This window comes from Onychomys torridus, chromosome 10, assembly GCF_903995425.1.
Source record: "Onychomys torridus chromosome 10, mOncTor1.1, whole genome shotgun sequence".
In the NCBI taxonomy this organism is placed as follows: Eukaryota; Metazoa; Chordata; class Mammalia; order Rodentia; family Cricetidae; genus Onychomys; species Onychomys torridus.
The window spans coordinates 39,379,074-39,523,252 of record NC_050452.1 but is presented as its reverse complement, the minus strand read 5'-3'; the positions used below and the strand labels follow the sequence as shown (position 1 = coordinate 39,523,252).

General features: G+C 36.3%; 1 protein-coding gene and 1 non-coding gene across 2 annotated transcripts; both read right to left on the bottom strand.

Moving 5' to 3' along the window:
• Window positions 1–2,809: 2,809 nt before the first annotated feature.
• LOC118592665 lies at window positions 2,810–2,969 on the bottom strand. The gene has a single exon (XR_004946126.1). It is a non-coding gene; the product is annotated as a U1 spliceosomal RNA (small nuclear RNA).
• Window positions 2,970–73,617: 70,648 nt separating this feature from the next.
• Window positions 73,618–143,713, bottom strand: Gabrg1 (gamma-aminobutyric acid type A receptor subunit gamma1). Its single transcript, XM_036201172.1, has 9 exons — window positions 143,430–143,713; window positions 120,342–120,490; window positions 107,194–107,261; window positions 96,955–97,175; window positions 94,671–94,753; window positions 91,717–91,854; window positions 91,442–91,594; window positions 89,739–89,950; window positions 73,618–76,101 (listed from the first exon to the last, which is right to left on the bottom strand). Exons 1-9 carry the CDS (start codon window positions 143,531–143,533, stop codon window positions 75,832–75,834), a joined length of 1,398 nt encoding a protein of 465 aa, XP_036057065.1. The 5' UTR covers window positions 143,534–143,713; the 3' UTR covers window positions 73,618–75,831.
• Window positions 143,714–144,179: the final 466 nt, after the last annotated feature.

Genomic DNA, 144,179 nt, shown 5'->3' with positions numbered 1-144,179 from the left:
GAGGCAGAAAGAATATGATTTCCCCTATGTTATCAGATCTGAGTCTGGTCCCAGCACAATGTTTTGCAGAAGGCAGGTGTGGAGAAAGCTTATACCAACTGGGTATTTAAGATAAGTAAGTACTTACAGACCACATGTGTGCTATGGCAATTAATGAAGATCTAATTAGGTCACTAAAATTTTCTGTCAAGTCATTTAGTCTTTCCAAAATTTATATGGAAACAAAAATATATCTCAGCTTTACAACAAGGAGGCAAGCTTTTACTGTCTTATTATCTTTTGTTCCTCTCCTAGATATAAAACAGCAGTAACTGATCATGTCAATGGTCTGAACAATTACAGTATCTGTGCATAACTACATTTCTTTTTGTTTTCTTTTTTCTCTTATTGAACATAAATTCTTTTCTCATACAATATATTCTGGTGCTGACACATGTAGTCTCTGTTCTTGCTGCTTCAGTCCCTATGAGCTATATGGTCCTCGCTTCATGGAGTCAGAGGTCCTTGTTCTCCTGCTGTCCTCCATCCCTTCTGATGCTTACAACCTGAGATCTATGGAGAATGATTTGATGTAGACCTTTCATGAAGACATTCCACACAACGTTGGCTGTGTCTCTGCATCTATTCCCATTTCCTGCTGGAAGAAGCCTCTTTGATGATGACTGCATGGGCAATGATCTATGAGTATAGTAGAATATCAGTAGGAGTCAATTTTATTGATTTTTTTTTTTTTTGACTAATAGGTTTTGGTTTTATCCTATGTCTCTGGGCTATCTAGTCTCCTGTTCTTGGTTACACAAATGGTATCCAATTCTTTCTCATGGAATGGGCCTTAAGTAAAATAAGTCATTGGTTACTTCTGTGCAACAATTGCCTTAGTGCATTTTGTAGGCAGTATAAATTGTAGGTCAAAAGATTTATGCCTGGTTTGGTGTTTCTCTTTCAGTACCCTGCAGCAGAGAGCCTAAAAAGTAGATATGAGGGTTCCATGTTTGAATCAGCTCATCTTCTCCATGATCAATGAGATGTGTGGGTATTGTCTTCAGCAATGGGGCCCTGTTGTCAGTTTGTAGAAAGAAAACCTTTGTCTTAGCATCCATCTGGGTTGTTTGGGGATTTCCATGGGACCCCTTGGCCAAAAGCTCTATTGAATGCAACCATATTCTGCTACTGGAAGCCTTGCCTAGCAATACGAGATGGGCAGTTGAGACTCTGTATCTCCTTTGATAGGAGTCTTCTTTAGGTGCCCTCATACATTCCAGAATGTTTCCATTGCAAAAGGACACCATCCCATATGTCTCCAGTTCCAGGTGTCTTTCCCCACATTCTCTCCCTCCACCTTATCTCCCCCCATATCTGATCTCCCACTCCATTCCCACCTGCCCCCAGTCTGCCCCTAAATTCTATTTTATTCCTCCCTCCCAGGGATATAGATGCTCTGACCTACACCCCTCCTCTTTAGCTAACCTCTGTAGATCTGTAGTATATAGCTTAGTTATCATTTACTTAATGGCTCCACATCAGATAGAAGACTATTATCTAAAATATATAAAGAAATCAAGACACTAGATATCAAAAACCAAAAAATTCAATTTAGAAGATGGGGTACAGATCTAAGCAGAGAATTATCAATAGAGGAAACTCAAATGACTGAGAAAGACTTAAAAGAAATATTCAATATCAGTAGCCAGCAGGGAAATGCAAATCAAGACTACTTTGAGATTCCATCTTACATCAGTCAGAATGTCTAAGATCAGTCATACAGGTGACAGTTTATGCTGGTGGTGGAGGTGGAGCAAGGTGAACACTCCTCCATTGCTAGTGAATATGCAAACTTGATCAGCCACTATGAAAATTAATAAGGGGGTAACTCAGAAAATTGGGAATCAGTCTACCTCAAGATCCAGCTACACCAATGTTGAGCATAAATCCAAGGGATGCTTCATCTAACCTTGAGAACACTTGCTGTACTATGTTCATTGCAGCTTTATTTATAATATCAAGAAACTGAGCCGGGTGGTGGTGGCACACACCTTTAATCCCAGCACTCGGGAGGCAGAGGCAAGTGGATCTCTGTGAGTTTGAGGCCAACCTGGGCTACATAATGAGTTCCAGGAAAGGTACAAAGCTACACAGAGAAACCCTGTCTCAAAAAACCAAACCAAACAAACAAACAAACATACTTCTTTTATTTAATAAATAGCCCATTTTATGTAATAAATAGCACATTCCCATAGGGACTTAATTATTTCATCCTAAAATGAGCTGCTATAATATTTAAATATATTTGTAGAGTTATTTTTCTTTTTCATTTTGAAATTATTATTTAATTACATTTCTCTTTTAGCTTGCCTTCTTCTAAGCTCTCCTTCCAATCCATGGCCTCTTTTCCTACTAATTGTTATTGAATGCATATATGAATATTGTATGCATATATTTCTCAGTATAACTTATTCCATCAATATGTTAATTGTATGTGTGATTTCAGGCCTGACCATGTGGAACCTGGTGGCCAATTGTTTTGCTCTTCCAACAGAAATTCCACCTCTCCTGCTACAGCTTTCCTTGATTATAATTTTCCTTATTTCCCCCATTTAATTATGAACTCACATTTTATCTATAATTTTCACTCTATAGGTGGTAAAAATGGGGTACATATAGGGAACTAACTTTATACCAATCATACAGCCAATATAAAGCCACAGCAGGATTCAAAACACGTTCTTAACTATTCTAAAGACAATTCCAGGTCATGATAGTGTAACTGCCTTTATGGTGAGTTGAATGTGCACTTACTAGCATAAATGCACACACACACACACACACACACACACACACACACACATATATGCATTTGGGAAATTTTTTGGGGAAATTACAGGGGTCAGCACATCTGGAGTGCAATGGATAAGCCTCACCCTGGGAAAACCACCTTCATGATCATGGTATCTCCCCTGACAGGTAAGTGTATGCATATATATAAAGGTAAATATTTAGCTTGGCCTTCAAAAAGAGATATATTTAGCATAGTGAAAAACAATCAAAGAAGTCAGGTCAGTTTTGCTCTATATCTTAGATATTTTAAATGTCTTCACATTACTTGCTTGATGATGAAACCCTGAGGCCAAATCATGGACTTTTGTCTATTAATAAAAATATTAGACATACATTCCATTTGTCTACAAGTATGACTAGGACAAAGGCTGGTAGTTTGAGAGAATTATATGTACAGGTGAACAAAGTCCCTCATGCCTAAAAATGAGAAGGATTAATTCCCTTTCTGTCTGACTATAAGTCAGGGCTGTTATAATAGAAGTCATTGTGGAAGCATTTGACTTCATGACCATCTGTTCACCAGGCTTTTCTTTTCTTCTTTTAATTTTAGAAATGTCACTATTGTTGTACTTTAGAAATGTTAACTGAGGTCCCAACTCTAAATATACCATTCAAAAAAAAAAAAAAAAACAGAAGAAGAAGAAGAAAAGAAACATTATGTGAAAGACTGATTGACTAATTCAAACTTTGTAATCACAGAGTTTAATGTTACTTATCCAGAGCCAAAGTTTCTCCAAGTTATCTTAGTTTCCTTAGTAGACATTCATTTCCCATCCCTGTGTCTCCAGTAACATCAGATAAAAATTTTTGGAATGTACTAACAGTGGACAAGAAGCTTCCACCAAGTAATGAGATTTAAAAAAAAAAAAAAGTCATCTCTTTAATTTGCTAACATATCAAAATTACAGTGGGTTCTAATAGAAAGGTTCAAAGTTTGCTGAAATTGGTATCTTCTTACATATTCTTGTGGTGTCTGCACACAGGCCCCATGTGTCTACCCAGAGACAAGCCTTCAGAATAGAAACTGCTTTCTGAACACACCAAGGGACTCAATGCAAAGCTCTTTGTTTTGTGGCACATTGACCTGAAGCAGCCCAACTACTTGCAGTGAATGAAGAAAAGGGGACAATAAAAAGGAAATGGATCCCACCCTAGACCTGTCTGTACAGCCATCCCACAGGGTGAATTTATTGTTTTCGAAAGTAATTTTCCAGATATAAGATTATGACTACAGGACTCATGGAAGATTCCATGCCAGTAGAGGGGCTCATGACTTCTCCTCAGATAGTGAGTGTAAAGCAGTAACGCCAGGGTTCTAATCCTACAATCTATTCTAATACTGTGTGCATTCCATTCATAAAATGAAAGAAGGAAGAAAAGTGCTAAAGAAGAAGACAAGAATGAAAGGAGATTTGGATATTTAAAAATTTAATATTAATAAAAATTAATATAATAATAAGTAGGAAATTGAAAACAGAAAATTTTATTCTTCTATCAGGTGCAAAAGGAATGAACCAAATATGCAGATAACCTCCTGTTACTAGGAATCAGTTGTTAGGCCCATTGAGAATTTGTTTTAAATTTTGACTTACTTGCCTTTTTATTACCTGTGTGTTTGATAGAAACTTATTTGCTCATATATTCTTCTGTATTTTTCAATCTACAAATTTGGACTCTTACTTAAAGTTTGAAATTATAAAGTTATATAGTAAATAATATGCTATGTATAACTATTTCATGCAATAGAAATATGCACATGACCAGCTGAATAATTGTAGCAGGAATCTTAACAGGTCTTATGAATAAAATCAAATCTGAGGCCAGCTATTGGGGTGAATGCTGGAAGATCGAAGAAACAAAACAAGCCACAGCTTCCTCACCTTGACAGTTCCTCAGCTGATCTTGTTTCCTCAGACTGGAAGCTTCTGAGTCCTCATTCAAAAATCAATCTCGGCTGAACTGTTGCTCAAAAGCCTAAAAGCTTAACCAGCCAAATGATTCTAGTTTCTGGTCTTCATGCCTTATATACCTTTCTGTTTCTGCAATCATTCCCTGGTATTAAAGGCTCACTTCTTTGGAAGTCACCATGCCTGACTGTTTCCAATATGGCCTTGAACTCACAGAGATACAGAGTGCCACCATATTCTAACCTGGTATCTAGTGGCTGTCTGTTCTCTGACCCCAGATAAATTTCTCAGGGTGCATAGTATTTGGGGGGAAAACAATACCACAATAATTGCTTTTTTATTTATATGTGTGAGCATGTATGTGTCTGTACAGTCTTATGTTCAGGTGAATATGTGAGTACAAGAGTGTGCAGGCCAGAGATCAACATCTGGTCATTCTTCTGATGCCATGAATCTTTTTTCTCTTTCTTTTCTTGAGAAAGATTTTCTTATTTTCTTGGATTAGCCAACCAAGCTATGTAGGCTGGTTGGTCACTAAGGACCTGGGATTTACATGTCTCTACTTTCCAAGACTTAGGATTGTGCCACCAAACCTGGAATTTCATGTGGGTTCTATCGGTTAAACCCAGGTCTTCATGCTGGTACAGCAAGGTCTTTATTTACTGAACACTCCTCCCAGCCTTGTAGTGGGTTTTTGTTTGTGCCATGACCTGAAGCACCCCCCCCCACCCCGCAGTGAGGCAGTAGGTGGCTGCTAGGTACCTGCCCCTTGGGCGTGACTGCCAAGGACCCTTAAGACCTGGAATGCACATGTGTACTCTCTCTATGCTCTCTCTACCTAGTAGATTTTTGATGCTAAGATGGACCAAGGTAGAGCTCACCAGAGAACAGCCTGGATCTTGCCTCACTCTTCCAAGATCCTGCTACAACTCCTTAATTTTGTCTTGTGAGTTAACCCCCAAATAAACCCCCTTAATCATTAAGCTGATTGATAGCAATTTAATCATGTTACAGCCTAAATAAATGTTAACTATATATGGAAGTTTGTGGGAAAACATGATTTTATTGTAAAATACTAATATTTGAATTCTGCTTCCTGTCTGTTCAGTACAATGGAGCTGGTCCTATTGTCAGAGGCCTAAGTGAGCCAGCCCAGAAGACATGAGAGCAGGAGAGCTGATCCTTTCTCCCCATTCCCCCTACAACAACGAGGAGAAAGTGTCCTGCACCTTTCCTAGGAAAAAGAGAAGAGCTGGCCCTGGTGATGTGGGTGAGGGAAACCTGGATATGAGGGCCCAAGAGGAGGAGAACCTGGCAATGACAATAGATACTGAAACATAAGTTACCTTCTCAGCACCCCAAAATAATGTAAATTAATTTTAGATCTTGTATAGTAATGTCTTGATAGTGATAAGATTTTAATATGAAATGTCTGCTACAGTTCACTATGTTAAAAATCCTTTATCCTGAGCTGCTGGCACTATCGGTGGAAGTGATGGAAATTTCAAAATGTGGGGTCTCAGTGAAGGGATTCCATTACAGAATGTGTGAGTTTGAAGATTATCCTGTCTCCTTTTCTCTCTGTTTCCTGTTCATATCAGGTGAATGATTTTGCCCACCACATACTCAAATTAACATGATGTTGTCCTCAATTATGTTGATTGAGTCACCATAAGTGAAACTCTATGAAACAATGAGACAAAATTAATTTCCTTTGTTCTGTCTGATGCGTCATTCCTAGTAACTAGAATGCTGACACAACTTGCATTTTTGATTTCTTTTTATTTAAAAAAACAAAGTTTAGACCCCAAGGCAGTTCTGATATTCTTCCTATGTGTCACCAAGCCACTTATTTTGAAATCAAGTGAGTCTGTGAGATCTAATTACATCTGGCCTCCTCCTCCAAAGGAACTGCTAAATGACTCTGGTAGCCTGTAGGCTGCTAATGTCAAGAAATCTTATAGAAATGTCAAGAAATAAGAAGCACTGAGTCATGGTTGGTGATTTCTCTCTTTGCAGTTAACATGGAGAGAAACAAGTTTTCCGTCAACCTTGTTCAACGGAGTTTTTATGGCTTCTTTTCACTCTCAAAAAAAGGTACAATTCTGAAAGATACAGACCTGACAGTCTGGAGAGGCTGGAATTTTATCAAAGTCAGTTTAAGGGAGACTCTTCTTCTTCTTCTTTTTGACATTTTTTTAAGGCAAGACAAATGTTGTAAAAGACTTTTGCTCATTTGAGTCCATCCTATGGTTTCACTTTTAAAATATTTATCATTGGACTCACTAAAAATATCATAAAATGTGATTACTAAAAACTCTATCTTACTGATCTTTACAACAAAAGGGCTATTTTGGTCAACATTGCCTGAAATGAACCTACCTGGCTATCAAAATGTTATTCTTTTTGTAATAGAGAAGTCCCTGGAAAGCTGACTTAGAGGCTACTGGCTTCTATCAAAAAACACAAACTGTCTTCAGAGAATTTATAGATTAAGATGGGTGCTAATTAACAACCATGCTATTCTAATACCTAAGGCTAATGGCACAAATAGATTCTTATTGCTCTTCTATTGGCCAGTATCATGAAACTCCCCCACTTTTGTCTGTCATTAAGTTCTTTGTATTTTTGATGAGCATCCAAGATGCCATTATATTCATTCTGGCTGGTTTGATCTTGAGATGAAGGCAACTTATGACCAGATAACACATTTCCCAGGATTCATACCCTAATGCCAACCCACCTTCTTGATCTGCAATACCCACAGCCTGGTGTTTCTGGTCTTCTATGGTGCTAACTGCTTTCATCAGGCAGACATTCTCCTCACATCCTATCAACAGAAGTTTTATGGTCTGTGTCTTTCCATTCCTCATGAAATAAGAAATCCTGTTAAGCTTTTGGGAGAAACCTTCAACTTTGAGCTTTTGAAAAGGGGCTCAATGTGACTGAAAGATGAAATCTATTGATTGATGTGGTTCTACTTTGGAGTGAACTTAGCAATTAGCAAAGAGTAAACAGAACATTTCTAAGGCATAAAACAGTGTCTCCACAAAAGTGAGTGGCTGTAGCCAATTCAGAAAAGCACTCCCCTAAGTAATCTTTCTCCCTTTTGAATTCATTATCCCTACCATTTTTTTTTTTTACAAAATTTGCATTGGCCTATGAGTTAATATAAAAGCCACTAACTCAGAATATTTTCATTTTATATCTTATAAAATATTTTTCTATTTAATTATTTTCTCAATATTTATTATATTATTATGCAAATGTTATCTATAACCCAAATAATAAAAGAATAAAGAACAATACTTTTTTTCCTTACTCATTATTCCTATATCCCTTCTTTTTCTCTGTGTTAGAAAGTTTTTCATTACTGTGACAAAATGCCTAAGGTAATAAAAGTAAAAGGGGGAATTGACTTTGGCTCATGGTTTTAGAGGTTTCTATCTATGGCACTATGGCTCCAAAGAAGAGGAGGATGATGATGAAGAATAGGAGAAAGAGGGCACAGAATCCCAACCCCTTCCATCTTGACTAAGGGGTTGTCTCCAGTAATCTGATCCTTTCTACCAGGACTCACTTCCTAAATTTGGTGAATTTAAGAATAGAAATATTGTGCCCACTAAGTATCTCTTGGTTTGTTTGTTTTTCATTCCTTTGTAGAATATACAATAAGCATTTAATCTATTCTGTGGATTACAAGGGGTAAACCATATTTTGCATATTTGGAGGAAATATTAACTCTGTTGTTTTCCCTTTAAACATAACAAGCACCTCAAAGTACCCCAGAACTGAATATTTTCCATCAGTTCAGTGCAGACAGCATCAAGTGAATCACCCAGGACTATTGGGTCAAACAGGAAGATGTTGGTCTTTGCAAAACATGAGTAATGCGCACTTTGTAGACAAATTTGCTAAGAATTTTGTAATGAACATCTATCTGTAAAAAAGTCTCTTTTGATGAGAGGGCTTTGAATGTGTCATAAAAATTTAATTTTGGAGGCTGATAGGACTCTAGTAGGCTTCTTACCCTGATGATTACATTCAGCAGTCAGCATCAGAGGGATAGGATGACTTTTGAAGACTCATAGTTCCCCAAGTTCAGAGAATCAGCATCAAGACCTAGTTCTTCTGAATCCACAGTCAAAGCCTCAAGGCAATTGTGTGTGTGTGTATGTGTGTGTGTGTGTGTGTGTATGTGTGTGTGTGTATGTGTTTGTTGTACACTGCAGATTTCATAATCTTTCTCTACCCTGACTTTTGAAACAAAATCTAGAGGGGGGAATTTTAATATACAATTTTAAAAACATGAAGAATTGAACACTATACCTTGATTTTTAACAAGATTTTAACAAGACTTTTTTTCAAAAATAGACCACAAAGTCTCTTAAGCATGTACTGGGAAAGGAATGGCTGTATATTTTAAATTATTTAAGCTTCTGTCTTTTCAGAAGGTATGGTTAAAAAAACCACTGAGAATAAGGCTATTGGCAGGGTTTGAGATTTTCTGACCTACGTTCATCTGAAATATTTAGGTATGCTTTTTAAACCTGTCCTCACATTCCAACGAAAGATGGATTTCTGAAACTGTCTTGTGTTAATAAAATATCACAGCAACTGGAAGACTAAGGAACTTATTTTTTTGCCTGTATATATTCTTATTTGGGAGTGTGTACAATATTAGGCATGATACTGGTCTGTTGTTCTGTTGTCAATTTCTTTCTTTGACTTTTAGATTATAATATAATTATATTATTTCCCCTTCCCTTTCCTTCTTACAAATCCTACCACGTACCTTGTCTTGCTCTCTAAAATTCATAGCTTCTTTTGTACATTAATTGGACACACACACACACACACACACACACACACACACACACACACACACACACACACACACGCACACACTCTGAAGCCTAGTGAGGTTTCCCCGGTCAACATTAGGACACCTGTTGGTGTCATTCTTGTCCACCTCATGTTTAGGCAGCCATGCATGTAGTTAAAACTTTTGGGATATAGTTTCTGTTGTTTATAGGAGAAACAATCTCGCAGAAAGTCCCCTGTCCTTCTGGGTGTTTATATTCTTTCTGTCTTCACACCTGAAATGCCCAAACCTTCAGTGCAGGCATTGTGTTATAGAGGTATCCACAACTCTGCAGTTTGATTGATTAGAGTTTTCTGTAATGGTTTATTTCTGCCACAAAGAGAAGTCTCCTTGATGGCAGGAAAGAATTACTTTTATCTATTAATCTAAGAAAAAATATTTAGAATGTAGTTATTATGCAGTTTAGTGAAGCAGCAATTGTAGGTTCCTATCCAAGATCATGACTTCACTTGCCCTGTGAAGTTAGCTGTGTTCCCAGGACAAGGCTGCTGTGGGATATTCTGTATGCTGTAAATGTGTTGCTCTGATTGGTTAATAAATAAAATTCTGATAAAATAAAATTGTTCAGTATCTAGGCAGGAAGTATAGGCAAGATAAGCAGACAAGGAGAATTCTAGGAAGTGGAAGGCTGAGTCAGGAGATGCCATCGCTGGCTGTCCAGGGAGCAGCAGGCAATGGCACACAGGTAAAGCCACGGAAAAAGTGGCAACATGTAGATTTACAGAAATGTGCTGAGTTTAAATGTAAGAGCTGGTCAGTGGTAAGCCTGAGCTAATGGCCGAGTAGTTTTAATTAATGTAAGTCTCTATGTATTTACTTGGGTTTGAGCAGCTGCAGGACCAGGTAGGACACAGGAAAACATTTAGCTTCACAAGGCATGATTTTCTTCTTGTTGTGTGAGTCTTACATCCAATTAAACAGCAGTTGGTTGCCACCAAGGTTATTTGTACCATTTATTATGTGTCAGTTGGTATAGTTCATTAGCAACACAGCTGATTAAGACTGTTGGATGCCTCTCTTCTTTGGAAGATAGCATGCCACCTCTGGTCCCATGATAGCTAGTCCTCAGGAAGGAGGCTTTCAGGTCACTTTCAGCTCAGGGATCCTCTGTGCTCTCTCTCTGGCAGGAAACTGTCTTCAACAATAAGGAGTTACCTTCCACATCTAGAGCAGAGGTTCCCAACCTGTGGGTCATGATCCCTTTGTTGGGTCAAAGGACCTTTTCACAGGGTCACCTAAGACCATCAAGAAACAAAACTGGGATATTTACATTACTATTCATAATAGTTGCAAAATTATAGTTCTGAAATAGCAAAGAAAATAATTTTATGATTGTGTATCACTACACAATGAGGAACTTTGTTAAAAGGTTATAGCATTCGGGGGCTGATAATGAAAGTTCTAGAGAGTAAGACCAGTTCATCACATTCTCAAAGGAGAACACTGGGTTAACTATAGTCTAGGCATATTATTTCACTAAGCTTATTTGAAGAGTATACATACTTCTCAGATGTTTAATCCCTCATTTTTCTTATTTATCTCTTATAATGGCCATGTGAGTGACTCCAAGTGGCAGAATTTTACCTAAGACAAATGAAACTTATTTTTTAGACAAGGTTATATTATGTCATTTATGCTAGCCTTGAATTCACAAAGCTCTCCTCTCAGATTCTCAAATGGTGAAATCACAGGCATGAGAGCACACTATCTTAGAAAAAAGATATATAGAGTCAAATGTCAGTGTGGTATGTATACCTTAATTTAATGTATTTTATTCCTTTGGGTCACCAATTATTATTTTGTGACCTAGACACAGAAGCACCACCTCCTAGCACTTATAGATATTTGAGTTAACTCTGTTTGCTGGCTAGTATTATGCCAACTGGACAAGCTATATTCACATGAAAGGAGGGAGTCTCCATTGAAAAAATGACTCTAGAAGATTGGTTTGTAAACAGGCAAGCCTAAAGGAAATTTTCTTAATTAGTAATTGATTGTCAGGTTTGCCCAATACCTGTTATGGGTGGGGACACACCTTGACTGGAAGTCCTGGGTTCTATAAAAAAAAAAAAAAAAAGCAAGTTGAACAAGTTAGGGGGAGCAGACCAGTAAGCAACACCTTCTATGCTCTCTTCATCAGCCTTCTGCCTCCAGGTTTTTACTCTGTTAAGTTCCTTCCTTCAATGACAAACTATGATGCAGAAGTGTAAGACAAATAAACCCTTCCCTCCCAAGTTTGCATTTGACCTTATGCTTCCTCATATATATAGTGCTCCTAGGACACTGCAAAGGGTAGTTTGATTATAATTGTCCCCGTAAGAGCATAAGGAGTGGCACTATTAGGAGGTGTGGCTTTGTTGGAGTAGGTATGGTCTTCTTTTTTAAAAAAAAAAAAATTAAGGAAGTTTTTATTCATTTCACATACCAACCACAAATCCCCCTCTCATCCCTCCTCCTGACCCTCCAGCCTTCCCCTGATAATTCATCCCCCCTTTCCCTCCTTTAACAAGGTAGTCTCCCATGGGGGAGTTACCAGAGCCTGGTATATTCAGTAGAGGCAGGTCTAAGTCCCTCTCACTGCATCATGGCTGTGCAAGGTGTCCCACCATAGGTAATGGGCTCCAAAAAGCCAACTCATGTACTAGGGATGGATCCTGATCCTACTGCTAGGGGGCGCCTTAAGCAGATCACACTACACAACTGTCTCACTTATGCAGGTAGGGCCTTCTTGGAGGCAATGTGTGGGGGCATGCTTTGAGGTCTCTTTGGCTCAAGCTTTGCTCATTGTGACCTGGAGACTTTCTCCTATTGCCTGCAAGATGCAGGACTCTTAGCTACTTCTCTAGTACCATGTAGGCCTGCACATAGCCATGTTTTTTGCCAGGATGATAATGACACCACCTCAATTAGTGTTTTCCCTTATAAGAGTTGCAGTGGTAATAGTGTCACTTCACAGCATTAGAAACCTTAACTAAGGCACTAAGCTAATGTGTTTGAAGTTCTTTTTATATAATGAATTTTTAAAACTTTTATAATTTGTAAAAATTATAGTACTATGTTAATTATGGTAGTGTCTTATTTTGGTATTATTAGTCATATTAATATTGAGCAATAAACACAAAGACTTGACAATATTAAAGCTAAACATATCTTCATTGATACTGCAAAAATAAATCAAATAATCACTTAGATTAGTGAAATCCACCTGTTTCCTAGTGTCTTGGAAAGATAACACTATAATAGGACAGATTACATAAATTCAGTGAATATTTCTACAAGCTACATAAAAGACTAGGACATATTCATCTAAAGTTGACTGCTCTAGACACTACCTTGAGAACATTTTCAGTGATACCAGATGAGATAAAAATATTTTACTTTTAGTCATGTAAGCTTTTTGCATTATAAGTTTGAAGGGTAATTTTTAAAAAATGTGTTAAGAGCAGCACATGTGAAAATATGCATAAATTATTTTACTCTTGGACATAACCGCTAACATTAAATTCTTACCATGTGGCTTGCTTTTTGGCTAAGAATTTGAATGTGTATCATCACATTTTATTCTTCAGACAATTTCACAATACAAATGTTATCTCAATACTTAATTTTACAGAAAAATAAGTTTAGACTTAGAGAAGTATCCTTTCTCTTTAAAACTAGACAACTAGATTCTACAAGGAAGGGAATGTAATTCTAGAACCTTTGCATCTGTACCATCAGCAGTGCAGTATTTCTAATTGACCTAGCATCATTGCCTTTAGTGAGTTTGTACTATTGTTGGAATCTATCTTGGCATCGACTCCTTTCTCAACAATTATACAACATGATAATAATGTGCATTGAGCTATTGTAACAAACTAAATCCCTTTGAACTATAGTTTGTTAAATCTACAATCTAGTTTTCTGCCAAAGTTGAAATTTCTTTCTGCACCCCAAAAAATGATATTTAAGAGGGTCTCATGTCTTTTGCCGAAAAACATTTATACTAATAGCTTTTAAAGATTAACCGTGCCCTAACTTTCCTAAAGTTGCAGGGTACTTTCAAGATATTCTTCACTGCTGAGCAAAACAAGGCTCATTTTTTTTCTTTATTTTTTTTCCTTTTATCAGAAATAGATTATTTTCTCATACAATGTATCCTGATTATAGTTTCCACTCACTCTTCTCCTCAAAATTCCTCCACATCTCCTCTCACCTCTGGATCCACTTCCTTCCTGTCTCTCCTTAGAAAAGAACAGCCTTCTAAGATATTGCAATTAAACAGGACAAAATGTAATAAAATGGAAGCAAAAACTATCATATCAAAGTAGGACATGGCATTGCAACAAGAGGAAGCATCCCAAGAGAAGGAAAAAGACTCAGAGGCCCATTTATTCTCATAGTCAGGAGTCCCATATACTATTAAGGTAATAGCTATATGTATGCAGATGACCGGGTGTGTAACTATGCAGGCACTCTGCTTGCTGGTTCAGTCTCTATAAGCTCATATGTGCTTTGCAGGGTTGATTCAGAGGGCCTTATTCTCCTGGTGTTCTCTATCACTTCTGACACAATCTTTCTGCCTGCCTCCTCTTCTGTGTGATTTATTTAGCTCTGAGGAGAGAAATTTGATGGAGACCTCCAATTTAGACTCTCTCTCTGTGTCTCTCTCTGTGTCTCTCTCTCTCTCTGTCTCTCTCTCTCTGTCTCTCTCTCTCTCTCTCTCTCTCTCTCTCTCTCTCTCTCTCTCTCTCTCTCTCTCTCCATAATGTCTGGCTGTGGGTCTCTGCATCTGTTCCCATGTGCTGCCAGAGGAAGCCTCTCTGATGATGACTGGATAAGTCACTTGTCTATGAGTGTAGCAGAATATCATTAGGAATCATTGTATTGATTATTTTAGACCAGCAGTGTTTTGTTTTTGAGTAGGTCTCTTGTTCTTGATTACCCAGGCAGTGTCTGTTGTGGGTTACTTCTCATGCAGTGGGCCTTAACTCAGACGTTGGTTGGCTACTCCCCACACAGGTTCTGTGCCACTATTATCCTAATGTATTTTGCAGGCAGGAGATATTGCAGGTCAAAGGTTTAGTGGCTATGGTGTGGTCCAGATTTCTCTCATAGTAGCCTATAGCATATTTTCCCACACCAAAGAGACCAGAAAGTAGAGATGAAGGCTCCATGTAGGCACCAGTTCGACTTCTCAATGTTCAATGAGTGGTGTGTCTGTTTTCCTCTGCAGTGGAGCCCCATTGTCAGTTTGTGGAGAGCAACACTTGGTCTTAGTATCAGCCAGGGTTCTTTGGGGATTTCTGTGGGATCCCTTGGACAACAACTCAATTGAATGCAACCCCATCCTGCCACAGGAAGCCTGCAATTTTCATAATGTCATTTTATAATAGCTGAATGATAATCCATTGTGTAAATGTACCGTATTTTCTTTATCCATTCTTCTGTTGAGAGGCATCTGGGTTGTTTCCAATTTCTGGCTATTATGAATAAAACCACAATGAATATGGTAGACCAAGGGTATTTTTGGTAATATGGAGCATCTCTTGAATATATGCCCAAAAGTGGTATAGCTGGGTCATGAGATAAATCAATTACCAACTTTCTAAGGAACTGCCACATTGATTTTCATAGTTGCTATACAAGTTTGCACTCCCACAAGGAGTGGAGGAGTGTTCCCTTTGCTCCACATTCTGGCCAGCATGAACTGTTGCTTGTGTCATTGATCCTAGCTATTCTGACAAGTGTAAGATGGAATTTCAAAATAGTTTTGATATGCATTTCCCTGCTGGATAAGGTTGTTGTGCATTTGCATTTCGTTAAGTGTTTCTTGGCCAATAGAGATTCCTTTGTTGAGAATTCTCTGTTTAAATCTGTACCCCATTTTAATTGGATTATTTGGTTTTTTGATATTTAATTTCTTGAGTTATTTATTTATTTGGATATTAGTCCTTTATCAGATGTGGAGCTGGAAAAATCTTTTCCCATTCTGTACATTGCAAGTTTTTCTCCATTGATGGTGTCATTTGCCTTACAGAATCATTTCAGTTTCATGGGGTTCCATTTATTAATTATTGATCTTAGTGACAGTATGTACTATCAGTCTTCTGTTCAGAAACTCCTCTCCTATGCCAATGTATTTAAAGCTATTGCCCATTTTCTCTTCAGTGTTACCTGGATTTATGTTCAGGTCTTGGAGCCATTTGGACCTGAGTTTGTTCAGGGTGATAAATATGGATCTATTTGCATTCTTCCACATGCTGACATCCACTTTGACTAACACCACTAGAGAAAGAGGCTATCTTTTTTTATTGTGTATATCTCTGGCTTCTTTTTTTGTTGTTGTTTAAAGTCTCTATATGTGTTTTGGATTTGTGTTTGGCTCTTCACTTCGATTCTGTTGATCAATTTGCCTGTTTTGATGCCAAGTTCATGCAGTTTCTATTTCTATATCTATATAGTACAACTTGAAGTCAGGGACAGTAATACCTCTGGCAATTATTTCATTGTTCAAGATTATTGTAGCTATCCAGGGTTTTTTGTTTATTTGTTTCTTTTGTTTTTCCACATGAAGTTGTATATTGTCATTTTAAGATCTGTAAAGAATTGTGTTTGAAGTTTGGTTGGGATTGCTAGTTAAATCTGGAGATTGCTTTTGGTATGATGGCCATTTTTACAATGTTAATCCTACCTATCAGTGAGCATGGGAGATATTTCCATCTTCTGATATCTTCTTAAATTTATTTTTCAAAAACTTGAAACTTTTATCACAGATGTCTTTCACTTGCTTGGTTACACTAAGATATTTTATATTGTTTGAGGCTACTGTGAAAATTATAGTTTCCCTATTTCTTTCTCAACACATTTGTCATTTTTACATAGAAGGGCTACTGATGTCTATATGTCATTTTATTTAGGAGGGCTACTGTTACTTTGAATTAATATTGTAACCAATCACTTCACTGAAAGTATTTATCAGATGTAGAAGTTCACTGGTGGAATTTTTATGGTCAGGTCATTTATATATAGTATCATATCATCTGCAAATCATGATACTCTTTCTTCCTTTCAAACTTATATTCCCTTAATCTCCTTCAGTCGTCTTATTGCTCTAGTTAAAACTTCAAAGACTATATTGAACAGGTATAGTAAGAGTGGATAGCCTTGTCTTATTCCTGATTTCAGTGGAATTGCTTTGAGTTTTTCACTATTTAATTTGATGTTGGCCCTAGGATTGTTGCAAAGTGACTTTATTATGTTTAGTTAGGTTCCTTATATTCCTAATTTCTCCAGATCTTATATCATGTACGTGTGTTGGATTTTGTCAAAGGCTTTTTCATCATGGAGTGAAATGATAATGTGTTTTTTTTTTCTTTCAGTTTGTAAATATGGTAGATTACATCTACTAATCTTTTTATACGAACCATCCCTACACTTCTGGGATAAAACCTACTTGATCATGCTGAGGGATCTGTTTGATGTGCTCTTAGAATCTATTTACAAGTATTTTATTGAGTATTTATGCATGAATGTTCATGAATGAAATTGGTGTGTAATTCTCTTTCTTTGTTGAGTCTTTATGTGTTTGGGTATCAGTGTAACTGTTACCTCAAAAAATAAATTGGCCTAGGTCCCACTGCCTGGGTGCCTCCCAAACAGCTCAAGCTATTCAATTGTTTCACTTATCCAGAGGGCCTGATCCAGTTGGGGGCTCCACAGCTTTTGGTTCATAATTCATGAGATTCCATTAGTTTGGCTATTTGTTTCAATCTTGGTCTCAACAATTCACACTCTTACACTCCCTCCTCTTTCTTGACAATTGGACTCCTGGAGCTCTACCTGGGGCCTGGCCAAGGATCTCTGCATCCACTGCATGAGCTGGCTGTTTGGAACCCTGGGCTTACACAGGGACACTTTGCTCAGCCTGGAAGGAGGGGACTGGACCTGCCTGTACTGAATCCATCAGGTTTAAATGAATCCCCATGGGAGTCTTGGCCCTGGTGGAGATGGGAATGGAGGGGAGGGGAACCCATGGGGGGAAGGGGGGGTGGGGGGGGGGAGGAGGGAGGACACAGGAACCCATGGCTGATGTGTAAAATTGAAACACAAATATAATAAATAAAAAAGGAGAAAAAATAAATTTGCTAATATTCCCTCTGTTTCTAATTTTGTAAAATATTTTGAGAAGCATTTGCTGTGGATATCGCTCTGTATGCTGTGAATGTGTTGCTCTGATTGGTTAATAAATAAAATGCTGATTGGCCAGTAGCCAAGCAGAAAGTATAGGCAGGATAAGCGGAGAAGAGAATGCTGGGAAGAGGAAGGCTGAGTCAGGAATCGCCAACCAGACACAGAGGAAGCAAGATGTAAAAGTGCTACAAACGTTAGTATTAAATCTTCTTTGAGAATCTGGTAGAATTCTGAGCTAAAACCATCTGTCCCTTGACTTTTTTCAGGAGGGTGGTTGGGAGACTTTTAATGACTGCTTCTCTTTCACTAAGGGTTATAGGTCTGTTTAAATTATTTATCTGATCTTGATTATATTATGCAAGTGATAACTATTAAAATATTATCCATTTACTTTAGATCTTCAAAATTGTTAAAGTATGGGTTATTTTGTTGTTAATATCATTATTGTTATTTTAGTTTAGTTTTGTTTCTTTTTTTTAAATTTTTCCTAGCCTGAGTTACCATTTTTACTGTTGTTGTTGGTTTTTTTTTTTTACATATCAACCAGTTCCCCCTCCCTCTCTCCTCCCAGTTCCATCCCCCACCTCCTATCTGTTCTCCCATCCTCCTACTTTTCTGTTCAGAAAAAGTCAGGCCTCCCATGGATATCAAGCAAACTTGGTATATGACTTTGCATTAAGGCTAGGCACCTACCCTCATGTTGAGGCTGGACAAGGCAACATAGCATGAGGAATAGGGTCCCAAAGCCAGCAAAAGTGTCAGAGACACAACTACTGCTCCCACTATTCAAGTCTCACAAGAAGACTAAGCTATACAACTGTAACATATATACAGAGGGCCTAGCTCAGTCCCATGCAGACTCCCTGGCTGTCAATTTAGTTTCTGTAAGCCTAGATAATTGATTCTGTGTGTTTTCTTGTAGTGTCCTTGGCCTCTCTGGCTCTTACACTCCTTCATTCTCCTCTTCTGTGGGATTCTCCAAGCTCATCTAGTGTTTGGCTGTAGGCTTCTGCATTTGTTTCCATCAGTTGATGAATGAAACCTCTCTGATAACAACTGGGCTAGGCACCAATCTCTGAGTATAGTAGATTATCATTTGGCATCATTACACTGATTTTTTTGTTTAAGTTGTTACAGTCCTGTTTGATTCTATCCTTAGGCTCTGGGCTATCCAACATCTGGGTCCTGGTGCTACAGGCACTGTAAGGCATGTAACCACCTAGGTGACAAGGACCTCAGGCTATACCAACAATTAGTTAGTCACTTACACATTTTCTGTACTACCTTTAGCCCAGCACATCTTGTAGGTAGGGCAAATTGTAGGTCTCAGATTACATGCTTGGTTTGGTGTCCCAATCTTTCTACTTGGAAGTCTTCCCTGTTTACAAGAGATGGCCACTACAGGCTACATATTCCCTATTTCTAGGAGTCTTAGCTGGGGTCATCCTTGTAGATTCCTGGGAGTTTCCTGTGTACTTGGTTTCTACCTCACCCTGAAATGCTCCCCTTCTCCAGCTGTCTCTTCCAGTACTCTCTCTCTCTCCCTGCATCCCATGCCACCTGACCCCTCCTGTTCCTATCTCCACCCAGCTCCAAATCACTTATTGAACCCAAGGGAAATACAAGCCTCCCACCCTAAGCCCTCCTTGTTATATAGATTCTCTGGGACTGTGGATTGTAGCATGGTTACCCTTTACTTTATAGCTAATATCTACTTATAAATGAGCAAATAACATGTTTATCTTTCTGGGTCTGGGTTACCTCACCCAGGACTATTTATTCAAGTTCCATCCACTGGGCTGGAACTTTTATGATGTCATTGTGTTTAATAGCTGAATAATACACCATTGTGTTAATGTACCACATTTTCTTTATCCATTATGGTGTGAGGAACATGTAGGTTTTTCCCCCATTCTCACTATTATGATTAAAGCAACTATGAACATAGTTGAACAAATATCATTATGATATGAGGAAGTATCCTTTGGGTATATGACCAAGAGAGATAGAGCTGGGTCTTGAGGTAGATTGCTTCCTAATTTTCTGGGAAACCACCATGTTGATTTCCAACTTGCCTCTAAAAGTTTGCATTCTCACCAGCAATGGAGGCATGTTCCCCTTGCTCCACATCTTCTCCAGCATGAGCTGTCACTTTTGTTTTTGATCTTAGCCATTCTGACAGGTGTAAGATGGAGTCTCAGAGTCATTTTGATTTCATTTCTAAGGAATTTGAACATTTTAACTGCTCCATGACTATTTGAGTTTCCTATGTTGAGAATTTTCTGTTTAGATCTGTATCCCATTTTAAAATTAGATCATTTGCTTTTTTGATGTCTAGTTTCTTGAACTCTTTACATATTTTGGAAATTAGTCCTCTGGCAGATATGGGGTGTTGAAGTTCTTTTCCAATTCTGTAGGCTGCTGTTTTGTCCTATTGACTCTGCTCTTTATCATGAGTTCTTGTTTATTAATTGTCAATCTTAGTGCCTATGATCCAGGTATTTGGTTCAGGGAGTTGTCCCCTGTTCAATGTGCTGAAGACTATCCCCCACTTGCTCTTCTATAGCATTTAGTAAATCTGGGCTTATATTGAGGTTTTTAATCCACTTGGACTACTTCAGTTTTGTGCAGAGTGCTAGATATATTTGCATTCTTCTATATGCCAATGCCAACATCTAGTTGTGCCAGCATCATTTGTTGAAGATGCTTTTTTCCCCATTGTATAATGTTGGCTTCTTGTGGGAAATCATGTATCCATAGGTGTGTATATTTATGTATGGGTCTTCAATTCAACTCCATTGATCAACTTGTCTATTTTTATGCAAATACCATGAGGTTTGCTTTACTGTTTTTCTGTAGTATTGCATGAGATTAGGGTTTGCAATATCTCTGGAAGTTCTTTCATTGTGCCAGATTATTTTAGCTGTCCTAGGTTTTTTGTTTGTCCACATGAAGTTGAGGATCCTTCTTTCAAAATCTGTAAAGAATTGTATTGGGATTTTGATGGGGATTGCGCTGAATCTGTTTTTTAAAAGATGGTCATTTTCATTATGATAATCCTAATGATCTAAGAGCATGGAAGATCTTTCCATTGTCTGTTATCTTCTCCAATTTCATTCTGCAAGGACTTAAAGTTCTTGTCATATAGGTCTTTCACTTGCTTGGTTAGTTATACCAAGCATTTTATATTATTTGTGGTATTGTGAAGGATGCTGTTTCATGGCTTTCTTTCTCTGCCCATTTATTTTTTTGTATATATGAAGGCTACTGATTTTTTTTAAATTAATCATGTATCTCACCACTTCACTAAAGGTGTTTATCAGCTACAGGAGTTATCTGATAGAATTTTTGGGGTTGCTTATCTATGTTATCATATCATCTGAAAATATTCAAACTCTGACTTATTTTCTAATCTGTATCCCCTTGATCTCCTTTAGTTGTCTTATTGCTCTAGCTAGAACTTCATGTACTATATTGAATAGATATGGAGAGAGTAGACAGCCTTGTCTTGTTCCTGATTTTAGGAAAATTGCTTTGAGTTTGTCTCCATTTAATTTGATGCTGGCTATCAGCTTGCTGTATATTGCCTTTGTTATGTTTAGATATTTCTTTTTTATCCCTTATATTTTCAAGACTTTTATCATGATGGGGTGTTGGATTTTGTCAAAAGCTTTTCAGCATCTAATGAGATGATCATACATGTTTTATTTTTCTTTCAGTTTATTTATATGGTGAATTACACTGACAGATTTTCTTATGTTGAACCATCCCTGCATCTCTGAAATGAAGTCTACTTGCTTATGGTGCATGATTTTTTAATATTTTATTGGTATTTTAATGGGAGTTTTCATGGTAAAAATTAGTCAGAAATTCTCTTATTTTGTTGAATCTATGTGTGGTTTGAGTATCCGAGTAACTGTGGCCTCATAAAAGGATTGTGGCAATGTTTCTTCTGTTTCTACTTGTGGAATAATTTGAAAAATATTTGTATTAACTCTTCTTTGAAAATGTGGTAGAATTCTGCACTAACCCATTTTGCCTTGGTTTTTTTTGAGGAACTGGGATGATGGGAAACTTTTAATGGCTGCTTCTATTTCCTTAGGTTTTACAGGTCTATTTATATTATTTTTGGGTTTTGATTTAACTTTGGTAAGCTGTACCTGTATTCTCTGTCTGCCTTTAAGTTAGTATAGGCAAAGCTTTCTCTATCTTGTTGATTTTCAGAAAAAAATTAACACTTTGTTTCGTTGATCTTTTTATTGTTATCTTATTTTTTATTTTATTTCATTGATTTAAGCCCCCAGTTTGAGTATTTCTTGCTTTCAGTGCCTTAGGTTGTGATTACTTCTTTTTGTTCTAGAGTTTTCAAGTGTGCTGTTAGATGGCTAGTATGAAATCTTTCTTTTTTCTATTTAGGCACTTAGTTCTATGGTTTGTTATTCTGTATATTCATTTTTTGAATTCTAGAAAACCTTTAATTTCTTTATTTATGTCTTTACCCATTTTTCATTCAGTAGAGAGTTACTCAGTTTCTATGAGTCTGTAAGCTTTCAATTGTTTATGTTGTTGTTGATATTCAGCTTTAATCTATGGAAATCTGATAGAATTCAGAGAGTCATTTTAATTTTGTTGAATCTCTTGAGACTTGCATTGTATCCAAGTATATAGTAAATTTTTTAGGAAGTTCCATGAGGTACTGAGTTACATCCATTTGCATTTTGGTGAAATGTTCTGTTAGGCCCATTTGTTTTATAATGTCTGTTATGTGCAGTATTTCTATGTTAACTTTTGTGTGGATGACTGTATCATGAATTGTTAGAAGGTCTTATTAATAAAAACAAACCTGGAGCCAGGTGTTGGGGTGAATGTTAAAATATGAATGTCTTCCGAGAGACAGAACAGGCCACAGCTAACCTCACTCTACCAACTTCTCAGCTGATCCTGTTTCCTCAAACTGGAAGCCTCTGAGGCCTCAATCGGAATGGAACTCAACTGAACTGCTGTTAAAAGCCTAAAAACTTAACCAGGCTCTAGCTCCTGTTTTTTGTGCCTTATATACCTTTCTGCTTTCTGCTATCACTTTCTGGGCTTAAAGGTGTGTCTCACCATGCCTGGCTATTTCCAGTGTGGCTATGAACTCACAGAGATGCAGACAGGTCTCTGCCTTCAGAATGTTGGTATTAAAGGTGTGTGCCACCATTTTCTGGCCTCTGTATCTAGTGGCTGTTCATTCTCTAACCCCAAATAAATTTATTAGGATGCACAATATATTGGGAAAACAATATCACCACAGATGACCATTCCATTGGTGAGAGTGGGGTACTGAAGTCTCTGACTATCCATGTGTGAGAGTCGTCATATGATTCAAGATGTAGCAGTGTTTCTTTGACAAACTTGGGTGCTCTTGTGTTTGTAGCATAAATGTTAAGAATTAAAATGTCATCTTGGTTGGTTTTTCCTTTTATGGGTATGTCTTGTCCTTACTCACCTTATTAGATTTTTTTTTTGAATTCTATTTTCTTAGCTATATCTTCTCTAACTCTTTATCCTGAGATAATGTCTATCCTTGATGTTGAAGAGGGTTTCCTATATTTAGCAGAACTGTGGATACTGTTTTCACATAGATTCTATTACTCTGTATCTTTTTTAATGGTGATTGAGACAACTTATGTTGAGAGATATCAGTGCCCAATGATTGTTAATTCCTTTTATTTTGTTGTTGTTGATGATGGTGGTGGTTGTGTATATGTATGTAAGTGTGTGTGTTTCCCTATTTTTGTTTTCCCTATTGCTGGTGTGAGATTATTTATTTACTGGTGATATATATTATTTATGGTTCTAGTTAACCTCTTTAGGTTAGAGTTTTCCTTCTAGCACCTTCTGTAGGGCTAGATTTATAGATAGATATTGTTTATATTTGACTTCATTACAGATATCATATTTTCTCCCTTTTTGTAAGTCTTCCTGTGAGCTATTTATTGTTTATTGTGAGCTGGTGTCTGTGGTCCCTTAGAGTCTGTAGCACATTGTCCTGGCTTTTGGAGTTTAGAGTCTTCATTGAAAAGTCAGGTGTGATTCTAATAGGTGTGCCTTTTTATATGTTACTTAGTATTTATCCCTTGCAGCTTTTATTATTCTTTCTTTGCTCTGTAGGTTTAGTGTCTTGATTATTATGTGCCAAAGTCCAATCAATTTAGTGTTCTGTATGTTTCTTGTACCTTTATAGGCATCTCCTTCTTTAGGTTAAGAAAAATTTTCCTATGATTTTTTGAAGACATTTTCTGGGCCTTTGAACTGGGATTCTTCTCCTTCTTCTATTCCTATTAGTCTTAGATTGTTGTCTTTTCATAATATCCCAAATTTCCTAGTTTTTTTTTTGTCAGGAGATTTTTGGAATTTGCATTTTCTTTGACTAATGTATCTATTTCTCCTATTCTATTTTCATCACCTGAGATTCTCTGTTCCATCTCTCTCTTTTTTTTTTTTTTTTTTGGAGCTGAGGACCAAACCCAGGGCCTTGCACTTGCTAAGCAAGTACTTTAGCACTGAGCTAAGTACCCAACCCCTCTTCCATCTCTTATATTCTGTTTATAAAGCTTGCCTCTGTCATTCCTGGTCATATTATAAAATTTGCCATTTCCAGAATTCCCTCAGTATATGTTTTCTTTATTGCTTGTATTTCAAGTTTCAAGTCTTGAACAGTTTTATTTATTTATTTCAATTGTTTGTTTCTTTCCAGGTATTAAGAGCATTATTCTTTTTCTTCAATTTTTTTGTTTGTGTTTTCCTGGATTTCTTTAAGGGGTTTATTAATTTCCTCTTTAAAGACTGTTATCATCTTCATATAGTTGGTTGTAAAGTTGTTTTCTTGTGTTTCAGCTATATTGGAATATTCAGTGCCTGCTCCGGTAGGATAGCTGGGATCTAGTGGAACCATATTGCCTTCAATGTTATTGATTGTGTTTTTACACTGGGGTCTAGGAACCTGGGTTTGGGATGACTGTATGTCTAGGTGCTGATTTCTGGATTAGTCTATATTGGGTGGATATTTTGTTCCTTAGTTTAGGTTTCCTCTCTGTGTTTTCAGATAGTATGATGCCTGTGTGCTGCCTGTTTTCCTGGACTGCTCAGCTGGTGTTTTCACAGAGAATGTCTGTTGGTGTTAGAGTCTGGGATAGTAGGATGATTGGGGGAAGGAAGATTAGGGAAGAAAGTCTTAGTGATCTGTTTCAGAGAGGGTCAGAGAGGAAAGGGAGACCACAGGACAATTCCTGCTCCAGAGCTGGGAATGAGACTCCAGGTGCTGGATCTCTGGAGCAGTCAGGGAGGTGTATGTCTGCATTCAGCCTACTTTGTTGCCTTGGGAGAAGCAGCCCTTGAGTTTTCAAGGGGTGTCTGCTGAAGCTGGGTTCTAGAACAATGCAACAAATGGGGGAAGGAATGTTAGAAGGGGAGACCTTTGGGAACTACAGGAAATGAAAGCAGGGGGCAAGGAAGGCTGCTGCAAGTGTTCTGTTGCAGAGCTAGAGTGAGAATGGATGACTGGGTCTGGAAGAGCAGAAAGAGAGAAGGTCTACAGGCAGCCTGCCTGATTTTCTGGCTGGCACAGCCTGTGATAGAGTAGGGGTATCTGTTTGAGTTGTATGCTGGGATACAGTGATGATTTGGTCTCTGGGATCCACAAGAAGTGTAAGCAGTGGGGAAAGGAGGGTGCAGATCTGTTGCAGAACAAGGAATGGGACTGAGGTATTCTGGGGAACAGAGTGAGAAAGGAAAAAGTATGCAGCAGCCTACCTTGTTTTCTAAGAGACATAGCCTGTGGTTGAATAGGGGGTGCCTGCTGGAGTTGGAAGCTAGGACACAGTGACTGGTGAGGCATGGGAGGTATGATAAGCATTTTTCTCCTTTTATTGAAAATAGATTTTCCCCTCATATAATATATCCTTATTTCTGTTTCCCCCATCTACTCCTCCACAATCCCCCACCTCCCTTTCCATCTGGATCTACTCTTTTTCTGTTTCTCATTAGAAAACAAACAAGTTTTTAAGGGATAATAATAAAATGTAAAAAATTAAAACAGAAACTAATGCATTGGAATTGGATAAAACAAGCAAATAGAAGGAAAAGAGCCCAAGAGAATGCACAAGAAAGGGAGACTTATTGGTTCATTCAGAAATCCTTTGAAAACTTGTTGGCACACTCAGGAATAACTTAAACTTGAAACCATAATATATGCACATGGGATCTGGTGCAGACTTGATGAGCCTATTCTTGGTGTCTCAGTATCTGTGAATTTATATGAGCTTTGATCATGTTGATTTAGAGGGCCTTCTTGTCTTGGTGTTCTCAACCTCTCTGTCTCTTATACTCCTTCTGCCTCCTCTTCTACAGATGGGAGGGACTTGATGCAAACATACCTTTTGGGTCTGTGTTTTACAAGACCTCTCACACTTTGCATAAAGTCCGGCATTGGGTCTCTGTATTTATTCCCATCTTCTGCAGGAGGAAGCTTCTCTGATAATGGCTAAGTATAGACAGAAGTTTTCCTATGTCCCACCCAGCCCACACCAGCTTATAAAATAATCACTCAGAGGCTTAATATTAATTACAAACCGTTTGGTCTATGCTCAGGCTTCTTGATAGCTAGCTCTTTTATCTTAATTCAACCCATTTCTATTTGTTTGTTTTTCCATGTGGCTTTGTGACATTAACTGTGTTCCATTATATCTTGTTCTCCAGGCACTTTCTTATTTAGGCAAAAAAGGGAAGTGTTGTGGGAATTCGATACTACCATGACCCTGGGCTATTTGGACTGATAGAGGTGGTGCTTATTGTCTGCCTACATGACCCCTTAAAAGGGAAGGGGGAGGGGGTCCTCGAGCTCTCTCCTAGACATGGAAGGCTTCCTGGAGCACAGCTCTGTGACCCAGTCTAGAGCTTTCTCCATCTTTCCCTGGGAGACAAAGAGGCAACAATGTCGATTCATTTTGTACCACTGACTTTGTTTTCCCCAACAAAACCCTTAGTAAATTTATATATATATATATATATATATATATATATATGGAGAGAGAGAGAGACCCAATTGAGGCTCTCCTTACAGCTGAGCAAGGCTCTGATCTGCTTCGATGGCCAGAATTGAAGCTTCCTCATCAAATCAGCAAGCACTGTACACTCTGGAGAGTTTTGAGACAATCAAGCATAAGCTCAAAAGGCAATATTTTGGATTCTGAAGCTGGGAATCTAGGAAGTAAGGCTGTCTCAAACACAACTTTGTGTCCTTTCCTAAGTTACACACCAGGCATCTGATTCCTCCCCACTTGGAGGCTGAAATTGAATCTCCCTCAAGCCTCTCTGCTACACGTGGCAAAAAAAAAGCTGCTAATCAAGGCATTACATTCTCTTATCTCATCCCCCTCCCCCACACCAACCCCCCAGACACCTCCCCATTCACCACCACCCCCCCCCCACCCCCCACCCCACCCCCGGGCAGGAAAAGGAAATGTTTTCATCCCTGGAATTCTTAGGGCAATCTAAATAGGAAAATAGGAACCAGCACCAAACATGAACTTACAGCAGAATAGTAATCACAAATGGGCTCAAACAAAACAGATCCCTTTGTAATCAATTCAGTGAGGATTCCTCAGAGAGATCAAAAGAGAGGCCTGGAAAGAGAAAGAACTATGGAAGATTGCTAGGTTCTCCAACCTTTCCTGCAGAAAAGTCTCCACTCCTTTTAGATACTGGCCCTAGGGAAATATAACTAGGTTCTGCCCAGGGTGTAAGGTAGCAGGAACAGGCAACTGGAAACAATGAGCAGAGGAGCTAGGCTGTGAGCACACAGGGCTTGTTGGGTTAGGACATTTAAGAACCTCCTGCATAGTATTTGGGTGGGTACTTAAACCAAAACCCTAAACCAAGGGAAGGCTTGAGGTGTCAACCAATTGGGAACCAGAGTACATCTCACTAGTGTCTATGTGACAATGTCATTGTATTATACACAAGAAACCACATCCCCTACTTTCTCATGATTAAAATATGGAGATAAACAAAATAATTCATTTACATAAAACATTGGATACTATCTTTATGCTTTGGTATCTGTGTCACAAATTCAATAAAATACCTGAAACTATTCAAGGAAAAACTTTGGGTCTGTCATTAATGTTTACAGACTTAAATTTTGTATTACTGAATTTAATTTTGTTTAACTTTGCATTTGTTTAATTTTGTTACTATTTCTTAAATAATTCCATGTAACAGCTAATGAAATATCCTTTTCATTGTTTTAAATATTATATTATAAGCAATCTAGAGATGATTTAAAGGATGAGGGAAGATATCAATAAGTTACATTTAAAAAATGCTCCCTTGTCTATTTTTGCTGAGCTTCAAGATCATTAAGGACAGAAATATATTTAATTTCTAGCCAGTCATTAATAAAGCAAACGATCACTCCAATCGGCAAATAAATTTAAGGTGAACATCCTGTACATGCTGTTGAGTACTGAGGACGGTTTGTTGTTTACCTGAAGAATAGTGTGCTCTGCGTTGCACTGGTTGGCTGTACACAATAGTGAAATTTTCTTTTTTCTTTGTAAACAGCAGATTGCTTAGAAAATACACGTTCCAGTTAATGCTAACTCAGTAATAGCAGTTTTCTTTCTCTACTGCATTTACACAGAAATGTCTTGGGTTGGCAAAAGATTTCCTTTCAATATAGTTCGCCAGTACTCCTGCATCTTTATGTGTGGTTCAAAAAGTACTTGAACATTTAGACTGACCAAGAGGAAAGGCCACAGCCATCAGAGAACTGAATTTCTCCATTACTCATGTTTGATTTTATTTTTACATTATCCACATAGAACAGCATTTTTAACAACTGAAAAATTGCAGAATGCAAGTAGATTTACTGGAAGTCTTTGCAGATGATTAAGTTCATCATTTGAAAATATGATGATGGGGACCCACTGAATTATATTTGTCTAATTTACGTGTGTGTGTGTGTGTGTGTGTGTGTGTGTGTGTGTGTGTGTGCTCTGTGTATTTAACACTGATGTAGGCTAAGAAATCATCAAAAATATGTGTCTAAGAAGAGCTGTTAATCTCATTAGTCATCAGGAAGGGACAGATTGCAAAGACACTGGCTTCATATTCTCCTCAGATAGTCTGTAAAATAGTTGATAAACCTTAAGTGTTTAGAGTCATGTGACAAGATAGTTCTTTGTGTATGTTCCTCTTAGTGGAAGTGAAAACAAATTCAAGAATAATAGTAGAATTGCGTGTGTGTGTTTACATGAATGAGCTGTCGCAGTCTAATTCAAGCATGGGCTCAAAGGAGAATTTTAAGGAACACTTACCACAGAATTGTTTGTGAAGAGCAGGAAATTGTAAATATTCTATGTACAAATTAGAGTCCTGGTGCAATGCAGTAAGTTCAGCCCACTGAGCCTGAGCTGGATTTTAAGAGTTGCGAAAAGCATCTGGTGAGACAGAGCCCACATGGGGATGGTCATTTGGGTGTGTAAACTAAACACCTCAATATTTCAAAAGAATCAAGGAACAGACATTGCTAAAGGAAATTAATTCATAGATTTTAGCCAAAATATAATATAATGAGGTTTAATGTCCTTCCTGCTATATGCATGGTCATTTTAGCATTTGTATAAAGCTTTGAGACAAAGGCTAGAGGATCTGTAATTTAACTGTGAGACAGATTAACCAGTCTTTTCCTGGGTTGAAGAATTTCTAAGGCCCAGGTTACTTCTGTGGTTTCCATTCTGTTACATGCATTTATTATTTAAGTGATAGCAGAAGAAAATGGAGTCTTAACAATACTTTCTTTTTTTTTTTTAAATAGTGCCAGTGTGAGGTACCTCTACCTCACACTGTGTTGAGATGCACATCCATCCTGGGCCTGGGAAATTCTTTGTCATGTGGCCCATGATCCTTTCCTCTACAGATGTATGGAAGAAGCCTTTTGCACCTTTTTTTGGAGCACAGTTTTGAATTCAGATTATTTTGTGCCTGTTAAACATGTCATTTTGGCAATTTGGCAAGTGATAGAAGGTGATAATCTAGCAGTCAAAGGTAGTGGGTAAGCAAGAGACAGAAGAAGCATATCCTTATGAATACCTGGACTCTCCCCCAAGATCAAAATGCCTTGGGATTGAATACAGTCATGTTTGCTTGTATCTGCAATCTCACAGTTGAGGGACCCTGCAAACTCCTGGGGCTTGAAATTTGTACACTTGAGGTTCCATGGCACATTGGGCTAAAACACCAAAGAAGAGGACTCAAGAAGGAATGGACACAGAGTGTGGGTGTCAGTCAATTCCCTCTTATCTTGAGATACCCATGTCCAGCATATGTTATAGATGCTCTTAAAATATATGAAGAAAGGGGAAGGAAAACCTGGACCAGCTGAAAACCACCAGGACGAAAGCCCTTCATGCATGTTTCTCAACAGAACTGTTAAAGGAATGTTGAGAATACATTCTAAAGAATAGTATTCAGCCACATCAGTCTGTAGCAATCACATTTGTGCACTAATGTGCCCCAACATTTAGAAAAAACATATATAAGATACAAAAAGAGATCTGAAATCCAAATCAATTCATAAAAGAAGCAATGTATGGGTTAGATCCTCAAGATGATCTATTTTATACATCTGATCACCTGATAATCATGTAAGACTCAGCAAGTCATAAAATTTCCCTCTGTATGCCTCAGTTTCCTAATATCTAAGTAGAAAAATATTGCCTTTACCATAATTTGTGTATTGGTAAAATAAGCTCATATTTGAGATAAACTTTGAGGTATTCTAGTGCATATTAACAAATGAATAGTTCCTAGAAGTGTTAATTCTTAATTTTAACATGTATTTTAAGTATGAACATACATATAATGACAATGTACACTTTTTAAAATCATCTACATAGTTTAATGATGATATATAAGTGAGAATCAATCAAGGGTGGGTTAGACATAAAAACAAAGCAAATAAAATACAAAGAAAACAAACTTGCAAACATGTGATAGCAAAATGATTATATGAATAGAAGAAGCATGATGAATTGGACTATGTACAAGTTAAGTCTGTACAACTGTACTTGTGCTTGACAAATGGGCACAGATATTGTGATAGGTTTATGTTATAGAATTTTGAGTACACTCTAATTTTATTCTAAATATATTATAAGCTATATTTACTCATTAAACTCTCAGAGTTTTCCATGATTGAGAAGAGTTTCCTCTGACTCAGTTTGACCCATTCTCAGAACACCTCCATTTGTGTTGAGAGAGACTATGTCACATGCAACTCCAGCTGTGTGGGGATATAGGTTCTTGTGTTGTTATAGCCTAATGCCTTGGCCATGTCACTTCTCAGAATACACTTGTCTGCCAGCCTAGTCCTCACCCTAATTTCTGATAACAGGATTATTTTATCTAATGGATATATTAACACAATAATTTATTTTAAAAATATATTTGCTATAATTTTCTTCTTATTAAACAAATACTGGCAACACCAAGAACACATATCCCAAAGAAAAAAATTATACCTTAATTTAAATTAACAATTATTATCAGTTTTTACAAAAATGATCACTGTCTTTATGTAATGGAGGTAAATCTTAACAGATTTTTTTTCCCACCAAGCCTCAGTTCTATAATGCCATAACAACCTAACATTATTTTGTAGTGTACATTAAATGTACAGATAGATAATCTCAGTATACCCTATTCTTTCTCAACATTTATTGAAAAAAAATCATCAAGGAAAACTCTCAGGGAGCTAATAGTCACTTCCATTTTATTCATGATGTAACCCTTATTGAATAAAATAAAATCACATCAAACACACTTTTGGACCTATTTTAATAAAAATATATGCACACTGGTTTTTACATTATGTAGCATCATTTGAGATGCTACAGAAGTACAGTAGTTTTCCTGGCCTTCATCTTACTTTGTTTCCTCAGATTTTTCACTTGAAGTTCTCAACAACTGTAGAAATTATAGGGATGGAACATTCCAAGACAAGGAGTCAAATAGAATATCTTGGATCCTGTTCTTCCCCCTTGAACACAATGCCTTCCAGAACTAAATCACAGCAACTCAGAGGCCCTGTATTATAAATCTAGGGGAAGCTGCTGTTCAGTGTCCATTAGCAAGTGGAGTGCACGTTTATGATACGCCACCACCACTAGCAAATCTGCAACAAGTGTGGTCTGTGGAGATACCCAGATTTCAGTGTTAACATTTTAGCATAAGATTCTCTCATGGTATCTCCCAGGGAAAATATAACAACTGTACAAACAATATAACAACCATTACAGCACCCTACATAGGAAAAATGAAATGATTGTTTGTAATCTTACTTGGTTGACTTAGTCCAACATAACCTATTTCTCAAAACCAAGGTCAGCAGCACTTTTACTAATTGGGATAGATTTTACTACTTTTAAAAATTCATTTGAATTGATAGGCTATAAGTAGTGTCTTTTATAATTACGTTAGTTAAACCCCCTTTTTTTTAATTCGTAAAAGTTCAGGCCTGTAGGCTTATTTTATCTACCATTTTGGTCGTTGTCAATGAAAAGTTGTTCCACGAACATATTTTCTAATAAATCATATAGGTTTGTGCTCACATAGAAGGCACTATCATGTTTACAACATTTTTCTTATACAACTCATGGGAAATCAAAATTCTTATGAAATCATGTACCACATGTTGATGACTAATGACATTTCAAAAAATACATGGTTGACATTTTTGAATTTCATTTTTAAGACTAAAAGTCAAATGCAATTCCAGCAGGTCAGCAACTAGGTCCATATATTAAAGTGGACAGCAGAGTGAATATAAGGGAAATTGTTCCTGTCTACAGTAGCTGATAGAAGATCTTCATTTGTCTATCCACATCTAAAATACAGCAGACATCTGAATTCTTATCAATTATGTATATCATCAGGGTCCAAACTAGAAAATAAAATGTTTTTCTTTTATTATAAAATAAAGTGATATATTATAACATTAAACCATGTAAGTTGTTTTTGGAATCACATAGTTTAGTACCCAAAATAAAGTTATATTTTCTGAACACTTTTGAGAATTGTAGAAAACAGTAGTAAAACCAACAATATTTTTAAAACATAGGGACATTTTTATGCTTAAGTAGATATTTTAGAGACACTGTGACATACTAAGAAGGAATAGGGATTCTGTGCCCTGAAACCTGAGTTAAGATTCTGAAAAGGCCACTGTGGATCATTGAATCTATTTGCTTGTTCATTGGCTTACATTTAAAGAAAAAGATGATGAAAGTATGTACTTGCTTAGGGTCACAATGAGGATGAGCTCTGGTAATACCAATAATTCAGGGGAGGAGTCATACATGGATTTTAAGTCTATATTATAATTCTAAATATAGACTCAACAGGCAGAATGAAGCAGGGCAAATATTTGCAATAGATGCTGTACTCCTTGGTTATATCAACTTTTCCATGAATCCAATTGTAATATTTAAAATAGGTTAATGTAGAAAAACACACGCAGTTAATTCAAAATGAAGCATATGTATTACTTACCAAAAAATGAACTTAATTTGTAAGGAAAGGAATGCACACTTAAAAATGATAAGTAGGTTTTATTGTTATTGGAGTAGCACAAATATGTGAGACTATAAGAATGTTCTAAATGAGGCATTTATACTTAATAGACAGTGTTTTATATTCTCAGAGAGAAGGTAAATTAATAACCACCATTATGCAAATAAGTTTGAAAATATTTATTGTGGGACTTGAAACATTTTAATTATTTTACCTAAAAATAAAATTTTATAATTTTGTTTTCAGATTATAAAGCATTTTTGTTAACATGGAAGTATAACAAAAATTATAAGGTTAATATTTTTGAAACTACAAAAATGCAAAGGTTACTCTTAAAGAGAATCCATTAAATTTGAATTATTAAAACATATTATATAGAGTACATTTTAATATATTCCATATTCCTGAAGAATTACCAACTTTCAAATACCATGCAAGATATATAACATGATGAAGGTAAACTAAAAGAAGCAAATAAAAACCAATCATAAACAACAGTGGAGAGAAATAGACTAAAACTTAATTTTCTGTGGTGGTTTCAATGAGGACAGCTCACATAAGCACATATATTTGAATACTTGGTTGCCAGTATGTTGCACTGTTTGGCAAACATTTGGAGACTTGGCCTTGTTGGAGGAAGCCCACTAGGAGTGGGCTTTGTGGCTTTGAAAGCTTATGTCATTCACAGTGAGCTCTTCATCACTGTTCTCAAGATGTGAGCTCTCAGCTCCTATTCCAGTGACATGCTCACTTGCCTGCCTGCTGCTGTGTTCTTCACCATGGTAGTTATGGGCTCACCCTATGGAACTGTTTGCTCCAATAAACTCTTTCCTATGTAAGTTGCCGTGGTCATGGGGTCTCTTTACAGTGTGGTGGTGCACACCTTTAATCCCAGCTCTTGAAAGACAGTGGCTGACAGATCTCTGTGAGTTCAAGGCCAGCCTGTTCTACAAAGCCAATTCAAGGACAACTAGATCTGTTATACAGAGAAACCCTGTCTGGAAACACACACATACACACACACACACACACACACACACACACACACACACACACACACACACACTCAAAAATGAGTGTCATAGCCTGCACTGGTTTAAAAAGTGTTCTCAGAACTCCATTATAGAAGTTGATGGAGCTTTGTGAATATGGTGGAAGTCTTAGGGCACAGGTTACAATAGAAAGAAATTGAGTTATCTGGAGCATGCCTCTGAACTGGATATTGGTACTCTGCCTCTTCTCATTGTTGGCATGATGTTGTGCCACAGGCTGTCTGCTATGTTGGAGTATCCTCCATGTGCTTCAACACAACAGAGACATTTGATCATGGTCTCAAATTTCTAAACCTTTGAGTATAAACATATTTAAGCTTTCAAAGTTAATTCTTTCAGAAATAGTTTTTAAAATAACAGAAGTCTGATGAGCACACAGCACAAATCGATAAATCTTGATATTATTAAGTTATGGGTATATGCAAAAATAGAAAAAAAGAGTAGTGTGCCAAATACATACCATAATAGAAATGTTTGCCAGCTACACTGAAAGTGTATCAGAAACACAAAATAAAATATGCTTGCTTAATGTAAGGAACTGGCATGATTTTAGAGGTGATGACTTACCAATAGCGTCTAATGAATCAAGAAGTTAGAAACACAGAGGAGTTTTCCCATTCAAAGAATGATAGCTAACCAGGAACCTGGAAGCACTGTGAACTAAGGAAGGTGTAAAAGAAGTCAAGAATATGAATATATGCAAACCTTCTGTGGGAACTCTTAAGACATTCAGAAGAGATGAAAATGTATAGAGTTGAGAAAAGAGCATTAATTTGAAAAGAAGAGAATGAGTATTAGCTTCAGAGTTTACCACCTAGAATGTGTATACATGGTAATGTAGAGCACAGGATAATAAATACAAAGTTAAAACAATTAATATATATTAATATGTATAAAAAACTATATATATATATATATATATATATAGAGAGAGAGAGAGAGAGAGAGAGAGAGTGTGTGTGTGTGTGTGTGTGTGTAATTGCTAAGTAGAATGTGGAATAAGGACAGTGAGGATAACTTGGGCATTATACAAAAAGGAAAAATGACTACTGTGTTCTGTTCTATAGTTTGTAATAGTCAGATTTAAGCGGAAGATGATACGTATTGGGGGAGGGAGAAAAGAGCACTGCATTTGTAAGTCCCAGAGGCATGTAAGAATCCAGGGAGGTCTATACAGTTAGAAGACAGAAGGAGAGGTAAGAGGAATTTACAACTGTACAATTGAAAGTGACAAGGTAAATCACAGCCTTGTAATGAGAAAAAGGGAGTTGTTTTAGGAGATGGTAAGCCATGTGTATTTCTGAGTGAGGACCCACATAAAAGTATAGAGAGCAGTCTGAAGAACATACTGGTAACAGTTAGATGGATGTCACGGTAAACAAGCCATGAGATAGTGGCAGCTTCAACTCAAAGGGAAGAGCATAGAAGTCAATTTCACTTAACCTTCCTGGGCTTCCTTTTGGTCTCCCAGCAAATAAAAATCTTGACTAGATGATCCCATGTCACCTTTCTGATGAAAGTAGTTGAAACAGTCTGGTTAGCTGATCTACTGCGAAAAGAGCAGCAGTGCCTACCGCGGGAATTCAGAGAGTTATATGAGGAAAATTAGACTTAATATGGAGCAATGAGCGATCAGGCAGAGTCAATTTGGAAGTGAAAGATTGGGGGGAAAAAAGAAAGAAAAAGAAACAGCCCCAAGAAGAAGAAAGGAAAGTTAGTAAACTGCCTTATGGGCTCTGTTTCTCACAGGCTTATTTATGAGTAGTCAGAGGGGGAAAAAAAATCTAGAAATGTGTCTGGCTTTCAGAAAACTAGATGACACATACAAATTGTTTCCTTCTAAGTTTGCACAAATTTTTATGACAAGGGGCTTTATTCACATATTTGCAATGTTTTGGCCTTTACATATAAACTGTACATCAAAGCAAAAAGAGGTCTATCACCCTTTCCAGAATAGGGGCTTTGCTCACAGTGTTTTAGCTCACTGCTGTGTATGTGTGCAGTTTACCAAGGATTAAACATAAAAGTGTGCCTAGCTCTCTCACATAACTGAGGATCTAGTACCTATCTTCCCTAATACCACTCAACTCAGTCTGTCCAGCTCTATGTATGTTCTTCTCTCCCATAGAAACAACACACTTTGTTTCTTCAAAACTTAAAAAAAAAAAAAAAACAAGTGTTTATAAGAATTCTAGATTTTAAACTGAGTTCCGGACACACCTGTAGTTCAAACACTAGGAAACTGGGATAAGAAGATCATTATTAGTTCAAAGTTAACTTGGCTATAGTGAAGTCAAGGTCATCCAGGACTACATATTCAGATCCTATTTCAAAATGCTAATGCCTCCAAACTATAACAATAATAAAATTAATTATGTATGCATTCTAGTGATACATGGAATCTCACCACATCTCCTAGCAGGATGGAATCTTTCATATTCTCCATTTTCATATTTAATGGAGTTATGAAAAGACATGTAAGGAATATAAACTTCAATACAGACAATATGAATGAACTCTATATATTTACCTTTATAAATATAGAAAGTTGAAAGTTCATGGTACCTTCTACTTTCTCAAACTTCCTCTTATAGCAGACCTGAAGAAATACATAAAGATGCCACATGCCGTATCTCACAATGAGAGGCTCCTTCAGTATATCCAATCCTCCTTTTCTATGGATACCCCATATTTGCAAGCATTCTGGTGCTCATATATTAAAATATTAATGGTATTACTGTCAAGAAATTCTCTACTTTAACATACATATTGTCTCACTCCTCTAACATTTCACACGCCTTATTACATCCTTCACTTCATAGCAGGGCTCAAGTGTTCATCATTCCTGTGTCTCAAATGATTGACATTGGATGTAGTGAACTATAAAAACAACATTAATATTTGAATCAGGATCTATACTTCAAAATACTGAAATAAGTAGGTCATCTATATTAAATCTAGTAAATCATACAAAGAGATGGTTCAATTAGTACAAACATTGGCTGTGCAAACCTAAGATCTTGCATTTGGATACCAAGAAACTATATAAAATGGCAGTGTGGCCATGTATGACTGTAACCTCAGTGCTGGGAGGAGGGGTCCAAGATTCCCAGTTCAGTGAGAGATCCTGTCCCAAAATAATAATGCAGAGTGTTAGAGGAGGGTATTTAGCATCCTTCTGTGGTTTCTGCATGTAAGTATATGGGTCCACATACCTACATGTATTTGCAAACACATTTAAACAAAAGTAAAAAATAAATAAATAGATCATTTGTCAAGAAATCTGAAATTTAGAATTTTTGTGCTCAATTTTATCTATTAGATATTTTAGAGATTTTTGTGTTTTCGATGTGTTCCAAATCTTTTTGTGTAAAAAGAAAAAAAAAAAAAAACAAAACACAGAGGGGTAAAGCAATAAACGACACTCTGTAATGTCAGTTGAGTATCTGCACATGTAATGACAATATGTATTTTTGTATCTGTGACTTTGTGTGGGTATGTGCTTGCCCACACTTGTGTACATCATATTTGCTTGTGCCATTATACACAGTGGTTAAAGTACGGTGTCAAGAGTCCTCATTAACTTACTGCCAAGTCTTGGATGAAGCTGAAGGCCAGCAAGCTCCAGTTACGGATCTTTTTGTTTCTAAATCCACAACCGTGAATGTACAGGCATTTGTGTCCATGTCTGTCCTTTTTTATGTTTTGCTGGGATTTGAAATTAGACCCTCATTTTTGCACATCAAATGATTTCACTCACTGTGCTAGATAATTAGCCTCTCTCTCTTTCTCATACGTACACACACACACATATATATTGAATTAACTTTAATTTCTATTATTCATTCATTTATTTATTTCTCTCTCTCTCTCTCTCTCTCTCTCTCTCTCTCTCTCTCTCTCTCTCTCTGTCTGTGTGTGTGTGTGTGTGTGTATGTTGATACAAATTTTCCATGTATAATCTGAGTTGATTAAAAATTTTCTGTGAAGTCCAGGAAGGATTGATTTTGCAATCTTATTACTAAAAACACTGCCATTTTCTGGGATTATTTCAATCACTTACTTTTCTTTGAAATCTGAAAAAAAAAAATGAAGAGATAAACACATTATGAAGGCACTTCTAGGCATATATGACAATTTTTTTCATTGTAATCCCAAGTCCTCATAGCTGGAATCACTGTAGCTATACAAAAAAAGACAAATGTTTTTGCATGGAAAGCATGACAATTTGTCTCCTGAATTTGATTCAAATTAATGATTTTTTTTATAAATGGTTATGATGTCAGCATTTTGGACTGCCTAATATGTACAGACAGTAACCTATCTGTTCTAAGGAAGAGACAAGGAAAAGCGCCATCAGCATACCCTGGATAAGCCCTTCCTTGAATTTTTTTTCTTGATAACAACAACAAAACAAAACAAAATACTTCCTTAGTATCCCCGTCTTTCCAATGCAAAGAAAGAATTCTTGTGTACTGTTTGACATGTGAAAAGCTATGTTCTTTTTAACTTTGCCCCGTCTGGATCATTTCTCTGTAGAAATGTTCTAGATTGTCATTCTTCAGAATACATCTGTGCTATTAGAACGTGATTATATTCCCCTTTTGCAAAAATGGAGAAGGATGCTGCTGTGATCAAATCGTTTAGGGAGTTTGGTTAGACAGGCTCTGTTGTTTATCTTCATGGGGAAGAGAGAACATTTTCCAAGTGTAATGACTGCAATTCAGCCTGGCAATGTCTTATGGGGATAGAATTACATTAAAAACACTTAGAAAACTCTTCATGTCAGTGGGAGTGGAAACAAAAAGAGCAATATTAGTTGAAAAAACTGAGATGAGTTAATAGGTAATAGTTTCTTTATAAAATTATCACTGTATACAGATAATACTGAACCTCAGCTCAGTAAATAAGATCTATCAATTTGTTTGTTCCCCCTTTCTGTTTTCATTATCTCACTACGTTGTTCAGTTCTCTCTCTCTCTCTCTCTCTCTCTCTCTCTCTCTCTCTCTCTCTCTCTCACACACACACACACACACACACACACACACACACACACACACAAATTCTGCTTTTTGTGCTCTTCATTGATTTAGAACAAAGGGATTCTAGTCACAGTCAGCACACCTCACAAATGTGTCTTAGTAACTAAACCAATTCCCAATAAAGAAAAAATTCCACTAAAAGTCTAATAAACTTCAGAATATCTTATTGAGCCAGAAAGAATATAATCATTAAAAAATAAGCAGTGGTTCTAAAATATCCAAAGAATTCAAAGTACTGAATTTCTCACTCACCTCCCAAATAATTGATGTTTCTTAAATAAATATTAAAGTTGATGAACAGATTGAATATAAAGAGCATCATGAGTCACATATAGCATTAATCTAATGAGGCAGATACATACATAATTTTAACACACAATATTTGGGAGAAGAGAGGTTTGATTTTGCTTTCTGCATGAAATATACATTTATATAAGTAACCTAAAGATGAAAAACAGAGAAAAAAATACACCAATTCTTCTCAGATGTGGATGATTCTTATCCAATAAGTTCAACACCTGGAAAAAAGTTAATATCTTTTCATGACTAAAAGCTGACACTGAGTCTGCATCTGTTTATATCAATCGCTGGAGGAAGCCTCTCTGATGATGATTGTGCTGGGCTCCAGTCTACTCGTATAGTAGAATATCCGTAGGGATCATTTCATTGATTTTTTAATTGCTGGTCCTATTTAGTTCTATCCTGGGTCTCTGGGCTATCCAGCCTCAGGGTCCTGGCACTCCAGGCTGTGTCAGCAGTGAGCTTCTCTCGTGGCATGGATCTCAGGCTAGACCAATCTTTGGTTGACCACTCCACATCTTGTAGGGAGAACAAACTGCTGAAGAGTGGGAGGAAGGATTGATTGTAGGAACCAGAGGAGTCAAGGACATCACAAGAAAAACCATAGAATCAACTAACCTGGGCTCATCCTGGTTCACAGAGACTGAACTGACAGCCATGGATCCTGCAAGGGACTGATCTAGGTACTCTGCATATAATAATTGTATAGCTTGGTCTTCTTGGGGGATTCTAACAACAGGAGTAGGGCTGTCTCCTGAACACTTTTGCTGGCTTTGGAGACCCTATTCCTCATATTGAATTACTTTGTCCAGCCTTAATATGAGGAAAGCTATCTAGTCTTAATGCAAATTGATATCACGTGTTTGGTTGATGTCAGGGAAGGCCAGCACTTTTCTGAATAGAAATGGAGGAGAGCATGAGGGAGCTAGAAGGGAGGATAGTGAGGGAAGACTGAAAAGAGAGGAGGAAGGGACTAGGAGGAGAGGAGGGAGAAAAATCTAGTCGGGATATAAATAACAATAATAAATCATTATTTTTTAAAAAGCTGATAGTGGGACAGTGAGATCATCTATAGAGTTTTCACCATTGTCTCTCCTTCTTCACAGGCCTTGGAATCCTGGGATACAAATGTAGTCACAGTAAAAATCAAACAAAAAAGTTGAATAGTAAAGGTGTTCTGTATAATAGAATGGCAATTAATACTGTAAATTTGTGTGTGTGTGTGAGAGAGAGAGAGACAGAGAGAGACAGAGAGAGACAGAGACAGAGAGGGGGTAAAATAGAGACAGAGAAAGAGATAGGCGAATGGATTTTACAAATCACCCCCATTGCCATTGTACCATCATACATTAGGCTTCTTGTAATAAATACCACCACCACCACCCTCCAAAATAAATACTCAGGCAAGGACGATATTATATACCATGCTTGTCTACATTATATTGCTTAATTAATTTAATTTGAGTCTATGAAAATGATAGTGATATGAATCCCATCTATGAAAGACAAAGGTTCCATTGAAGAGTTCTGTTAATTATCTGAATGTAAGGATTCTTTTAGCTTCCCAAATAAGTAGAATTGAATAGTGAGACTTTAAACTCCTGCAACACTATCTAAATTTAGGGGCTTCTACTCTATTGATCTCTTTAGTTTTTGAGTCAGTACCTCTCTTAGTAAATTTTGAGATACCTTTGATTCCATGCCATTTTTTTTTTTTACAATTTCAACAAACTTCAACAAAATCAAAGTATAAACCTGACAAATTTACTGATATATCCAATTTATATATACATTAGTTATTTTGTAAGATATGCAAATGTTAATGGGGCAGTACTTTTACAATTATTTTAATCATTTAAAGGTGTAAAGTGGTATCTCAGAGTCATTTTGATTTGCATTTCCTGGATAATTAGGGATGTTGAACAATTCCTTAAATGTCTTTCAGGCATTTGAACTTCCTCTGTTGAGAATTCTCTGTTTAATTCTATAACCCATTTCTTAATTGGACTGTTGGGCATTTTGATGTCTAACTTCTTGAGTTCTTTATATATTCTGGATATCAGCCCTGTGTCAGATGTGGGGTTGGTGAAGACCTTTTCCCATTCTGTAGGCTGTCGCTTTGTCTTGTTGACCATGTCCTTTGCTCTATAAAAGCTTCTCAGTTTCAACCAGTCCCATTGATTGTTTCTCTCAGTGTCTGTGATACTGGTGTTATATTTAGAAAGTGATCTCTGGTGCCAATGCTTTCAAGAGTACTTCCTACTTTCTCTTCTATCAGGTTCAGAGTAACTGGATTTATGTTGAGGTCTTTGGTCCACTTGGACTTAAGTTTTGTGCATGGTGACGGATATGGATCTATTTGCAGCCTTCTACACATTGACATCCAGTTGAGGACCACATGAGAACAGGGGTGGGCAGAGTGCTGGAGAGGTCCCCTGAAGTCCACAATGATGCATCCTTTGTAGACCGCTGGCAGTGGTGGAGAGAAAGCCTGATCTGACCTAGTCTGGTGATCAGATGGCCAAACACCCTGAAGGTCAGGCTGGAACTCTCATCCAGTGACTGATGGAAGTGATGCAGAGATCCTCAGCCAGGCCCCAGGTAGAGCTCCATGTGTCCAGTTGTATAGAAGGAGGAGGGACTGTACGAGAGTGAATTGTCGAGCTGAGGATTGTAAAAATCATGGGGACGAAATGCCAGACGAATGGAAGCACATGAATTGTGAACCAAAGGCTGTGGAGCCCCCAGCTGGATCAGGCCCACTGGATAAGTAAGACAGTTGAGTGGCTTGGACTGTTTGGGAGGCATCCAGGCTGTGGGACCTGGACCTGTCCTTAGTGCATGAGCTGGCTGTTTGGAACCTTGGGCTTACACAGGGACACTTTGCTCAGCCTGGAAGGAGGGGACTGGAGCTGCCTGTACTGAATCCACCAGGTTTAAATGAGTCCCCAGGGGTGTCTTGGTCCTGGAGGAGAGGGGAGGGGCTGGGGGGAAGGTGGGGTTGGGGGCAGAAGGGGGGAGGACAGGGGAAACCATGGATGATGTGTAAAATTAAAACACAAATATAATTTAAAACAGGGGAAAATATAAATAAATAAATAAATAGATAGAGAAATAAATAAATAAATAAATAAATAAATAAAACATAAAATAAAATAAAATGAACTGAGCACCAGCATTTCATTGCTCTTTGTTTCCTGACTATACACACAATGTGACCAGTCACTGCATGTTATATTCCTGCTGCTGTGAGTCAGTCACCTACCTGATGGACAATACTCTCAAATTGTGAGCCAAAATAGATTTTTCTTCCCTAAATTGCTCTTGTTGGGTACTTTGTTACAGTACTGTAAAAAGTAACTAATGTAGTAGGTGAATTAAAATAAAAAAGAAAATATTTGTTACCATAAATAAATAAATAAAAAAGAAAACATAACTTTCAAATTTTAAGGGAATCCATAATATTTTACCTATCTTTTATCTTATAATGATGTGATAGTATAGTTCAATAATTATGTATCAAGTAGTTGCCATGTCTTTTTTCTTTTTTCTTGAGAATTTTATACATGTTTATAGTATGTTTTTTTGTTTTTATTTAATCAAATCTGCCCTCACTTTCTCATTAATACCCGTCCTGTCTCTGCCACCACTTTTCATTCCTAACTTCAAGTGCATTTTTCTCTAAGAAAAACCCCACTGAGTCCCCTTAGTGCTCCCTGTATATATGTGTTGTAGGACCTCCTGGTGGAACATGCCCCCTCAGGGGTCACATCATTGCAGAAATACACTCTCCATCCTTCAGCAGGCATCAGTGGCCAATCATGTCTCAGATAAGAACGGCATTTCATGAAACCCTTCTTTGACTGTGCTAGGGTCTGTGGTCTGATGTCATACAGGTCTTGTGCATGTAATCATAGAGGCTGTGAGTTCATGAGTGCAACATTCCTGTCAGTGTGTGGCAAATAATGATTCATCAAAGACATCCACTCTTTGGCTCGGATGGCATTCAGTCCTCTCTCACAGTAACCCTGAGCCATGGAGGGGATAGGGAAAGTGATAACAATGATGATGTTTAGTACTATTATTTTTTCTTTTTAGTGTAGAAGTTATACCTGTATATTATAAACTCAGAACATATTATAATTCAGGTATGAGATCTAAAACTATATTTTATTCATAGAAATAGACTACTTTCCTTATTTGGGTATGTCGAATAGATAGATATATGTACATGCACAACTAGAATTTTGTGTGTCACTCAGACATTCTATCATAATGGACATCCATTCTATCATCACTTAAAATCTAATTTGAGGTAACCTTCAATACTGCAGCTACTAGCAGAAAATCTTATTAGAAAAAATAAAGAAAGTGAATTATTTATTACAGTATGGACTGATCTGGCCAAAATTAAATTAAAATTGTAATATAGCTGCTTGACTTATCAAATTCAGTTTTTTTTCTTCTTAAATGATGAGGTTAGACACTAAGGTGTTTCAAAGTGTCTTCTCAAAAATTATATCCTGTGGAATAAAATGTTTCTGCCTATGTCTGGAGAAAATGGCTCTACTTTTAAATGTTAATCTCACAACCAAAAGGACAAAATATATTCCTACCCAGAGAAATGTATTTTCTAACAGAGTATAATGGCAATTAGGGGTGGTAATGTTGTCAGAACTTATCCATGCTTTTAAAACATTGTGTGTATATCTTCTTTAAAAAAGATTTTATTAGTGAAAATAACATAGATATTTTCTTTTATTAGCATCCAAGATCAAAATAGTGTCAACTTAAATCTTCTTTTAAAAAAATTCTCTAAGATATTGTGTTAATCATTCTGGAATAATTGCAGCAAATATTTGATAAGTTGAAGTTCTTTTAATTAGTATATGTTTATTTTTAAAAAGGGGTAAGTGGGAGAAAATTATGCTAGCCACCTTGATAAGACAGTCAAAGAATAAATTATATTTATTATAAATGGCCATAAATCTTGCTTTTATAAGGAATATCATCAAATATCACTTATGTGGAATTACAAGCACTTGGATTTCCAAAAACTCAGAATCACAGAAAATGATAGTCAATAATATCTACAAATAATAGATGAAATTTAAATAAGACTTCATCATAAGAAGATAACTGAAGAATAATCTAAAGAAAGTAAGGGGTCTAAAGTGGTACAAGGAAGTCTTCTCAGAAAGAGAGAGTGGCCAGTACCACCTCTATCACATCTGGCTTGGTTAGATGGACCTTAGCTTACTTCCTCTATTTTCTAGGCCATAGTAAGAGAATGCCTTCAAATGTATGTGAAAATCAGAGACTCTAGTTCTCCTTATGAAACATTTCATTACTTCTTATCTCATGAAAATAAAAATCCAAAATTCTTACAATTTCTGATAATGTATTATCAAATAATCTATTATCTTTCTCCTTCCTCTTCCATCTTTCTCTAGCTGTATTTGTGCAGCCACACATTGTTGTGACTCAACACTCGACAAGAAAGAAATCATGACTTACCTGGCTTGTTGTTTGATGATGGGGTCCATGCTGGTGGAAAAGACACTGTGTGGGGAGTGGCTTAGAGCCTTAGAGACAGAAATATGCTCACATGGTGAGGGGTGAGGAAGCAGAGTAGGCAGTCAGTTGTTCTTTCCCCTTTTACCATTAGTTATGTGTCTATGGTGTGACACCACTCATGGCTTACATTCAAGAAGTTCTCCTGTCTGAAAATAACCCACAGTCATACATTGCATTATGTCATCGGTGTTTTGGAATCCAGTCAAGTTGTCAACCAAAGCTAACCAGGATGCTTGCTAAGCCACACTGGACAGCCTTTGTACATGTCAGCGTCTTGTTCTGAAAAGGCTTCTTTTTGCTGTATTTTCAATAGCGTCATTAGGAGTCAAGCCAGCAAAATGTTTTAGACATGGTATTCACAGATTATTGAAATTTATGCAAGATCAAACTAAATGACAATAGGTATCAAAGTCTGTTTTTGTCTCACTCTGAAGCTTACTAGCAGAGGAGTTCTGTTAAAATATTCTTATCTCTCAGTCTCAATTTTAATGTCTCTAAAATAAATTTTATTTTAATATTGTTATGGGAATTAATAACCTGGTATGGTTAAAATAACTATGTATAATGTTATACCACTCAATGCAGCATTTATTTTCTTTAATATGAATTTTAAGGTATTGGTAGATTATATCAAGTTTGCCATGGTTCAATAAATGTCCATGATTTCTGAAAGGTAGGACCCTCCCTACCTCCCAACCTTCCCTCTTTCAGAGTCTCTGCTCTACCTTACTTCCTACCAACTATCATGAATTTAGTGTTTATTTTATCTTCTTCTTAGCACATCTTCTCAGTGAGAATCTCCTACCTGCTCCCTCCAGAATATACTAAGTGATCAGGTTACAATGAGAGCTCATTAGCCAAGGAGAAGTGGGGTAGTGGCAAAACATGAAATAAATAAATGACAAACAGAAAAAAACACAACACAACACTAGAGGTAGATCTAAAATCCTTAAAACACTTAAAAAAAACACAACTAAATAGGTATTTCTTATTTCCTTAACTGTACTGTATGCCACTGATAATTTTGGCTGTTTTATGTGCAGTTAAAATAAAATGATATGCTTCCTCAAAATATTTTACATAAGCAAAGCACTCAAAATGAGAGGGGATATTATACATCTTATATGTCAGTTAAAAATCCTCATTCATAGAAGGAAGCCACTGAAGATTCTCCAGAATCCCGACAGTGTTCAGAAGCGGTATACACATGTTTAACACAGGCAGCATTTCCAGAAACAAGACAGAACAAGACACTCTCAATTGCTGAGTACAGTGAGGGGCAAAAAAAAAAAAAAAAAAGTGGTGGAATTATATTGAGGTATATTTAGCTAGGGATGTATTAGCCATCTTACATTGAAAAAAATATGCCATCCATTCAAATATTTATGTACACACAAATATGAAATTGTATGCTAAAAAAAATGCAAGGTACAAATAGTAAGAGCTGTCACTGTATCTGTTGTTCCAGTTTTCCAGAAACATTTTTTCTACCATTGGTATAGAAACAAGCAACCCTTATGTTATTGACACCTTGTTAACATGGATTCCTGTTTAGCTACAAAGAATGCAGCTTTGTAAGTGAAATGTAAGTGAAAAATTTACAGTTGCTGTTCAGATTTTGGTATTGTCATCACATAGTTTATTCACCCTTGCCAATACATTGTGCACATCCACTCTATGTAAATTGAATACTGGGCATTAGGTAAAGTTTGCGGTTTTTGCTTGTACATGCAGCTTTTATGTAATGGATATCTATAGATATCTGCCTCAAGCTGTGTTCTATGTCATATTAATGGTAAGATACATGTGATGTGATGCTGATTGTCTCTCTGATTAAAACTCGGAAGCCAGTCCCAGCCAACATCTGGCAGGTTGTTTCATGATCTTGGTGGATGTTTCTGATTCAGAGAAAGTACATGACAAGCAAAAAGGACATACCAGTACAGCCCATGGCAAAGAGACAGGCTTGGATAAGAACATGGGAAAAACAGATTTGAAGTCAAGTCATTTATTAATCTCTTAAAATAAACTAATAAAACAAACCAGTTTCCTTTTTTTGCAATAGTCACCTTCCTGAATTTGTACAACAATAATTGCTAATATTTTCCAGAACTTCCTCTGGGGTAAATATAACAAATATCTCCCACATGGTTCATGCCCTGGAGTCACATGATTCTAGGAAATCCAGGTTCTTAACAGGATTCAGAATTGAAACAATACATGTCAGGATGCTGTTTATGTTATAATATTTACATAAGAAAGATAAGATAAGACAAAGGAGTGAGTTTTTGTTATGAAAATATGTCTAACACAAGCTGATAAGTATATTTGAGGAATAATAAAAAGAGTAATTGAAAGAAAAGTATAAAATACAAGAGTAGAATACATACTATGCACCACAATATATCCTTAGTAACTAGTTATAATAAATACTTGTATTTGTTAGTTTTCTCATCAAAAATTTAATAATACTTATTAAAAATAAACAACAAATAACAGCATGATGTTGCAGTTTAGACTATTCATATTTGTCTAATTATAACATTTATAAGTTTATGATACAACTATTTATGTGTGTGTGTGAGGAGGGGGGGCAGAGGCCCTCTGTAACAATAATACATGCATATTACTCTTACTCATAACTACTGGACATGTCGCCATCCTTAAGATAATTTTTTTGCATTCAGTGATGTCATCCCGTCTGTGGTGATATATTGTATAACCTAGTGAAATGTGCCTGAAGATCCGAGAACAGAACAATGCACTAGATTAAACATAGATGCCAGGAGGTAGAATCCACATCTATACTCTTAGCACTCGGGAGGCAGAGATCCAGATGGATCTCTGTGAGTTCAAAGCCACCCTGCGCTACTTGAGATTGGCTCAGTCTAGGAGAGAAATAGAGCCAGGCAGTAGCGGCACACACCTTTAATCCCAGTAGTTGGGAAGCACACATGCCATTAATCCCAGCACTAGGAAGGAAGTAATGGCTGGGCAGAGAAAGGTATATAAGGAATGAGGAGACAGGAACTGAAGCCTTTTCAGGCAGAGGAGTCTTAGAGTTATGGTGTGGCAGTGGCTTGTTCCTTTGTCTTTCTGATCTTTCAGCATTTACCCCAATATCAGGCTCTGGGGTTTTTATTATGAGACCTTTGAAGATTTGAGCAACAATTGCCATAATAAATTGTACAGACCAGACAGAAATAACTACATTTGAATCAGTAAATCATCTCTGGTTTCCCATAAGCATTATTTGGATAAGATCAAGTGATAATAGGTGACAAAGCTGATACTTCTAATATACATAGTGATCCTTTTTACTTATTAACTAGAGAAACAGGACACTAAGCATTCTGTCCAATGTTCTCTCAAAGGCAAAGGTACCTGTCACCACCAAGAAGCATCAGTGCAAACTGCATATTAAAGGAGAAAGTGGGCCATCTCGGTATGAAAGACTTAAAAACCAAAGAGTAAATAAATAAAGGCTGCTAAGGTTTTAGTTGAGAAATTTGGAAGAGTCCTGAATATAAAGTCCTTAATAGTGCACTGCACAGATCTCCCTGTCTGGAATTAGTGTCAATTGTACATTTCTCCAATTCACAGCTGCTGTTTTAGGATGACAAGACCACCAATGTGTTGTTACTCTTGAGTCTCAGAACTATTGTCAGTGGAGAAATGGTTTTAGTATTCTTCTTTGGTGTTGCCAAACCTTTCTTTGCCTTGGACTGCAATTTCAAGTTGTTCCAACCCATTTTTTCCCAGTCCGTTTCTTTCATAGGTGTTCAACACCCGTGGTGATTGGATGCTCTTCTTCTCTTGCTCATTTCAATTGGTGCTTTTGGGGCATTGCTCCCAGTGATCCCTTGCATGTTTATTCTCACAGCAGCTTCTCTGTATGTTATAATTCAACTATAAAATTATACCTTTTTTCCTGCATCACACCATTGCATACACACCAACAAAAAGACTTACTTTGTAGAATAGACTTCCAGAATTTAACTCAAACATATACCCTATAAAATAATTTAATAGTGTAGAGTGCAAGAAGAGAAATCCAAAAATATTGGCCCTTTGGTCTGATGAATTTATTGTGCTATTCTCAAAAGTACGAATTATAAATGAAATTGCTGGGTTGTTCGATTTTTCTAAAAGTTTCAATGCACATGAACATATTCCATATTACTTTTCTGTTAAAAAACAGAAACAGACCATCCTGTTCCCTCATGTTCTCTTACCCCATCCCTTCCCCTCTATGGCCTCGCCTCAACCCCAGTTTGGGAGAGCATTCAAAGAGATATCTTGATAGAGGGAGACATTATGGGGTAAGGGAAAAACCTGGTGCTAGGTAAATTCCCCCAAATACATAAAGACAACCCCAGATTAGACTACTAGCAAGAGTGGAGAGGGTGCCTCAACTGGCCTACCCAGCTAATCAGATTGGAGACTACCCTAATTGTCATCGCAGTGCCTTCTTAACTGATGAAAGCAGATGCAGAGATCCTCAGCCAAGCACCAGGCTGAACTCCAAGAGTCCAGTTGAAGAGAGGAATTATATGTGGGAGCAGTCAAGATCGTGATGGGGAAGTCTACAGAGAAAACTGAAACAAGCTTATAGGAACTAATGAACTTTAGTCCAACAACTATGGAACCTGCCTGGGACCAGACTAGGCCCTCTGCATAGGGGAGACAGTTGTGTAGCTTGGTCTGTTTGAGGTGCCCCTGGCAGTGAGATCAGGCTCTATCCTTAGTGCATGAGCTGGCTTTCTGAAGCCCACTACCTATGGTGGGACACCTTGCTCACCTTTGATGCATGGGGGAGTCTTTGTCCTGCCTCAACTAGGCTTTGTTAGCTCCCTGTGGGAGGCCTTACCCTTTTAGAGGAGAGGAGGAGGGGTGAGTAAGGGAGGGGGAGGCTTGAGGGGAACTGAAGGAAGGATGAGAGAGAAATCTGTGGTTGGTATGTAAAATGAATAAAAAATAAATTAAATAAAAAAAAAAAAAACAGAAACATTACCATAAGCAGCTTGTGGAAGGAAGGGTTTATTTGAATTAGACTTCCAGTCAGTCTATCAGGAGGGAAATTAGGGCAGTTATTCAAGCAGGCACTGAAGCAGAAACCAAAGAGGAATACTGCTTACTGGCTTGCTAGGCCTGGCTTGCTTTGTTATATAGCCCTGGCCCAGTACTCACTCTCTGAACCCTCCTTCATTAAATAGCAGCTAAAATGTCTCACATGCATGCACATGGGCCAATATGATAGAGACAACAATCCACTGAGATTCCCTCAGAAAACTCTGGGCTATTTTGAGTTCACAATTGAAGCTAACAGGGAGAGAATTAGATCCTGTTTTGTTGAAAGAGGTAAATGGGCCAGTCATAACCTGTCTGTGAGGCTTGGTGAAAATAGGATTTCCGACAGCCTTCTGGCCATTCTAGTCAATTAATGAGCCCTGGGCACAATGAGAGGCATCTTAAAAATATAAAGGTGGGAAATATGCAGAAAAACACCTGACACTGACCCTTTGTGTTCATACATATATACTTTCCTTTTTTTTTAGGGACATTTTTATTTTTTTCTTTATTAAGAAGTCTTTTATTCATTTTACATACCAACCACAGATCCCCCTCTCTTCTCTCCTCACATTCCCTCCCCCTAGCCTTCCTCCTCAAACCAGCTCCCATTCTCTCCTCCAAAAAGGTAAGGCCTCCCATGGGGCCTCAGCAGAGCCTGGTCCATTCAGTTGAGGCAGGTCCATGCATCTCCCCCTGCATCAAGGCTGTACAAGGTGTTCCACTATAAGTAATGGCGTCCAAAAAGTCAGCTCATGTACCATGGATAGATCCTGATCCTACTGCCAGAGGGCCCCTAATCCCACCAGGCTCCACAACTGTCTTGCTGCATAAGACATTTTCATTTGTTATATTATAATCCCAAATTTCCACCCTTCTTCCATTCTCCAAACCTTCCCATACATCCCTACTTACTGACCTTAAAATTGATCAGTACTCTTTTCTTACTAATTGTTATTGCATGTCTATATGTATTCCTAAATATAACACGTTGAGTATGTACTGCTACCTACATGAATGTTTTCAGGGTTGGCTGCATGGCATTGGATAACCAATTGGTGTGCTCTTCCCTGGGAAGAACCAACTCTCCTGCTCTCACCTTTACTCCATTGCCTGTAGATCTTTTTTTTTTTTTAATGTTTTAATTTATACATCAGCCACGAGTTCCCTTGTCCTCCCCCCCTCGCCCCCACCCCCACTTTCCCCCCAGCCCCTCCCCTCCATTCCCATCTTCTCCAGGGCCAAGACACCCCTGGAGACTCATTTAAACCTGGTGGATTCAGTACAGGCAGGTCCAATCCCCTCCTTCCAGAATGAGCAAAGTGTCCCTGTGTAAGCCCAAGCTTCCAAACATCCAGCTCATGCACCAAGGACAGGTCCTGGTCCCACAGACTGGGTGCCTCCCAAACAGATCAAGCTATTCAATTGTCTCACTTATCCAGAGGGCCTGATCCAGCTGGGGTCTCCACAGCCTTTGGTTCATAATTCATGTGCTTCCATTCGATTGGCTATTTGTCCCTGTGCTTTTTGCAATCTTGGATTCAACAATTCAAGCTCTTGCAGTCCCTCCTCCTTCTTGACAGTTGGACACCTGGAGCTCCACCTAGGGCCTGGCCAAGGATCTCTGCATCCACTTCCATCAGTTATTGGATGAGAGTTCCAAGAGGACTGCTAGGGTGTTTAGTTATCTGATCACCAGACTAGGTCAAATCAGGTCCTCCCTTGACCACGGCCAGCAGTGTACAGAGGATATATCATTGTGGATTTCTGGGGACCTCTCGAGCACTCTGCCTATGCCTGTTCTCATGTGGTCTTCATTTATCATGGTCTATTATTCCTTGTTCTCCCTTTCTGTTCTTGATCCAGCTGGGATCTCCTGCTCCCCTAAGCTTTTTTTTTCCCTCAAATCTTGCCCTTCATTACTCCCACTGTCGTCTAGGTTGTTCATATAGATCTCATCCATTTCACTGTCATTGGGTGATCCCTGGGTCTTTCCTAGGGTCCCGTTTTCTAGGTAGCCTCCCTGGAGTTGTGTAGCAGTCTAGTCATCTTTGTTTTACATCTAGTATCCTCCTATGAGTGAGTACATACCATGTTTGTCCTTCTGAGTCTGGGATACCTCACTCAGGATGATATTTTTCTAGATCCATCCATTTGCCTGCAAACCTCATGATGTCATTGTTTTTCTCTGCTGAGTAGTACTCCATTGTGTATATGTACCATATTTTCTTTATCCATTCTTCAGTTGAAGGGCATCTAGGTTGTTTCCAGATTCTGGCTATTACAAAAAATGCTGATATGAACATAGCTGAGCATATGCCCTTGTGGTATGATTGACCATTCCTTGGGTATATGCCCAAGAGTGCTACAGCTAGGTGTTGGGGGAGATGGATTCCCAATTTTCTAAGGAAGCGCCATATTGATTTCCAAAGTGACTGTACAAGCTTGCATTCCCACCAGCAATGGAGGAGAGTTCCCCTTGCTCCACATCCTCTCCAGCATAAGCTGTCTTCTGTGTTTTTGACCTTAGCCACTCTGACAGGTGTAAGGTGGTATCTCAGAGTCGTTTTGATTTGCATTTCCCAGATAATTAGGGATGTTGAGCAATTCCTTAAATGTCTTTCAGGCATTTGAACTTCCTCTGTTCAGAATTCTCTGTTTAGTTCTATAGCCCATTTCTTCATTGGACTGTTGGGCATTTTGATGTCTAACTTCTTGAGTTCTTTATATATCTGGATATCAGCCCTCTGTCAGATGTGGGGTTGGTGAAGACCTTTTCCCATTCTGTAGGCTGTTGCTTTGTCTTGTTGACCATGTCCTTTGCTCTACTAAAGCTTCTCAGTTTCAGCAGGTCCCATTGATTGATTGTTTCTCTCAGTGTCTGTGCTACTAGTGTTATATTTAGAAAGTGATCTTCGGTGCCAATGTGTTCAAGAGTACTTCCTACTTTCTCTACTATCAGGTTCATAGTAGCTGGATTTATGTTGAGGTCTTTGATCCACTTGGACTTAAGTTTTGTGCTCAGTGACAGATATGGATCTATTTGCAGCCATCTACACATTGACATCCAGTTATGCCAGCACCATTTGTTAAAGATGCTTTCTTTTTTCCATTGTACATGTTTGGCTTCTTTGTCAAAAATTATATGTTCATAGGTGTGCGGGGTAATGTCAGGGTCTTCAATTCCATTCCATTGTTCCACATGTTGGTTTTTATGCCAGTACCAAGCTGTTTTTATTATCGTAGCTCTATATTAGAGTTTGAGGTCGGGGATCATGATGCCTCCAGAGGTTGTTTTGTTGTACAGGATTCTTTTGGCTATCCTGGGTTTTTTGTTTTTCCATATGAAGTTCAGTATTATTCTTTCCAGATCCGTGAAGAATTGTGTTGGTAATTTGATGGGGATTGCATTGAATCTGTAGATTGCTTTTGGTAAGATCTCCATTTTTACTATGTTAATCCTGCCTATCCATGAGCATGGGAGATCTTTCCATTTTCTGACATCTTCTTCAATTTCTTTTTTCAGGGACTTAAAGTTCTTGTCATATAGGTCCTTCACATGCTTAGTTAGTGTAACCACAAGGTATTTTATATCATTTGTGGCTATTGTAAAGGGTGATGTATCCCTGATTTCCTTCTCAGCCTGTTTGTCTACTGTATATAGGAGGGCTACTGATTTTTTTTGAGTTGATCTTGTATCCTGCTATGTTGCTGAAGGTTTTTATTAGCTGTATCAGTTCCTTGGTTGAATTTTTGGGGTCACTCATGTATACTAACATGTCATCTGCAAATAGGGAGAGCTTGACTTCTTCCTTTCCAATTTGTATCCCCTTAATCTCTTTATGTTGTCTTATAGCTCTGGCTAGAACTTCAAGTACTATATTGAATAAGTAGGGGGAGAGGGGACAGCCTTGCCTTGTGCCTGATTTTAGTGGTATTGCTTTGAGTTTCTCTCCATTTAATTTGATGTTGGCTGTTGGCTTGCTGTAGATTGCCTTTATTATGAATAGGTATGTTCCCTGTATTCCTTATCGCTCCAAGACCTTCATCATGAAGGTGTGTTGGATTTTGTCAAATGCCTTTTCTGCATCTAGTGAGATGATCATGTGGTTATTTCTTTGAATTGGTTTATATGGTGTATTACATTGACAGACTTTCGTATGTTGAACCACCCTTGCATCCCTGGGATGAAGCCTACTTGATCATGGTGGATAATTGTTTTGATGTGTTCTTGGAGTCTGTTTGCCAGAATTTTATTGACTATTTTTGCATCAATGTTCATGAGGGAGATCAGTCTGTAGTTCTCATTCTTTGTTGCATCTTTGTTTGGTTTAGGAATCAGGGTAATTGTAGCCTCATAGAAGGAGTTTGGTAATATACCTTCTGCTTCTATTGTGTGGAACAATTTATAGAGTATTGGTATTAAGTCATCTTTGAAGATCTGGTAGAATTCTGCAGTGAAACCCTCTGGTCCAGGGCTTTTTTTGGTTGGGAGACTTTTAAAGACTAAATCTATTTCCTTAGGGGTTATTGGACTATTTAAATGGTTTATCTGGTCTTGATTTAACTTAGCTATGTGGTACCTGTACAGAAAATTATCCATTTCTTTTAGATTTTCCAGTTTTGTGGAGTAGAGGTTTTTGAAGTGTGACCTGATGATTCTCTGGATTTCCTCATTGTCTGTTGTTATGTCCCCCTTTTCATTTCTGATTTTGTTAATGTGGATGCTCTCTCTTTGTCTTTTGGTGAGTTTGGATAAGGGCTTGTCTATGTTGTTGATCTTCTCAAAGAACCAACTCTTTGTTTCATTAATCCTTTGTATTGTTCTCTTTATTTCTATTTTATTGATTTCAGCTCTCAATTTGATAATTTCCTGGTGTCTGTTCCTCCTGGGAGACTTTGCTTCTTTCTGTTGAAGGGCTTTCTGGTGTGCTGTCAAGTCACTAGCGTGAGATTTCTCCAGCTTCTTTATGTGGGCATTCAGTGCTATGAATTTCCCTCTTAGCACTGCTTTCATAGTGTTCCTTAAGTTTGGGTATGTGGTGTATTCATTTTCATTGATCTTTAGGAAGTCTTTAATTTCTTTCTTTATTTCTTCCTTAACCCATTGTTGATTCAGTTGAGCATTATTCAGTTTCCATGAGATTGTAGGATTTCTGTAGTTTTTTCAGTTGTTGAAATCTAACTTTAAACTATGGTGGTCTGATAGTACACAGGAGGTTATTGTAATTGTTTTGTATCTGTTGAGATTTGCTTTGTGGCCAATTATGTGGTCAATTTTAGAGAAGGTTCCATGAGGTGCTGAAAAGAAGGTATATTCTTTTTTTTGGGGGGGGGGTGGAATGTTCTGTAGATATTAAGTCCATTTGAGCCATAACATCAGTTAAGACCATTATGTCTCTGTTAAGTTTCAATTTGGCGGATCTGTCCAGAGATGAAATTGGGGTGTTGAAGTCTCCCACTATTAATGTGTGGGGTTTTATATGTGATTTAAGCTTTAGTAATGTCTCTTTTACATATGTGGGTGCCCTTGTGTTTGGGGCATAAATGTTCAGAATTGAAACTTCATCTTGTTGGATCTTTCCTGGGATGAGTATGTAATGTCCTTCATCATCTCTTTTGATTGATTTTAATTTGAAGTCTATTTTGCTGGATATTAGGATGGCTATACCAGCTTGCTTCTTAAGACCATTTGACTGGAAAGTCTTTTCCCAGCCTTTTATTCTTAGGAGGTGCCTGTCTTTGAATTTAAAGTGTGTTTCTTGTATGCAGCAGAAAGATGGGTCCTGTTTTTGTATCCATTCTGTTAGTCTGCTTCATTTTATAGGTGAATTAAGTCCATTGATATTAAGGGATATTAATGACCAGTGATTGTTCATTCCCGTTGTTATTTTTATTTTTTTTATTTTTTGGTGGTAGTGCGTGTGTACTTCTCTTCTTTGGGGTTTACTGCTGTGGTGTTATCTATTGCCTGTGTTTTCATGGGTGTATCTGCCTTCCTTAGGTTGGAACTTTCCTTCTAGTGCTTTCTGTAGGGCTGGGTTTGTGGATAAGTATTGTTTAAATCTGGTTTTGTCTTGGAAGATCTTGTTCACTCCATCTATGATGATTGAAAGTTTTGCTGGGTATATTAGTCTAGACTGGCATCCATGATCTCTTAGTGTCTGCATTATATCTGTCCAGGTCCTTCTGGCTTTCAAAGTCTCCATTGAGAAATCGGGTGTTATTTTGATGGGTTTGCCTTTCTAAATCACTTGGCCTTTTCCCTTTGCTTCCCTTAATATCCTTTCTTTATTCTGTATGTTTAGTTGTTTAATTATTATGTGGCAAGGGGATGTTTTGGGGGGGTCTAGTCTGTTTGGTGTTCTATAGGCTTCTTGTATCTTCATAGGCATTTCCTTCTTTAAGTTGGGAAGGTTTTCTTCTATGATCTTGTTAAATATATTTTCTGTGCCTTTGAGTTGGTATTCTTTTCCTTCCTCTATCCCTATTATTTGTAGGTTTGTTCATTTCATGGTGTCCCAAATTTCTTGGACATTTTGGGTCATGACTTTGTTGGTTTTAGTGTTTTCTTTGACTGATGAATCTATTTCTTCTACCATATCTTCAACACCAGAGATGCTCTCTTCCATCTCTTGCATTCTATTTGTTATACTTGCCTCTGAAGTTCCTGTTTGTTTACTCAGATTTTCTATTTCCAGCATTCCTTCTGCTAGTGTCTTCTTCATTTTTTCTATTTCCCTCTTCAGGTCTTGGACTGTCTCCCTTGCTTTTTAATGATTTTCTTTCAAGGACTTATTGTTTTCTTCTGCTTTAATTGTCCTTTCCTCTAGTTTTTTATAGCGTTCTTCCCATTTTTTGTTTGTTTGTTCCTCTACTTTATTTTTGATTCCTTTTATATAAGGCTCTAGCCTCTTCATGATGTTACTTATAAGGTTGTTTTCTTCTTCCATTCTGTGATGTTCAGGTCTAGCTGTTGGAGAATGGCTAGTTTCTGGTGATGCTGTATTGCTCTTTATTTTGTTGTATGTACTTCTGCCTTGATGTCTGCCCATCTCCTCTTGGGTTCGTTCTTGGTCTTATCAGTGTACTTGGTCCAGAGAGAGCTGGCAGATTTAGGGAGCCTCTCTCTGGTCCAGATGGAAGCTCTGGGCCAGATGGGAGTGCTGGTCCAGATGAGAATGGTGGCCAGATAGGAGCTGGGGGGCTGGACTCTGAGTCTCGGGAAGTCCCTGGGGTCTCCTTATTTTGTCCAGATGGGAGTTCCTCTGGTCGCTTGTCCAGATGGGAGTTCCTCTGGTCTCTGGTCCAGATGGGAGTTCCAGGGCAGGATGGAAGCTGGGGGCTGGTTTATGATTCTCAGGAAGTGGCTGTGGTCTCTGGCAGATATTTGGGTGTGGGGACAGGGTATGGAGACTGCAGTGTCTGCCTGAAGTCTTGGAAAAGGGGAGTCTTCCCTTCCCACAGGTCCTGCCAATTTGCTGGAAACTGGGGCCAAGTTGGGCAGTTCCTCCCGGGATGGCCTGTGCCCAGAGGTGGGACCCAGGGGCAGTTGCCTCTCTGGCTATAACCCCAGGTACTCACCTCTGCTCCAGATGGGAGCTGACGGTTGGTCTGTGAGTCTCAGGAAGTGGCTGGGGTCTCAGGAAAATGGTTTTTGGGGCAGGCTGTGGAGACTGCAGTTTCTGCCTGCAGTCTTGGAAAATGGGAGACCTTCTGCAGGGCCTGCCAATTGCCTGGAAACTGGGGCCAAGTTGGTCAGGTCCTCCTGTGATGGCCTCTGTACATCTGTGGGACCCAGGGGCAGTTGCCTCTCTGGTTATAACCCCAGGCACTCACCTCTGTTCCAGATTGGAGTTCCGGGGTAGATAGGAGCTGGGGGTTGGCCTCTGAGTCTCAGGAAGTGCCTGGGGTCATAGATATATATATCTATATATCTCCCATATATACTTTCAATGTGTGTACCAACACACTTAGTACACACACACACAGGAACATGCACTCACTCATACACATGAATACATACAATGATAAAGTGTATTTATTGTAACTTAATATTCTAGATGAATACTTTTCTATTTTATGCTAATGGGGTTTTTTTCCAGAATCTATGAAACTTCCAGGCATACTACATATCAAATAATTATTGTTAACAAAGTATAATTACTCTTAGCACTTAGGGTTTAGGAATATAAACCAACACAAAACACAGATGTAATCATCACAACACTGAGTTTCATTCATGAATATTCAGGGGATAATTTTATATTTAAATTTTAATATTGGAAGAGATCAATAGGAAAAGTTATGGAAGTAATAGGAAAAGAAGTAAGTTGAAGGTTTGTGTTGGCTGACCATTACTAAAAGTTATTGCACAAAGAAACTAAATGTAGATGATAATAATTTGAATATACATTAAAATGAAATCAAGATTACTCAAGTATTTAATGCTTATTAACATATCCTATCCTTTTCCTTTGCTCACTAGGAAATTTAGAATTTGTTAAATTATGATCTTTGTGTATGTGTATGTGTCTTTGTGTGTGTGTGTGTGTGTGTGTGTGTGTTTGTGTGTATGTGTGTGTGGCATTGTTCACATCACTACTGTTTATTGAGTCTTACTGTTCGTGGTAGTTTAAAGGTACTGGTCCCCATAATCATACAGGAAGTGGCACTATTAGGAGTTGGCGTGGCCTTGTTGGAGGAAGTATGTCACTGTGGGGTGGGCTTTGAGGTTTCCTATTCTCAGGATACTGCTCATGTCTCAGTTGACTTCCCTACTACCTTCTGGTTAAGATTTGTAGCACTCTCAGCTACAACACCACATCTGCCTGCATGCTACCATGTTTCCCACCATGATAATAATGGACTAAACCTCTGAAACTATAAGTGAGCCTCTTCAACTAATTGTTTTCCTTATGAGTTGTCATGGTCATAGTATCTTTTCAATACAATAGAAACTTAAACAAAGACATTGTTTCCAATGAGGATCTACAGTCACTTATTTTGCTTTTTATAGCCCACGATTTTTTTTATTTTATAATTTAATTTAATTTTACATATCAGCCATGGATTCCCCTGTCCTCCCTCCTCCTGCTGCCCCACCCGCCCTCCCCCCAGCCCACCCTCTATTCCCATCTCCTCCAGGGCAAGGACTCCCCTGGGGATTCTGCTCAACTTGGTAGATTTAGTCTAGGCTGGTCCAGTTCCCTCCACCCTTCACCCAGGGTGAGCAAAGTGTCCCTGCATAAGCCCCAGGTTCTAAACAGCCAGCTCATGCACTAACAACTCATTTCAGTCCCATTGCCTGGGGGTCTCCCAAACAGTTCAAGTTAATCAACTGTCTCACTTATCCAGAGGGCCTGATCCAGTTGGGAGCTCCTCAGCTATTGCTTCATAGTTTGTGTTTCCACTAGTTTGGCTATTTGTCCCTGTGATTTTTCCAAACATGGTTTCAACAATTCTTGCTCATACAATCCCTCCTCTTTCTCTCAGACTGGACTCCTGGAGCTCCACCTGGGGCCTGGCCGTGGATCTCTTCACCTGCTTCCATCAGTCGCTGGATAAGAGTTCTAGCATGACAGTTAGGGAGTTTGGCCATCCTATCACCAGAGTAGGACAGTTCGGGTTTTCTCTCAACCATTGCCAGTAGTCTATTGTGGAGGTATCTTTGTGGATTTCTGGGGACCTTTCTAGCATTTTGCTTCTTCCTATTCCCATGGGGTCTTCATTTATCATGGTCTCTTTTTCCTTGTTCTCCCTCTCTGTTCTTGATCCATCTGGGATAGAAAATATTTTCACTTTGTTTCCTTTTGGAAAGAATTTGTTTTTGAGAATTTCACACCTGAGTACTACTGTATTTACATTATTTACACACACCCATCCTTCTTCTCCTCCTCTAACTCTTACTGCCTCCCACACATTTCCCCTCTCAAATTCACATTCTCTTCAATAATTAATATTATGCATATACATGCACCCATATTACAATTATTTTATAATGGTTGTCAAATGACAGATTGTGTGGTATAGAGCAAAGAATGTGTGGATAGTTTCTTCTATCAGATACATCCAAATACAGATCTTACTTAACTTCTTACTACCTTAGTTTCTAATTTTAAAAGGTCAGCGTCACAGGGAAGAACTAAAAGAATGAAATGAAACAGTGAACCAAGCATTGCTAGTATTCAAGCATGTGAAACAAAGTGCTGTTTTTTTCTTAGCATGGTTGTTTTCTACCTCATCCTTATTGCCCCATTAGACATTTTTAAGAGACTGAAGCAAGTCATCCACAGCTACAGTTCATGTGTTTAAGATGACTTTGAGAAATAAAAATGTAACTTGCTGCCTGAAGCTTATCTATGGGAATGGAAATTAAAGAGTAAATTTTTTAAGGTTTGATAATTAGTTTGATATTAATTTTTGTGAATTAAAATTATATCTTAAAAACCACTTAAAACATCTTTCTTTTTTAAAATTTCTTTAACACTTATAATACTGTCTAAAGTAAAGAGCAAATTGGTTTTATATAATATTCTTTGAAATGCTAAAGGTAAATTTGTAAATGAACATAGATATTACTATTATATTTTCTAAAACTTTAAGCAAACTATGCTTTTTAAAATTATTTCTCTTATTTTTTGAAATTATAATATAAATGAATTATTTTCCACTTCAGTTTTCTCTCTAGACCCTCTGGTATACCCTTGCTTTTTCAAAATTTCAAATTTATTGCTTTTTCATTAATTATTATATATACACAAACATATCTCGCATAGTTATAACCTGCTCAGTCTATATAACACTGACTATATGTATATGCTTGGGGAAGAGCCTTTGGAATTGAATAACAAATTTGTGTGCTCTTTGCTGGAGAAGACTGTTCCTTCTCTCAGCATTTCTTGATTGCCTGTAGTTTATTATGTATAGTTGAGGCCCCTTGGGCTTTCCTCCACCCAAATTGACATGTCCATTGTTGTCCTTGCTCAGTTCACATTTAGTTAGTCATGTACTTGAGAGTTTATGATTATACCTTTTGATATTCCTAGACTTTTACAGCAAACTACAACCAATCAACATGCAGAGTTATAGAGGCCAATCCTAAATATGTACTTCAATACAACTTCTGCCTCTAAGGCTCAGGGAGCATTGTAGAAGACGAGGTGGAAAATTACAAAAGCCAGACTAATAGGGAGTTTGCAATTAGATTGTGTCTTCTATGAACAATATGCTTTTATTTGTTATTGTAGGTGACAAGTTAGCTCAGTGGGTAAATGCACTTACTGCCAGGCCTGTGTTCAGTACATGAGACTCATAGAGTAAAAGGAGAGAAAGGACTTCTGAGAGGTATTTGCTGATCTCCACAAGCCTGCTAAGGCAGCCATGTGAACGCACACACACACACACACACACACACACACACACACACACACCACATACATAAATACACAAAGACACACATAAACAGCACACTATATAAAATCAAAAAGCTTTTGAAAAGTTAAATCATCATTTGCATGAGTGTCATATTGAATATTCAACCCATAAAGTCAGAAATCTAACCTCAAGAAAGTGTGTGGGGAAGCTACAGCTTTGTGATCTTTATGAGTTATTGCTGGTCATGGATTTCTTAATTGTCATTCCAGAAGATCATGGTAATATTTACCCCGTACTTTCCTTGCCGTGAAATTCTATTTGATGGAATTTTATATAAGGATGCATTGCCTACATGCATTAATGTTGCAGCGTGAAGCAAAGTGAAGTTTTCTTAGATCTGCTTTTTTTTTTCTCTTATGTATTTTAGGAGGAAATTTCCATGACAGTCAAATTGTTTAATTTCAAGTTCGTTCCTAAGATGCTCAAGGAGATGTAGTAGTAATAACTGTTGAGTTTATCTGGCCCCAATGCCCTTGTCCCTTGAAGCACACTCCTGATATTACTGTCCCAGCTAATGTGGTCACTTCATTCCTATATCTTCCACTTTTCTGTTACTGATACTAATCGGAAAATTACTTCAGGTCTCTCTGGTCGAACTGCAATGTTTTGACTTCCTTTTAAGCCTCTCCAGATTTTGAAGAAGCATCCCAGGTCTGACTTGACAGGAGACAAGTCAAAGTCTTACTGTTAAAAGATATGCATTGGGAAATGTTTTCTGTAACCATTTCTGGAAACCAAACTGGAAGATGCTAGTTAAGTAAATAATGAGCTCTGAAATATGATAGGGTCCATGTGTCTTTTAAAGAACCAGAAACATCCTTACTTCACTGAATACCATACTTTAATTTAAATGCTATCTTAATTTTCATCTTGGAAAGATGAAATCAAGGTCATGGTTGAGAGCCACACCATTTAAAAGCCATTAGGAAGGACACATATTCCAGGAGAGCAGAAAAAGCATCTGAGGTTTTCATTAGCTTTTCCTATGATGAATTATAAAATGAATCAGCTTTACACTAGGAAGTCAGCACAGCTCAATAAGCCAATCAATGAGCTAAGACTTGAGCATATGGCAAGGACACTCTACTCCCCACAAGATATTTTAAGATTCATCAAAATAGTCCAAACCAGATGCACTTTGAATATTTTTAATGCAACAGTGAAATTCATAAACAGAATGATTTTGTCAATTCCTTTGGCAGTCTTTACATTATATTTTCATGATTTTGAATATCTATTTCCATAACTTTCCAATGACTCAATCAGAGTCTATTGGCAATTGTGATAATGTGGTCATGTATGGGAGACTGAAAAGGAAGATCCTAAATTATCCTAACGATGTAGTAAGATGGTGTCATGAAAACAAGGGCAGACAATAAGGGCTGGCAATGTGGCTAATAAGCCTAGGTTCACTATCCAGTACAACAAAGACAAACATCAAAATAATTGGTTGGAATAAGCTCCAGGGAAACTGACAAAACCTATGGCACTATTGGCATTTCATGGCACTATGAGTTAAGAGATCAATACAAATACTGATCATCACATAATTACAGATTTCTTGTGAACACATTTTCTCACCCATGCTCATCATTAAAGAATGTGAAAGATAAAGCACCTGAGAGGTGCCTTCCCCAAGCATGCCTGTCTGCTGTGGATGTGAATTAAGTAACTATGCTCAGTGCTCTCTACCTTTGCTTCCTTTCGTCTTGTACACTTCTACTATTTCAAATACACATGACTTTGTATTTAACCCATAAAGACAAAAAATTCTAAAATAAGCAGTCTAAGGTTTCAATGGCACTTACAAAGTAGCTAAATTCACTCTTTCACCTCTGGGGCTTATGTCTTAATTTTAGAAGGATGAAAGGGTAAGGCAAGAGCTGATAGCTAGCTCTAAAGACTGGTTTCATACACCATCCAAATAAATTCATTAAGAAAAATGATAAACACTTCATAAGGAGAAGCCTAGATCTTGCCTTATGAGTTGTTAATTGGGACTAGATTATATATTCATCCTTATACTGTGAAATTGTTTATTTCCTTTTCATTTTAAACATTATGTGTGTGTGTATGTGTGTATGTGTGTGTGCATGTGTGTGTCTGTGTATGTGTGCGTGTGTGTGTATGCGTGCGTGCGTGTGTGTGTATGTGTGCATGCGTGTGTGTGTGTGTGTGTGTGTGTGTGTCCATGCATGCTCATGTGGAGGTGAGAGAAACATTATAGATTTGGGGTTTAACCCTTTACTATGTGAGTTCTAAATCAAACTCTGGTTAGTTGACAGCTTGTTTTCACTGGTTAGTTGGTTTATATTTTATGCCCTTTGTTTCAATTTTACTTTTGGAAACAGAATCTTTATGGCTTTGGCTGACTTCAAATTAACAGTGCAGTTGTGGAGGACTTTGGATTTCTCTTCATCCTATGTCTAACTGCCCTAAATTGGGATTTCAAGCAGATACCATGGTGCATTTTATGGGAGCTGGGATATGCATGCAGAGCTTTTGGGATGCTGGAGGAACATTCTTAAAACAGAGATTTACCACAGTGACCAGGGAAAAATTCAGGAGACATTTTTTTATAAGAGAAAACCAGGGAATGCATTTCTTAGGACTCCATGTACAATGTCAATGCCTGGGTGCTGACTGAACTACAGTTCTGTATCAAGAGATCACTATTTCCAAAATTCTCCTTTTTCTAAATGTTTTATATAACATCAGCCACGGTCCTTGAAAATTTTGAGTGTCTGCAGGATGCTGAACATTTTCACAAATATTAGCTTTTTAAAGTTTTCAGGAATATATATTACTCTCAGGTTTAAATGGAAAAAAATGATTAGAAGGCTAGCTGATTTGTTTACAGTTATGTAAATAAGAGAAGCCACAAGAATTCCATCCTGCAATTTTTCAATTTTGCTTCCTGTAGTGGAATATCATGGGTATATTATGAGGACAGCACTTGCTGAGTAATCACAGAGTCATGAGTTCAATCTAAAATGTGGAAGAAAAATGAAGCAAAGCAAGGTGGTTTTCATTTATGCTACACAGCAAAGCTTATAATTTTACTAAATATAATAGCTAATCTAATTTTGCTAAAAATAAGTCTTGATTGCCCATACCCACATCTAGTATGGAAATAATATGGATATGATTATATATGTATATATGCATACCTATATGCACATATTTTAAATGTATATGTAAAGCTAGGCTTGGGGACAGAAGTTTTTATCTCAAAACTTCAGGAGCCTGAAACAGATAATCATGAACTCAAGGCAAGCCTAAACTAATTAGAATATTCTATCTCAAAAACCAAAAACCCTGAAACAAACAAATAAAATATATAATATGTATTGTATCTTGCAAGACTGAAACCAGGCTCCTAGCAGCTACCATTTGCTTTTCAAGTCTATAGTTCGACTACACTAGATCCACATCAATAGAATTGTCCATAGATTTTCTTTTTGTAACAGAATTAATTACCTTAAATACTGGCTTCAACATCCACTATGTTGTCACATGCATCATATTTTCTTTCTTTTTAAAGAACTAATAATATTTCAGTGCATATATTACCCACATTTTGGTAATCTAATCAGCCTTATATGAGCATTTAGAGTACTTGGATAGTCTGACAAATTTTCCAGTGAATGCAGGTATACAGTATCTTTTTGATATTGTGTTCCACATGAGCATACATGTGTGTGTGTGTGTGTGTGTGTGTGATTGAACAAACACACACACACACACACACACACACACACACACACACACACACACACAAATATAAAACTCCTGAAACACTGAAGAGGTAATTTTAACTAACTACAGAATTTAAAGCTAGACTTGATGTCTCTTGCCTGTAATCTCAGAAGGAGAAAAATGGGGAAGACTTTAATTGAGAGAGGGGAAGAGAGATAACACTAAGGAAATAGAAAAAGCCATAGGGAAACATATTTTATAGGCCTATACAAAACTACAAAGTGTGTGTGTGTGTGTGTGTGTGTGTGTGTGTGTGTGTGTGTGTGTGTGTGTTTTATGGAATTATGTCACATGAGTGATAATGCTCCCCTCCAAAAACAAAAACAAAAACAAAAAACAATAGACTGCCTAACAAAAACCCTAAAGTTAGTCATGATACATTTCTACAGTTATTGGTCAGAGGAATACAAGAGACTTCCAAAAATGTCACCAGCCATTACTACTGCCCTTGATTACCTTTGAGAAAATGAAGGTAAACTGTCATTACTGATGGTATTACACACTTTGGACACTAAGGTTGGAGCAACCAGACCGAACCTGTCCTAAAAGCCTCCTCCAGGAGAACTTGTTATCATGGTATATGAAGTTTCTAGACACATACACAAGGGGCAGGAGCAATTGTTAGTCCTAGGCAAACATAAGTCCTAAGAACCACAGCTGTTCTTTAACTATTTCTGCTTTCTGTCCTTTAGATCTATGTTCCAATTTTTTTATATCTAACTTGCTTCCAGACTCTGAAAATTATTTGTGTAGATTTCCAAACTCCTCCCCCTATTTTCTAAAGTGTGTGATTTATGAGCTTTCAAATCACACAGTTTCAGCATCACATGGCAGTCCTGAAAACACAGTGAAAGCATTTTGCCATGATTGTAAATTGTCTAATGTTCCTTACTCATCCTTGAGTATCAAAGTCAGGGAGGGTAGGATGAATAAAGCAAAGGCCTACACCCTTACTTGTAATGGTGTGGAAGAATCCAGGCTCCCTACTTATTTGGCAAATGAACTACTTCATATAGATTCACTCTGTCCCATAGGTTAGCTGATGATCATGTGAAATCAGTAACAGAAAAAGCAAATGTATTAAAAACACTTTGTTAACATTTGTTATTAATATTTTATGTAAAAAGCCTTTCAGGTTCTAAATTTTGTATTATAAGTAAGCTTTGAAAAGATGCAATATTTGGGGAGGTAGGGAGGAACTGAGAGGAATAGAGGAAGCAGAAACTATAATCAGGATATATTGTTTGAGAAAAGATTCTCTCTCTCTCTCTCTCTCTCTCTCTCTCTCTATATATATATATATATATATATATATATATATATTAGGAATCTATTTTTAATAAAAGGAAAAAAAGTAAATAAACTTAAATAAATAAAAACAAAAGAAAAAATGAAGGAAGAAGCATCTTCAGAGAAAGACAGATAAAAGTAGGGTTTATTTTATACTTTATATCTGGTTTAAACATAAACCTTAAATATTATTTTTTTAACATTCTAAGTTTAGAAGTAATTTTTAAAATGCCTATTAACTTTTGTAACTGCCAATTTAATTATTTTTCATAATTTTTAAATTTTAATTAAAATATTTGTCCATTAAAAGAATTGACAAGCTAGGCAGTGGTGGCACATACCTTTAATCTCAGCATTCATGAGACAGAGTCAGGTGGATCTCCACGAGTTGGAGGCCAGCCTGGTCTACAGAGTGAGTTCCAGGACAACCAGGGCTACACAGAGAAATTCTGTCTCAAAAACAAACAAACAAAACCCAACAACAGCAATAGTCAAATTTTCTGAAGCCAAGAAGCTAAAAATAATACAAATCTAAGTACTGCAATGGAGCAGACTACCTATCTTACAGCATTAATTCAAGAGTGTTTCCCATTTTCCCTCTTTTTTATAATGATGTTTTCTGGTGCACTCTTTTGTGGATATTTGAAATGTAAATTGGAATAACTAAAATATAAGTAGTGAAGTGAAGAGAGAAAGCATGATGTTGTGCAATATGAATATTATGTCAAAAATTTGTTCATCTGTAACTGCTTGGGTTTTACTGTTGTGAAGAATGATAATACTTAATAGATATTGTCATAAACTCTTTTAATGACAAAGACTTCATGTTATCTTAAGGGAGAAACCATAAAAATACTATTTACAATTACGTTTTATTTAAAGAATCTTGTGTCAATTTAAGTTGCAAAGAAGTTTTAATCCCATCTCTAGATTATCCTATTAATTTATCTAGGTCAAGGAGTGTTGAAATAATTTTAATCAATCACTTGTTCCTATTAACAAAACAGATATATATGTTGATTTATAGATCTTTTCAAAAAGATATAGAAGTGTTAATCAGTCTTTGCAAGATGAATTGAAAGGCAAGGGAGAAAAAAATCAATTGCACTGCTTCCTTACAAGAAACCAAATTTAACCAAAATCTTTAAAAGTTTAAAATTTTAAAAAAAGTAAAAGTAAGTTATATTTTAGATATGGTATTTTCTAAAATTTCGTGAATGGGTATGGGCATACTTCTTTTGTAAGTTGATAGAGAGTAGGTAGTTGTCTGATCTGTTTGATTCTGGTGTACTCACTAAAATCTTCTTAAGACCAAGTAGCAGCCCGGGTATTATATAAATGAGCAGTTGTTTGTATACACCTAAGAAATTGGTACCCTGTATTTTATAGTGTCTTTTCCAAAAAGTCATAAAATCTGTATTTTGTTTTGGTTTATAGTACATTTGCTTTTTACTTGTTTATTGATTTGTTTGTTTCTTTATTTTATTACAGGGTATACTTGGTTAGTCCAGTTGCCTTCATCCTCATGATTATTTTGACCCAAGCTGTCCAGGGCTGAGATTCAAGGCATGTGCTACCATTCCCAAGTAAGCAGTCTTTCTGAAAGCATATTCACTATAGGTAGATTTCAGCTGAAACAAAATGTCCTTGGCTCAGGCCCTCTGGATAAATGAGACAGCTGAATGACTTGAACTGTTTGGGAGATACCCAGGCTGTGAGACCCGGACCTGTCCTTAATGCATGAGCTGGCTGTGTGGAACCTTAGGCTTACACAGGGACACCTTGCTCAGCCTGGGAGGAGGGGACTGGACCAAATCTACCAGGTTGAGCTGAATCCCCAGGGGAGTCCTTGCCCTAGAGGAGATGGGAATGGGGGGTGGGCTGGGGAGATAGTGGGGGGCGGGAGGAGGAAGGACAGGGGAATCCATGGCTGATATGTAAAATTAAATTAAATTATAAAATTTTTAAAAATGTGCTTTGGAAAATAAGGGAATAATGAAAATGCTCTTATGCTATCAATAAATACCTTGGGATGTTGATTTTACTCTTTGAACAGAATGGAGTGAGCTGTCTCTGGAACTCACTTCACATTTGTGAAAGCAACATGTTCAATTGTTAGAAAATGAGCAATCGCTTTGCCATCAGGATGATTCCTTATAATTGAAAGATAGTTTATGTGAGCAGAGGTACACAAATTAAGTTTTACTTCCAAATACATGGGCTTGGAGACCTGATCTTCCATTCTGAGCCTCTGTCTTCTCATTGTGAAACAGATCTCCTCTCTTTGGAAATTAAAATATTAATACACAACTCTTTAAGTGTTCAGCACACAGAAGATACCTGAGAAACACCACACCCTGCTTCCTGCCTTTGGAGTCACCTAGGAAATTCTGACTTAAATCAAATTGCCAATTGTTATAGTCTAGAAATACATACTTAGCAATGCCAATCGTGAACAAATATGTTTACCTGAATCTCTTATAGCTTAATTTCTTTAAAAATTTTGTTCCAAAAAATGATTGGTTTTCTCGACTGAGAAAACTATGGAACAACCTTAACCAGAATTTAGCTTTACACTGATGCCACCAGAGCAAGGGAAATGTGTGTGAAATTATCAAAAAAACACATTTTAGGGAAATGCAACCTGGAATTCTTCATAACATAAAAAGTTACTGGATTTACTTTATACTTAGAATCAGGAAGGTACAAAATGTTTTCAAAAATTGCATTTTTTTTGTGAGGCATTTGCAAATGTTCCAAAAAATGAGGAGGCAGAAGCTGAACAAAAAGTCACTGTAATCACAAGCCTGCTACTTTATTATGCGAAGTGGCTGTGCACACTTAATGGATGCAAATAACTGTTATTACAGTGACTTATCAAGACACAAACTAGTTCCTTTTAAGTAAATACTGCTCTACAATCTTTGTATAATTCCCACTTACTTACCTGCTTTCCAGTTATCTCAGTCTTCTCACAGACTCACCGAGTCCTTGTAACTTTCGCTATCTAAGGATGAAATATCCATTTATTTCCTGTGACAAGTAATCAGAGGGTGTTTGTAGGTCAATTGCTTTTAAACTCACTTCCTGGATTTTCCAGGTCCAATAATGGCTTATTTACATTTAAAGCTATGTGTGCTTATGTGTGTGGTTGTCTGTGTGAAGTTGTATGTGTGCATTTGATGTACAGATGCGTCCAATTGTTTGTGCTTGTGTGCTTGTAAGTGCATGTGGGAGTGGGGGGCAGATGTCTACATCAGGTGTTTCCAAGATTAGGCTTAACCTCACCGCTGGAGACAGGCTTTCACATCTACTCTGAAGCTTCCTGATTTGAACATACTAACTACGCAATGAACTTCAAGGTTCTGCCTGTCTCTGGCTCCCAACACTGTGATTTACAAGCATGTACCACCATATGTAGTATTTTACAAGGGTGCTTGATGACCAAAATCAGATCATCAAGTCTGTGCAGTAGCCACATTGCAACTGGACACACAATAATATTTGCTTTCTTTTTGTCCAAGTGTGTGGGAGGACGGAGGGTGTATTTCTTGGTTGTAAAGAAGTGATAGTTGGAGTGGAAAACATTAAATAAGGAAGACATTTTATAAAAAATAGTAATTACATGGGCAGATCACCTATAATTTACATTTTTGGGATATAATCCTTTTTTCTTCATCCATAATGAGACAAAAATAGATTATGTAAATTAAAATAAGACGAAAGTACAATAGTAAGCAAGACTGTAGTACGCCTAGAATTTGCTTTAGGATCTAAACACAAGCATGCAAGTACTGAAATTAAGATGTCCATGCCCTACTGCTGTGGAATAATCCTTTGATACACTGTGAAGATTTGTCACCCTGATTGGTTTAATAAAAAGCTTCAACTGTCTGGTAGTCAGACAGGAAGTATAGATGGCACTATCAGACATAGAGGAGGCTGGGAAGAAGGCCAATGGAGTCTCAGGAGTTGCCAGCCAGTTCCCTGGAGAGGTAAATGCCATGAGCCTCTGGCCAGCACAAAGATTAATAGAAATGGGTTAATTTAAGTTTTAAGAGCTAGTTAGCCATAAGTCTGAGGGCCAGGCAGTGGTGGCACATGCCTTTAACCCTAGCACTCAGGAGCCAATTGGGGGTGACTGCTGGAAGATGAGAGAAGTAGAACAAGCCGTAGCTAACCACACCTGGCCAACTTCTCAGCTGTTCTTGTTTCCTCAGACTGGAAACTTCTGTGTCCTCCTGTGAATGGATCTCAGCTGAACTGCTGCTAGAAGCCTAAAAGTTAAACCAGCCAAATGCTACTAGTTTCTGGTCTTCACGCTTTATATATCTTTCTACTTTCTACCATCACTTCCTGGGATTAAAGGCTCACTTTCTGGGATAAAGCCATGCCTGGCTGTTTCCAATGTGGCCTTGAACTCACAGAGATCCAGAGGGATCTCTGTCTCTGAAATGCCAGGATTAAAGGCGTGAGTGCCACCATTTTCTAGCTTCTGTATCTAGTGGCTGTCTGTTCTCTGACTCCAGATGAATTTATTAGGGTGCACAATATTTTGGGGAACAAACTTCTACTACAGAGACAAGTGGATCTCTGTGAGTTCAAGGCCAGCCTGGTCTACAGAGTGAGATCCAGGACAGGCACCAAAACTACACAAAAAAAACCCCCGTCTCAAAAAAAAAAAAAAAAAAGCAATAGGCTTGAGCAATCAGCATAAATAATTTTGTTTCTCTATGTTGGTTATTTGGGAACAAAAAGTACATCTACAAACTCCACCTTTCAGTCCTACAGTATACTTCATTATTCTCGGACCCTCAAAATCCATGCACACCTGTAGCATAAAACCTCTGTGATTTTGTTAATGGTGCTTTTGTGCTTAAATATCTCAATGCAATGTTAACTAATCTAAAATGAATTAATTAATCTAAAAATTAAATTAAGTTATTCTAAAATGAAATGTATTTGAGTTAAATCCCTATAGGTTTAAATTGTTTTAGAATAAAATAGGTATTAGCATAACAGAAAATTCAGTAGGAAGACAGGAAAATTCTCCAACTAACCTAAATAATGAATTTTTGATGTAAAAATTAGATAATTTATTGAAGACATTTTAAAGTTAAAGAGAGGATTCACCAATACATTTTTAAAAGTCATCAAGTCATGAGTAAGTAAGCAAAAAAATTCTTTTCACTGTGTTCCCATATTCTGGTAACTTTGTTCAGTGATAAAACGGTTGATTCTATTTTCTTAAAAAAAAAAAATAGACAACATAGAATGTTGCATTGTTGCCAATGGCTCAGTAGCATAAGAACAGAGAATACTTTCAACCGAGGGGCACCTCTCAATAAATGTATTTAAAGTTAATACATTTTGGGTTTGACTAAGTATGATCTATACTTTGATTATAAAAGAAAATAACCTTAAACAGTATCAGTAAATTTTAAACTAATAACTACTGATTGAATAAACAACAAAATAGCAAATATGTGTTTACCTGTAGTCACATAATCTATATTTATGTCTCTCTCTCTCTCTCTTTCTCTCTCTCTCTCTCTCTCTCTCTCTCTCTCTCTCTCTCTCTCTCTCTCTCTCATACACACACACACACACACACACACACACACACACTTATCTAATTTCAGTGACAGTGCTTACTTACATCCTTGCCAAATCTTCTGCAATAGGAAAACATAATTATAATTATCAAATGGTTATAGATTTGGGGTTGAAATGTCGCAACAGCCATTTTAAGATATTTAGCATTTGTACCACTAGAAATTGGAAGTAATTTTCTCAAACTTTTTTTGTACACCATACACACAAAATATTCAGCTCTTCAGAGTCCTACCATAAGATGGGCAGACTCAGTTGACACTGTGTTTCTGATTGCCATCATTTTATTTCAATTTCAGGATGGTATGGGCATGTCACTTTAAATTGAGAGAAAACACAACTCAGTCCCAAAGGTCATTCCAAATGCTCAGGCTTTGCTAGCAAATATGAAGCCAGTTCTTCTTTTGTTTGCATTTTAACATGCGAGGGACACATTACTGTCCAAAATAATGTTCTGTATACAATGGGGTATACAGAGAAAACCACTTAGGATGCAATTCAAGAGTATATAAAATGCTACTATTTTGTTTTATCTAGATGGATAAAATACTTACTATGCACACTATGCTTCTCAAAAATTTTAAATACTGGCTGTATGACTAGAAACTGGCTCTATATGAATTAACACCCATTCAAGTGATTTTACATCTTCCTGTTTGACATTTACTTGTTATTCCTTGTGGCTATGTTTTTGGTTTATGCTAGTATTAAACATCATTTTTCCCATGAGTATAGGGGAAAAAAGGTCCACATGAACCTAATAAATTACTTCAATTCATCTAGAGAAAGAAGATCTATTTATTTAAATAGTTCATAATAGTTGACTTTAAATTTGAAAATAAGAAAAAAAGAATTGGGTTTTACTCCCTTAAAATCATCTTTAAGCTCTATCTGATTCCTTAATATCTAAATAAAACTTTATCTTTTTGTTATTAGATGTAGAAGAAATTAGGTTTGCATGTCTCTTTCTAATTTTACTACTTAAATGCAATACCACTGGCTTTGAAACAAAGTGCTTATTTCATAATCTATACATATGCAAAGAATATATGTAAAAACATAATATTTTTAACAATTTTTATTTCCACTTGTAAATATTGTCAACATCAATGGGAAACTCAGGGGTATTTAAATCAAGCATTTAAAAACATTTTAACAAGTAGTCATGCTTAGATACATGTCAAAGAGCCCATAAATTAAACACTGTTAACAATGAGCAAGCCACCACTACAGATATGTAAATAGCCATAAAAATATAGTGAAGCATGTTATGCCTTAAGGGATGCTTCATACCTCATTTATCCCTTAAATTAATGTTCATCTAATTGACATCTACCAACATTTAATATTGTCAACATAAATGAGTGGATTATCTAAAAGTTAAAATACACATAGTCAAAATTTTATTTGGCTCTTCATATTTTAAAAAAGTCAACGTTTTAGTGTCCTTCAAATCCTGTGTGTTTTTAAGAGGTGCTGAGAAAGATGGAAGAGTTGTATTTAGGGGGGAAACACACATTTTAATGCATCCAAAGCTTATCCTAGACACTCGTACACTATGTGGAGCAATTATTGAAATAAAAACTTGTGTGTCAAACCCTCACATGGCAGCTTCCTCTTCAAACTCAACATGCCCTTCCTCATGAAACCTTCCATTGTGATAGCTGCTGTGAACCTTGAGAATGTCTTCCTTTCTAAGATTTATTTACTTTTATTGTATGTAATCACCTGCATGTATGTATGTGCACCCATGTCCATGCAGTCTCAGCCACACCAGAAGAAGGCTTCTGTTTCCCTGCATTACAGACTATTATAAACTGCCATGTGGATGCTGGGAACTGAACCTGGGTTCTCTGTAAGAGCATAAGATGCCCTTATATGCTGAGCCACCTCTCCAGACCCACAGTGAAAATGTGTACTATTTGTGTCCGGACTGAAGCCTCTGCTCATTGGCAACTGTTAGGAGCTTTCCCTACAGTGAGACTCTCTAGAATCTTTCTTCTCCCCTCTGCAGGGATTTTTGAGATGTCCTCACTCAAGTTCATTACACATGCCACTCCCAAAGACCATTTGTAAGATGAATTTTGAGGCTTCCCATATTTCTAAAAGAGAGAAAACAGTGATTGTAAGACAGTTGTAAGACTCACCCCAGAAATCAGAGGGTATATAAAAAATTTTGACAAGGTTTCCCAAACATATCTGCTTTATAAAATGTCAATAGGATATATTTAAGTCTATCTTCAAGACAACCTGCAGTTAGTTTGCCAGATGATTCTTTAAGCACTGTTAAATCAAGCACTTTAACTTAATGCTTTTTTGAACTTGTGACACTTTTGTAGCACATAACAAAAAAGCAGAACATTTCCCACTTGATTTCTTTGTTGGTACATTGTAACATTTAGCATTAACCTCTTTATACCTCATAACCCTACAAAGCAGAAAACAAGTTTGATTTTTGTCTACACTTTGCATTACAAACAAAATAAAAAAATGGCTTTAGTATTTTCTATTGAAGTTTGAAAACCTTCAAATTAAATGTGGCTTGAGTTCTGTTTAACCCTTGAGCAGGAAATCAATTAGATTACAGATAAAACTGGCCATTTAGAAACTGTAATTGCCCAGTAGATTGATTGAATTGTTTCACATTTCAAACATAAGATATAACAGCACTATTTATTCTGTAAATTCATAAACATGTACAATTACAAATTAACAGTTCACAAGGGAAATTATTTAAAAAGGAATTAATACACATATTATTTTCTTCTCAAGAGTTACATGTCCTGGAAATAAATCTGAGAAAATCATGGCTTTGTTTCTAGCAATCTATATTCCAAACAGGGCAAGTAAAAAAAAAAAAAAAAAAAAGAATTAAAATCAAATGAATGACTAATCTAGGCAAAGGATACTTAGGCATTAATTTCATTATAAGCAATAGTTATATTTAAATAAAATATGTATTAAAATTATTTCATATTCAAAATATGTCTCACAGAAGTATTAAGTTCCAATATTAATAGTATACAAGCAAAATAAAGAAAAGTAAAGTAAAAATATATGTTATGGTTTCAATGAGTTACACCTGACAATCAATTTCATGTCCATTTAGATAAATTAACCTGAATACTTCTGTCTTACTCATGTATGAATGCCCTAGTCTTATAACCATTCAGATTTTACCAATGGACGCCTTCATTTAAATTTAAACTTCATTGTTACTGGCATACAACTGAGTATATTGGACTAAACCGGACTTTTATTTATTTATGAGTAGGATTTATAAGTAAAGATATCCAACCCAGTAAACCAGATTGAACAAGGCAAAAGCTGTTGGGAAAAAGATTCTCGAGTAGGAATCAATTTTGGCTATGCGTATGTGTATCCGTCCTTCCCTCCAGGACCCTGTCCTGCAGTCTTCAAAGCAGCAGAAAAAGCTAGCACAATCTTTGCCCTCCAAACACTGGTAGCCATAATCATCTTCCCCTTGAGGCAGAGAAATACTGTTCATGGGTATCAGAGTAGATCCAGCATGGAGCCCTGGGGATACCTGAGAAAGTGATAAATGAGACTGTGAGACCAAAAAACAGAATCAAGGAAACTAAATACACCCCTGCCAGAGATGCACTAAGCAATTGATAATGAATTAAAAGAAAATTTGACTTCCAAATATTGATTATGTTCAATTGTAACATAATTTTAGACTAATTTACTGCTATAATTAACTTTTCTATTCCAAAATATATGTAGAAAAATACCTTTAAAAATAAAACTTCACTATATTAACTTTGCAGAAAGTTAATCTACAAAACTATTGTCACTGGGTGGTGGTGGTACATGACTTTAATCCCGGCATTCGGGAGGCAGAGCTACAGGCAGATCTCTGAGTTCGAGGCCAGCCTGGTCTAAAGAGCAAGATCAGGACAGGCACCAAACTTAAACAGAGAAACCCTGTCTCAAAAAACAAACAAAAAATTGTCAACCATCAATCTAAGTATAAAATGACAATAAACTTAATGTTTCTATGGTGTTGAACAGTCATAATCATAATGCCACAAATATTTTTTTTTGAATTGAATGTTGTATAATTTAGTTATAATAAATAACAAGAAGAAATATTCTAATAGTGAGAATAGTTTGTAAAGCCAGAAGGGACAGAAAAAAAATATGGTAAAATAGAAGTAAGTGCAAAGAGCCACATTACAAGGATTTTAAAAACTCAGCTTTCAGGGCAATAGATGTGCAAAACTAGGCTCATTTGAACAATACATCAATCCTCCCTGTGAACATCATATCACTGCCTACGTTAATATTATAACGCAGTATCGAAAAATCAAACTCTGATGATATTGATAATTCCTATTGTACCAGGATTATTCAAGATAAATATCAAATTAACATTTCATAATAGGTTCTGAGTAAGAATTTTATTTTTGTAAGATTTCTTTGTATGTGTATTTATGTGCATGTGTGTAAGGATGAACATGCATGTGTTACAGGATAGATGTAAAGTTCTTCAGGCCTGAGATTGAACTCAGGTGGTCAGTCTTTGTAGCATGTATCTTCCCTGCTGAGAAACCATACTGACTCAAGATCTGACTATCCATCAGTGATAAATATAATATTTGAAAATACCATAGCTCAGCCAAGAGTTGAATGCTGTGTGACATAAATCAAGCACGTTAGAGTCAGATGCAATTGGGAGAGACGTCTCCCAGGAAACAGTGCTTGTGTGAACTTGAACAGAAAATGTGGCTGCTCCTCTGCCTCTGAGATGCCTGTCACACTAAGGTGACAATTGTGGTACAACAGACCAGCATGATGAATGGGGCATGTACAGCATTTGGAGGCATGTCGACAGCACTACTCCTTTTTGGTTGTCTTCGCTTTCTGAAAAATTCATGTCATAGCAGACTATAAAATTCACGGTAAAGCACACATACACACACAGCTAACAAGAGGAGTTACCAGGAGAAAAGAGGAATTCTTTAAAATGGTAAGAGGTCTGCAGCTTTAGTCATCTTTTGTCCTTCAGGACTTCTGAATGTCTTGGTTTAACTAAGCCTTGGGATGGAAATCTCACTAAGATCACTGTTCTGTTTTTATCTAAGCAGTAAGTAGTTAAAAGTCAAGACTATAAAAAATCATTTTACTAAGCTACATTCTTTCTAATGTAGGTGTTTATTAATTTTCTTTTTGTGATGTTTTGAAAAGCTATCTCTCACAGACATGAAATATTTTATGGGAAATATTTAAAAATTAAAGAGACAGATTTCTTAAAATTTGAACCTTTATTCAAAACTACTGCACTTCTAAATAGTGAGAGAATACAAATAAATATGAAATGTCAAGTACATGCAAATTGAGAAATAGATCAGTGGACAGAGCATTCACTCTTCAAGCCTGAGGAGGAAAGCACAGATTTTCAGGATGCAAGTAAGAGACCTGTCAGGTGTAGGTGGCTGCTGATGACCACAGAGCTTAGGAGGCAAGAGACACAGAACCCCAGGGCAAGATGACTACCCCTGCTAGCATACTAGGTGAGCTCTGGGTTCAGGCTGAGACCTCATCTTAATAAAGTCGAGGGCCCCAACTTTTTATCTTCTGTTCTGAAGTACATGTGAAAGTTATGATTCATGGAAGGGGATTCAGTCAAGGGAGATAGGGAAGGAGAATTGAGGGAAAAGGAAGGTAGAAAGGAGGAGGAGGAGGCACAGAAAGACTCAAGCTGGTGGGAAAATGATGACGATTATGGACCAAATGGTAAGGGAAGGGCTTAACAAAATGAATTTTGTATAAGCAAGCTAGATGGAAATGTGATTTTGCCACAAAGGTAAAATTCATGAAAAGATGATAGAACACATATGTTAGGTAATCCAGGGTCTGAACAATATCGGGAACTGGAGATTTAAGCAGGCATGAGGGCAGGAGATGGAAACAGGGACAGGAAAAGAGAGGGAATGGGCGAAAGAAAAGGTAGGATGTGTGAAGAATTCTTTTAAAAAAAATCCCTCCAGTTTGTAAGCTAATTAAAAATATACTTAGAAGTGAAAGATAACAAAAAGAAAATGTGGACTGTGTGGTGCCTAGGAAATAAAAATATGTAATTAGTGTGCCTTTCCCTCCTCATCAGTGAAGCTTCCTTCTGCCAAGACTTACAAAAGTTCAATGGGCAGAAAATAAGAGCTGTGGAAGTGGGACTTCACACCCACCTTCAAGGCTCAGGAATCTTCGTGGGAAAGGAGGAGAAAAGGTTATAAAATCCAGAGGCAGTGGACATCTGTGGTGAAATGATTTCACCAAATGTGACAGGGCTGTTGCACAGAGGAATTCACAGAACCTATGAATGAGGGCACAACACCTGTGCAAGATGAAGCCTGCTAATCCCAGGGTAAACTGGAGAGGGCCTTATGAGGTCCCATTCCGGTCTTCAGGCAGGTGGTCCAGTAAATGGCCCTGCACCTCTGCACATAACCAGTAGCACCAGTACTTACCAGTGTACTTAGTGAGTATGAAAAAAAGAACACACAGAATTAGGAGAGAAAATGGTTGGGAAATATCATAGAATGTGAGATGAGGGATTGGGGACTGACCTGAGTAAAATGAACAATAAACTGGTCTTTATTCATTCATTCATTCATTCATTCATTTATTTATTTATTTATTTATTTATTTATTTACATTATAAAACATGATAAAATTTAGAGATAGGAAGAAACAAAAATTGGCATTGGAATTGTTCATAAACATGAATTTAAATTTAACCAATAGGGGAAATGCTATGCATTTTCATATACATGGAAGTGCCATGTATTTTCATATATATATGAATATATGAAAGAAGATGGTAAAAAAAGCCATCTTCCATATAAAATAAGTTTTTCTTTTTCTATCATTGATGCTTTGAAATTTTCTATACATGTATTAGAAATAAGTGAAAATATCCATGAGAGGAAAACCCACAAAAATAGATATAATTTTAATTCTGAAATCTGTGACCAAGAGTGCTAGGCAAAGCCTTCATTCCTCACATACACACTATTGTTCTGTTTTTGCCCCAACTATATTCAAATACTATGAGTATAAATTTAGAATTTTTAATGATAGTCTTAATCAATGATCAATCAACTATTTATTTAGTTTGAGAAGAGTAACATGAAAGGATGCTACTTTGACAACAAAATAGAAAACTAGTAAAAGGCGAAAGATTTATACGATCTGAAGAGAAACCAGAGGACCTGCCTGTACTGAATCCACCAGGTTTAAATGAATCCCCAGGAGTGCCTTGATCCTGGAGGAGATGGGAATGGAGGGGAGGGGCTGGGGGGATGGTGGGGGTGGGGGCGGGAAGGGGGAGGACAGGGAAACCCATGGCTGATGAATAAAATTTAAAACACATAATAATAAAGAAAAAATAAAAATGAAAAAAAAAATAGAAAACTAGCTGTGAGTGGGGCCTAGTTGCACGCAAAAGCAAATCACCTGACTGTTGTTGCAACCGACATTTAATGATTACTGTCTCATAAAGCTTCCCACCATCCACCGACATTTTATAATTACTTAAGCGGCCGTTTTTTGTTGTATTTTACATATCACCAATATCATAAACCACCTTCTGGGAGCTTTGTCAAATACCATTTCAGAAAAAGAAAATCTTTTATGATTTGTGAAATTGCAGATTGACACAGGTGTTTGTTATTCCATTATATCCTCTGAAGGAGAGATGAATGTTTATTCATGCAGACATGTACTGGCTGGGAAAGATAGTCTCCTTTCAGAAAGGACACTGAAAATTGGAGACTTAGGAGGCCCTTCCAACACATTATCCTCCCTGGAGGATCCAGTTCTTATTTTCACTAGTACATTGTTTCTGAAGCTATTACAGTAGTCTCCAAATTGAGGCCCCACCTCTTCCACAATTTAAGATTACACACTGTGTACTTATCTCTAGTTAGCTTTACAATACAAAGATGCTGCTATACCATTCTGTTTAGAAATTTCTGTGACACATTAGAGTGGAAAGGACAAAGGCTATGGTCTTAATATGATGCTAGTGATGCACACACTGTCGAAAAACTCTGCTCTATACCCAACATGGGTAATTTTGTCCCTAAATCTCTTGTTTTGTAAGCCAGTGATTTCCAAGAGAACTTCAAAACTATGCTCTACTGACTGTGGCCAGTATAGAAGTGTCTATCAAACTTGGTACAACAATGATATGGAGATATTATGTCTTGAATCTTGTTCAGCTTATATCAGTTTGAATCCACCTAAGCAGTTTTGAACAGATACTCCATTAGATATAACATAGATGGACATAAGCTAGTCTTCCCCCATTCCAATCTACAAGCTTCAACTCAGTTCCTGTGGTTTTCTCAGTTTTAAACATTCTCCCAAATTTATTCTTCTGAAAATGTCAACTTAATCTCCAAATTACTGCTTGAACAGTGCAATACTGTCTCAGAAAATTTTCTCTACCAAACTCCCTTTAGACTTAGTTTAAATGCTTTATAAATGGATTTTTTTTCACTTGAAATGAAAGGAAAGCTTTCTGAATGCTGTATGACCCACATTCATATAGCCGCCACTTCAATACTGTTTGTTGATTCATCTGTACCTCACAGACCATATTTCACAGTGTCTTCTGTACTCCACGGATGTTAGGTATAGCTAGTATAGGCCCGGATTTGTCGTGGCTGTTTGTTTCAGGAAGAGCAGTTCGCATGCTCTTTTAAAAATAAACTTCACCTTACTGGTTAAACAGCTTGCTTCTGGAAAACATTTTAGAAAATATAATTCTTATTGATAATTCTCTCATAGCCTATAGGATTACTTTTGATTTGTAAATTATTATTATTTGTATGTGGATGTGTGCATGTGTTTACACATGGGTATACATGGGTGCATAAATGAATGTGCATGCATAATGTGTGTTCTAAATTGGCAAAATAGGCAGGGTGATAAATTTCGAGATATTGTAATAGCTCAGGGAACAATGTGTGATTGAAAATAGGAACTGAAGCAGAGTGAAGATAATGTGGATGAGTCTCCCGATCCTCTAAATGACAGTCTCCATTCTGTGAAAAGCTGATGTATGTGTGTAAAGGAGCTAGAGGTCAATCTCGAGAGCTAATGCATATGAGCTATCTACCTGTTTCTTTTTTAAACACCATCTTCCACTGGAGTCTGAAGTTGGTAAATGAGCAAGGCTTCCTGGAGACAGCTGTACTATGTCCAATATTTACGTGAATGTTAAGGCTAGAACTCTGGACACCACGCTTGCTTGTCTGTCAAGCTTGTCTACACATAACTCTAAACATGCCTGGAAGCAGAGTACACATTCAATTTTTTTTGTCTCACAATTGCCTTTACATTGATGAAAATAAATATCTGTCATTTTATACTTAACAAATTTGAGAGCCTAAAATTAAGCCAGTATTGTCTTCAGTTTTGCACATCAGTCTCAAAGTGTAGGTATTTCATGGCTTGATGAGATTTCTGATAACCTATAGATATTGAAGCTTCAACATGAAATGTTCATCATTGGTGATGTGATGGCAGGTTTACTGATACTACATGTCTATAGTTTTGACCTCCTCCACAAGAGTCCTTATTTTACAGTCCAGCACTGTTAACCTCTCTTCTAAGACTCTTCTTTTAATAACTGTACCAAAATCATTTAATAGTGCCTGTTATTAAGAGATAAAGCCCCCATATTTAATGGGATGTGCATTTCTTTAGATGTCACTGATAGGCAGAATAAAAACAATAACTAAAGAAAAAATAGAAGTGAGAATGAAAGAAAAAAAAGATTAAAGGGAGAAAAAAGAGAGAGGAGGGAAGACAGAAAAAAAGATAAAATCAACTACTTAATGTGAAAAGTAGAAGACATCTTAATTAAATTGCATACTGTTTTTCAATATGTTGTACTCAGATGTCATCTCTTCATATAGGTATATATATTATTATGAATCAATATATGCACATGAATATATAGGTGTATATTAATATACATATATACACCTATATATTCAGGCAGTCTAGATTTCTTTTTGTTGTTGTTGTTTTCAAGACAGGGTTTCTCTGTGTAGCTTTGTGCCTTTCCCAGAAGTTGATTTGTAGACCAGGCTGGCCTCAAACTCAAAAAGATCCACCTGGCTCTGCCTCCCGAGTGCTGGGATTAAAGGCTTGCGTCACCACCGCCCAGCTAGATTTCTTATCGTAAACAATTGAGAGGGAAAATAATGGATTACAGACTATTCAGACTTTTTAGCATCTTAATGAAAGTACAGTCTTTTATGGAAGGAGAGAGAGAGGAGAGCAGTAACCCTAAAGAAGACAATCTTATATAAGCATGAGATTCAGGAACTCAATCTGGGCTGCACTGTTGAGTTGGAAAAAAATGGAAAACATAGCTCCCACAGTGTGTTTTACGGAAAATGTGAGACAAAATGGACAGAGCTGTCTATTCTCAATTTCAGTGCATTAGATTAGCAAGACCATGTGGCTGAAAACAAACCAGGCAGGGATACAAATTTGATTGCTGGTCCCAGGTTTTCAAAGTGCCATTCAATGCTGTAAGAGCTAATGAAACATGGATCTCAGCAAGTACGAAAGACAGAGAAAGGTTGTACTGAATGTCTATAAAGTATTTCACACGCTCCAGTCAATTAATATGTCATATGTGAACTATTGCTATTTGCCACTTTGCTATTTGCTGTCATCACACTGTTATTTCTTTTCCATTTTTAGTGTTTAATTTGCTGAGGTTGTCGCTAAATTTAACAGACTAAACATATGATTATTGCTCTTGCATAGCTACAGTAAAATTATGTCTAGACTTTCATAGTCCTTAATATATTTTAATAAATGGATTAAAAATTATAATTTTAAGTTTCTGTTTTCATGCTTCAGCTCTCCTGAGTCGACATTACACTTGGATCTGTGCTCTATATTTTATGACCTGGGATTGTACTGGGTAACTGTTCAAACACACACAAGGTGTGTTTTGGTTAGTAATACAACTATTAGATATCTGTGTAAAGAAATTATAAAACTCACATGGCTTTGTATATTACATATGTGTTCATGTCAGTTATTATTATTTTTATTCTGAGACTCTCTAACAAAAGTTTTAAAAATTAAAGACAATTACTACACCCGGGTGTGGGCATTTAAATTTTAATAGTAGGGCTAAGTGATGAAATGGAAAATAGAGAGGAGGTTTGGTTTGGGTTATAAAAAAATAGAAAAAAAAAAGTTCTGTTTTCTTTCTTTAAAACTTATCAGTAGACAAGCAGCAAAAATGGGTCAGTATATAAAATCCTTGCCTTGGAGACATAACAGTCTTAGTTTGATTCCTGGAAGGAGAAAACCTATCCCACAATGTTTTCCTCTGACCTGTTCATGCAGCCTCTGGAATGTGTAAGACCACACCCCGACATAACCTGTATTCACAATGATAATGATATTTATTTTAAATCTAGCAGTGATCATTCAAGTGTAAATCATCATTCTTCTATACTTTGTCCATTTAGGTAGGATATCATGTCATCAACTTGATCTTTTAAATTGAGGCAAAGTTGTGACCGGCACAGATTTATGGATTGAAACAAGTCCTTAAATTTTTACATCTAGCAATGTCCTCTTTGACATTGAACATCATAAGACCTGAATGCAGCTTACTAGGTTTTAACTCTTAAAATATAATATGAAAAATAAAGGAGAATTAAAAATACATCCAAGTTTCTAAAGTAAATAGCCTAAAAAGAAGAAAATGGGACCAAACATTGAGTCCCCAAACTTAAAGTAATTTGATCCCATGAACCTTATGGCACACACATTATAGCAGGCTTGCAAGCTGCTTGTCAAGGATGGATATTTTGCACTGTCTTTATTTGAGTTTTGGCATAGTCTGTTCAAAAAGTATTTACTAGCAACAGTAGCGTACTGTCACTTTGTCAATACTGGTGAAATGAAAGCCTGCTTTTCTAATTTTTTTGAACAGAGGAAGATGCTAAAACGAAAGCCAGACGGATGGAGCTCTGGGCTCACAAAAGACCTGAGCATGACATGGATAGCCCTGGGAAGGGGAAATAGATGAGATCTCCTGGGTAAACTGGAGGTGGGGGAGTGCAATAGAGAGGAGGGGATGGAGGATGAGAACATGAGTGAACTGGATGGTAGAGCTTGGGGAGGGATGGAGTGGAAGAGTAATGAAAGAGAAAGCTTGATAGGGGGAGCCAATATGGGGTTAGGGAGAAACATGGTGATAGGGAAATACCCAGGCATCCACAAATATGGCCCCAGTTAAGACTACTAGCAATAAAAGTACCTGAACTGACCTTCCCATGTTATCAGTTGACGAATACCCTAACTGTCACCATAGAGCCTTCTTTCATCAACTGATTGGAGGCCTTACTCTTTTGGAGAAGTGGATGTAACAATTAAATGATTGACTGTAATTTACACTTATAATAGCAATTATAACAACCTGAATGCAATATCTAATGTTCATTAGGTGTTCCAGGCAGAGCTGAGTATTTTACATGGTTTCATTTATGCTCAAAGAAACCCTACAAACCCAAGATCAGTGATTTTTACAAGGATAGTTTTGCCAGTATTAGAATTATTAAAATCAAATTTAACGTTGAATTCGATGTAATCTGAAAGTTAGTCACTGTGATTCAGAATGTGGAGCGAAGGAGCATAATTCTACAGAAACCAGAAAAAAAATGTGACAGCTATGACTTTCTACTCTTTCTGGGTGTTGACTTTAAAAGATTTGTTACTCTCTAAAAGTAAGTTAATTGTGTGTGGCACTCATTACTGGAAATCCACATGTACTTTGAAATAGAAATTAAAGAGAAATATTTGATGTTATTAATATTTTGTTTGGTTGAACTGATACAAGGTCTTATTTTCTCACTCAGCACACATGACAGTCTCCTTACCTCTGCCTTCCAAGTGTTGGGATAACAGGTATGAAAAAACTCAACTAGCTTCAAAAATGTATCTTAAATAACTTTAGATACTATTCCACTTATGGCAAATAATGTAGCATTAAAGAATCTTGCACAAATTGAATGTAAGTGGTGAGAACACATGTCTTGTCCCTGATATGGAAATGCTTTGAGGTTTTCTTCATTTAGAAGAATGCTGGGCATGTGTTTATTATACATACCTTTGTTACATTGAAGCATGCTCCTCCAATCTTAGACTCTGTAACTTTTATCATGTAGAAATGTTGAATTAATTTTGAAAAAGGCATTTTGAGTAGCTAATAAGATGAACATGTGATTTCTGTCTTTGTATGATATAGATATAACACATTGATTCACATATGTTGAACCATGGCTGCATATTTGGAATGCTGTTTTGGTCTTGAGGAATGATCCTTTCATATAATCTTGGATTTTTTTTGGCAGTATCACATATTAATAATGGAAGTACAAACTAGTTCATCTACTCAGAAAACCAGTAGTCAAGTTTCTCCAAATGTTAAAAAGAGATCTACATGTGACCTAGTTTAAATCACTCCTGCACATATCCTCAAAGCACTTTATAGGTTACAATAAAGATTTGTACTTTCATACTGACTGCTGTTTTATTCACAATAGCAAGGAAATGGAACTAACCCATATGTCCATCAAATGAAAATGTGATGCATAATGTGGTACATATATACAAGGGAATATTACTCAATTCTAAAGGAAAATGAAGGATGAAATTTGCAGGCAGATGATGGAACTGAAAAAGTTATATATGATGAAGTCACCTAGGCCCCAACAGACAAATGTTGCATATTCTCTCTCAAATATCTTCCTCTGTAAATTTAATATGTAGCATGTCTGGAGACTAAGAAACATGAAGAGGGCTTTCAGCGTGGGAGATGCATTTAGAAAAAGGGGTGGTAGAAAACATTTGAAATGAAAATAGAGAAGAGATATTCTTGGGGCAGAAACACTAAAGCACTTAGTGCATTAACAGGGATTGAAGACAGGAGGGCCTATTGGAAGGCTTAACCAAAATGAAGTGTGCATGAAAAGCATATTGGGAACCTAGGATCTTGCAAATCAAGTAAATGCAGTGAGAGAGAATAACAGGAAACGTAATAAGAGGTAAGAGAGTCAATATAGGATTAAGTGGGGATGGGGGACTGTGGAGGCTTGAATAAGAATGGCCCCCATAGGCTCATAGATTTGACTGTTTGCTTCCCTGTTGGTAGACTGTTAGGAAGGATTAAGAAGTGTGGTTTTGTTGGAAAAGACCTGTCGCTCACAATGGGATCTGTGGTCTCAAGATTCATGGCAGGCCAAGTCTCTCTCTCTCTCTCTCTCTCTCTCTCTCTCTCTCTCTCTCTCTCTTTGTGTGTGTGTGTGTGTGTGTGTGTGTGTGTGTGTGTGTGTGTGTGTGTGTGCTGCCTGTGATCTAGGATGTAAAGCTCTTAGCTACTGTTCCAATTCTGTACCTCTCTGCTACCTGCCATGATGATCATGGACTAACCCTCTGAAAGTCTAAGCAACCTCCCAATTAAACGCATTCATTCATAAGAGTTACATTGGCCAAACACCCTAACTGTCGTGGTAGAACTTTCATCCAATGACTGATGGAAACAGATGCAGAGTTCCACGACTAGGACCCAGGTGGAGCTCCGGAAGTCCAATCGGCAAGAAAGAGGAGGGATTGTATGAGTGAGAATTGTTGACAACATGATTGGAAAAAGCACAGAGACAAATAACCAAACTAGAGGAAACACATGAACTATGAACCAATAGCTGAGGAGCCCTCTGGATAAGTGAGACAGTTGATTAGCTTGAACTGTTTGGGAAGCCCCCAGGCAGTGGGACCAGGACCTGTCCTTAGTGCATGAGGTGGCTGTTTTGAACCTGGGGCCTATGCAGGGACACTTTGCTCAGCCTGGAAGGAGGGGACTAGACCTGCCTCACCTGAATCTATCAGGCTGAGCTGAATCCCCAGGGGAGTACTTCCCCTGGAGGAGATGGGAATGGGAAGAGGGCTAGAGAGGGGGGAGGGGGGAGGAGGGAGGACAGGGGATTCCGTGCCCAATATGTAAAATTAAATCGGTCATGGTGTCCCTTCACAACAAATAGACCATCAAATAAAACAAAAACTGAGGGGTAAAGGGGTAGGGAATGGATTAGCAAAAACTAAGCATATAGAAAGAAACCTCAGGAAACATCATTCTTTTGTAAGCTAATTTAAAAACATATTCTTTTAAGAATGAGTTTGAACAGAAGCACTCCACATTAGTGGACATTACAACTCCAAGCAGAGACAGGTTATTAAAATAAAATCTTAGTTGAAGAAATGTGGTTACCTACTGCCTATCTTTCATAGCATTGCAAGGTGTTACGCACACTGGTGGGGAAGAAAGGACATGGGTGGGGTCATACAACTCTGTTACCAGCCTTCTAAACAGGATCTGTGTACTACACAATAATGAAACTATATTCATGGGGTAACCAGCTGGTTTCTTGACTGGACTTGTGGCCTGTTTCACAGGAGGGGCAACGAAAACAGCATCAGAACTCATTGACAGGGAAGTACTAGACTGTAGAGGAGAACTTATTCATGCTGTTCTTCTAAATGATCATGTTCTCAAATTGCCATATGTTTAGATCTGTAGATTTGTGCTGTTCTCAACTTTTGTCAGAGAAGCTCCTTATTTTTCAGTGGGTAGTGGTCACTATTCAAAGTGTTGGGAACAACCATGAGCACTCAATCACACACAGAATGTCTACATCACCCCCACAAAGATTCCTAGAACATTTCAGGAAAATGAGACAAAAGAATGTAGAGCAGAGGTTGTGGTGAAATGCTGTCCTCTGGACAAGGCTTTTCTACACATGAACTCACATCTGTGATTACCTGCACAGGATCCAGGTAGTAAAAAATTCTAGCTTGAAGCAGTTTGTGGCTTCTAAACCCATCCACTAGTTGAGGAATTATTACGAACTGATGGTTGCTGGAAAAGGGAGCATCACTTTTCTTTAGGACTATGACCATTAGAAAATTATCCAGGTCGCAGTAGATGATCCCATGCATGTGGGCCAGACTAATAACACTAAGCATGCTAAAATAAATAAGTAGTTATACAAGAACAAGGATTCGGGAAGATGATGTGATGGCAGTGTCTGGGGGCGGGGGAGATTGAGTAGTGGAGAAGAAGGTTGGTAGCATCAAGATGGGATGTTGTATAAAATATGTTAAAAAAATAAGTCAAGTTTTATAAGGAAGACCTAGTAGAGCTTATTGAAGACTAAAAACAAGGTTTTCTGACTGGGTAGTTATAGATAATCTAGTTTTATTTAATTTTATTTATATTTTTATCATAGTTTCTCAAGCATCCCATTTACATAACAAAACACAGCATATATATTAAGAAAAAGATATCTAACTAAAATGAGGTGCTGATAAGGTATCCACAGTGGTGAAGGAGGGGCAGTTTTTGCTTAAACATAACTAACAGCTGTTCCAGTTGGACTTAATGCCAGTTCTACATAAGGGAATCCATGGTGATGATATAAATGGAGCCATCTACCAGTGGCAAAAGAGTTCATAGACTTGAGAGGAAAACATGTTATTCTGTTTCCTAATCTAATATGATTTCTAGTCATTTTCAAAATACCTATCTTTATACCCACAGAGAAGTATAACTCTCCCTGCTAATCAAAGAAACTTTTTTTTTGCAAGAGATGGAGACAATTACATAGATACAGAACTATTGAAAATTCAGAGAATAAATGACTATAGTATGCCCAACCCAATGCAACTCCTAAACCTGAGGCTAAGTGAAAGTCATGGAAGAGGGGATGGAAACATTGTACTAGACAGTGGCTAAGGATGCCTGTTGAGAGATCATGTCCCCTAGACATGACAAGGAAATACACCTACAAGTTATCAACAACCTACTTACCTGATCAAGACATCATGACAACACCAGTTGACACACCAAAGCAGACAGCAGAAATTCTACAAGGTCCCACCTGTTACACCTCATTATATCCCACATGTATGTCCATGTAACAGTAATAATTAAAGGAAAGGTTGTGAATTTAGAAAGGAGGGAGGAAGAGGAGGGAAGGAAGTGGAGAGAGTGATGGATATACAACATTCTTGTATGAAATTCTCAAAAATACTATTAAAAATTAAAATTAAACCTACCGAAGTCCTGTTTTTATGCTTCCTGTCTCTGGTGGTTTTTCCTTTATTATTGCTTGTAAAATAATGCAAGGTTCCATATTCCATCAGTGCTGCAAACACAAAAATAAAACAAACAGAGACAAAGAGATCCATTGCTGTCACGTAAGAAACCTTAGGTAAAGATTTCCTGGCAATTGTACTGAGGGTTGTCATAGTCAAAACTGTAGTAATACCTGTGAAGAAAGGGAAAAATAATAGGTGATTAAAAGTAATTTAGCAGAACATTTTTATTCTTTGGTCTAATTTAACAATATTGTCAGCTGAAATACACAATGGAAACAAAAGGATATGATTGCCAGAAAGAATTGCTAGTAACCATGGCTACATTATGTGCACTGTGTTCTTGGTGTAGGAAAGTTTAATGATTCGAATTACTATAGATTTCAGGTTGGCTCCTAATATTCACTCTTCCCTTTCTCCTTAGTCAAAAAAAATAAATATTTTTAGTTGACAGGAACTAAAGAACCATTTCATTGGCCACTTCCTCTGCAGCAGAGTGTGATTACAGGGTATGATCTTGCCAGGGGAACTAAGCCAGGATTTAATGTTTAGAAGACTCAACAGTGCTAGAGATGCCTTGATTATTTCCCCTTCATCTTTGTTCTAATGCAATACCATGATGAGAGGCCAGTAGCTACTTTAAACTATGAGACGACAATGGAAATTCAAATCACCTACAACACAGTTGAAAACCAGGTGTTCCTGAATCCCTCTTGCCACAGTGTACACCACCACAGGGAGCCACCACCTCCGGATTTGGGCAAAAAGAAAAACTGCTTTTCAACTTACTTTAAACAACAGTTACTAGAGAGTTTTTTGTTGTTGTTTTGGGGTTTCTATTTGTTTGTTTGTTTGTTTGTTGCTTTACCTTACACAGTCAAAGTAACTTAAACTAATATACTAATGTAATATTTTCTTATGTGATAATGTGAAATTTACATACTTTAGATACAATTATAATTGCATTGTGATTCAATCTTTACACTGAAAATGAATCAATTAATTAATATACTTTCCTCGTGTAATACTACAAAGATAATAGATTGTCATTTTCTTAAAACACATATAAAATCAGTCCTTTATTTTCTTGTCTAATGTGATCACTAAAACACACTATTTTAGGAAGATCATAATCTATTTTTCAAACTATGAATTAGAAATTACTCTTGTAATCATTCTTATTGTACAAGAAACTCTAAAAGTAACAGATTAATTCCACTGTTTTTGATGTTATAGAAACCAGGAAGCTCATGTTCCACCCACTGTCTTTTGGAACAGCTGAGCATCAGTCTATAATTCCAGTATTAACTAATAAGTGAATGTTCATGACTTGTGATCCTACTAAAGCCTAATCAATTTTTCTTTTAAAGCAATTAAAATATTTATTAAATGAGATTCAGATATTTTCCCTTCTCTGCTTTTTATGTGTTAATTCTTACATATATTTAAGTTCTGTTTACAGGAAAAATATGGGTTTTCTAATTCCAAGTTCTTTATTATGTGCAGTCCTTTACTATTTTAAGTTCTTTCAATTTGGTATAAAACTAAACTTTGTTTTTATCCATTATCACCTCTTATAGTCTAGAGAGTCTTTCTAGCATATGCATCAATGAAGTTTTATTTATTAATCATTAAGTTCTTATGACATACTAGCATAGTCTTACCCAGTGATGTTCTAGCTGGTACTGCATCTTTATTTATCCAAAAAGAAACCCAAGAAAGAACAACTGTTAGAATGCATGGAATGTAGGTCTGAATTGTGAAATAGCCCATTCGTCTGCTCAGGTCAAAAAATATTGTCATGATAATATAATCTCCTATAATAAAGAGATATATTTTATAGTGAGTAAAATATATAAAATGTACATTCTACTTTATATATCAAAGTAACAATAGCATTCAAAATCAGTATTATTCATTGGTTTCTGTTCCTCCTTACCAGAGATTGTGTGAGAGATTTCAGTTGAATTTCGTAATCCTACAAATGCAAACTGATATAATCTCCAGTACTTAGGATCAGCCACTTCCACAGAAGGCTTTTTCCACTTGTACTCAATTTCATTTTTAGGGTATCCGTCTAGAGAGAAAAATGTAGTAAAACATATGTAGTTTAGCAAAATTTATACATATTGCCATTGCAATACCAACACCATCCAAACAATGGCTATTTGAAATACTTCTCTCATTCAGTACTATATGGTTTGCCAAATATAGAAATTACTGACTGAAATTTGCTTGTGTGTGTGTGTGTGTGTGTGTGTGTGTGTGTGTGTGTATCTGTCTGTCTTTATTGTGTGCTTCAAGGAATTATACAATAGTTATGTTGATTACAAATACGAGTTTTGTTTTAGCACAGAGTAGTTTAAGAATGAGGGAAACTTGTTGATGTCACCCTACTGTCCTTATTCATAAATCTCAGTCTATCTCAGTCATTATTTACCTGGAACTTGGGAACTGTCTCAGACTCATGTGCTAGAATTGCAAGTCTACACCACTGTGACCTGGTAATTGCTATATTCTACTAGATTTCATCCTCCAATATGTCAAAACCAACACAGGTTATTAACTTGTTTTTAAAACCTCATCATGTCTGGGTTGATTGTAAGCTTACCTTTCTGCTCTTAATTTACTATATGGTTTTCCATGGCTAAAATCTTTTCCTCTTTGTGATCATTTTTAATTGTGGGTAATATTGTAATAAAAATAAAAATTTTGATTGTTTCTACAGAAGAGTTGGGATATAATATTACATCAATGTTTACTAACCACTGTAAATATTTTCAAATAAATGCATTGTTTTGCAGGATATTCTGTTGTTAAATCAATAAAAATATCTGTCATCTCTGCTGATCTATTTAAGAGTTTCTCTTTAATTTTCTTCTTTTGTCTCTTTCTCTTGTCATACTGTATTTTGCTAGCTAGCAAGAACTCATGTACCATGAACAGTTAGAAGATCTTATTAATAAAATCAAACTTGAAGCCAGGTATTGGGATGAACGCTAAAAGATCAGAGATACAGAACAAGCCACAGCTTCCTCACCTTGCCAATTCCTAAGCTGATCCTGTTTCCTCAGACTGGAAGCATCTGAGTCCTCATCCAGGATGAATCTCAACTGAACTGCTGCTAAAAGCCTAAATGCTTAACCAGGCTCTAGCTCCTGGTTTTTGTGCCTTATATACCTTTCTGCTTCCTGCTATAACTTCCTGGGATTAAAGGCGTGCATGTGTCACCATGCCTGGCTGTTTCCAGTATGGCTTTGTTTTGTTTCTCTGATCTTTCAGTGTTCACCCCAATACTTGGCATCAGGTTTGATTTTATTAATAAAACCTTCTAACAATTCATGCTACATACTCATAGGCACAAAAATTATAGAACATAGTCACAGAGTTTTATGGGCACAGATAAACACAGAATTGTGGCATTGAGTGTTACTATAAGGCTATGATAGAATCTTCTGTATTTTGCTATGAAGTACTGAAAGTGAAAATTTGAATCCCCTTGTATACTTATATAACCAACCCGAAAAACTGTGATACAGTCAATATGTTTGTGCCATTGACAACAAATTGCCTTTATAAGAGTTTAGGAGTCTGTAGTAATATCAGTCAAAACCAAGTGAAGATCACACCCAGAGTTGAGAATGGAACCTTTAAGAGTGAACAATGAGTAGCAAATCATTAATATTTGTCTTGAGCATTTGCAGTAATCCCATCTTGATTGGGGAATAAAATTTATCTTCCTGAGATACAGTTTGGAAAATGAAGAACTAAAAATGAGCTGGTTAGTATGGAAGTGTGTTGTAGTATGGCAAACTTAATAATATATTTCAAGAAATTAATGAAGTCAAAAGAATTTTGGAGACAAATAGGAAACAACATCGATAAAACTTGGGAATGGTTAGACCATACTTTAGGGGGAGTGGCTCAGACTCTAAACAAAAATCATGATTTCTAAGAAGGAAACACCCTAGATAACCTATCAACATATCCAATAGCACTTTCAAAATGACTACATATCTCTAAGACTTGGTTTTATATAGATACCTACATATTTAATAAAATATACGTGAATATAATAGTATTAATAAACATTGAATTTTTCAACAAAGAAATTCTAACTATCATACTAGGTTTTTATTTTCAAATTATTGAGATTTAAACACTTTTCTGCATTTCATTAATTTTTCTTTATTTAAATAAACTTATGAGTACCTTGGCTTTTCCAACTCATGAAAATCTTCTAAATACTTGCTATTCACAAAGTGAACACTTTTTGTCAACTGTTTTGAAACATACTTTAAAAGACAATCTTATAAAGTTAGATATTGCATTAGGAAGATTTATATAGTTTGAACTTTTTTTTTTTAAATTCTAGTTGTGTAAAAACATTTGAATGCAAGCCTAGATTTATAATTCATTTGAGTATTCAGAATGAGAAGAAAGAATATTTGTTTATTTTTTCTTCTCCAGTTTATTTGTTTTATCTTATTTTATTATTCATTAGATGCCTATTTGTTCTTTAAGAGGAGATAGAATGGGTGTGATTCAAATGGGAAGGGAGATGGGGAGCATTTTAGAGGAATTGTGGGAGAGGAAATTGTAATTAAAATATACTATATAAAAATCTATTTTCAATAAAAGCAAAGTAGAAAAATAAACTGAAAGGCATTGAAATAAAATGGAAATAAAGATTACTTTGTAATATGTATATTCACTGTACATTTATTCTCCATTTTTCATTTAAAATCAGGAAACAAATGTATTATTTATATTTATTTAACTAAAAGTTGAATAATATTAATTTACTTCTAGAATAATATTTTGTTTCATTTTGTATGCTAATAAAGTATTTTTAAGCTCAAATTGTAGAATCATCACATTTTTTTCACTTACAGCTTGAAAATTCCAGTGGGCAGGAATGCTCATCCATAGGAAAGTTATGAAGTTGAAGATAACATTCTGCATTAATTGTTAATCTATTTAGACAAAAAAAAGTATTGCATAAAGCATAATTGTTTAAATAATTAAAAACCACTTATCTGATTTTAAAACATCATTTGGAGATCCTGTAATGGACTGTGGCAAAATAAAATACAATAATAACCTTTAAGTTTAATGATAAATATCACATCATTCACTATTGAGTATGAAATTCAAACATTTCTACAGCCAACTAAGTAGCTATTTCATAATCTCTATATTTACATGTAAAAAATAAAACTTCAGGAACTTAATGAATATATACATATGGAAATACATGTTCATAGGCATATGAAAGGAACACATTATACAAGGCCATGCATGATTTTTTTCTCTGAATTTAGCATGATCATTTTCAAAGATGACACTGATAAACATGCCAAAGTTGAAAAGGAAAAACCCCATGAGGCTTCACTCCTATACAAGAACTACAAACAACTGAGGAAAGCTGGGAGCAGGAGAGGGGGTCAACCCAGAGAATAGTGCACTTATTGGACCTGGAGAACAGTACGCACATTGGACCCAGAGAACAGTATACTCATTCATTGTTCAATGCCAAATGGTAAGCCCTGAAAACATGTGCAACATGATATGGACTGAGAAGGTTATATTTAAGAATATATATGTATATGCATATTCATATACACATAACACATAGAGATGCACATATATATATATATATATATATATATATATATATATATATATATATATATATATATATATATATATGTATGTGTGCAATAACAATCAGTGAAGAAAGGAGCCTTGAACTGGAAGGACAGCAGGGAGGCTTATATGGAAAGATTTGGAGAGAGTACAGGAAAGGGAGAAATGTAACTATAATATAATCTCCAAAATAATTGGAGAGGTCCCCAGAAATCCACAATGATACATCCTTTGTAGACTGCTGGCAATGGTTGAGAGAAAGACTGATCTGACCTAGTCTGGTGATCAGATGGCCAAACACCCTAACAATCATGCTGGAACTCTCATCCAATAACTGATGGAAGTGGATGCAGAGATCCTCTGCCAGGCCCCAGGTGGAGCTCCAGTATTCCAATTGTCGAGAAAGAGGAGGGACTGTAAGAGCGTGAATTGTTGAGACCAAGATTGGAGAGGCACAGGGACAAATAGCCAAACTAATGGAAACACATGAACTATGAACCAAAAGCTGTGGAGCCCCCACCTGGATCAGGCCCTCTGGATAAGTGAGACAATTGAATAGCTTGAACTGTCTGGGAGACATCGAGGCTGTGGGACCAGGACCTGTCCTTAGTGCATGAGCTGGCTGTTTAGAACCTTGGGCTTACACAGGGACACTGCTGATCCTGGAAGGAGGGGACTGGCCCTGCCTGTACTGAATCCAACAGGTTTAAATGAATCCCCAGGGGAGTCTTGGCCCTGGAGGAGATGGGAATGGAGGGGAAGGGCTGGGGGAAGGTAGGGGTAGGGGTGAGAGGGGGGAGGACAGGGGAACCCATGGCTGATGTGTAAAATTAAAACACAAATATAATAAATAACAAGAAAAAATTCATTATACCCCTTAAAAATTAAAATAATAAAAAATAAGGAAGTGACTTTCAATAAGCATATATTTTGAAGGGGATAAATTGAGTAGATTTGAACTCATGCATCAATCTTTCCACAGTGATCTTTTACAACAATGCTAAAAATCATAATAACAATAAGTTACAAGGGAAAAAATCACGTAATTTTCATTTGATACTGTGTAATATTAGTCAAAGCTGGGTAGATGACTCAGGAGCTAAACACTCACTGATCTAACAGAGGACCTGCTTTGGGTCCCAGCACCCACACAATAGCTTACAACCATCTGTAATTCCAGTTTCAGGGGATCCAAGGCCCTCTTCTGGTTTTCAACAGGCATGTGTCCAGTAAAAATGCAAGCAAAATTCATGTACAGGCAAAATAAAAATATTTAAACAACATCAAACAAATAAATGAATAAAATTTGAAATATGGGTCAAAACCTCTTTTGCTTCCAAATAGAAAATCCAAATATTCTTCCCAGACCTTTCATATAATAGCAACTCTGAATATAAAAATATATCACCAAAATAGTTCACCATTTAAGATTTTAGCAAATGAAAGACACCTTTGCATCTTGCTCTGCTGGTATGAAGAAGGCTTATTTGAGAACTGAAACATTACTACAGTTTATAATAAATATTACCTTAGAGTGTAGAGAACTCTTCCATCACTCCAAATCCGCAGCAGGCGATTGGGCGTTGTGATCCAATGTGCATCAGATTTCCTGGAGTTTCTGAAGAAAGTGTCAGGAATCCAAATCTTCCCCACCATGTTGCTGTTAAGCATAAGCACTTTCATGGTGCTATTGAACCTCAAACGGCTGTCAAACCAGGTTTGGGCAAAAATTATATCTATCGTGTACTCCTGCAAGATTGAAAAATAATGACATCAATAAGGTGATCGTTTTAGATGTTTGCCTCAGAAATTTGAGTTTTTATAGCACAAATTTCTTATAAACTAATCTCATGTAGATTCAGTCTTTTGGGAGAAAATAATTCTGCATTTTAAACTTCTTTGAAAGTGATTTTAAGTGACTCTCTTTTTTTCACTTTCAAAATTTGCCAATTTTAGCAATTACCAATTACCTTATTGTTAACCATGATAAATTTGGTTATATTTATATCATACCTGCATAACATGTTCAAAATCAAGGAGTAAATATTCATCCAATTACCTAAAATTGCTAAAATATCTGTAATATGAAAATGTGATTCCCATTATTTCAGTACAGTAATGTTAAATATCTTATATTGACTACAAAGAAACCAACTAAGCAATTATAACATGCTAAACATCACTTTAATGGTTCTATATACTATCCTGTTATTAAAACTTTCTACCACTTTGTGAAATATATGTCACAATAATAAACATTTTCCAAAAACATCAAATGGTGAAAGATAAAGAACTCTTCCCCATGTCAGAGTTCATAATTGCCAAAGGACATTTACAAGGCTGAATGGTAAATTCATATTTCAGGTCTCTTAGTGAGGGCCTAGGTCTCAACACTCTGCTTATAGGGTGGCAAGCCATGTAGTTAAGAAAGAGCCCTCAGATCAGGTATTATCCACTTTTATAATCTAACAAAAAGCCTGAAGTCTTACAAGCACTAAAATGTTTCATAAAACTTAAAAGAAGAACAACGATATACAGAATGGAGGAAATGAATGGGAAAAAATGGTCCCTGTGTGACTGGTTGCTTGTATGTGTGCACAACTCTGATATTAGAAGGAAGCAAAAACAGTTTACAAATATGAAGTCCCCTATTGGCTATGTGTGGCAGGGAAAATTGGTTCCTCTTTCTTGATCTGATATTTGCAATTGGTCAATTTGCCAGAAAGTAAATATTTACCATAAGGAATGGAAGCATGACTGTGAGTTTGGTTAATGAATATTTAATATCTATTTTTTTAAGCCAGGGAGACTAATGAGTAAGTAGGCAGGGATTCATTTTATCAATAGGGAAGTTGGATCAAATCCTAGATTGCAGCAAGAATATTTACCATTTGGTTACTGGAATATAGAGATACATTGAAAGGGGAGCTTCATTTTATCACATGCTTGTGGTATAGATTCTTAATGACCTTACTGAATATTATCAGTGTCATGCTACATAATCTCTGCATTTGTTTAGTAAAGTAAATGTTGCTGGCCTGACTGATCCTCGCATCTTATGGAAAATACAAAGACATATATCATCTTTAACATTTTTGCTCTCTTCCATGTCAGGACAAATGGCACTTAATAAATATTGGAGATCAAATGAGATTTATTTAAATGTCTTCTTTGCGTACTCAAATGATTAACTCTTTTAAACCCAACAGTGATTTTGCCAATGGTGAAAAGTTGGTTTGTAACAGTATATATGAACAGAGAGAAGGACCTGAGCATGCTGGAAGAAGAATATGGCCAATATTACCTAGTGGAGTAAAATCATACATTTAGATGGGGTAATACAGCAGAAAACTCATAAGAAACTAGGCAGGATGTGGCCTGGGCATTGGCTAATAAGGAGCATCATGACACCTAAGAGTGCTTCACTTCAAATTCCTAAGATAGCACCAAAAGAGGCATTTGAGAAACATTTTTTCAGTAATAAAATTTTGAGAACAACATAAATACCATTCAGAAGCTTCAAGGAGTCTACTGATTCCAATGCTTGGCCACAAACCCAGAGCTTTCTACCTGCATGGCCATATGCTCTGCACTGAAATTTGTGTCATAGTACATAATTCTAAATGGGCTGTTGGAAGAATTATGATTTCTAACAGCTCAGATATCCCTAAATAGCAAATATTAAAGAAAAGTGAAAGGTTTCTACTCACAATTAATCTATGATCAAAAGAAAGAGATGCATAGCACATTTCTCGATAAGTTGTCCTTCACAAAGCCTTGCAGAAGCTGTAGTCCCAAGCCCCTTTAAACTGCTAATCCTTAATAAATGCTTTACTGAGATAAGAAGGTTATTAAAGTCTCTGCCATTTTATGTGTAATCATAAAATCCAATTTTGTTTACTCATTAATAGTAGAGTAATTTCCAGAAAATGATCAAACTGTGTTCTTGTACTTCATGTTCCTATTTAAAGGTTATAATCATCTGCACAAAAATAAGAAAAAAAATCTGAACTGGAATTTCTATTGACTCAGAACAAGTACAATAGCTTCTGGAAGAAACATTTTGAGATAAGGAACAGTACATTTAATACTTGACATGACTGGTAAACTTCACTATCTCCTTGAAATTTAACCAACAAAATGAATAAATGTGAAAAATGTGCTACTCTGATTTATAAGATAGATAGTCCTATAAAACCTTAAGTGTATATTGATACAGTAACCAAAGTTGTATATTGCAACTATGTACCCCATCTGACACTTAAAAGCATTGGATATCTCAATATTTCAGGTGGGGTTCTGTTTGCTTTTGGAATGGAAGAAGTGTAAAATGCATAATACCCCTAAGCAATTAATATAGATGTAAAACTTATTGTGCAGTTTGATTGATTCTGATCTTGTCTGTCTACCTTTATGTGAATATCTACTAAACTACCTAATCAAATGGCCAAAATAAAATTATAAATTAATCCATGGTCAGATGCATGCTATAGAAAGATACACACAGGCAGAGAGATGTATAGTGAACTCATATGAGTATTAGTGAACAGTTCACAATTATCAAAAATATTTTGCTCAAGTATTGTGAGAACAGAAGCTGCTTGAGAATATCACAATAAGTAGAATATTTGATGAATTTTATTTTCTCAAACTTTCAAATGAGAACACTGAGGTCATGTGACAATACAATGAATGATAATCACTAAATTCCCGTGAATCCTGGATTCAACTGAGAATCTTTTAGCTCTGGGGTCTGTTTCTCTCTGTGACTGGAACTTGCAAATGTCACACAATATCATGCTTATTAATTTGCTAACATGTTCAGCAAACAATTTTTGACAGTCTAGTTACTGTGATCTTTCAATTTGTTTGCTTCAAGAGGACAATGGGAACCTCTTAGATATGAATGTGAGCTTAATAAAAACTTGAAAATCAATAGAAGTCAGCACAGGTATACATAAATGGAAATAAACTGGTAGAGATTATTTTTAGCTGGGGGAAATTCAGAAAGACTTGTGCAGTCAGAAGCTTGGAAAATACAAGGCCATGTTATTGGTCAGAAGACTCTAAAATGCAGAACATAGTAAGATGCTGAAGGAGTGCCAACCTCACAGAACAAAGAAGTGACCTTGGTTTTGTGTGTCAGAGATGTGCTTTCATCAAATACATAGGACATTTTACCTCTGCAAGCTCTTGTCACTTTAATATAAATTCTCAATTTTTCTGAGATATAAATATAGCTCTAAATCCAGATACTACTAAAATTGGGGTAAAAGAACCCAAAGTCTTTGTTTGTTTATTTGTCTTGCTTTTGTTTTTTCAAGACAGGGTTTCTCTGTGTACTTTGGAGCCTGTCCTAGGACTCACTCTGTAGACCAGGCTGGCCTCGAACTCACAGAGATCTGCCTGGCTCTGCCTCCTGAGTGCTGGGATTAAAGGTGTGCTACACCACTGTCCAGCAGAACCGAAAGTCTTAATAGTTCATTAGTTGATTCTCTACATTGTGATTAAACATATATTTACTATCAGGTATAAGTTTCTGGATAATCTGCTTGTGCTTTCAACAAGTAAAATTCAAAACTAGTATGTCACAGAACAACTAATTTCTAGCCACAATATAAAAGACAAGAGCTTCCCCAGGCTTAGGGAGACTAGCACAACAGGGAAGCCAGGATCAACACCTATGTCTAGACTTTAAGCACTCAGATCTTCACAAAACTGCCTCCATGAATTTGTATTTAATCAGTTTCTCCAGAGAAAGAGCAAGTAGGTTAGGTGGAGAGGTGAAAGAGAGAGTGGCCACTTAGATGGAATTGGCTCCTGTGGTGTTATAGGTATGACTATACTCTGCAGAGCCGACAGGCAGCTAGAGATCAGGGATGAGGTGACGCTCTAGTCTCAAGCCTGGCACTCAGGAGGCCAAGTACATCTTTGATGAACTGAATTTGTTCTCTTAAGCTTTAATGTGTCTGTATGATCCTCACCCATATTATAGAAGCTAGCTTACTTTATTCAAAAACTGCTATAATGTATGGTAGTGACATAAAAATTTTTCACAAAAGGTCAGGGACAGTATTTTGGGCAAATAACTAGTAAGCTTAACCAAAGTAAGATAACCCAGAAATCCCCATCATGGGGCCATCATACTGGAAATGGCTGGCTTCCTTTGGCTTTGGAATAGATAACAATAATTATCCACCTCTCTATCTCCGGACAAAGGAACATGGGTGTATTTCATAATAAATAGAAACTTATCTTGTTTTCTGAGTGTGTTCATACTTGCTTTCATGTTCTCTCATCTCATCTTTTAAGTCAGTTTTGTGTCATATTTCTCAGTTCAATGGAAGAAATAAACTGAAGATTTACATTTTTAGGATCGTGTTTGTATTTTCACTGCATTCTGAGTTTTACCTAAAGGATCTCTATTCTAGGAAGAAATGAGCAACCCTGAAGAGATGTTCAGAGACGCTCAGAGACATTCCTGGGAAATAAAACTTGAAAAGCCATTAGGATTCAGATTTGGGTGTGTGAAACACCATTTGCGAGATGCAAGTGTATTCATATACATATTTCAGTATTTCATTGCACAGATGACTAAATATAATTTTCCGCAAAGGACTCTCATTTTATTTCTAGTGTCTCTAATATTTTTGAAAATAATTATTCTACATTTTCAATCTCTGTCTGTTCATGCTCTCATGATTTTTCTTGCCCAAATTATGATGCAAGGAAGTATCTTCATAAAGGCCTACAACATTTAAGAAGTTTTGACCACAACTGCCATATCTGTAACTTCACAATTACACAACTGGTTCCTTCCTCCTTTCCTTTCTTCCTTTCTCCCTCCCTACCAGATTTACTGGTGATTGAACTACGGGGCTGAATCCCACCCCCACATCTGTTTCACATATAGGAAAGCAGGTTCTTATCAAATTTTCTTTATTTGTTTGTTTTTTTTATTATTATTATTATCATTATCATTATTATCATTACATTGTGTTTTAATTTTACACATCAGCCATGGATTCCCCTGTCCTCCCCCTCCCGCCCCCACTCCCATCTTCCCCCCATCCCCTCCCCTCTATTCCCATCTCCAATATGAATAGCTTTAACTGTTTGGCAGGCACCCAGGCTGTGGGACCCGGACCTGTCCTTAGTGCATGACCTGGCAGTTTGGAACCTGGGGCTTATGCAGGGACACTTTGCTCAGCCTGGAAGGAGGGGACTGGACCTGCCTGTACAAATTTTCTTTATTAACAAATGGCACTGGGCTCGCCAATACCACTTTTAGTCAATATGAATTCATACATAGATCTTGATATCTCTATCTATCTACTTGCTGAAAAATGGGTCTCTTTTTTCAAAATGGGGCAGCTTTCCTGCTTTTTAAAATTGTTTTTTCCATCTCTCATAGAAAGAGGTCTTATATGTCTGAGAAACAATTGCCTAATTTTTTTTCAGCTGAGCCACAAGCATTGAGACAGTGTGATGGATTGTCAGGTAAAGGTCTTTCCCATGCCAGTCTAGAGACCTGAGTTTCATCCTCGAAATCCAAGGCGACAGGTGGAAGAACAACTTCCACAAAACTGACCTCTACCCATATGTCAGAAATGCCAACAACACACCTCGGCAACATACACAGTAAAGCTGACAAAACAACAGCAAAGAAGGGTTTTTCTAAGGCAGGACACTTTAAATTTGGGGCCACTTAGACATTAATACAATTTTGATGTAATAAGTAAGTGCACGCCAGAGCCAAGAGGCCAAGAGGAGGAAATGCTACTCATGTATAACATTGAGTTTTTCCTCTACTAGTGCTATATTAAAGATGTGTTATCGTGTTCTAAAATTAGAGGGGTGGTAAAAAGTCAATTTTAAGTAATTGGTGACAAAAGTTAATATGGGTGTATAAGTAAGGGGTGGTAAAACTTTAAGTATTATAAAACCAAGGAAATAATAAACTTAAAAGTCAAAAGTTCAGGTGTGATTCTTCATACACAACTGTTCATCACCCCCCAAGTACCAAAATCATTTCTCTACTCCACAGCACATTCAAGCTACCTAATCTGAGAAGAAGGAAAAAAAACAGGTTTATTCTTGTGCCATATTTCCTGTCCATAATTTTTCAAGTTAATGTACTTGGCACAGTGACATTTTCTGTTAATATAGTAAAGGAGAAGAAAATATTTTCTTTGATGTGTAAAAGCTCCATCTCAGCCCTTTCTTCTTAAATGCCAAAGTAACTGAGAAGAAGAAAGGAGAGCCAATGAGGTGGGAGTCAATGAACAGAGATTAGAGGCAACAGCGTTCATCATTCTTACTCAAAGGACAATATGGTGAAAATCAGACACCAATTATTCTCAGCACAAAGATACAGATACAGATACGGACACATACATACCTCTCTCTCTCTCTCTCTCTCTCTCTCTCTGTCTCTCTCTCTCTCTCTCTCTCACCCACCCACCCCCACAAAACACAGCTTTGACAATTCCCCCATTCCACTAAATGCATGAAAAACAAAACAAAACAGAACAAACTCTCTTCCTTGTGCTTGAAGAGGGCCACTCTCTATCTCCATTCCATTTTAAACTGTGCTTCTGACTTTGCAGCTCTATATATACATCTGTTTTAAAATTTCCCTGGGTTTCCTTTTCTTTTAAACTAATTTGAAAATGATCATGTTTGCTAATTATTTCTATATTGACTAATATAATTTCACTTTAGTTACTCAATTGACCCAACCCTATTTGTACTATAGGCCATGTAGTCTACTCTGGTAGTTCATTATTTTGGAATATAGTTACATTGACTCTCCAAGTTATCTCTGAATTACGAACCTCACATCTGGAGTCCTGTTCCTCAGCCCTGTCTCCTTTAGCAAAGCCAGCTAGGCATTTTAGCAAGAAGAGTCCAGCAGTTTCAGAAACTGTATTCTGTCACTACATGAGAGGCTACTCTTGTGACTAGGATAGCAGGAATTATGTTAAGCAGATGTGGCCTGGGTTCTCCCTCCTAACATGTTTTTAATGGTTGCTTCTCGGCTTTCTTTCATTTTCAGTGTTCCCACTGAGGAATTCACATCCAGGGCATGCTTGTAATTGTCAATGAGACATTGTTTACACCTGTTAATCTTCTGCTGTAGTCCCCTGTAGGTATACAGGAGATCTTCTACTTTCTAGATGCTTCCCTTCTCTTGACTTCGCTGGAGGAACTGCTTTAACCCTTGATGATCTTACCCACTAGTCTGAAGGTAACTACGGGGCTATAGGTGGTCAATAAAGTAAGATCATATCTGTTTCCCAAACAATGAAAATTCACCAGGAGGAAAAAAAGTACTATACTTCCCTTCCACTCTACCCTCATTTGACATTATCTTGTCTTCCAATCTGGATGCATTTGCTTTCCTACTTATATTTAAACATTTTAATTAGAATGTAAGCAAATTAAAATGCTTCTTCCCATTACTTAGTTCTTTCCAGCCTTCAATAGTATATTCTGTAATCATTTTAATATAAATTCTTAATACAAGAAATAAAAAAACAATCTATTAAATGATCAATTCATGCAGCTAATATAAAATTCCCCATTTTTATAGAGATATAATATTTCAAATTCAAATCCAACTATGAAACAATGGGAAGAAATCTGTACCAAATTATGAAATGAAGTTATAGTTCTTACAATGTATCTTCCATAGAAAGAAAACATTTTTGTAACAAAGAAAATATCCCATCTATAAAACAGTTAAAAGAGTACATGAATACTTTTCTTCTCACTGGAATTGGATGGGCAATTAGTGAGAAAAAAATGTGAAACTATCCTCTTGTCTGTTAAATTGTATTCATGTCCCATTACTTGACTACACTCACAGCAAAGCAATTTTGTTCATTTTATGAAATGGAAGTTTTGTTTGTCCTAAATTCCTTAGTTAAAATTGTCTTCTACCCAGGCTTCTTATTAGTCCCTTTTTATGACAGTGTTTTTATAGTAATTTTTTCCAACATATTTTTGTGTCAGTAGTTTCAAAAACACTTTCATTTAATTGGCTTTAAAAAAGTTAAGATAATTCTTGGCGAAGATCTGGTTATAATCCTGTCTTTCTCCTGATTATTATCCCATAATTGAGACATCTTCTAGGTTAGTCCAGTGTGGCCCCACATTATCATCTCAAATTCTACTTAACAAAATCCTGTTTATACTCAGTTGGCTTAAGGTGACTAATATGTCAGTTGTGGTACAGTCAAAATGCTGACATTATAGCCATCAATGCACATGGCTTTAGTGCTAGCCATGAGAATACCATACTCAGAAGAGTTATTCAATTTTATTTTATTATTTGCATGTATGTATGTCTTGTCTTTATATACATCCATGCATTATTTGTGTGCAGTTCCCCTAAACAGAGGGTGTCAGATACCCTGGGACTTGAGTTACAGATGATTATAAGCTTTCTTACATATGTTGGGGGTCAAACACAGGTTTTCTGGAGAGGCAGAGTGCTTAACTGCTGATCCAGGAGAAAGAGAAATTAATATGGTATAGTATTATTCAGATGAGAAGAAACAGGCAATTTTAAGCATATTATGATAGTTCTCCAGCTATGGAGTGATTACTGGCCCCATTACAGAGTGTGGCTCCTAGATTGGAGTTCCTATACCTTCTCTAGAACATTAAAAAGTTAATTCTTAATTAATAACTTTAATCAATATTGCTGCTATAAACTATGTCTTTTTTTTGTTTGTTTGTTTTCCTATCATATCTTTTCAATGTCAGGCTGTTTTCCCATTGGGCTTTCTAATTTTTCTTTGTAACACGAATTGCTAAATGGTCTTTTAATAAAAAGCCTGGAACCAGAAATTGAGGTAAATACTGAAAGATCAGAGAGGCAAAGGAACAAATCACCTCTTACCTCTAGGACTGCTCAGCCTGAAAAGCTTTCCTCAGCCGGAAGACATCTAACTGGATGAGCTTTCTCAGCAAAAAAGGCTTTAGTTTTTTCTCCTCGCTCCTTATATACCTTTCTCTGCCCACCATATCACTTCCTCCTTAGTGCTGGGATTAAAGGCATGTGACTTCCCCACTGCCTGGTTCTGTTTTCCCTCCTAGACTGAGCCTATCTAAAGTAGTCCAGGGTGGCTTTGAACTCACAGAGATCCAGATGGATCTCTGCCTTGTAAGTGCTAGGATTAAAGGTGTGTGTGCGACCACTGTCTGGCCTCTATGTTTAATCTAGCGGCTTGTTCTGTTCTCTGATCATCAGGTAAATTTTATTAGGGTGAATGAATGTGTTTACTTGCCTCACAGGTCACAAGCCATCATTGAGGAAAGTCTCAGCAGGAACTCAGGCAGGGCAAAACATTGTTAGAAGGAACTTAAGCTTTGACCTTGGAAGAATTCTGCTTACTGGCTTGCCCTCCACAGCTTGCTCCTACTGCTTTCCTATACAACCCAGTACCACCTGCCCAGAGATGGCACTACCCACAGTGGGCAGTGGGCTTGGTCCTCCCACATCGATCACTAATTAAGAAAATTCCCCCCCCCACACACACTTGCATACAGGCCAATCTGATAGAGTCTTTTTCTCTCAATGGAGGCTCTCTTTACCCAGATGAAAATGCTTTGTGTCACATTGGCAAACTAACCGGTGCAATAGTAATTGCAATTTTAAAACAATTACTTCACAATAAGCTATCGTAAACCACACACTTAATCATTCTCCTGTAAGGCACACACTCAGGAATCCTGTATTGCAACAGTTTTTACTCACCATGTTTATGGGATCAACTGGCCCAATGCTGTTCACATAAACATCAGTTTCAATTACTGTGGGCCTCACTGCAAAGTAACACAGAATGGTTAATGATATCAAGGATTGTTCTAGAGAAACCTTAAATTTAGTAGTGAATCACATTTTATTATTTCAGTCATAATATATCTCATTATGAAATGTGAAAACAAAGTCTGTTATAAAAAATCATAAAATTTTTCAGTTTGAAATCAGCTATATAGATATAAATTCATGAGGTAACTAAATATTACATGGGTACAACCTACAGATATTGTGGTATTTAGATATTGTCTAAAAATTGCCCAACTAAATGAAATATTTTAAATTCAATAAAAATTTTTATCATATTTTTCACACTTAGTTCTGGGCCTTCATTATTAGAATAAACTTTTGTATATAAATAATATTTATTTCTATTTAAAGTTAATGAAGATTGAGTTTGTTGGTGAATGCAAAACAGCCTTGCTCACAGAGAGTCAGAAAAAGGCCTTGATTTCTACTTTGGCTGATTTCTAAATGGTTAATTATTCCCAGATGGCTAATTTAATATACAATGTAAAGTAACTAAATACAGAGTTAAAAAGATATATAATAAGTATTTACTGAAAGCCAGTTCCAGCATATATTGAAACCTGTAGAATTAAAGGAGGCAATGTGTGTAAGATGCTGCTTCCAGGACTGAACACATGAGGACCTTGTAAATATCCATTCATTCTTCCTCATTTTCTCTCTTGGTAGCAATACTCCTTTATCTTGTTGATAGTTGGATTTTACTGATCACTACTGTAGCATGAATCTTAACAGGTCTTATTAATAAAATCAAACCTGAAGCCAGGTATTGGGGTAAATGCTGGAAGATCAGAGAAGCAGAACAAGCCACAGCCACCTCACATCAATTCCTCAGCTGATCCTGTTTTCTCAGAGTGGAAGCCTCTGAGTCCTCATCCAAATGGATCTCAGTTGAACTGCTGCTCAAAAGCCTGAAAGCTAAACCAGCTTAGTTTCTGGTTTTCATGCTTAATATACCTTTCTGCTTTCTGCCGTACTTCCTGGGATTAAAGGCTCACTTCTTGGGATTAAAGGTGTGTGTCACATGTTTTCAACATGGCCTTGAACTCACAGAGATCCAGATAGATTTCTGCCTCTGGAATGCTAGGATTAAAGGCGTGAGTGCCACCATTTTCTAGCCTCTGTATCTAGTGCCTGTTCTGTTCTCTTACCCCAGATAAGTTTACTAGGGTGCACGATATTTTGGGGAACAGAATACCACCACACACTACATAGATGTTTCTAGGATCCATATTTACTTTGCTTTGTATGTTGCCATTAGGGGTTTCTCAGGTAGTCTACAGATGCTACATCTTTGTATAATCTATCAAAATGTACCCAAATGACCAACATTTTAAAAAATGGTTACAAAGTGATATTATTTATCCACTACAGTCCCATATGGGATGAGGATTGGGGTCCTTTGTTCCCTTTTAAACTCCCCTCTAATAAGATTTACCAGAATAATTACAATGTTCTTTTCTGCCATGAAGAATAGTTTTAGATAGTTTCTTAAACTCAACTCATACCCTCCATCATATAATATGCAGAGGGTCACTTAGTCTTTGGTTCAATGGCTTCTAGTTGAGGAACAGACATAAAGTATGAACAGAGTAGACATGAAAGCACCAGAGATGCAAGGGGATCTATTATATCTTCCTGAGAACTCGATAAAGGAAATGCATGAGGAGAAAATTCTCCTTGTGGTTAGAGGTTTGTGTGCAATCACAGTATGGTGTTAGACAGGTTTATTTCACCATTCTACAATAGTAGTCCTTGTACACCTCCCCTTCTGACCTGATAGGCATCACCAAAGTTCAAGGGCTGGGCCTGCCTTCACTAAATGCCCTTCTTGTCTACACAGGGCCAAATCTGTCAATCTCAATATTTTTTCACCTGTGGTTTACTGGTATATCCAGCAAAGCCTTCAAGCTACAAAAATTCAGCGGACATTGGTAGTCATTTTGAAAAACGGTGCTCACAAACCCACGACATTTATTTTTTATTCCCTTGCAATGATTATCATCTGTACTTGGCGGCTCATTCATTCTCTATATCAATTTGTTTATGTGTTCCCTCAGACAAAAAGAATTATTAAATGGTACACATATTTACTTAACCAGAAATATAAATAAGTCATTTTGAAATTAGTTGAAAAGAAAGTTGAGTTTTCAGACTGGCAAAGCACAAGAAAAGGGAATTTAACTTGCTAGCCTCATGTAATTGTCTTAAATAAAAACAGGTCACATGATTTAGAGGTTTGAATTTTATGTAAGAGTGATGACTTCTGAGATGAGTGCCTTTAATTGTCATTTATTTCTGCTAAGTATTTACTGGAGGCAATAAGCAGATAATTAAACTAATCGCAGCCAGGATTTAAAGGATAATTTTTATGAAGCCAATTAGCAACCATATAACAGGTCCCTTATTTGAATTTGTAAGTATATTTATTGCCATCTCTAAGCAATTACAAACTGATCCAAACACACAACTCTTTTATAATCAGATTTTTTCATTCATACTCATAAATCAACAAATAATTTGTTTTCTGTGTTTAATGCTAAACACTTAGAACTGGATACTGCCTACAGAAAAAAAATACTCAGAGTATTTATTGTCTAAGACATGTTTATCATATTAAAATGTAGGAATTTCTATATATTAATGAGTTGCTCTGACTCCATAATATCAATTTTCTGAGCCTATTATAAGATGAAGCTGTGTATGTTAGGCAAATATTAATTCTGGTCTTAGCATTCATGCCATATGGCACTCTGTTACTGGGAGTATTGCTGACCAACATAATAAATCAAGGCCACTGATGACCCAAGAGAAGAATCACCCTTAGTTCAAGATAAAATATTTGCTGTTAATAAAGATATTCTGATTCTTGTATTATTATTTTATTAATATGTGAACTAATTGTTTTTTGTATAAAGAAACAAAATTTGGATAATACGTGTGCAATGTATTTTTAAGAACTATGTTTTCATAAGACCACAAAAAGGAAAAGATACCAAGATGAAACTATTACTAATGAGAAAATAGTCTCGCCGGGTGGTGGAGGCACATGCCTTTTAATCCCAGAACTTGGGAGGCAGAACCAGGTGGATGTCTGTGAGTTCGAGGCCAGCCTGATCTACAGAGCAAGATCCAGGACAGGCACCAAAACTATGCAGAGAAACCCTGTCTTGAAAAAAACAAAAAACCAAACCAAAACAAAAAAAGAACAGAAAGAAAGAAAATAGGCTCCATGTTTATTTACAGAAAAAGGGAAACTTTTACTTTATTCTACTTGTTTTTCAGTGCTGACAAAAATATTCCATTAACAATCATAAAATATATATTTTCTAACTATGAGTCCATTTTCTATATCATAGATAACTCTTGCATGCTGGTATTCAATCAGATCTTTTAATCTGTAGCCCTATAGAAGAGGAAACATAAATGTGAAAATTAAAGAAAATACTTCAGGCTCATTTGGAAGCCAAGCTTAATGTTTATAAGGTACAAAATACAGAATTAAAAAAAACAACAGAAATCAATAACTGCTTTATCACACTGACTCACTGCCTCTATGATTGACTACAAATATTGTTTATGGGAGAAATTACTCAAAATTAAAGGTTTTTATAAGTTGGGAAAATACTTTTTCTTGTCATCATGATATTCATCCAGAGTAAGGTAACTTTAGAATTTCTATGATATTTGAAAAGAAAACATATTCCAGCTCAATATTAGGAAAAGAAATATAGAGGGCATGCCATTGGGCTCATTAAATGATTTCTTAACAGTCAGCAAGAAAATGTTTAATTCATCAATACAAACAAATATCAAAGATATTCTATGCCACAGTCTAGCAATAAATTAGAAACCCATGCATTGACAAGGAAAACTACCTTTCTTATCAAGAGAAGATTGTAGAGATGGCTGGATTATTTTTGTAAGGTTCCTTCTGAGCTGTGGTTTTAAATATTATTTTCCAGGTTGTTAAAATTTTTATTTGCATTTTAATTTTATTTAGGGAATTATAACATATTTATAACATTCCTTCCTTCTCTGGCTTCTCTTCAAACCCTCTCCTAGATATTTTTTTCAAATTCCTGACTTTTTTTCCCTCACTAATTGTTATCACATGCATGTATGTATGTGTTTATACATATATATTCCTAAATATATTCTCTTCTGTTAGTATAATGTTACTTGTATGAATGTTTTCAGGCATGACCATTTAGCAATGGACAATGAATTGGTGTACCCTCCCTGGGAAAGACTGCCTCTCCCACTCCAAGTTTTCCTCATTTAACTAAAGTTCTTTGTACAGAATTGAGGCCTTATGGATATTTCACCATCTGCTTTGACATGTTTTTCTTTGGCTTGCATGTGGACTAAATATCCTTCAATAAACATACACCAAGATGGTAAGAGACACCCCAGAAGGAGTGAATATACACAAAGACCAGAAGTTCAGGACAACTTGAGTATCCACAGAAGAGAACAAAGAAAACAAATTATATTTAAAATGAAGAATTAGTGAGGTATTTTCTACACAGCAGACTTTGTTCTTGTATTCTTGGACATTCTCTTCCAGTCTTTCTCAGATTGTTTCAACAAAGTACATATCTTTTTTAAAATAAATGACTTGAATATATACTTTATTTTAAAATAATTCTGCTTTAATCTGTATATATATATTTTTGTTCACTTTTGTTTGTTAAGGAAGCTCATTTAAATCAAAATGATAATACTTTCAGGAAAGGCTTTACTGGCTTTTCTTGTTGTCACAGCACAGTTTTTAAGACAAGTAGACCATAGAGTTGGCTGAGACGCTTTTGAAAACAAACATTTTTTTTAACGTTTATAATTATATTTTATTTAAAAATAATTTAATGAAACAGAATATATAATTACTTACAAATAGTAAAAGCCCAATTACATGATTAGAAAAGTCACCTTGTTTCATCATTCTTATACAATAATTGTTTTCAAATTCTCATAGTCCTTCCCAAATACAAAATTCAGTTACCACATTATGCTCAAAGATTTATGAAGTTTTACTCAAAGTTTCTTTAAGGAACTAAATACTTTCTAATTACTTCTCCAAGAAACTATTTTATCCAAATTGCACAATTAGAGAGAGAGAGAGAGGGAGAAAGAGGGAGAGGGAGAGAGAAAGGGAGAGGGAGAGAGGTGTGAATCTGGTTTATTTAACAGGATTTTGCTCACTTACTGAAAAGAGTCAGGACTTTAATTTTTGAGATAATGTTATTTTCAGTATTTATTTATTACAAATTTGGTAAAATCACAAATAGAGACAAAAGCAATAGTTATTATTTCACTGGAGCCTAAGCCTGTAAACATTTTACTGGAAAAACTGGAAAAATGGTCTCCATAATCAATATCAACATATTAGCATTATTATTATAGTTCTGATGGTTGTACATACAGTATGTGCATGAACTAAAACTAAATGCAAATGTATGTTGATATTCTCAGATATGAAAATCTCAAAATATTTTGGATGTAAGTACACAAAATAATGCAGAGATGCGGAAAATCTAGGGAAACAACTGTTTCCAAACCAAAGCACAGTCAAGTCAGTTATAGCTGTAAATGAACTCATAGGACAGACTGAAGAATCCCTGTCTTTTTAAAGACTTAGTGATTCCACATGTTTCAACGAAGAAAACCTCAGGTCCATATCAGAGCTTGTATTACCACACCAAGCTCAAGAGTAAAAGGAGTCAGTGCTATTGAAGCAGCTAGGATTTCTCTGCAACCAGGGAAAAGACCTGGAGAGTGGTTGGGCATTCTGCATGAAGCTTCTCCGGGGATCTGTTGTCCCGATGTTGAACATGTGATACTGACAAATCGAATATAAATAATTGTGAAATATATGTTAGAATGAGGAAAATGTTCAGTTACTTCAGAGATAATCTGTGCTACCAAAAAAGCAGGTTCTGATCACATACCTGAAGGCTAGCAAATGAAATCACTATTGCTCAGGAGAAAAAAAAAAAATCTATTGATAAAAATATTTTGGAAACACTGCTTAATTGTTAAGATTAAGTAATAATCATTAATTAACCATATTTCCAGGGAGAAATTAAAGAGGATTAATCTCTGTGTGGCCAAAGAATTGCTTTAAAAAATGTGTATAATCTGCCTTAGGTTCCAATATTTCCAACGAAACAGTGGTCTAACAAAAAGGAACAAATAGTAGTGCAGAGAAGACAGAAAACATCTATGTTCAAATTCCTAAACAACTTTCTGGAAAAAGACAGAAAGAGAGATAAAGGAGAAAGAAGTGGGAGAGAGAGGAATGAGAACAAATTCTGTTAGAAATACCTCAAGCACAGTCTCACTCTGTGTAAAACCTTCTCTTCTATCAACATGGTTGAATAGTTTGGGAGAGAAGGGAGTCGGTAACAAGCTTGAGATTGATGTGAAAACCCCATTGAAGAGAACCTGTGTGTCATCAATCAGAAGGTACTTAAAAATGTGTTCTAAGACTACAACAAACAGTGAAAGGAAAGAAGTCTATGACTAAATATGTTCTAAAAGAACATTCTTCAAAACAAGGTGTTTCTGGGCAAAGCACAGTGTCAAAAGTGAAAACAGAAACATGCTTTAAAAATTGAATGGAGAAAGAAAAGTAGCAAAATGAGAATTATGTATTTCTACAAGAAATAGAATCCAACAATCTGAGTGTCATTCACTCCTCTTCCAACACAGAAGAAACACCACCAACACAGCCACTAAATCTAATCAAGCTTTGTAAATGACCATATGAGAACATCAATTGACTAAAACTATGGGAAAATTTCAACAGACCATAAAATAATTAGACTACAGAATCATTGCAAAAATAATTTAAAGAGCCATCATAATCCAACTGTGGAGAAATGCTTGCAGACAATGCACAGTAGAAACCTCACAGGAAAATACTCAAAACAGTTGCCTGTATTCAAGCACGCATTTGGCAAATTAAGACTAATCACTTTGAACCAGAAATCCAGACAGTAAGCCCAGGGTGAAGTTCCTGTCCTTTAAACCACAAGGCAGAATCCAACTATAAAACTATGTGAAACAAGACACAAAGATGGAATCACAAATGACCAATAGTAAATACAGAAGAAATTTAGTAATAGGTTGTAATCATTATACAAAGAGTTAAATAAAAGATAAATACAAGGCAGGGAACTGTTATTAACTTATCTATACTACAATCAATGAAGATATCATTACATTGGAATAGAAATGATAATGCAATAGTGTGAAATAAATATTTTTTCTTGCATTAAAAGAACAGTTTTTTTTTTAATTAAGTGTTTGTGAAGGAATTTAACTAAACTGAATGGTTCTTAGGCATATGTTAATAAAGCTGTTCTTTTGAAATATTTTTAAATTTTCAGGAACCCCCCAAAAGGAAAAAACTTAACATTTAATAAGCTACAAGAAATAATGCATTGGATTGTCATTACACTTTTCAAAAAGAACAAACGAAGTGTGCCAGAGGTGAAATACCCTATCAAGAGAAAACTCTGTAAAGAAAGGGTGAACCCAAGATTTTACATCTATGTGTTCTACACATGAAGACCAAGTCAACAGAAAAGGCTTTCCACTCATAAATGATGTAAGGAAAATCTACCCACAGAAGTAATGACTCAGAAAATTTTAACAACAACAAAAAATGACTATTATGATATAAAAGTTAAAATTTAATACTGTAGGAAAACACTAAAATATTAGAATAAAGAAAACAAATTTGAAAATATTGTTTTGTGTGAGGTAGCAGAACATATAAAGACTAGACTACTAATGAATATTATTGAAATTGCATGTTAACTGACAAATCTTTGAGTGATTATATAGATTCTGATAGCATATTTTGAAAATAATGTGTAAAATAAAACTCATGAAATGGTAGAATATGTTGTGAAATGTAATGGAAGAGAAAACAATGCTTGCAACATCAAAAATAATAAGACCAAGTAGAGTACCTATAAAAATAAACCATATAGGAAGCACTTTAATAACTTCTGTAGATCACAAAGTAAATAGGAAGAAATGGAGATTCAGTCACATCATTTTATTAAATAATGCCATCTTAAAATGATGACAATTCTCTCAAAGTAAATTTACAAATACAGTACAATTCCAATAAAACTATCAAGATTTTTAGGACAAATATATTGGTAATAAAGTTGATATATTCAATCATAAATGAAAGAGTAGCCCAGAAAACATGGAAAATTAATAACACTGTACAACTATGAGATGACATTTGCCATAAAATATATTAGTATAAATGTTTTAACTTCCATACTATACTTATTAACCATGGTTAGTGCATTGTTGATGTATAGAAACAATATACTAGAGAATGAAAAATATAATTAAATACTTTAAATATAATATATAATAAGAAAAGCTCAAGCAATGAAATAGTAAATGACACTGAATCAACACAATAACAATTTAGAAAATGTAGTTAGATTCAGAATTTGTACCAAATCCAGGAAATAATTCAAAATATATGAGTAAATTAAATATGAAGCATACAATTCTGTATGACGTGTTCATTCATTAGGAAATTTGCTTTTAAGGATATATACTGTGCATAGAAATTCATTAAGTTCTAAAATTGTACATCTTTATGAGGATTGACCAAATATGAGAACATTTTGTATAGACAGGAAAATCATGTTCTTAATGTTGGAAAGCGAAGCTGTAAGAAGTAGGAACTGAGGCCTAGTATAAAAGTTGTAATGTTTGTATATTCAGTCAAAACTACAGTATAAAGTCATGCCTCATAGTACATGTATAAAAGAAAAATCAGTGAGTATTGAAGCCTGTGAACGTGTGTAGAAAATTCCTACTGTAGTTCACTGAGATAAAAAAAAAAAAAAAAAAAAAAAAGAATGAAACTGAGTAGTGATGAATACACCTGGGGCTTAGATCTTAAATCCCAAACATCATTCCAAAAATCAAATAAAAGTACAAAGAACTCAATGTCCTTGGGGAATGAGTGAATTCTAGTTCTGGGTCAAGATGAGCTAGAATGTCTGATGTGACAAAGGAAACAAATTATAAGAGGCTTCTGTGGCTGAATGTTTCATACTGCACAATACAATGAATAATGACAATGATGCATTAAGAATTGTAAAACAAAATAATTGCTCATGGTCTTTGATGATGCTAGTAATCATAGGTAAGCAACTGTAAGGGAAAGAGCCACTGTACCTTATGGTAGAATTACAGCCAATATGTGTGGAATGAATAATGGCAATATTGAGTCTGTTTGGGAAATAGAGCAGTAATAAAAGTCACAGGTATGACTCACTAATGATTCTAGAAAAATGGACAGGGGTATGCTAAAATACTTTTGCATAGTTTCATACTATCACTTTAAAATATATTAATCAGAAAAGGGAAAAAGTACACCTTTAATTCAAGGAAGTTTGAAGACTCAATACTTAAGCATATAAAGAACATTAATATCACAAGTAATAAGTTGGACTTGGATGGAGCAGTACATATCTTCCTGATGCAGAGGGCTGAAAGGGATTGCATCACTGTTGTGGTATTCTAGGCAAAATGATTGACACAACTGTAACAAAACTATTAGGCAAATTCAAAGTAAAGGGCATTCAACTGGACCGTGATCTTTCTCTCTCTTTAAATTAAGACACATTAGATATTTTTCCATTTTTCCCTTTCTTCCCCCAATCCTTCCACTGTACCTTGCATTGCTCCCAACTGAAAATCATGAATGGGATCTCTCCATCAAACCCAGACACAACAAGGTTAGCAAACATATATGCACAGGGCCAACACTGATCTACCCTATATAGGATCTTAGAAGCAAGAAGGGAACAAATGGCCCTTTCCATAAAACAGAAGCTATCCCTCATGGTTAGCTGCTTGCAAGTGAAAACCTCTTTTTCTCTAGGTTAGTCTCACTGGGGAAACAAGCCACTCTTAAGGAGAGGTCCCATATCCAACAATAGATGGCCAACACAAAATGAAGACAAAGGCATCTTATGAGTTTATTTATCTCATAATCTTAAATCTGGGCTTTAAAAAAAAAGAAACTCATTACAGGTCTTTGCATATATATTATACCTTGAAGTTTGGGGTTTTATTTGCTTTATTACATTAGTCAAAATAAGCAAATATTTTTACGGCAATGAAGTGGCTGGGGAGGAAGAGGGGATGGGGGATCAGAACATGAGGGAATGAACTTGATGATCAAGTAGGGAAAGGGACTGAGAGAAAAGAGCAATGACAAAGACAGCTTGATAAAAGGAGCCAGTATGAGATTAGGGAGAAACCTGATGCTAATGAAATCCCCAGGAATCCACAAAGATGACCTCAGCTAAGACTCCTAGTAATAATGGAGAGGGCTGAACTCCTAGACTTCAGTTGAAGAGAGGGAGGAGGGATTGTAGGAGCAGGGTGGGTCAAGATCATGATGAGGAAACCCACAGAGACAGTTGACCCATGCTAGTGAGAACTCAGGACTCTGGATGGAGGGCTGGGGAACCTACAGAGGACCTAACCAGGCACTCTAAATGTGAATGACAATTGCCTGGCTTGGTCAGCTTGTGAGGCTCCTGGCAATGGTACTTGGATTTATCTCTTATGAGCTGGCTTTTCGGAGCCCACTCATATGGATAGGATATCTTGCTCAGCCTTGATGCAGTAGGAAGGAGATTGGGCCTGTTTCAACTTGATGTGCCAGACCTTGTTGACTCCCCATGGGAGGCCTTACACTCTCTGAGGAGCAGATGGACGGTGGAGATGGGGAGAGGTGGGGAGAAAGGGAGAAGAGAAAAAAGAGGAAAAAAAAGAGGAGGGAGAGAGAACTGTGGTTGGTACGTAAAATGAAAAAAATAAAATAAAATAAAAAAGAAAATTAGCCAAAGCAAAATTGGATTCTATAACATAAGAATACAATTTAAAAGGTTATTCAAGATTCTTTCATAAAAGAACAGATTGTTAATGAAAAGAATAAAGAGAAATGAAGTTAATAAAGAAAAAATGCTAACATCATTAAAAATGAAAGTATAATATAGAACTATTTAAGATGAGTACTTTAAAAATAGAGCCAATCCATTGTAAAGTTTACCAACAAAACTTGGAACAGAATTTTAAAAGTTGCATGTAATTACATCTACTAAGACATTTATATACTGTAGACTTTTCCTGTAACATAACATAAATTTCCAAAGATTGTTTTTTACTTTAAGGAAATATTGGCATTGATCTTAAATATCCAGTGATGAAAGGGAGGTAAAGTGCAACCTGTTTGTATACGTCACTAAAATCATTCTTTCAAAACACATAGACAGCACCAACAATAGCATGACTATAGGGTGTCCTCCATAAACATAGGTGTAAGCTTATAAAGTGTATTATGGGTTATAAACTTAATATGTGTGCTTTATACTGAGGTAAAGGTGTGAATAGACGCACGGAGAAGCTTCATCCTAAGTATGTCCCAGGAAAAATAATGTCAGATATAAGTCAATGGCAGTTTTTAAAAGTTACTTTCATAAGTTCCATGACTAAGTTTTGAAAACATGAAAACTTGGCTTGGGGCTGGAGAGGTAACTCCATGGTTAAGAGTACACATTTCCTTGGCAGAAAATAGAAACTGCTTCTGCCAGTCAGGTAGCTCAAAATTGTCTGTACTTCAGCTCCAGGGAATCTGAACCTTTTTCTAACCTTAGGGACACTGCACTGAAGTATACAAATCCAAAGTCAAAGCACATTTACTTTTAATAAAAATAAATTAAATCCATTTAAAATTGGCTAATGTTGTTAAATGATTGAATCTTATTGTAGAAGAAAGACCATATGAAATACTAACAAAATATGATCTATATCAGAAAATATTTGAAGTTTCAATGGAATAATAACCCTTGCTATATACTAAGAGAAAGTAACAAGCAGAGTGTCTTAAAATTGTCTCTTAGCTACCATCATTTCTACATACCAAATAATTGTGAGTTAGGCCTCTGATAATCGAAAACAAATTAAAACTATTGAACTTTATGCTATAGTCTTGCCAGGGCACTTAGAATGAAATTAAAGAAGTAAAGTATTCATTACTGATAAAATAATCACATCTTTATATTACCAAAATAAATTCAGAGTTTTCTCACAATAAATAATGAAGGTTAATCAACTTTGAGTAAATATACAAAATTGGTTTTATTTATATAAGCTAAATTTACATTTTAGGAAAATATGATTGCTGTTCATAAAAATTTCAAACATATCTAAAGATATTGAACATTTATATTTTTATGTTCATAGCAGTTTCATACATTTTTTATCATAACTTTTTTATTGAATCTTGGGAATTTCACATCATGAACACTAATTCACTCAGCTCCTAGTCCCTCCATATTCTTCCCTCACCCCTGCAGTGTCCATGAGAAGAAAATTTAAAAAGAAAATCAGACCAAACAAACAAGCAGCAAAACCAAAAAGACAACAAAAAGTTATTCAAGGAAAAATAACAAACATCATTAAATATATTATCACCAGGAAATTTAAATATGTAAAAGATTTCATTGTTAAGTGTAATCTTAACAAAACCTCAATTAAAATATTATAGATTTTTGTTTACTTGGTTTTGTTTTAAGGTTACTATAAGAAATTTGCCAGTTCATTGTGCTATTAAATGTGTACATATTTGCAATGGACTTAGAGACAGTCTTGAACAAAGTTGATTACCACCAATAACTTTGTCCTCGCTACATATAGTTCTATGCTAATTAAATGTGTGCTGCTGCCACAAAACTGGAACCTTTTATTTATTTTTTCAACACCATCCCAGTTTCATCAGAACTCTCTGCTAACACTTTTTATATTACCAGTTGACAAACAACCACATTGAAAGTGTTTGTTTTCTGTGTCTTCTCAGACTGTGAACTCCTCAAAAACATTGACCACTACAGTTAACCATCCTCACCCATAACAGTCGGTAGAATGCTTTGGATAGGAGATGACTAAAATAGCACCAGTGAGGTCATCAAAATCCCAGATTGATCCATCAGACTCACCTCCTATGTCTGGACGAAGTTTGTTATCATAACCTTGAAGTAATGAGTTGAGAATCTGTGTGATGTCTCCTTCATGAATTTTTGGTGCCAAGACCCATGTTTTATTCATAGTTAAATCTTCATCATCTTCATCATCTGCTTTATCAACACTAAATGATTCAAAGAGAATGTTGTGGAATAAAAGTTTCATCAAACCCTATGCATTTAAACATGTAAGTTATTTCAAAATTATTCTAACTAATAAGGTAGCATTAAAATAAGAAACATTAAAAATTTGAAAAATAATATACATGCTAAAACAAATACCAAAAATATCTCAAAAATATTTTCAGATCAAGACAGGGACACTTGCCTTCTTAATATATTTTTAGGGAACACAAAGAACCTTGAGTTCCAAATATTAAGAATTTAGTTTCTAAATGAGAAACTGAATGCCATAGGAAACCAGAAAAACATAAATCGCCTCACCCACAAAACTGGGAAGACAACTACAACAATCTAAGTAATACTTTAATATTTCCTACCCCAGCTTATGTTCTTTTTAAAAATGTTTATTGATTCTTATCACTTCCTTTTAATTTCATAAAGAGTATTATAAAATTTTGCAAATAAATAAAAACATCACACACTGAGGTTAACCAGGTTTAAAGTCAACACAACTCATTGAACTTCTATACAGTTTGGACCATCATTCACAACAGAGGCTGTGTAGCTTCACATTAAATTTTATACTTTCAGTAACATATATATTTTATGCATTTATCCACTACCAAAATCAAAACCAAAAACTCAAAAACAGAATTAGAACTTGGAAAACAATTAGCTTTATATGTTTTCTCCTAACTCATGCCCATTACCTAAGTTCAGTCCCTACTTATCTCCTTACATTTAACCTTTCTTCTTCTCTTTTCATGTTATACTGTACCCATATGTACATTTGCTTACATCTATCATAGAAATGCAGCTATATTCATAATAAGCATGTGAAATCAGTTTATTACCAAATAATTGTAGAGACATTGAAGACCAATGTAGACAGTTATAGATACTTAGATACATTACAAATAGATAGGAGTTTCTTTATCACAAAAACTTAATCACCCCATTCTTTTTTTAGAATATATATTATTTTATTAACAATTTTTATTTTACATAGGGACCACAAATTCCCTTCCCTCCTCTCTTCTAGTTCCCTCCCTCTGAGTCCCATCTACTTCCTTCCCTCCCCATCCACTTCTCCCTTTCCATTTAGAAAGGGGCAGGCCTTCCATGCATTTGAACAGAGAATGTCTCATCAAGTTGAGGCAGGATTGAGTTCCTCCCTCTGCATCAAGGTTAGTGATGTAAGCCAGCTAAGTGCCAGGGACAGGTCCTGATTTCACTGCTAGGAGCCTTACAAACAGACCAAGCTACACAATCATTCCTTTCTTACTTGATGAAACTCTTTCTAGACATGGCCATAGATCCTATTTTATTGTCTTTAGTTATTTAGTGAAAAAGTTCTAAAATCTAAACTTAACATTGACAAACTCAAGGAAATTAACTATTCTAAATTGCATCAATTTCATTTTAGTATATTTAAATGATTATGCACTGTCATTTCACATTTATTCCTATCGCCATGAAATGTTAGAAAATGTACACTCTTTCTTATATGTTGAATGTGTGTGTTTATAGATTGTATGTTAAGTATTGTCTGATGACTCATGAATAAAATTTCGGTCTTCAGTCTGTGGAACCACAGAAATTTAGTATGATCTTTAAAGATGGGTTCCAATGATACTAAGTTGGGTAATTGGAATAGGCTTTTGAAAGGTATGGTGGGACACCATTCTCTTTGTCTTCTGATCTTCTTGCTTCCAGACTTCCAGGAGGTAAGCAAGTTGTTGAGTCTTGCCTTTACCTTTCTGACATGTGGCTTTACCTACCCAACATAATGGGACCAACAACGATGGGATGAAATCTCCAAAATCATGGACTAAAATGAGATTTTCTCCACATACACTGATTGTATCAATTATTTTTCATAGTACGTAAAGCTGAATAATGCAATGTTAATATAAGTCAAAGCTTAATTTTACAGAATCATATTTCTTAGCTCATTTCCTCAGTGATTCTGATATTTTGAGCATATAATGAGTTTTTTTTTTTTCCCTTTTCAATGTCTGTTTCTTCTTCTCTATCCAGAAATACTTATCAGCCACACCACAACTATAGTGGTCAAGTAGCCTAGGTCTGTAATCCATAGATTTTTCAGACTAGTTTGTTACCACAATACTTTAACATTGTATTTTCCTATTTTATGTATAAGAAAGTATATTTGACTTTCATTCCCTATTATATCGAAACAAATGGACACGCACTTGTTACTCTTCCTTTGGACTGACTTGCCTAAAGTCTCATCAGTTTCTCTCACCAATGCCCCATCAAGTAAGCAGGCAGCCTGAATAAACTCTTAGCCCTTCCATTTTCTCTCCTTTAAATGATGATGAAATTAAAATAAATAGGATGCACTTTTTGTACAACCTCAAGAAATGTGCTTTGTAGAGTCGCAAGGTCATTGCCAGGCCACAGTGCCATGCTTCTGCCACATTATCTGTGTTCTATTTCATTGTAGACTGGGAACGGCCCTGAGGAATTAGTTAATTTGACCCATGAAATATCGGTAGTTCTGAGATTCTGACACTTGCACTGTTCAGTAAAGACAATGAAATACAGCTTTAATGGTGGGAAAATTTTAAATGAAGATGAAGGCTTTCCACTACACTTCAGAGAATGCAGTAATTATTACAAATGATAAACTACTATACATATGCAGTTACTAGAATTTCACAAGAGTATTTTATTTCTTGAATTGTTTTTAAGTATTTAGTACATTCTCCTCATAGAACCCTGTGGTGATACTTTGTTTATAATCTAGGAAATAAAGCTTGCCTGAAGATCAGATGACAGAGCTAGCCACAGAGTTAACCATAGAGGTCAAGCAGTGGTGGCATGCACTTTTAATCCTAGCATTCAGGAAGCAGAGGCAGAGATTCATCTGGATTTCTGTGAGCTCAAGGTAGCACTGGGCCACATGAGATTAATCTAGTCTAAAAAAGAAACAGAGCCAGGCAGTGGTGTCACACCTCCTTAATTCCAGCACTTGGGATCACACACCTTTAATCCCAGCACTAGGAAAGTTGAAGCAGGAAGTGATATGGCTAGGCAGAGAAAGGAATATAAGGCTGGAAGAGACAGGAATTCACACTTTCTGCCTTAAGAGCTGGTTCGTTAAGAGGTAGTGGCTATGGCTTGCTCTGCTTCTCTGATTTTTCAGCTTTCACCCTGATATCTGGCTCCACATTTTATATTATAAGACCAATTAGGATTTGTGCAACAGAACTCTATATTATTTCCTTCAATGTTCCTCATTTTTTTCTCTAAAGTAAATAAGCACATATTTAGAGAAACTAAGACACCAAAAGCACTGAAATTCCTGGACTCCAGGCTGGTGAGCCATCTTCGAATATTATTATAACAATTTATACTGACTGTGGCAGTTAATAAGCTATTTTTGACTTCCTTTCATCTCTCAATCCCTCCTGTATAGAAGGAACTATTGGAGGATATGGAAGAGCCACTGAATATATAAGCACCCAACCTTCTATTGAAACATGATTGTAGTCAAATTTCTCAATAAACTAAAGTATTTCCACTCTAGTTTGTATGGTAATAACATTTTGATAAAGAAACACACACACACATACATTCACAGTGAGCTATATTTCTGTTCCCCAGGCATCACAGAAAACCGACCCGGGTAACATTACAGAGCTATCTTTCCTGAAGTTTTCTCATCACAGAAAGTAATTTCATTAGTGATAATTTCTTCTCATCTTCCTTCAAGCTATCCAAACCAGTTTCAGAACATTTGTAAAGTAGTTTATTATCATATTTGTTCTATTTGGATAATTAAAAATACCAGTTTTGACACAATTGTTACACTATATTGGATATGTAAATGTTGCAAACAGATAAGAAATTAGAGTAAAAGTGACAGATTTTGGACACCTATTCATTTATAAGAACTAAATATTCATTACTAATTTTTCTTTACTAATACTAAAAGTGTTTCTGGATTTATTGTCAAAGATGTCTATAAGTAACTTAAATTCATGCACTTGTAACCTCAATGAGTCTTTCTGTTTGATTTTGTAATTTTTGTAATTGTATACTATAATGACTGATGGTTTCATTGTTATTATCAGGAGTTGTACATAGCAAATACCAATGGGTTTAAAGGACTGTGCCTACAAAGTATTTTGTGGTAATTTCTTCCACATATTATGTCATCTAATCTGCATCAATTTTGGGGAAAACACATTTATTTATATAATCTCCATTTCATAAATAAGAATGGACTTTTTTACACTACATCACTGGTTAAATAATAGAAATAGAATTTTTTCTTTTCTAAAGATTCATATAAGCTGAAAACATGTTCCTTATGAAGTTTTCTTGAATCATCTTATTTATCTTTACTGCATAATCCAGATGGTGGGATATGGGTTTGTTACTTTGGAGGAGTACAACATATATGATATGTAATTAGGAATCTTGTTGGATTGATTAAGTCTAAAAGGCTCCCTCACTCATCCTTTGGCTCCCAAAGATAAAATAATAACCTCAAGGGATCACACTTCTGAAAGTGTGACTATCAGTGATTTATGTAAAAAAAAAAATCTATATAAAAAAAGTCTTTCTAAGGTATTTGGTCTTCAACACAGAATTTCATTCATTTCTGGAGAAATTACCATGCATTTAAACTGTGTGAAGTTCTGGAAATGCAAAAACAAATAATGTGTCATTCCTGATCTAGTGAAGATTCTCTAGAGCAGGGCAAATCTGAGATTGAGGAACGTCAAGCACAAAAGTGTTTCTTGAATTAAGAAAGAGCATACATTTTAAATAACGTGAGTATGTTTTAGTAAATAGTAAAATATGCACATAATAGATTGTACATATTTAATCAATTAATGTTTATAGATAATCTGAAAAGAAAAACCTCAGAACTTAGCAAAGCAGTTGAGAGCTCAAGTACTTGTCTAGCATACATAAGTCTGGGATTCAATCTCCAGGGTTGCTGTGAATAATGCTTTTGTCCATTGTGAAAATGTGTTGTTCTCCTTGTTAATAAAAAGCTGATATCCAAAGCTAGGCAGGATTTGTGGATCAAAGAGAATGCTAGGAAGAGGGCAGAGTCTGAGAAGTTTTGAGAGATGAACTTGCCATGTTAAAAGAAGGTACTGCCATGTGGCAGAGGGTAGATAAGAAATAAGGAATAGTTTAAAATATAAGAGTTAGCTAGTAACAAGCCTGAGCAATTGTCCCATCATATATAATTAATATTAAATTTCCATGTCAGTTATTTGGGATCAGGTGGGTGGGAAAGAGAAGTCACCTACATAGGATTACTTACCAAGTCTATAAAATATGATATTATGATCACATTATCATATGAAAAATAAGAGTAAGCAATCTCTATCACCATTAATGTGTAAAATGATTCTACATGTTTGGTGAGGAAACAGACAACATGTATACTTAATATTCTACACAGTGAGACTATAGAAGCTTTTTTATTTAGTAGTATTATACAGTTTTTCAGTGTATAATCTGTAATATTTATGCAATAGAAAGGAGCTAATAGAGTAGACATCACAGCCTGAAAATGAACTGCTGCTTCATCTGTAACAAAAACTGCTCTGAATTGAATTTGCAATCATAAGAGCATAAATAATTAGATGGAGCCTCTTATGGGGAGAGGCAGAATTTTAGTCTGTCAACAAAATTGTCATGATAGCCCAGACATTTTCTGCTAGCTCACTTGCTAGGGAAAATTGCTCTTCAGCCCATCCAGCTGCTGGTACCTGGGAGCAGCCCTGAGATTATAGAGAGTCCTGCTATCAGCAGCAGCTTTCAGGCAACAATGGAACATGAGGGAGCACTAGTGATCCACAGTAGTGGTCCTCTAAGGTGTCCTGGTAACTAGGCTTTCTTAGAGGAGCGATGTAGTCTTTTTTTTTTTTTTTTTTTTTTGAGACAGGGTTTTTCTGTATAGCTTTGCACCTTTCCTGGAAGTCACTTGGTAGCCCAGGCTGGCCTCGAACTCACAGATTCGCCTGGCTCTGCCTCCTGAGTGTGCCCCCACCACCCGGAGAGCGATGTGTTCATGAGACATTTAGTCTCAACTTCACCTTCCTTCTCCAGTCTCACAGGTATCAAGCACAAAGCTTCTCCCTTCTAATGGCCCCTCCTCTAATTAGCTTTCCCATACCTTTCAAATATCTCAAACAGTTTTCTCTCGTTTTTGGCATCTGTATTGCACTCTGAAGCTTCTGCTTCCACAGTTCTTTATAACTAGTCACTCAAGAAAGTTTTGTTATTGTTGTTGTTGTTTGTCGAGACAGGGTTTCTCTGTGTAGTTTTGGTGCCTTTCCTGGTTCTCGCTCTGTAGACCAGGCTGGCCTTGAAGTCAGAGTCATGTGTATCATGTCTTCATGAGCTCTTGCTGTAATGCACTACACAAAGTTCTCAGATGAAAAGTCTTTGATGCTATATTACTTAGTTTTTTCCCACATAAGTAATTAATTAATTAGTCTCAAAGTGTTGAACCTGGTATTTAACAGATAATTTAAGTAAGGACAAGTGAACCTCACCATACAGCCAGGAAAAGGGCCATGTTTATCACTATGGTAACATATATGTGCCTAAAACAAATCAAGTAACTACTACAGACCAATTTTCATGCATAAGATGAATATTCTTAAGTTTTCTCAGGTTGGGACTATTGTAGACCTGTTTCCCTGGAATAATTTCAAACACCTCCCTCTCACTTGCAGAATGACCTAGTTTAGATGATGAATTATAGAGTAACTCTATAGATAGTTCACATAAAAAGGGCAATGTGTTCTGATTCTGACACACGAGGGAACTTCTCCCATTAATCTACAAGGAAACCGGGTGTAATCCAGATCAGTTTAATGAATTGCCTAAGGAATTTTCTTAAACTCTGAAAGCCTATTGATCTGCCTACTTCCCATGGTTTGAAAAAAATGTTGTAATTTCAAATGAGATCCACTGACAGGACCATAAATTTCACATAGGTATTCCTAATATATTTTCTGGAGAAAGACAGGCTCATTACTACCTATATTGCATTGAGTATATACAGAAGAAAATCTCTGAGTAATATATATATTATACATTTTCCAACTGTTACTCACAGTTCAACACTTTGAGACTAATTAACTAATTACTACATCATCACAAGAAAAATTCCTCCTCCTCCTCCTATTATTAAAATATCAAATTTGGTAATTTACATTTTTCATTACTATTATTTTTTGAGATTATACTAACTTGGCTTTCCAGAAATAAGAAAGAATAATAGACATTAAATGATGCAAGATAAATATACTTGGACAAATGACCTGAATTGTCACCATTAAACATTTTCAAAGGAAACAGTATACTTAGATATTGTGACTACAAGTTTTGATCCAATTTAAAAATCATTCTGTACATTTAATTAGATTAATTTTTGAATCTTAAATACTGTTAATATTAATAAAAAACTAACTAGAATATTTGATATAGTCATTAGTGTTGGTTTCCTGAGCTGAGAAAGGAGTTGTGATTAAATACCCTTTCAAGGAAAGGTGAGTATCAAAATATAGGGTTTTTTCCCATATTTTACTATTTTTATAAAACCTTCAGTAAATCAATTCAAGTTGAGACTTCTTAATTTAATTTAAATGATAATTAAATATAAGATACAAATAATTTCTCCAAAGGCGATAGATTGTCAGCTCACAGAGTTGGGGATAATTAGTGGGTAAAATGTTTGTTATGCAAGTGTGAGGGCCTGATTTCAAATAAAGACAGGCAGAGTTGTATAAATGTATAAGCCCAACAATCATATGTGAGATAGAAGAATGAGATTGTTAACTCATCTTTTAGGAATTTTAGAACTCTTTTAGAAGTTATAACACCATAGATACTGATACAATTGTCAACTACGTATGAACTCAACAATTGAAGGGGTAAAACCATTTGATTTACTCTCTCTTTATTGCTGGGATGTTATAGCAAATTTAATAATGTTATAGCTATTGCATTTTACTGTATACATGTTTATCACTAGATGACACACACATATATATTGATAGATATTATCACATAATTCATTTTGTAAATATAATGAATATGTAATACAACATAATTCCCTTGAAAGCTAGGAAAATAGGTTACTGATAATAATACACAAGTAAAGTAGAATAATGCTAAATATATGGCACCTATTTATTTGGACAAATTTGTTAGACAACTGACCTTGTGTAAATCATAGTCTATCTTCAAATTTAATGCTACTTTAACAAATGATGATATATTATTTACAGTAACTATTGGGTATTAATTATGAGCTTAGCATCTTTCTGAGTGTTGACCATATAAGGGTAAATAAAATAATACCAGAGGAAATCTCATAGAAGGTAGAAGGTTTAAAGTCTGTATTAGTATTAATCTTTTAATGAAATTGTGAAGCTTAAATAAGTCATTAAAATTTTTGATTCATAGTGTTCTTATATTTTATAGTTTATATATTTGAAAATCTTTCGACACTGGACAAACATTGCATTCTGAAAGGGTAAAGTAGTATGGTACTCTGTGTTTCTCAGAAATCAATCAGAAGTCATTACGTGGGATAGAGTTTCCCAAGAACCACTGTTGATTAGCAAGGAGACTTCTCAAACGTGAACTATACAATAAGCAAAGGTGCTGCACACATCTGGGGATCTAGAAAGTGGTCCCTTCTGCAGTCAGGGGTAAACTCTCCATGAAGACTCAAATAGACGTACTGGCAGAAGATGTGGGTCCTTTTTGATACTGACTTGCATAAATCAAATGAAATGAAAGTCAATTCAGCTAGGCTATACAGACCTCCAGACATCTATAGTTAACTAGTGCTGGGAGTAAAGTGTGTGCCACCACTCCTGGCTCTGTTCCCAGTGTTGCCTTGAACTCACAGAGATCCGAATGAATCTCTGCCTTCTGAATGCTAGGATTAAAGGTGTGTGCTACCACTGCCTTACCTCTCTGTTTAATATAGCAGCTGGCTTTTTCCTCTGGTCCTCGGATAAGCTTTATTGGGGTGCACAAATAAAATAACACCACAGCTTAATCTTTGTGGGTTTTTTAATTTTAATTAATTTTTTCATTTTACATAACAACCCCAGTTCCCCTTCCCTCCCCTTCTCTTGCCCCCCTCAACTTCCTCACATCCCCCCCATCCACTCTCAGAGGGAGTAAGGCCTCCCTTGGGTAGTTAACAAAATCTGGCACACCAAGATGAAGCAGGGCCTAGCCCCTCCCCACTGCATCAAGGCTAAGGAAGATAGCCTACCATAGGGAATGGACTCCAAAAGCCAGTTCATGTACTTGGAACAAGTCCTGGTCCCACTACCCCACAAACAGATCAAGCCACACAACTGTCACCCACATTCAGAGGGCCCAGTTTGGTCCCATGCAGGTTCCTCAGCTGTGTGAGTTCTTAAGAACTTGGATACTGTTGATTCAGAGGGCCTTGTTTCCTCGGTGTCCTCAGTCCCTTTGGCTCTTACACTTTCTTGACCTCTTCTGCAAGTTTCTCTGAGCCCTGATGGGCGGGATTTGATGGAGACCTCTGTTTAAAGACTAAGTGTTCCAAGGTCTCTCACTTTCTACATAATGTCTGACTATGGGTCTCTGTACTTATTCGTATCTGCTGCAGGAGGAATCTTCTCTGATGATGGCCGAGCAAAGCCATCAAGAGAGTATAGTAGAATGTTATCTGGAGTCATTTTATTACACCTTTTATTTTTTCAATATTTGGTTTCACCCCAGGTCTCTGAATTACCTAGTCTTGGTTCTTGATCACCCAAGTGTTAAATAAGTTAGCATTGTCATAATTCATATAAGCAATATATCTGGATTTGATCAATATCACAACATTCCTCCCAGATACATACACTGCCAGTTTTGGGAAAGTATATATAAGTGAATCTGTATGTAATTGTTAAAATTAAACAGATCCTGCAAAAGATGAAATTTAAACAAGGAATTGGCCAGATTTTTTCCCCCTAACATTCTATAGCAGCTTGTTGTCACTTGCCAAATGGCTAATGCTTTCTTTCATTTATTACATAAAATATATTTGGATATATCATACTTTTTCCCCTACCCGAAGTCCTTCCAAATCCTCCTTTTCCAAGCTCACCCAACTTCATTCTTGCTCACTCTCTCTCCCTCAAAAAACACAACAAAAACCAAAAGAACAAAAATACTAAATATGACAATATGCATGCACACACACACAAGACACAGAAACATATATACATATACATACAGATCATACAGTCCAGTTTGTGTTGGTGAATAGTTCAACCTGAGGCCAGTCCTGGAGTGTGTTAATATACCCAAAGGAACACACTCAAGAAAACTGATTTTTCTCCTCGAGGAATCTGTCAATTGCAATAGCTTCTTTGTTGGAGTGGAACTTTGTGCTGACTTTTCTCTTCTCCATGCTGGGATTTTTGTCTGACTTGACTGTCTTGTGCATGTTACAGACCTTGTGAATTTGTATGCACATCAAACTTGTTGGCTCTTACAATGAATGCATCTCCTCTTCTACATAGATCATGTGCATATAATTGGCTTGTTTCATTTGTTTGAATGCAGTTTTGTTTTAGGATGAGAATAATTATATAGTTCAAAACACATTGACATACAAAATTAAGAAAAAAAAGATATGTGATCCTTCTTATATTTATTGGTAGGAAAGAAGCAAAAAAGACATGACTCCAAAAACATAGGAGAAACAAAACAATGGATTTCCTAGCACATTCTGAGCATTCATTGAACATGTAAATATTTCTCAAAAGTAGTGTTGGAAATGCTCCTTATTCCATTGTCAATTAGAAATATTTAAGCAAGATTTTTATGTAGTCAAAGATGATAAGTCTGGAATAAATAATTATTCAGAATCGTTTACTATTGTGGAAACATTTAGATAGAAAAATGACATGAGTTCATATTTTCTAATATATATATATATATATATATATATATATATTTTCTTAAGCTAATTTTAACAGATTTAGTTCTACTTTGCTCAGATGAACTAATCTGGGCACAGTCAAAATTTTATGCTCAACAGTTATTAGGTGTCTACAGTTTTCTTGTAGATGGTCTTACTCAAAAAAAGAAATTATAGAGTCAGAGTAAATAAAAAAAATTAAGGTACTATTTTTCAATCTTGCCACAATTTGTCAGGGTAATCTTATTTATGACAGTGAATCTCTGAGGAGCGGCTGTGGAATCTGGCTTTGTAACTACAGGCCAACATTTTTCAGTCCATATTTTCTTACTGCTGTGCAGGTATACATTCAGCAATTAGTATAGCTACATGTGGATCAGTTCTTCCCCGTAGGATCTTAGAAGTTGTTTAAAATGAAATGAATTCTTGTCTTTAAGACAATCTTAAAATATAAACTCTCTTCCGGTTTCTGCATTCTTAAACACAACCCTGACTGTTGGGGTTTGCTTCTCTTGTTTTCTGATGTAACCTCATTATCTACGATATTATGTGGCACAAAATAGGCTCTCAAGTATTATTTGCTCCATGACTGAATAAATGTTTTATGTGCCCTACATAATGTCTCCCCTATAGCATATTTTTTATAATTAAATAAAGTTTATGAAAGATGGGAAGAACTTACTTCTAGTAAGATTCACACTTCTAGTTTTAGGACAGAATTTACCAGGAAGTCCCAAATTTTGAAGAAATTTTCTTCGATATCTCTATTTCAACCCTTGTATCTGTGTACTTAATGATCAACACAACACCACTGCTGTAAAAATACAGGGCACAGAATATATATATATATATTCTCCATTTTCAGAGTCCTGGATCCTAGTGTAATGGTTGTCTATGTCACTTGGAACTACTGCTGTGATGAGATACCATGACCTAGACAGTTTGTGAAAGAGTTCATTTTGGCTTACAGTTCCTGAAGGATGAGAGTCTACCATTGCAGAAGGCATTGCAGAAATATCAGCCATGAAAAGAGGAACAGGAAGCAGAGAGCTCAAAACCTCAAATATAAGTAGGAAGCAGGGAGATTGGACTAGAAATAGTTCCAGCTTTTAATCTCAATGTGTGCTCCATTGAGTTACTACATATAACAAGGACATACCTCCTAAATCTCCCCAGGGGTACCAAGTGCAGATAATGTTCAAAATTGGAGTCTATGGGGACATGTCTTATTCAAACCACCATCCTATGCATGCACTAAATTCTCAAATAATAAAAAATATTAAAAGTAAATTTCTAAAAATTCTTAGCAAAACCACAATAAGACAGTGAATCAGATTCAAGGATATGGACATTTAGTGAATGAAAAAAATGACTAGTTCATTTGGAAATAAAATAATGAATATCTAGCAAATTGTATTCAAATTGTGATTACATTATAATAAATAAAATCAGATTCATAAAAGAAAATTTTAGATACAGCTAATTCCAAAAAGAAGTAAACTGCTAACTATTAAAGAAAATATAGAAAAGACAATAGGAAAAAAAATTAAAATTTAATGAGAGAAAAATTAGAAGAGATACATGACAACATTCATTTTAGACAACACTAGAGACAAGAAAGTAATATATAACAAAATAGGTGTATGGGATTCAGAAGGGTGAAAGGCAGTTCAAAAGTGCAGTTATATTAACATTCATTTGTAGTAATCAGTAGTACATTAAAAAATCCACAAGGATGACATTAGCTAAGACTCTTAGCAATAATGGACAGGGTGCCAGAACTTACCTTCTGTTATAATCAGATTAGTGACTACCCTAATTGTCATCATATAACCTATATCGAATCACTGATGGAAGCAGATGCAGTGATCCACAACCAAGCACTGGGCTGAGTTCCTAGAATTCAGTTGAATAGAGGGAGGAGGGATCACAGGAGCAAGTGAGGTCAAGGTCATGATGGGGAAAACCACAGAGACAACAGACCCAAGTTGGTGAGAGCTCTGGCCTGTCAGCTGGGGAACATTCAGTGGATTAAACGAGGCCTTCTGAATGTGGGTGACAGCTGTGTGACTATATCTGTTTGGGGAGCCCCTGGCAGTGGGACCAGGACTTATCCTGGGTACATGAAATGGCTTTTTGGAAGACATTCCCTAGGGTGGGATACCTTTCTCAGCCTTGACACAGGGGGCAGGGGCTTGGTCCTGCCTCAACTAAGTATGCCAGAGTTTGTTGACTCCCCAAGGGAGGCCTTACCCCCTGTGAGGAATCGATGGGGGGTAGGATAGGGTGAGGTGGGGGGGGGGCTAGAGATGGAGAGGGAATCTGGATTGGTATATAAAATGAAAAAAAAGTTTTTTAAAAAATAAATTTTAAAAAAGAAGACAAAAAATTAACAAAGCTTTCAAGCATCAGACTGGCAAACTATTAAATGGTTCATTGCTAATGAGAAGATGGATGAATGGCATTTTACAACCATTAGTAGAATGTGCGAAGTAATTTGGAAATATTGATTAACATATTGAACTAAAGTTCATGTTTATTATTTGTATATGCACATATATACACAGCAATCATATTAAATAAACTGAAAGTCTACTAAAGAGTATCTTAATAAACCAAAGTTCATCTGTAATATAAAATACTAAACCATTAAAAAGGAGAATATTAAATGCATTGATCTATAAATATGTCATATTTCATACTGTATGTTTAATTGCTGTTGTTTATCTTCGATTATTTTATAGTTCTTGTTTGGAAATCTCACACACTTAGATGTATTTTGGTGATAATTGCATATACTACCTCACTCCTGTTTCCCATAGTGCCCATTCCATATCCTTCCCAGTTTCATGTCCTCTGTTTACATTTTGTTTTTATTTTTAACAACCTTTAAGTCCTATTAGTGCTGTTCTTTTGCACATGGATATGGTCTGTCCAATGGGACTGGAGCTTCCTACCAGCAGCCAGGGAGGGTGAATCTCCCTCTCCTAGCATCTGTCAGCTGCCCATGGCTTCTCCTATAGGGGTGAGGTCATTGTTGTTTTCAAAAAGGTTTTGGACAATTCTTAAAATTTTGCAACATAGTTTATTTAATCAGATTAGAGCTATAATATTGAAAATTTTTTCACTAACGAGAAAGAGACAGAATAATAGCAGATAAAATACTTTTCTTAATATTTTAGATACTAATTTTGAAATCTATATTTTCTTATTGATCCATACTGTAGTAACAAAAATTGCTAGTAAAACACATATCTTACCAACATTTTGATTTCTGTCTGTGTTTTATTTTTTTTTTCTAGGTTAACTTTGTCCTTTAAATGAGAGATTATTTTTAACTCTGTATATGTGGAAGTGGGAATTTACACACAATCACAGTTGCCTCTGGAGGACAGAACAGGATAATGTATACACTGGATTAGAGATGGAGTTACAGTTGCCAGCCACCCAATGCGAATTCTAGGAATTGAACTTTGGTCTTCTGAAAACTCTCCGCCTGCCTAACTGCTCGGCTACTTCCTAAGCCACTAAAAGTGACTTTAGAAAACAAACCAATTAAGTGTCTTATGAAAAGACTTCCAGGATATGGTGAATACCCAAAGATTATAAATGTCTTTTGTAAATACTTTCATGTAAGTATTATGTTGTTTTTTGAGGAGGAGAAAACTAGTATAATCTTCAGTACAGCATATTTTTTAAATAGCAACTATGTGTAAATTATATTAAAATGAACAGCCAAGTCACCATTTCATTTATATCCATGGAGCCTGACAGGACATAAATTAGATTGTTATGTGAAATTCACATTTTCTAAATCTTTGATGCCTTATACATCAGATAAAAGCTTTAAGTCTGCAAGAATTGTGTAAAGTAGAGGCATCATGTTGATTCTTATTCAATTATAGAACACTTTGAAATATCTCAAAAGTGAAAGAATGGAGCATGAGTACATCCAAATAAGAGGCCCATACCGTTTTCTTGTCCTGGATCTAAAATAAGAGTACAAAATTCATTAGCATAAGCTCCACTTAGAACACTCCCTTCCAAAGGCAAGGGATACAAATGAGTGTAACAGCAACAAAGCAATCATTCTTTCTCATCAATGCTAATTGTGACAATATGAGGCTGTTAGAAAGGAATTGCTCCTAAGCAAATCCTGGAAATGAGCATTTGTTCATAAATCACTTACAGAAATAACAAACTGCCTTATAGAATGCAGTTGTCTCACTGAGATCAGATTCAATCTAGTCAATATGGCTCCTATATGAAAAATGTACTCCTTATTGAAGACACTGAATTACATGTCTTAGATGAGTGTTCTAGTGAGTACATGCATCTAGGATGACTAAGGAGCAGATGCATCCATGCTTTAAACAATTCACATATTCCACAACCATAAGAGATCAACTCAGAAATCCACACAGTGATGAATTAGTGGCCAGAAACCTTCATTTTAACAGGTTTAAAGCTTTTTCTGAAACTTGATCACACCAATAGTAAAATGTAAATATTAAACATAACTTATTTTAAGCATTGGTTTTTCTAATCTACCCAAACAGCTACAAGTTAGAATACAGGATTTCAAGTATGTTTCCATGACCCTGTAGCTTGGTATAGTCTCTCAACATTTTTATTCACCTGTTAAAACATAAGGAGAAATGTCAAATCGCATAATACATTGTGTCTGAGAGAAAATGGTTCCTATAATTCAGAACTTCATTGTTATAGGAAATTAAGGAACCTTTACAGAAATGCTACTGCTGCTTAATGCTACACGAGATGATCAAAATAAGGTTTCCCCAAGCTACCAAATGTTCTAGTATCACACCTCACACACAAGCTATCATTCTATACACTGGCCTGAATTCACAGCTCAAAGAATATTGTCTTTGCTTGGATTTGCATTGACAGCAGAGTATTTACCATTAACACTTCACCTCATTGAACATATGGGAGACAATTTATAGAATGTTAGTGCATTTGCTTGTTTATATTAACAAATCACTAATACACAGAGCAAGAGAACTCGGGCTCAATAGTAATACTACATCATATCGCCATGTATACAGCATATGTGTCATATCTGTGTCCTTTTTATGCCTTACTAACACAAGGGGCCAAAGATTTTTCTTGCTTACCACTTTAGCATCAGGTTCCAAAATGCCGGTTAACCCATAGTGAGTACTGAGTAAATAGTTGTTGGATGAATAATGGGTAAGAAGTATTCATTGACTGGATTAATAGCTAAGGCTATTTGTTAAAGCATTAGAATTCAATTGGCCGAACTATTTTAGTACTGAGAAAATTAGATACTGCTTAAAAATAGATAAAACCCATAAATCTCATCAGCCTCCCACTGAGTACAGGAACACTCTAACAAGCTTCTGCTTGAAGAGGTCTGGTGATGAGCCATCCTTTATCTTTTTGTAGAGAAACTGGCTTCCTGTGACTTTCGTTATTGGTCATAGTATGTGGTATACCCATACTAATAAGTTCCACCTTGATTTTTCTATAAAACCTTGAAAAGTAAGTAACCATTCCTTAAAACAAATTATATCTAAACTGTAAGTTCTTGCTTTTAGTTCTTTTCTCTGTGGTTGATTTTTTTAATGATCGAGTACTCCAGGTTGTCAAGTGTTTTCCCTAAACAATGAATCTAGCATTGCATAAGACAGTCAGTGAACCATGTGATAGGTACATACAAGATTTTCTGTTTACTGTGCCTGCATCAATGAACCCACAACTGCACTGCAATAGGTTTCCATTCCTTTTTCTGCTGTTCTGCCTTTCCTACTTCTCTTCCCTTCTCTCCTTTTCTCCATCACATAGCACTTCCATTGTTTCTTCCTTCCCTCCAGAATCACGTTCAATGATTTGATTTACAATGCATCTGTGATGGGAAATGTTTGGTATTAACAATGTAGGTTCTATGGCAGGTGGTGGTGGTGCACACCTTTATTCCCAGCACTTGGGAGGCAGAGCCAAGTGGAGCTCTATGAGTTCAAGGCCAGCCTGGTGTACAGAGCAAGATCCAGGACAGGTATCAAAGCTACACAGAGATCTCCTGTCTCTAAAAATCAAGAAAAAAGAAAAGAAAGAAAGAAACATACAAACAAACAAAAAACAAAACAAGAATGCATGTTCTGGTCAGAGAACACACATAAATTTCTATCTTGAATTCAGCACTTAATGAAAGACAACCCTTAATATGTTCTAAAAGTATCTGTGTCTTTCTATTTCCTTTTTTAAAATGAGGCAAATAGCATTATCCAAAGTTTAGTCTCTTTCATGTTTGATTTTTTTTATCATAAGTTTATGGCTAGGCTTTTCATAAATAGAGGTCATAAACCCTACAACATATATGCATATCACATTGAATTTATTTAGTGTTGCTCTTATGTACAGTGGATGAGCAGTCAGATTAGAAAAGCTAATGGAAATCTTTCCTGGAGAAAACTAATTTTCACTGACTTAACTTCTTGCACAAAATACCAATAACATTACACTAAGATCAACAATTAATATATAAGACCTCATGAAACTGAAAATCTTCTATAATGTGAAGGACCCCATCAAAGGGAAAAAACAGCAGCCTACAGAATGGTGAAAAATTCACAATTCCACATTTGACAGAGGGGTTAATATCCAAAATATATAAGAAATCAAGAAACTAGAAACAGCAAAGCAAATAGTCCAATTTAAAAATGTGGTACAGATCTAAACAGAAGATTCTCAACAGAGGAATCTCAAATGACTGAGAAACACTTAAAGAAATGTTCAACATCCTTAGCAATCAGAGAAATGCAAATCAAAACTACTCTGAGATTCCATCTTACACCTTTCAGAATGGCTAAGATCAAAACCATAAGTGATAACTCATGCTGGCGAGGAAGTAGAGCAAGGGGAACACTCCTCCATTGCTGATGGAAGTGCAAACTTATACAGGTACTTTGGAAATCAATATGGCAGTTTCTCAGAAAATTGGGAATCAATCTATCTCAAGTCCCAGCTATTCCCAAAGGATTCTCTGTTGTACCAAAAGAACACTTGCACAACATGTTCATAGCAGCTTTATTTATAACAACCAGTGCCTGGAAACAACCTAGCTATCCCTCAACTGAAGCAAGGTTAACACAACTGTGACACATTTATACAATGGAATATTAGTTGGTTGTTAAAATATATATAGTATCATGAAATTTGCAGGCAGATGGGTGGAACTAGAAAAATTATCCTGAGTGAAGTAATCCAGACCCAGAAAGACAAACATTATGGACTTATAATGCTACTTATTATGGGGTTATACTGTTCACCGCAGTAGCCACAGACTATCTAACAAAACCCCCAATATCAGTCATGAGATACTGCTTGTTGAGTTGTTGGTCAAGTGTGTCAAATAGACTCTCAGAACAATAAAGGGTATTACTATTGCTCTTGGCTGCCTCCCAGAATTCAAAGGTAAGACCCTATTGCTCAAGAAAACACTCAGTTCAATCACAGGACTTGGAGCAACCAAGCTGAGAGTGTTGTGAAAGCTTCTTTGAGTGCTAGCTCCTGTATTATCAGAAAATGCTGTTAACCTGCCAAGAGATAAAAACAGTTGCTATTCATATCCATCATAAAGCCAGTTAACCACAGCAATTACCAACTTATGAGAAAACACCAATGGAATAATAATGAAATATTTAATTGGATGGTAACCAACAGCTGTCTAATGATACTTAAGGCCTACTCAATAGGAGGGAATTAATGACTGATTTCACAACCTAGCAAACTACCCATTACTAGAGACATCATAAACCCTAGAGAAGCATTTCCTACCACCTTTTCCCTAAACCGATATAATTGTTAACTGTGTTTTCAACACTTGTTCTTATACTCACAGATATGAGTAGCTCTAGCCTCTCATCAAAAAGCTTCCTTTTCCAACAAATACAGATAATTGCAGAGATATATAACTGGTCCAAATGCAGAGACCATGGAGTACCCATCCCCAATTAACTCATCTACATTGCAACCATACACTTAAGGCTAAGAGAAAACTGAAGAAGAGGAGGTGGAATGATTGTACATGCCAGCCATTCAGTGGTGGTGCATGCCTTTAATCCCAGCACTTGGGAGACAGAGGCAGGTGGATCTCTGTGAGTTTGAGGCCAGCCTGGGCTACAGAGTGAGTTCCAGGACAGGCTCTAAAGCTACATAGAGAAACCCTATCTCGGAATGCTCCCCCCCCCCAAAAAAAAAAAGACTGTACATGCCAAAGGATCATGACACCTTGTACTAGACAGGGAAGCAGCACCCATGAAATTTCAACAATGTACTTGCCTAAACAAAACTTAAATAATAAAATCCATTTAATATCCCAACATAGGTGGTGAAATTTTACAAGGTCTAACCCTAAGTGAAGAACTATAAGAAAGATATTTTTCTTTAATTCCCCACATATAGAACCAAACAAAGAAACATGCTCCATTCGGGTAAAGCTTGTGTTTACCTTATTTGCTAGAGTAAACCTGCCATATTTAACTGTTTATACCCAATTGGTACTCAATAAATATGTTTGAATAAGTAAATGGATGATCTCATCAAAACCTAATTGATGCTTAATAATATCTAATGATTCAATGTTCAATTCTACTGTATTTGAAACCACTTTAATGAAGATAATCAATATTAGAATGATGATGAGTCTATAGAATGTTTCTTACTATGTTCCTCTTCTCAAATTATAATATGATAGGTCCTCTTCCCAAATAGTTTCAATGTTCTTGAAGTAACTTGGGGAAATGAGTTCTCCGTGCTCCAAAAAATTTTCCTGAAATGACTCAGGAAAAAGTCACAGTTGAAAGTAAAATTGCAATTGGATGATGAAGACCAGAATTCTTCTTTGATACCGCCCAAGTAAAATTGTTCACCTGAAATCTTTCATTTAACTTGTTCCCACTCATTCTCTCTCATCTAGGAAGTCACTTGCCACTTATGGCCTTCATTTTCCCAGGACCCCAACAACCCTTATTCAGTTTTCTATCATACCTTGCCTCTATTTCCTTGGGGCTCTACTTTCATTCTTATATGCCTAAACTAATTTAATCACATGTATATAGATACAAACTATCCATGAAACTTGAATGCAGTATGAAGCATTTCCTTTATTGCTCACTCAACTAGTATTTCAGTGTATGCAATGGAAAGCAACTGGACTGTATTCTGTGTTTGGATAATCTAAAAGATTCTCTGTTGGGGACTTTCATCAATTGTGATGACGATAAAAATCTCAGAACCAGTTTATCTCTGGGTCCTGCGATAAATAAGATGAATAAGTAATCATGTTGCATTTACATTGGCTTTGTACTACAAAAATAAACTTAAAAGCTTGAAACATAAGGAAAAACACCCAAAACTTATTTATGAAATGACCTGAAATAATGCATTTTAATAGTAAGTGCTTTTGGATACATTAATGTGGACAATTGAATGTTACAATCATGCTTTCTTTTAATCAATGGAAAAAATTAAATGTTATATTTCTTTGGCTTTATAAACATGTAACTTCTCAGACAAAGGTTATTGTGGGTTACTTTTTAGAACAGCTAAACTCTCAAGACACTTTTCCAACTCTTTCTAAACTTTATTACACTTTCATTTGTTTTAAGATTACAAAAAGTGAAATCAAGCTGATGAAATATAAACCACAGACCCTCCTGGAAGATGAAGCACAGGATCCGTGACCAGAGCTTTTAGATATAACAGGAGGATCGGTTTTCATAATTCAGCAATGTGGAAAGTCAATACACTGTCTCCCTCCACTCTTCATGAAAACTAATGAGGAAACAAGATCTCCCCATTGATTTTATATTAAAAGTAATAGAATCCAACTTAGTAAATCTCCAAATAGATGACACTGAATGTGTATTTTAGAAACCAGTCTGACATTGAAATTCCTTCAGACAATTTGTTCTGAAGAGAAACCTCAGATGGACAAGAGGGAAAAGAGTAATATTTATGATCATACATAGTTCATAAGTATTGATGGCAATATTCTCCAAATCTATATTGAAAGAATATAAAATTCATCACAAATTTGTTGCTTTATGAAATAAAATCATAAAAGCTCATAATCAAAGCACTCAGACCATAGTACAGTAGCAATATTTAGATTTGTTTCAGTATGTATTTGTTCATCTGACAAAGAAATCCTGTTTATCTATATAATAGAGATAAAATAAATTACTTGTAAATTTGAACCTTGTAACTAATTTTCTTACATACGGTAAAAGAAGATGGTAGTCACATTAGAATTTTCCTCTTCACTACTCAGACCTGTGAAGAGACCCATAAACCACTGCGTATTTCATTTCAAATCTCAGATGTATTGAATTTGAACATTTGAAGCAGTCAGAATGGGCTACTGCTACAATTCATTTTGCTGATGGAACTACTTTATCTGGTGAGTTTAAAGAGCTGTGGCAGGTAAGAACATGCACCCAGTGGAGGTCCTGCCCACTGCACTACAGAGCTCTTTACCCCTTATCAGCTTGATGAGAGTTTTGGAGCCAGCTACACTGAAGATAATGTAAATCTATTCCAAATGAAACATCAATTAGGATAGACAATATGCTCTTTGTGAGACAGTATCCCTACATGATTGAAATAGAAATGTGCAGCTATAAAGACAAAAAGAGCATGCTGGTTGTTACTCCAGAAAACCACTGGGACAATCTGACTTTACTTTTGCAATTGTATAAAGGTACCTATTATAATTAAATACATCTATAAAATGTGATATATTCAAGGACATAAACCATTAAAAATCATTATATAGAGTGAATCATTCATTACATTGTCTGTACATAGAGTACATTTCAAATCCTAAGGCAACAAGACAAATAACACTGTAATACCCAAATGAAATGTAAACATACCAAATATCAAAATTTATCCAGAAAGGCCCATATTAATTATGCTGTTATACAGTGGCTACATTCTGAATATTCACAGATGTTCTATCTACTGGTAATGAGAAAAAATCTATATACAAAAATTATCTTCAGAGTAATTTGCCCTTACCACAGTTCTAAGCAGTACTAAAGCATAAAATACCTTGACTTTGAATGTAAATGTATATAAAACAAGTGATACAATACATGTATAGTATATATAAAAAAAAACTTTTAAAGTATCTATGTCTTAACCAAACATGACAACTTCTTCCACACTCTGTCTTCTCCAAGTCCAAGTGTAAGTGTTTTCTTTCACTATTAGCATGACTTCAAAGTTTTTGAAATAGTTTACAGTCCAGTCTTGTTCCTGTCAGGCTGGAGAGTTGTGCTTGGTCATATCACACAAAAACGCAGCTAAGACATTCATAGGATTATGCACGTTAATGAATGGGCAACCAATTACAATGAGGATTTTCAAAGTTGATTCTAATAAAATATACAAAGCTATTTCTGATACATATATATGTATACATATACATATATGTATTTCATAGCTGATAGATATGTGGTCAAATATAACATAAGGAAGATTGACTTAATCAAGAAAGTTACCCCAAAATGAGTGAGGGGGAAAAAAAAATCACAAGATTGGCTTATACACAAGTAGCATCATATATATCATGCTATGCAACAGAAGTTTCTGAAATAACTTTAAAATGCAGAATCACTCACAAAGTTCATCAACAGCATTCACTTCCAAATGCAGTGGGAAGTCATTACTACTCCTAGTTCCCTGTGGGGAAATGGAATCTCTATTTGTTTATAATCCCATAGAACTCACAAACAAGTGAACTAAGCTCCATGCTTCAGAAATAGGCTAGTTTCATGCTGTCTCCAAGTAAACAGATAGATCAGAAAATACAATGATGGTAAACATTACACATGTTTCCGGGAGAAAGGCAAATTACTTAGAATGCTTTTGAAAAAATAAGATAAAAGCGATAGTTTCAAGTCCGTGGATTTACTCACCAGTTTCCCAAATGCAGGGTTAGTAACAGGAACATCAACCTCACTCCTCTAGTTTGACTCCACAGGAGGGACGGAGAGAAGAGGAAGGCTTTGCTAGAACCCATCAGGTCGCTTTTATGGTCTCTCCGCTGCTTAGCCGAGTCGCTAAGCCCAGAGTTTGCCTCAAGCCTCAGCAGCAGCCCAGTGAGTACAAGCGAGTGTGGAAAGACAGTACAGACACCTCCTAACCAGGTAGGATGCGATTCCCAGCTGAACTGGGCTGGGGAACCAATCAGACAGGAGTGGACGCAGGCATAAATTAGCTCAAAAAGAGTTGGACCAATCAGTGTTCCAGAAAGGCGGGGTTTCCCATACTAGAAATCAAGCCCAGTGGGGAAAAGGGCTCTGCTTTTATTTCCTTTTCTTTTCTTGCTTTCTATCTTTTCTTTCTCTTTTTCTTTTTTTAAATAAAAGAAAAATAAACCTCTTCTCCCTCCCAGCCCCTAAGAAACATTGGCGTGGCCTTGATGGTCGGGCTCCCAAGGGAAACGCTGTTTCTCCGCTGCCCACCCGTGTATGGGGGTATATCTGGTCATTACCTCTTTCCTCTCCTGAGCTAGGAATTATTTATTTTTTAAATGTCTTTAAAGAGAGAGCCCAGGGAACCGTCCCTGTGTAGACAGAACCTCATAGACTTCTTTCGGGCTTGCGAGAATCTTGTTATTTTTTATTAATTGTCGTTAATTAATTTTGATTCCGGGACAGTGTCTT

What these genes read in the sequence shown, in the direction of transcription:
- Gabrg1 (XM_036201172.1), bottom strand. Translation starts at nt 143,533, where the DNA reads ATGGGTTCTAGCAAAGCCTTCCTCTTCTCTCCGTCCCTCCTGTGGAGT. An exon ending in CCCACTGGAATTTTCAAGCT is followed by an intron (nt 91,855 to 94,670) that starts GTAAGTGAAAAA and finishes TTTTCTCTCTAG; the next exon opens with ACGGATACCCTAAAAATGAA. An exon ending in AGCATAAAAACAGGACTTCG is followed by an intron (nt 76,102 to 89,738) that starts GTAGGTTTAATT and finishes TCACTTTCTCAG; the next exon opens with GTATCCCCAGGGCTCCATGC.